The sequence below is a fragment of the Phyllopteryx taeniolatus genome, chromosome 12, assembly GCF_024500385.1.
Source record: "Phyllopteryx taeniolatus isolate TA_2022b chromosome 12, UOR_Ptae_1.2, whole genome shotgun sequence".
NCBI lineage: Eukaryota > Metazoa > Chordata > Actinopteri > Syngnathiformes > Syngnathidae > Phyllopteryx > Phyllopteryx taeniolatus.
Genome location: NC_084513.1, coordinates 10,254,689 through 10,371,139, shown reverse-complemented (window position 1 = coordinate 10,371,139; position 116,451 = coordinate 10,254,689). Strand labels below are relative to the sequence as shown.

Below are 116,451 nucleotides of genomic sequence, written 5' to 3'. Positions count from 1 at the left end.
CTTCTTTTCCTCCTCTTTTTCACTTCACCATCCTCATCCCTTCTTCCATCCCCTATCCCCCACCCTCATCTTCCTGCCTACTTCGTTCTCTTGTCATCAGCACTTTCATCCCTTTTTTCCTTCCCACATCCCATCAACCCTTCTCCTCTTCCTCACTCACATCCCCCTCCTGTCCATCTCTCCTTCATGCTCAACCATCCCTGCCTCCCTCCTCTCAACTCTCCTCACTCATGCTTACCCTTCACTAATCTTCATCACTTCTATCCAACTTTCCTTTTCAACCTCATTCTCGTCCTTCCTCTCCTTTCCCCAAGCCTCCTCCCTTCTCTTCCTCACCCCTCCTTCTCCCGCCTCTCCTCTTCCCTCCCCCATAACCAGCTCTCTTTATCTCTTCCTTTCACCTCCTTCCTCTTTTTCTCCCTTCTTTCCTCCCTCTTGCTGAGGATGAAAGTCAGTCATTTCATTTAGGTTTGGTGTAAATGCTAATAATGTGTCATAAATTTTGTGTAACGAGACGAGAGCAAAGTAATCGGGGATGAATGATGGATGTAAAAGGAGTGCAGACGTGTGATGGATGTGTTTTTGATTAAAGTATCGAATAATCACTTCCAGTCATGGGAAACCCGAGAGGACTTTTGTCAAAGCTTCTGGATTTTAACTCTTCACACTCCAGCCACACAACACAATAGAAACACATATAATTGAGTTATGGCTTCACAACACAATGTGACAGAAATATGACACAATGTGAAACAACATAAAAATCTGACACAATGCAACAAACATGACACAAAGTAACACAAATTCAGGAAAAAAACAGAAACACAACACAATCTGACACGTCACGCAACTCAGTATCGAGAGCACTTTAACAACCACAGTTGTAACAAAGTGCCCTACACAAAACACAATATTACAAACAATAATATAATAACAAATAAGAATCAGAATCATCATTATTTGCCAAGTATGTCAAAAACACACAAGGAATTTGTCTCCGGTAGTTGGAGCTGCTCAAGTACGACAACAGACAGTCAATTGACATAAAAACATAAAAGCACAGTCACCGAGGAGTAAAAGGTTACCAGTAATGTGGTAATGCCGGTACAATTGATTTATTTATTGACAATTGAGCAAAATTGTCGAAAAATAAATACATGTAAATTAATAAAACACAATCTAACAGAACTATGACACAATGTGACGTGTAACACGACACAGGACAAATACAGCCCAAAGTAACACAATTAAACAATGTAACACAAATACGACACATGGCAAAATCTAACGAAAACGGCAGAATGTGACACATGTTACACAAATAGGAAACAATGTAACATAAATTCAACACAATATATCACAAATGCAACACAATGTAATATTCATATGATATAATGCAACACAATAAGAAGACGGAGCACAAATACGAGACAGTGTAACACAAAACAACAAAACACAAATGCGACACAATTTAACACAAATGCAACACAATGTGGACCCGAAGCGACCAGGACCAGGACCTCAGGTACGTGACTTCTCCTCTGAGGCTTCGTGTTGCACTTAGGTGTCCTGAAAATGTTTTATTTGTTTTTGATAAAACATCCTGCTAGAGTCAAAGGTGAACAGGAAACTAGTGAGTAGAGCTTTACCAGCGAACTGTCCCACATCATTCAATCATTAGAGAACTCCGCTTCCCAGCATGCTTTGCAGCCCTCACCCATATATGTACAGTATCTCATCCTTTACTGACTGACTGAGTCAACTTTGAACCCCCAGTGCATAAACTCCTCTGTTCTGTTAGTCTTCCTACCAAGTGGGATGACGCTCCAAAGTGTGTGTCTGTGTACGTGTGTGAGTGTGTGCGTGTGATAGAAGTAATGGTTGTCAGATGTTGCAGCAGCAGCTTCTCGTGTTTGGGTTGACTTACTGCCAACACACACAGGCACACATGCACACGCACGCACACACGCACGCACGCAGTGGGTTTTCTGACTCATGTGTCAACACACAGAAGGGAGTCCGTCAGCACTTTCTTGTCCTTCCATCCTTCCTTCATTCCTTCATTTTGCCTCCTCTCGTGTGTGTGAATGTGTGCGTTTGTCGTGAGGATCTTATCAACACGACATTTATGTTTTCCTCCTCCTACTTCTCCTCCTCCGCGAAAGCCCTTCTTCTGATTAAGTGCATTTAGTAGGACAACACAAGCACAAGTACACAACTAGCATGGCCGTGACGAAAATGTGTGTGTGTGTGCGCGCGGGCGCGCGCCTGTGTCAAGGGCATGGAAAGGTCCAATTAAAGGCAAAAAAAAAGTGTTGCTTTGGCTCTTTTTTCGCCGCACTAAAATATTCTCGGAAACTACCAGAATCTTTTCCAATATAAATACGAGCACAGCTGCACACGCACACACACGCACTGACGCATGTGCACACGCACGCGAGCTTCGTACCACATCCAGGAGATGTATCACTAACACAAAGCAGTGGGACAATTTGACAGTGTAACACAATCTTAACACAAGTATGACATACTGTACGTGTAACTAAATGTGACACAATCTCAAACTGGAACAAAAATGTGAACCAAATGTAACACAGTGGGATACAATGTAACAGAACCACAACACAACATGACAAGTGTAGCACGTTATGACGCCGTGTAACACAAATGTGACACAATGTGACACAAATAAAACAGAGTGACACAATGAAGCACAATAGCATGTGCAAGGCTCCATTGTGTTTATCTTTCAAACGTCTTTCATTGAGTAACTTGTGTTAATATTTACAGAAAATGAAGTAGCTACATTTCGGTTCAACTGGACTTAATATTGGTTAAGCAGCAATAGTTCATAACGTTGTCATCATCATATTTTAACAAGTGTTTTCATTTTGTTATGATGTTATTGTCATTAATTGTCAAGAGTTGCGTTTCAGATTTTCCTTCAGGTTCCACTGGTGTAAAGTGAGAATGTGGCGGCCTCTAGTGGATATTTCCCGTAACTGCATGCCTTTATTGTCCTTTATCTACAACCAAGCATGTGACAATCAACACTGACACATCCTCGCATATGCAGTAGTTCATATGTGCCCATATGAGCATGAATCCCTTTCATTTGTCTGTATTGTTCATAAATATTTAATAATATACATAAAGTGGTCATTTCTTTAGGTGCATCATGTAATGCTATACTCTAAAATAATTTCACTGTAAAAAGACTGTAAAGTACTGGCAGCAGGGACGCCAGTAATTTAGTTACTTTACAGTGCATTTACTGTAATTAGATTTTATCAGTATAGTGCAGTATTTTGGATTACATCATTATTCCAATTTAACAGTGCATCTACCGTAATTTATTTTAACAGTCCACTTTATTATAGATTGCAGTTTGTCAGTGTAATGTAACAGTACATCAATCATAATTTATTTTAACAATATATGGTATTACTGTATTATGGATTACAGTGTGTTATTCTAATTTAACAATGAGTGTTCGTAGTTTATTTTGACTGTAAATGTATTTTGGATTATAGTATATTACTGTAAGGTAATGATGAATGTTAGTTATTTTAACAGTATTCAGGACTACTGTATTTTGGACTACAGTACACGATAGTGGGATGACTGTGGGTTATGGTAATTTGACAGCATATGCCAGCCAGTATGTTACTGTTTCTTCATAGAGTAAGTCCTGTTGGAATTCTTCTTCTGGTTTGAATGACAAAAAAATGAGTAGCGTGAGAACTTTGACTAATTACTAAGTGTTGCCACCAAAATTAAGACATAAGACCTCAGTCATCAGCAAGATGCTGATGAATCTGGGCATGTGAAGGGATGATGGTGCCTACTTCCATCACTTGAAAGAAAATACATTGGTGACTGTTGCTCAGACCCAGCCATCCACCGACTAAAGAGTCAGCAGTTTGAATACCAGCTCCGACTGTCTGCCGTTTAAGCACCCTTGGGCAAGACACGGAACCCTAAATTGCCTTCAGGTCGGCATTGTAAATGAGAAACTCAATTCTCAATTGGCTTACCTGGTTAAACAAAAGAAACTATTATTAATTATTATACTGTTAAATTACAGTTTGTTCATGTTTTGTTTTGGTCCTGTCCAGCTGTTAGGTCAAGCAGAATGGAGGATCTGTATCCCTTTTATGCCGGAACAGTTTTACTGTGTCACAGTGGAGTTTGGAAGCTACCGCTGTGGTTTCTTAGTATTATAATTGATGTTTATTGAGAATCCGAATCGATCAGTCGAACAGAGCAAAGTTTCTAGAGGGGAGAGAGAAACGAAGACAAAAGACAAAGCACTAACTGTAAACAGGATGAGAAAAGTAAATCATTACATAGCTATAACAATGAAACATTAGATATGAGTGTTGCATGGGGCTGTAGTGCTACACCCTGTGAAGGAAGGACAGGACAAGCTAGAACAGGATAAGGACAGGAGAAGAAGCATACAGGACAACTGAAGTGTGGTGGGATTGACTATGTAAATTATAAATCTATAGGAGGAGAGTGTGAGTGAGGGGGATACCCAAGCAATTCGCATATTCATGAGTTATTTGTCGCAATAAGTGAGTGGCTCCACACCCAGCGGAAGAGTCCCAGGGGTGTGTGCCTGCGGACACATGCAAGTGAATTGACACCGTTTCGCATGATAGACTGATAGAAGTGTCCCCTATTTGCTGTGCCTGCACGTACCACACCGAGGAACCCAGGGCGGTCCGGCGGCCCCACCGAGGCGCCCTGACAACTGGCCACCCGGTGAAGGCCGCAGGGACCCAATAAGCAAACCCCCCCACCCCAGCCCCAGGAGAGCCTGACCCCCCCCCCCCCCCCCCCCCAACCAGCAGGGCCCACAATGCAGCCAGTCCCCACCCAGCCCGAGGGCGGGAGGGTGTCCCTTGTTTGTTATGCTATTAAATTAGTTATTTACTGTTATTGTTACATGTCTAATTTAACTGTTAATTGACCTGCAAGGATGACCATTTAACAATATTGTATTTTTTTAAATTAATTAATATGAAATACAGTGCGGCACGGTGGACGACTGGTTAGAGCGTCAGCCTCACAGTTCTGAGGACCCGGGTTCAATCCCCGGCCCCGCCTGTGTGGAGTTTGCATGTTCTCCCCGTGCCTGCGTGGGTTTTCTCCGGGCACTCCGGTTTCCTCCCACATCCCAAAAACATGCATTAATTGAAGACTCTAAATTACCCGTAGGTGTGATTGTGAGTGTGAATGGTTGTTTGTTTGTATGTGCCCTGCGATTGGCTGGCAACCAGTTCAGGGTGTACCCCGCCTCCTGCCCGATGTTAGCTGGGATAGGCTCCAGCATGCCCGCGACCCTAGTGAGGAGAAGCGGCTCAGAAAATGGATGGATGGATGGATGAAATACAGTAACATACTGTTGTAAATTCACCATAAATTTACAGCAATTCGTTAGTGTATGTCATACAAAATTGTCCACTAATACACATCATAAGACATCATAACTATTGCAACCCAATTTAATGTTTTTACACGTTACTCAAATTCCCAGAATTGAATACAACTGGTATAACACAATGTAACACTCTTGTGACACGAATGTAACAATGTATCTCAAACGCAACACAGCTGCTGTGTTTAACAAAATAAGTGGAATTTAATACAACATAACACCAATGTACACAAAGGTAACAATGTGACTAAATTCCAATCCATTTACATAACTGGAACACAAAAAATGGTAAGTGGCCACTTAATTTAGGTACACTTTTTTGTGTTGTGTCACTTGTGTCTGTCGTTTGTTGTGTTAGTTGTCATTGTCAGTGCAGAGACGGTGTCAAGTGACACACCAGCACTTACACTTCACGTCCAACACTTGGGGCTGAGTACTGCTCCTGAATGTGGACAAGTCGCAGAAACTGGACCGTGGACGTGAACAAGTGCGTCTCTTTTTTTTAGGGGCTCTCAAGTGGACCATTGATCCCGCACTGTTTGCCAGTAGTGGGACTTTAGTGAAAGACTGGAACAAACATAATCAGGTACGTCAAATTGTTTATGACTTTGGATATGTCAGCAACAATTGTCTTTAAATGTTCCCAGAATTCTCTCTAACATAAGGTCTGACCTGTGGGTGGCACTAATTATGCCAAGTGAGCTTCTCGAGTTAAAATACATCAGCAACAAGTAGGAAAAAAGTGGACTCTACAAAACCTTGAGGTACACCGTAGAGACCCATTGCATTAGAGATGATATGCCAGGAAGGCAGTATGGAAGCCAACAAGCTTCCTAGTCACACTGTTTGAGTGCTTGCCATTCCACTTAAGCCCTGTAGATGTCTGTAGTGTGTTTTCAAACTTTTTCTTGGTTCGTAATTGGTAAAAAATAAATAAAATTTAAAAAAAAACACAAAGTGGGACAAAAAGGGTACTTGGTACAGAACCTTGAGGTACACCTTAGAGACAATGCATCAGAGGGGATATGCCAGTAAGGCCGTGTGTTGAGGGCTAAAGCTAACAAGTAGTCACACTGCTTGAGTTTTTTCCATTCCGCTTCAGTCCTGTAAATGTCTCGTCAGTTTTCAAACTGTTGCTTAGTCTGCAGATAGTAAAAAAAAAAGACAAAGTGGGACAAAAGGGGTACTCAGTACAAAACCTTAAGGTACACCTTAGTGAGCGATAGTGTATGTTGGGAAGACGGTTTTATAGGGGCTAAAGCTAGTGAGTAAAATACTCACACTGTACATTTGAGGGTTTGCTATTCCACTTGAGTTCCATATATGTTGCTATTGCACTTACCTGTTGCTTCGTTAGTGGTTGGTAAAAATTACACCAAACGTGACAAAAAAAGGGAAGTCTGTACAAAATTTTGAGGTACACCTGGCCCCGTCTTTGTGGAAAGCAAGTGTTACTGTCCCAAGTCTCTGAAAGTGTGAAGCCGTAGCGGCTGTTGTCTATGCACAACGTCAAGCTTCGGCAAGATACTGTATATGTGAAAGTGACAGACAAATAAGTGCCGGCCATAGGCTAATGAGCCAGGAAGAAAGTTTAAAAGGGGCTAAAGCTAATGAGTGTAGTTCCACTTAAGTCCTGTAAATGTCACTACTGTGCTTTCAAACTGTTGGTAAAAACAGCACAAAATGTGACAAAAGAGGGGACTCTGTACAGAACATTGAGGTTCAATTGGTCGATCGATTGGTGGATGGTCCAAACCCATCCACATTGGTTTTCTGTCTCACTTCCTTTCAGAAGTCGTACGTATAGTGGTCATGCAGTCCCTGGCACAGGAGATCCGGAGTTTCTCGCGCACGAGTCTGAAGCGTCAGTGCACTCGCGTGACATCGCTGAGCGGTCGCCGCATCATCGAGACCTGGAAAGGTTCCGTTGTTACGGTGGTGGAGGACCCCACACCCCCAGAGATGGCACTGGGGTACGTCCCTGACACCTCCTGGGACCTCCAGGTGGGCGTCATCAAACCCGACCTGCTGCTGGGTGAGTCGCTATTACTGTACGCTGACAAACGCGCGTGCAATATAACACGCATATAACAAACGTGACATAAATGTAATAATTGGACTCAAGATAACCCAATGTGACTCGAACATAACGCAACTGTAACACAAATTGAAGACAATGTAAGACAATGCGACACAAAGGCAACATTCCAACACAATGTAACAGAAATACAACACAATTTAAAACAACTGTAACAATCCAACACAACGTAACACTTTTAACACAATGAGACGCAAATGTAACAATGTACCTCAAACGTAACAATTGTGATGCAATGTAACACAAATGAAATACGACATAACTCAAATGTGACACAAATGTAAAAATCCATAACAATGTAATACAACACAACACTGTCACACACATTTAATACATATAAATTGACACAACATAACACATGTAACATCAACTGATACAGTGTAACACAATGCAACAAATGGTACATAATGTGACACAAATGTAACTGTGTGGCTGTGTGTGTCCGTGTGTGCAGGTTGTCAGGATGCTGCACATGACTTCAGCACACTGAGGAAATACAAGGTGAGTTGCCTTCCTCTGACGTAATCCACATTTGTGCTGTTTTGGTTCAGATGTCGTGTTGTTGTGTTGTTTCTTAAGACCTTGTGTGTACACGTGGTTAGGTGTCTCACATCCTGAATGTGGCGTTTGGGGTGGATAACGTGTTTCCCGATCTTTTCATCTACAAGACGCTAAGCATCCTGGACCATCCGGACACACCCCTTCTTCCGTATCTCAAAGAATGCTGTCACTTCATCCAGCAGGCGCGACACGAGGTAACTCAGCTGCTCAGGTCACTGCCAGTCCATACACACACACACACACACACACACGCATGCGCGCGCACACACACACACACACATTCTTCATATACATAACATTAAGCTATGTGCAAAAGAAGTTGTGGCGGCACGGTGGGCGACTGGTTAGAGCGTCAGCCTCACAGTTCTGAGGTGCGGGGTTCAATCCCCGTCCCCGCCTGTGTGGAGTTTGAATGTTCTCCCCGTGCCTGCGTGGGTTTTCTCCGGGTACTCCGGTTTCCTCCCACATCCCAAAAACATGCATGAATTGGAGACTCTAAATTGCCCGTAGGCATGACTGTGAGTGTGAATGGTTGTTTGTTCCTATGTGCCCTGCGATTGGCTGGCAACCAGTTCAGGGTGTACCCCGCCTCCTGCCCGATGACAGCTGGGATAGGCTCCAGCACGCCCGCGACCCTAGTGAGGAGAAGCGGCTCAGAAAATGGATGGATGGATGAAAAGAAGTTGTCCCAAAGCCAGTCACGTACCAACAAAGTAAAAACTACAGTATTTTTTTTCAAACACCTTTTTTACATAGGAAATAATGCATCATAGATGATAGTGTATATTGTCACACAAGTGTCAAAATAAATGATGTATCCACATGGACATTATTGTAACTTTTTTTTCTTGGAATGTTCCGATTTTCTTCTTCATTTAACTTGATGGTACTGGGAAGTTTGCTAGTCACTTGTTAAAATTACAAAATTATTAAGTTATTTTCTAGAATTAAATAGACTTTTTTTTAAAAAATATATAATTTTAAGCGGCACGGTGGACGACTGGTTAGAGGGTCTGCCTCACAGTTCTGAGGACCGGGGTTTAATCCCTGCCTGTGTGGAGTTTGCATGTTCTCCCCGTGCCTGCATGGGTTTTCTCTATATATATAGTCGGCCACTGTGCCGTATGTGTATATATATATATATATTTTTTTTTTCTGCTCCAAAACCTTGTTTTTGTTTTGTTTGCTTTTTTTTTTTCCAATAGAAAAATCAGCTTTTTTTTCTCTTGGAAACAAAGATCTGTTATACAATAGCCCCAATACCCCTATTTGAACGGTGTCACACAAATGTATCAGAATGGGACACACACATAACCCAATGTGACAAAAATATGACACATTTTTATCAAAATGTAACGCAATGTAAAAAAATGACACATACTGTATATCAAAATGTAATGCAATGTGCCGTAAATGTAACACAGTGTTCTGGACATGTAATGCAAAAAAATGGCATAAATATAACCCTAGATGTAACATATGTAACAACTTGTTACACAAAAAAACACAATAGGCTCTATTTTCGTAGACAGCGGATCTGCGGCGGAGTGCAGAAACTGTCGTAGCTTGATTTTTGTGCAAGCACAAGGCTTGCTCCGCATGTTTGCTAATTTGGCAGACCGGTCTGCCACAAGCTGGGCGTTTTGGCGCAACAAGGGTGTGTCCTTTGACATGCGCCCTGCACATGTGACAATTTGGTGGCAGAAAGGTGACGTCCTCTTCCGCATGTATCGCTGTTGTGTCTCCACAATGGTGCACTTGCAATGGATTATGGGCGAGCGTGTGGATGTGACACGTCAATAATGCAGCAACCTCTGCTTCCTGTTTTATTGATTAGCATGCAGATCACATGCACCTGAACATGACACCATGCACGCATACACACACACACACACACACACACACGCACACTCATTAGTTGGCTATGGGGCGTCTTTGCTTACAGGAAATGTGCTTTAATTATGAAGTGTGTACTCTGCGGTAACTCCAGCCTTCATCAAATCGACGCTCTTACTTTGAAAAGCGGCTCTGATTACTCGGCAGGCCATCTGGACGGTAATGAACCTCACTAGCATTGTCATGGCAACATCTTCTGTCTGTAATTGGTTGGCTGTGCTGAGCAGAGGCGGGGCTAAAAGTGATTGACATTCCGAGTCCGACGTTCAACTACATTTTCTGTTGTTGTTCAAAGTTTGGATGATTCTGTTGAACAGTTTATTCCGAATTAGTCATAATTGTGTCATAAATGTTATGTTACACAGTGTGATACAGATGATAATAAAATAACACAATTGTGACACAAATGTGACACAAATATACCACAATGTGACAGATGTAACACAATGTTACACACGTAACAGAAATGTGACACAAATGTGTCTCAATGTGACACAGGTGTGACACAGATGTGACACAAATGTTACACAACGTAACACAAATGTAACAAAATGTGACACAAATCTGATACAAATGTTAGACAATGTAATATAAATGAGACACAAGTGTAACACAATATGAGACAAATGTAACTCGATGTAACAAATGTCGCACACAATTTGACATAATTGATAAATTTAACAGTTTGACAAACATGTGATACAAATGTAAAACAATGGAACACAAATGCGACATAATTATCACACCTTCTGACATAAATGTAACACAATATGACACAAATGTGACACAAATGCCCTCCCTGAGCGTGCTTAAAGGTTTTTATTGACATCCCAGTTTGAGTTTACTGTAAAACTAATCACACAACAAAAATATTACACACATTGTATATTTAAATACAAGACATAAGGGTGGAAACATAGCCAGCTTAATGCTCGCACTTAATGGAAAACCCTATCGACCGGCTAGCAAAAATTAGCCTCAGACATCCCGAGACGGATTTACCTTAAAATAAGGAACATACAACATACAAACGGGGTAGTGACACCTATAGACTGGCGATGTAGCAGTACTCACGGGCATATAATCTTCCTAATCTGTGAAAAACGAGTTATATGAATAAGATTTTCCACTTTGTCTGCCTTAATGTAAGTGTATCCATTCATGCACTGCCCTGCCACTAAGAGGCCAACGCGCGCCCAGCAGGTATTTTTATTGATTTGTTTATTTATTAAAATAGTTTTTATTGTTGTTGCTATTGTTTTAATATATTATTAGTTGTTGCTCATTTATTTTCTGGTTGTTCTTTTAAGTTATATTTAAGGTGGAGTTTTGGTAGTTGAATAAATAACTACATTTTGGAATCAATGAATTATCGTGTTTATTAATCATGTTACCAATATCAATCCAAAATAATTGTGATTATTACTTTTTCCATAATAGCCCAGCCCTAATTTGACTTAGTTCTAGCACAGATGTGATACAATTGCAACGTTACACTAAATTTAACACAATGTGGCACAAATGTAACACAATTTCACACAAATGTGGCACAGTTTAACAAAGATGTGACATAACATAATTTGTCAAAAGTGTAACTCCATAAATTTAACACAATGTGACACAAATGTGGCACAATGTGATGCAAATGTAACACAATGTGACCCAAATACAATGTAAAGGGACTTAATTTGACATGAATATAACACAATATGGCACAATGTGACACAAATGTAACACATTATTCCACATAATTGGAACACAATGTGACACAAATGTCGCACATGTAACACAGTTGTGATACAATGTGATGCAAATGTAACATGTGACACCAATGTGACCTAATAGGGCACAATGTGACAAAAATAGAAAACAATGACAGATATTATGACAAAATGTGAAACAATATATGATCCCTCGTTTATTGCGGGGCTTTCATTCCGTATCACCCCGCAATAGGTGACTTCCATGATGTGGCAGCCATGTTTTTTTTAAACACATTTTTAAACTGCATGAATCTCCCCAGTCCCACACTTATCGTTCCCACACTCTTATTAACCTCTATAAACGTTTCCTATACTCTTAAACCTATAGTATGTTTACTGTATACTATATTCTTAAGCATGCATATAAAGTAAAGGTACTCACTCACCTTTGAAATTGATGTTGATTTTGAATCGACTGCACGGCTGGGAGGAGCATTACAGCTGTCACCCTGATATTATTTTCATCCTTCTTTATTTACTGGACCAAAGATTGATTTGTGCCATAATGGAACAAAACATGGTTACTGTGAGACGTGCGCAAATGCTCAACAAATGCTCTCTCATCTGGAATGAAGTGTGTTTGTGTCTTATATTGTTCATCTTTCTAATTTATGTAATGTTTGCGCGTCAGAAAGGCGTGGTGTTGGTCCACAGTAACGCGGGCGTGTCCCGAGGTCCGGCTGTGGTGATAGGCTACCTGATGTCCCACCAGCACCAGTCCTTCGACTCGGCCCTGGCGTGTGTGCGTGCTGCCCGACCCGCCGCTTTCCCCAATCCGGGCTTCGTGCAGCAGCTCAAGAACTTGGATGCTGCGCAAACAACAAACCCCGACAGGAGCCAACAGTGAACAAAAATGCAAAAGACTGAGGGAAGCTTTCTTCTTCTTCTTCCTTGTCGCAGCACACCATTACTTCTTTAGCATTTTGCTTCAATGGACATTTAAGAAACGGCACAAGTCGCAATGACATGATCAAAAGTTTTTGCCATCAGAGGATGCTGTTTCATAGGGTGGACAAAGAATGGCTTCGAGTCTCATACGACTAATAATAATCTAAAATAATATTTAGATCCACTGAACATTTGCACAAGTCAGAGTCCTCTCATATTTGTTGGACCAATTTAGAGTATTTTGTGAGTGTTTAGAAATTCTTTTGTTAATTTTTTAAGTTCAATCAAATTCATTGGTTTATTGTAAAAAAAAAAAGAATAATAATAATGGAAAATATTAGTTAAATCAATAATTTTACAGCTTTGATAACTGGTCGATTTATTTAGTCCAAATAAAAGAAAATAAATTGGTAACTAACCAATTTTACAAATGCATTTATATTTTTATTAAATATTTGGTTAATTTGTTCTTTGAAAATAATAACATTGATAATATTAAAAAAATATATACATAAACAAATCTATTGTCTACTTCCTTCATTGTTAATAAAATAAATATTACGAAGATAAAAAAATTTACATATACATTTATATGTACAATATTTTTAGAAAGTAATTGGTTAATTTAGTGATTTGAATAATAAAATGAAATGGTAAAACATTTAATAATGTACTCATTGTTTTATAAAGTAGAATTAAATTTATAATAAAATAAAACAATTCCTTATGAATTATAACATAAAAACATGATAATTCATATTTTTTTTTATTAAAATGAACAGTTTTACATACTAATTTTAACAATTTTTTTTTAAACCTCATATTTGCCTATGTGCCCATTTTAAAAATCAAATGTGGCCCTAAAGCACAAACGTTTTGTTGTGTTCTCTTCCTATATTATTTAGTTATCTTTTCATTCACTTCGCTCTCTTTTTTTTTGTGTCTCCCCTTGAAACTTTGTTCTATCCGACTGAAATTTTCAATAACAATCTATCAGAATACAAAGAACCACAGTGCCAGCTTAAAAACTCACAGTGGCACTGCACTGTTCCAGCATCCAGTAAAAGGGATACAGATCCTCCTTTCTACTTGACCTAACAGCCGAAAAAGGATAAAAAAAAAAACTAAAAAAAACTATAGTTTACTCCTTAAACAAATACAGTGGATCTCAATCTCCTGGCAAGCGATATGCTTTTGGCGGTATGTCAGGCTCATTTGAAACCGCTGTTTTTTAACCCCCCCCCCCCCCCCCCCCTAAAAAAAAAAAATCATAAATGTTTTTAACTTTGCAACAATAGGGAAATTATTCTTATTATTATTATTATTTAATTATATTTTTTTGCAAATCAGTTGTTGTTTTTGTTAGTGTATTTTTTGATTGATTTTTGATTATTTGTGTTTTTCTGCTGTCGTTTCATGCGTATAATTGGCACGTTTGTGTATTTTATCATCATTGCAAACTAAACATGAAATAAATTGTAAATCTTTGCTTGTTTACGTTCAAAAAATGTACTTACGAGCATCTTATTAACATTTACATTGTCCTTTACCTGCTGATGAATTATGATCTGATGAAATATATATATATATATAAAGTTTTCAGACCCCCTTAAATTTTTCACTCTTTGTTATATTGCAGCCATCCATCCCTTTTCAACACCGCTTATCCTGGTTAGGGTCGCGGGGCGCTGGAGCCTATCCCAGCTGACTTCGGGCGAAAGGCGGACTACACCCTGAACTGGTCGCCAGCCAATCGCAGGGCCCATATAGACACGGACAACTTGTTAAAATCATTTAAGTTAATTTTTTCCTCATTAATGTACTCACAGCACCCCATATTGACAGGAAAAAAAAACGTAATTGTTGAAATCTTTGCCGATTTGCAGATTTGTTAAAATAGAAAAACTGAAATATCACACAGAACTGGAGAGGATCTGCAAGAAGGAATGGCAGATGATCCCCAAATCCAGGTGTGAAAAACTGCATCATTCCCCAAAAGACTCACGGCTGTATTAGCTCAAAAGGGTGCTTCTACTAAATACTGAGCAAAGGGTCTGAATACTTATGGCTGTGTGATATTTCAGTTGTTCTTTTTTAACAAATCTGCAAAAATTTCATCATAATATAAAAAAGAGTGAAAAATTTAAGGGGGTCTGAATATTTTCCGTAACAACTATATATATATATATATATATATATATATATATATATATATAAACACACACACACACACACATATATAAAAAATATACACAATGCATGTTAACTAAAAATACTGGGGGAATTTTAGCCCACCGACCGTTTAATTTAGCAAACTAAAATGAAACACGGTGAAGTAAAATCCAACGTGTCAATATATTCATTAAAATGAAAGAATGTATTTATATTAAATACATGATTAAATAAAATGTATTGTTAAAATCAGTATTTAAACCACATGCATGAATATAAAATTCGGTACACTAAAATTAAATATTACAATGGAATTAAATGTTAATACTATTGCATTCATTAAAATATTTGATATAAAATCTAATATAACTGAATGAATTCCAATTAAATGGATTGAAATGAGCCAATTTCCAAATGTTTTCACAAGGAGGCAAAAAGTTCAAATTGAGAATGTTTGGTCATTGTTTTATTGGCGCTTGAAGAAGTTTGCTGAGTTTTATGTGCTTATATAATGAGCTTGTTTGCATATTTCAGATCATTTCCAATTTCCAGTGTTGTTCTTGTGGTTTCAAAGCAAAAATAGTAAACAACCACGATGTCATCAGTGCAGTTTAATATTTGATTACGAATGTATTTTTTCTTAACATTTAAATTTATGGTAATGTTTTTTTGTGCGGAAACACATCCCATAATATCACCCTGAGCACACCTCCTTCCTCCTCCTCCTCCTTTTCCTGTGGCTCTTCTAGAGAGCGACAGCATCGGCGGCATTGACGACGCTCGGACTGCTAAACGATCGCGGCGTATGTTGCCACCCCGACCTTCGCTCGACCATGGGATCCTTCTGCTCCTGCCTGAACCCCAAGACAGCGGTGACCACAGCCACGCCGAGCACAGGTTAGATGTTAGCGCCTCGTGGGGCCTCACCGGTCGTGCACGTGCGTTTGGTGGAGTCAAACGCTCGTCTCCAACTTTTACTGAACTTTTTTAAATGTGATTGACACAGAAGATAAACACAAATTGTGCACACACTCTTCTGACTACATTACACACACACACACACAAACACAAGCTAATTGTCTCTCAAGTGTTGATTAGAGAGCAGCAATTATGACTGAGCAATCATGCGGTTGCCATGACTATTCCTTGCAAACTAAAAATATTAACGGGGGGGGAAACAAATCAAAGTGACAATGAAGAAATCAATTAAGATAACTAGACTAAAATGTCATACAATAAAAAAATCTACATGAAAGAAATCATTTAAAGAACTATCGATTTAAAAAAATGAATGAAAAATCTCAATTAAGAAAATCTGTGACAAATTCAATAAAAAATGAATGAAAAATTGAAACTTTAAAATTTGAGGAAAAAAATCACTAAAAATTTCAATGAAGTCAAATACATCAAATAAATTTAATACAAATATTAATGAAAATACCAATTAAATAATTCTAAATTATAAAACGATCCCTGAAAAAAATACTGATTTGTAATTCCTAAAAATATAAATGGAAATCTATATTTCTCAATAAATAAATACAATAAATATGTCCCAATGAAAAATCAATAGAAAAAAATCTCAATTAAAAGAAATCCCGAGCAAAACAATTCAATGAAAATAGTCAAGAAAAAATATCTCGTAAAAAAAGTAAATTAAAAACAATTAATGGAAACAAATAAATTCCTAGTTAAAAAAAAATCTCAGTGCAAAACAAAAAATGTAATAAAAAAATCGCAATGAAAAAAAAAGATGGTAGCGCTCTCTCTTTGACCAGCAGTTGGCGCCACATATCCCTTTTTCCGTTTCAAGAGGGCGTTCCTTCAGGCCCTCCTGAAAGTGGGATGTTTTTTTTCTTTGTAGGTATAATGAACGTTTTTTTTTTTTTAATTATTATTATTATCAGACCCCGTAAATTCCCAGAATTTTTGGGTCAGTTAAAATGTTAAATTGTTGAAAAATCTTGATGAAAAGTCTTGATGATGTCTGAGGTTTTTTATTTTTTTGAAATATTTTATTAATTCAGCTCAATAAATAGTAGTTCAATTGATTGATTTTAAATAAAAATGAAAATATTGGTAAAATAAATATTTAAATAACTATTTGTGAATTTATTGGTTAATTAATTAATTGTAAATCAGTGTAAAATCTGCATGTTAATATATTTTGCAATGATTTAATTGTTCAAATATGAATATATTAATTAGTGTACACATTTCTTAACCCAAACAATTACCCAATTAATTAATATACTTCTCATGGTATTTAAGGATAATCCATTAAAAGTCCAATCAAAGTCGTTCACACGTAAGCAAGTGCAAAACAAAGAAAAGCACAGTGCTTCTCTTTGTTTTAATTTGAAAGGATGCTACAGGAACAGGAAGTTAAGGTCATTTGTTTCTTTTTTAAATTTCTATTTCAGCTGTTTAGCTCTCCATCATTTTGCCAGATGTGATTTCCTTCCGTGATTCTAAAAACAAAGTGTGACGTGCGTTGTCGCCATCAGGTGACCTTCTCCGGCCAACGGGAGAGGAGGGCCCGACGCGACGACCGACCAAGAGCAAACGCAGCATCATGAGGCGTGTCCACGCAATAGCAGCAGCATCCAATCACAACGCAGAGAAAAAGTTCAAGACAAAGTATGAGGTCTAGGTTGTTGTCATCTTAAACAATAAAAACAACTCCACGTTCACAGCGTAACACAATGAAAGAGCCAAGAGGAAGGGAGGATGAAAATAAGAAGAAAGAGGAAGATGGCAGAGGGAGGAACAAATGTTTTGAAGAAGGAGGTAATATTTGAAGAGGAGAAGGAGGGAGACAAGAGGAAGGAGAGACTAAACGAGGAGGACAAGTGGGATAGGAGAAAGGGAGGAGGATGTGAAGGAGACAGGGAGCTAATTGGAGCAAGGTCAAGATAGGAAAGAGAAAAGATGGAGGAATTAGGAGAAAGAAAAGGAGGAAGGTCAGAAAAGGAGCAGTTGAGGAGGAGAATGAAGATGGAGAAAAGAGAGCAAGATGCAAAGAGAAAAGGAGGAGTGAGAGAGGAGGAATCCAAGAAGGAGGAAGAAACTAGGAACGGGTGCAGGTGAGGAGACTGGAAATAAAGGACAGGCGAAAGGGGGGAGGGAAGAGGAAAGGAGGTGTAGGAGGGAATTACAATAGAGAGGGGGATGAAAGCAGGAGAGTGGAATGAGTATAGGAGAGGGAGCAAAAAAGGAGGGGGAGACTGGAGAGGGACAAATGAGGAGGAAACTGATATTTAAGTAAAAAGGAGAGAGGGAAGACAGGAGTAAAATCAAAGGAGGACAAGAAGGGAACAGTTGAGTCAGAGAGGAGGAAGAAAAAGAAGGCAAAGAAGGAAGTTTGGAGAGGTAGTGGGAGGAGCCAGGGAGAAAAGTAGGAGGGAGGACAATGGAATGAGGAAAGGAGGTGAGCCAGGAGGGAGGAATGAGAAGAAAGGAAAGGAGGAGCTAGGAAAGAAAGGGGAGGATGAGGAGTAAAGAAGTATGACAGTGCATGTGTGTTGGCTGCAGAATTCCATCACTCTTAGCAACGAGCCGCTTTTACGTTGCCACGGTAACGCTGTCTCATGTGCTCTGCTGCCGCTCGCCCTCTCTCTCTCTTTCTTTCTCCTCTCTCTTTTTCTCTCCCTCCATCCACAACACCGGTCCACTTTCTGTCTGCATTTCCACGTCGATACACTCTGGGACGAGGAGTCCGACGCTCGGGAGCATCCAAACCGTACAGCAGGAGGTCGCCATCTCCTCTTTTCTCACCGTTTCCTCCTCAACTTTGACGCCTCCTCCTCCTCGTGGAGGTCGCCCCCACGCAAGAAGTTGATGAACTTCCCACTTTTCATCCTCGTTTCCCTCGTCCGACGTCCATGTTGTTGGACCTGTGTACTTAAAACGACCTCCTGCGCCTCCTCATCCACACCCACATGAACACCCACGCCCAGGAGGAGGCCACGATACCGCTAGACCAAGACCTGTGGGAGGAGCAAAGACTGCATGAGGTACGGCTGGAGGAGGCACACCAAAGAGAGCAGATGAAAGTTGAGGAGGAGATTCAATGGACTGAGGAGGTGCAGGAGGAGGGGCAACAAGAGGAGGTACAGCCGGCTGAAGGGGAGCAACAGGAGGAGGAAGAAGAAGAAGAAGAGGAGGGGCAACAGCCTGTCAAAATAGAGCAGGAGGATCAAACTGAGGAGGTGCAACAACAGGAGCAGGGGGAGGTTCAACAAGAGAGCGAGGAGGAACAAGAGGAGGTACAGAAGCAGAAAGAGGAACATGAAAAGGAGGAGGTGCAGGAGGCACACCAAGGAGAGCAGATGAACGTTGAGAAGGAGGAAGAGGAGAGGTATCTTGCTGAGGAGGGGCAGGAGATTGAGGAGGTGCAACAGGAGGAGGTACAACTGGCTGAAGAGCAGCAACAGGAGGTGGAAGAAGAAAAGGAGGTCCAGCAGGTTGTGAACATGGAGCAGGTGGAGCAAACTAAGGAGTTGGAGGTTCAGCAAGAGGGTGAGGAGGTGCAGAAGCAGGATGATGAAGACAAGAAGGAGATGATGCAGCAAGGGATGCAGGAGGCGCAACAGGAGGAGGTACAGCCAGCTGAAGGGGAGCAACAGGAGGAAGAAGAAGAAGAGGAGGGGCACCAGGCTGTCAACATAGAGCAGGAGGATCAAACTAAGGAGGTGCAGCAACAGGAGCAGGAGGAGGTTCAACAAGAGAGCGAGGAGGAACAAGAGGTACAGAAGCAGAAAGAGGAACATGAAAAGGAGGAGTTGCAGGAGGCACACCAAGGAGAGCAGATGAACGTTGAGAAGGAGGAAGAGGAGAGGTATCTTGCTGAGGAGGTGCAGGAGATTGAGGAGGTGCAACAGGAGGAGGTACAACTGGATGAAGAGGAGCAACAGGAGGAGGAAGAAGAAAAGGAGGCCCAGCAGGTTGTGAACATGGAGCAGGTGGAGCAAACTAAGGAGGTGGAGGTTCAGCAAGAGGGTGAGGAGGTGCAGAAGCAGGATGATGAACACAAAAAGGAGATGATTCAGCAAGGGATGCAGGAGGCGCAACAGGAGGAAGTGCAGCATGCTGTTAGTAAGGAGCAGCAGGATCCAACTGAGGAGGTGGTGCAGCAACAGGAAGAGGAACTCATAAAGGAGTTGCCGCAGGAGGAGGAGTTGGAGCAAGAAGAGGTGGCTCAACAAATGGAAGAGCAACAAAAGAAGGAGGTGCAACAGGAGGAGGTACAGCTGGCTGACACGATGGAGCAGGGGTACCAAACCGAGGAGGTGCAGGAAGAGAAACACGTGAAGGAGATGCCGCAGGAGGAGGATGACGCTATGCAGCAGGAAGAAGAGCAACAAATAGAGGAGGAGGTGCAGAAGCAGGGTGAAGAACAAATGAAAGAGATGCCGCAGGAAGAGGAGCCACAAATGGAGGCGGTGCAGCGGCAGGAGTATGAGGAGGAGGAGGTGCAGGACTTTGTGGACTCTTTGGAGCACAACCACAACAGTCAGGTTCTCATTCGCCTCAGAGGAATGTAAGTAAATGACGGGATGAGGATGATGTCATATGGATGACGTCATAATCATGAGGCAATGATGCTGATGTCATAATGAGAGAAGATGATGGATGTGTGTGTGTGTGTTACGTGTAGCTGTCAGTTACATGTGCGTTTGCATGTGGAACAACAGTAGCAGCAGTGGCATGTTGCGTGGTTACCGTGGCAACAGAAGAGCGTTGCCAGGAAGCAAAGTATCAGTGAAGACGTGCTACATGCTACGTGCTACATGCTAAAATGTTACATGTGAAAGTTTAACAGATTTGACTCAGCTGATAAGTAACCACAGAAGTTAAGTTAGAAAAGATACAGTAAAGTGGCAGTAAGGTAGCGCGAAAAATATGGTAGAAAGGCAAATAAGTTAGAGCAGCAGTTAAAGTAGACTGTCAGATAAGGTAGAGCTGCACATCATAAACTAGAGATAGGGTAGACTAGCATCCATCCATCCATCCATTTTCTGAGCCACTTGTCCTCACAAGGGTCGCGGGAGTGCTGGAGCCTATCCCAGCTATCATCGGGCAGTAGGTGGGGTACACCCTGAACTGGTTGCCAGCCAAAGGCAGGGCACATACAAACAAACAACCATTCGCACTCACATTCACACCTACGGGCAATTTAGAGTCGTCAATCAACCTACCATGCATGTTTTTGGGATGTGGGAGGAAACCGGAGTGCCCGGAGAAAATCCACGCAGGCACGGGGAGAACATGAAAACATCGTGCCGCCGGTAGACCAGCAGTTCAGGTATAATGGCAGATGAGGAAGAACAACAGAAAAGGTAGAGTGGCTGAATAGGTAGCAAGTCAGATAAGGTAGATGAGACAGGGGCAGGTCAGAGCAACAACGTAGAATGGCAGCTCGAGTAGATCAGCAGATAAGGTAGAACGTCAGATCAAGTCGAGAGGCAGGTAAGGTAGAGCTGCAAATAAGGTAGTGGGGCAGATAGGGTAGAGTAAGCAGATAAGGTAGAGTTCCAAATCAGGTAGAGGGGCAGATTAGGTAGAATGGCAGATAAAGTAGAGCACCGGAAAAGGGAGAGTGACGGATAAGGTAAGCTACAGCGGCGGATAAGGTATGAGCACAATTAAGGTAGAGCGTCAGATAAGGTAGATGAGACACACGCAGGTAGAGCAACAGACACGATAGAATGGCAGATAAAGTTCAAAGACGGGTGAGGTAGAGTGACGGCTAAGATACAGCGACGGATACACTGTAGTAAAACCACAGTTAAGGTAGAGCATCAGATAAGGCAGACCAGCCGATAAGGTAGAGCGGTAGATAATACAACACGGCAGACATGATAGAGTGACAGATAAGGTAGGGTAGAGCGGCAAATACGGTAGAGCAGCAGATAAGGCGAGCACTTTCCTTCACTTCTCAGTGAATGTGATCTGTAAAGGTGCACACTTGGGTAGCGTTCCATTCAACGCCTTGGTGGAGGTCTGTGTTATGATGTCATCCTTGGCGGCGGCCATGTTGAGCTGGGCGTCTTGCGTGGCACACCTGCCGGGTGGCGGCCATCTTGTCGTCTTTTTCCGTCATTAAACAAACAAACGAGTGCAACAGGCTGAGGATGCTTTTCGCCATCCTGGTGCCAATTCTTGCCCGAACACACACACACACACACACACACACTGGCGCACGTTAATGTGTGAGAAACAAACAGTGAGGGAGACACGTTTGCTTCAAGCGTCTCTCACTTTCTTTTTTACTTTTTTTTTTTTCTTTTTTATTGCAAATGTGGCGCAGAAGTCGCCCGGCAACACCGCTTGTTAAAATAGAAATCATTTTTTTGTGTCACTCTAGGGACACAATTAGACCTATAATAAAATAAAATATGAAATCTATTAAAAGATCCAGAGCAGCAGCTAAGGGACAATTGCAGAGGCTGAATTTAATTTTGATGTGTTATATGGATGGATGTTTATTTAGATTATATTATTGTATGTGTATAAATAGATTATTGTTGGATGCTTTATGGTTGAGATTTTGATATTAGTTACTGTGAAGCCCTTTGAGGCTTGTGGTCCAGAACTATAAAAGTAAAATTTGATTGAATTGAAGGTAGAACAGAAGATAAAATGGTGCAGTAGACAAGGTAGAGTGTCAACTAATGTAAAGCAACAGATAGGGTAGCGTGGTAGATAAGGTAGAGCAGTGGATAAGGTAGTACATGAGATAATCTGAAGTAGCAGAGAAGGTGGAGCGTCACATAGGGTAGAACAGCAGATAAGGTAATGCGGTGGACAAGGTAGAGCATCAGATAAGGTACAGTAACAAATAAGGTAGAGCGATAGATAAGGCAGAGAAGCGGGTAAGGTAGAAATGGAGATAAGATAGTGGCTGATAAGGTAGAGCAACAAATGCTTAGAGTGGTAGATAAGGTAGCATATGTGATCATCGAGACCTAGCGTAGCCGAGAAGGTAACGTGTCATACAGGGTAGAGCAGTAGATAAGGTAGTGTGGTGGACAAGGTAGAATATCAGATAAGGTAGAACAACAGATAAAGTTTGCCACGATGTACAAAGCAGCCGACAGCAGACTAGAAACAGACAGCGGCAAGTATGTAACAGGAAGTCGAGCATCTAGCAAAAAAAAAAAAAAACATCCTGGAGATGAAAGGAGCTGATTGGAAGGTTGTAGTAGCATGAGGGTCGGGCTAACAAGACGCTTGACAGATGACAATCACAAGAAGAATAAATGTGTATGTTTCCGATTGTTAGGAATTGTTCATTGGGTTCTCATTCATGTTAGCTCAGTACTAATCATATGCTAATATGATGCTAACTACCATGCTACATGCTAACATGATGTAAAGTATCATACCACATGCTAACATGATGCTAACGATCATGATTTGGTAACATGACAGTAACTATCATGCTACACACTAACATGATGGTAACTATCATGCTACATGCTAACATGATGCTAAGTACCAGGCTACATGCTAACATGATGCTAACTACTAGGCTACATGTTAGCATGATGTTAACTATCATGCTACATGCTAACATGATAATAACTATCATGATACTATCAGGCTACATGCTAACATGCTGCTAATGATCACGCTTCACTTGCTAATATGATGGTAACTATAATGTAATGCTACATGATAACATGATACGATCATGCTACATGCTAACATGATGCTTACTATCATTATACTAGCCATCATGCTACATTCTAACATGATGCTCGCTATCATGCTACATGCTAATAGGCTAAGACTGTGAAAGAGGTTACACAAGCAGAGTGAGCAGCTTCCTTTTCTTGTGTGGTTAAGGACACACACATTTGTATGTAGTACGCACACATTTGTGTACATCACTGGCCTCTATTCGCATGGTGACAACACACAAAATCGCACGTCAATGCAGCACTCTGAACAACATGGACAAAAAGACAGCAGAATCAAAACATCTTGACATCTTGCTTTTGTTGCACTTTGTGTTGTTATTGTTGTGTTCTTAGTGTGTGTCATTTTGTACTTTGAAGCATTTGTGTGTCTTGGTCCTAAAAATGTGCTTGTGAGTGTGTGCATGTGTGTACAACATGAATACATCCAGTATTTGTACATATAAACGAAATGATGGCCCTTTCTGTCCTTTTCTAAACAAATGATGTCATGGTTATTGTTTACAGTACTTTATGGCGATACATTTTTTGTTTTGTTTTTTTACAGGCAGAAATATAAATACACATCACAGAGGTAAGACACACACGCATGCACACACGGACAAATGCACGGACACATACTCACACGCATATACACAGACTATTATACGTCCTGGTAGAGTCATTATGATTTGACTTAAAAATGTGTCTGTCTCTCTCTCTCTCCTGTTGCCATGGAAACTAAAACATTTCATCCAGCTTGGTCACCATGATAACAGCACAATGCATTTGATCCACAGGAGTCCAGCAACACTTCACAACATTTAAACATTACCTTAGATTAGCTTTATGTGTGCTCCATTTTTACATAAGTTTCCTAGATGTCCACCAAGGCCCACCGGTTTCTCCTTGGTGAAGTAATGATGCCATGAAATTTTACGGCATCAGGAAAACGAGACAAGACAAAGAGAGATTTTTAACATTAATATTGACTCTACTAGGATGAAGAATATATGCTATATGTTGCTGCACTGTTTGTATTCAAATATCCTTTGCCTGAAGGGTTATAATACCACATCACTGATGCTATTCGTTAGCCTGTCTATGGCATTTTGCATCGTGTGTTAGCATTAAGCTAAGCTTACTTTCTTAAGGCCAAAGCTTTGAGGTTTTGGTTAAATACACAACGTTGAATTATAAGTGTGTTGAGTAAAGTTCACTGCCACCATACAGCCCTCTTATATTTTTGCTCGCAAGTCAAAGCAAACAAATCAGCCAAACAACGGCTTGTATCTAAAAAAAACCACGGTATGTTGTGGTGTCATACAAAACAATATTGTCATTCATTGTGATTATTTTGAGGCTGAAAGCGGTCTTGGATCAGATGGACCGCGGCGTGGTCGACATACAGGAGCTGCGCAGTAACCTTCAGATGGCGGCCACCATGTTGGATGCTGTCTACACGGACGAGACCAGGTAAGATAGCGGAGACAAATATGAAATATCACACCTACTACTGAAACACTCCCACACATTATACTGTATTGAAATGCTCTCTCAGGACGCAACCGAAACATTTTCATACGACTGAAATGCCGTCAGATTCAAATTAAGTGCTCTCACACTCACACACACACACCTAAAACACTGTCACACAGGCTACTGAAATTCTCTCACACGGAACTGAAATGCTTTCACACTCTACTGAAATATTTTTACACACTACTGAAACACTCATACAAACGACAAAAATATTCACACATACTACTGAATCACTTGCACACATAATGCTGAAATGCTCTCACACTCACTACTGAAACACTTTCAATCAAACAACTGAAACATTGACACACACACACACTGATGAAATGCTCTCACACACACTAGTGAAAGGCTTTCTCACACACACACACACACACACACACACACACACACACTGAAACGCTCACTCACACTACTGAAACCATTGAAACACACCTACAATTGAAACGCCCTTACCATACAAAAGTGATACGCTCTTACACACTTTACTAAAATATTTTACACACACCCGAAACAGTCTCATGCACATAACTGAAACTTTCTCACACACTACTGAATTGCTCTCACACACACACACAACTGAAAAACTTTCACACACGCTACTGAATCGCTCTCGCACAAACGCTTTTGAATCACTCTCACATCTGCCAAATCACGCTCACACATATTTCTGAGTCGCTGTCACGCACACACTACCGAAGTGCTCCTATGAACACTACTCAAACTCTTTCTTGCCCACTATTGAAACGATCTTATACACAAAATTGAAACGCTCTCACAAACGTCACTGAAACATTCGTACACAGAACTGAAACAGTCAGACACAAATAAAACATTCTCACGCACACTTCTGAAATTATTTCACACACAATGAAACACTCTCACACATGGTATTAAAACAATGTTACACACTATGAAACCTCTGTCAAACATACTACAGAATTCACTCTCACACACATTGCTTAAACACACACCACAATGGAAATTCACACACAATTGAAACCCTCTCACACCTACTACTAAAAGACTCATACACATTCTTACACGTAAACAAAATGCTCTCACACACATTATTGAAACACCGTCTCACATACATTACTGAAATGCTCTCACACACACTACTTCCAGCAGACGTCTCCTGGACCCCGAGGACGAACTGAGCGACCTGCAGGCCGAGTCGGTACCCAGGGAGGTCCGCGATTGGCTGGCCTGCACCTTCAGCCGCAAGATGGGCGTGGCCAAGCGGCGGCCTGAGGAGAAGCCGAGATTCAGGAGCATCGTCCACGCCGTACAAGCCGGGATATTCGTGGAGAGGTAAGGTCGACCGCTACGTCATTTTTATTTTTGTCCATTGTGACTGTTTTCCGGCGGCACGGTGTACGACTGGTTAGAGCGTCTGCCTCACAGTTCTGAGGTCCGGGGTTCAATCCCCGGCCCCGCCTGTGTGGAGTTTGCATGTTCTCCCCGTGCCTGCGCGGGTTTTCTCCAGGCACTCCGGTTTCCTCCCCCATCCCAAAAACATGCAAGGTAGGTTAATTGACAACTCTAAAATTGCCCATAGGTGTGAATGTGAGTGTGAATGGTTGTTTGTTTGTATGTGCCCTGCGATTGGCTGGCAACCAGTTCAGGGTGTACCCCGCCTCCTCCCCGATGACAGCTGGGATAGGCTCCAGCGCGCCCGCGACCCGAGTGAAAGAGAAGCGGCTCAGAAAATGGATGGATGGATGGATGGATGACTGTTTTCCCATTCACACTGTCTGTCAAGGCTAGCTTCTTCAAAGGTAAACTTACCATACATTGTGCACGGCACGAAATACTCACGTGCGTACAAATTTTTCTGAGAAGTTGCCAAGGAGAAGCTTCCACGTCTTTGTTCTTGTTCATTTATACTCTTAACTGTTTTGTGCCAGATTTAACTGAATAAATATACAAACAAAACAAGCAAAAAAAATTAACTTATGAATTAAATTGACTAAGATATATGATAACTAATTTAAAAAGATAAAGCAAAATTATAGCTATTATTTTATAAAAGTGTGATTTACTCACTATATTTCTATATTGAAATGGTATGTGTCGGATACAACTAAATATGAATAATATATTTACATTACATTTAAATTTGCCTTTGCATTAAAAAACTGATATCAAAAAGTTATATATAAGATATATTTATTGTTTTCATTTTTCCCAAAAAGAAACTATATATCATAAAAATAAACATTTTGAAATTTCATGGGTTTCTGAAGAATTTTAGCCAATGAATACAATGAAAAATATAAAAAAATAAATATACTATATAAACTAACAACTATTTTGCACAAGATTTTATTGAACTGAAATCTACTAAATAGAGGAAGAAGATGTGACTTTACACTTTTCCCTGTCAAGGGTATTCAAAATGTGTGCAGGACAGGGTGGTGACAGTTAAATACTTATTTCAGCCTCTCTCTCTCTCTCTCTCTCTCTCTATATATATATATACATATATATATATATATACATATATATATATTTACCCCAAATATCCTTGACGAAACAGAGATTTACCACAAGTAGCATCCAAACCTGAACCATTCACATTCATTAAACGATGATGATGATAATGATGGTGAAGATGTGATGTGATGGTGATGTTGACGGTATGGGTTGGTGTGTTCGGTGTGCTTAACGACCCGTGTAATGTGAAGTGTGTTTGCAGCACGGTTGCCATGGCAACTGACAATCCATCCTGCTCGCAACGTGTGGAGGAGGATGGCTGCAGAGCGCCATATTCTTATATATCTGTGTGTGTGTGTGTGTGTGTGTGTGTGCATGTGTGCGTGTGTGTGTGCGTGGGTGTGTGCGCACGTGTGCGTGCCACCAGGATGTACAGACGGACGTCCAACATGGTCGGACTGACGTACCCGCCCACGGCTCTCGCAGCTCTCAAGGTAATCGAAATTAATTATATATTAATAAATAATATAATTAAAGTTTTATCTCTGCGGTTCTTCCAGCAGGAAGTGACATCTTCATAATTTGTCCCTCACAATGATGATGATGGGTTGACTACAAACAACAAAAATTACATCAGTGACTTTTTGTTTTTTGCAACAACCCTGCCCCGATTTTACATTTTTGTTGATTAACACAAATTATATATATATATTCTAAAGACAATTAAATTTAATTTCCTATTTATAGTTATGTTATAATTTGAATCCTGTAATTTTTTAATCTTTTCTTTCTTTCTTTCTTTCTTTCTTTCTTTCTTTCTTTCTTTCTTTCTTTCTTTCTTTCTTTCTTTCTTTCTTTCCTTCTTTCTTCTTTCTTTCTATTATCATTACAAATTTAACCTGATAAATAATAATTAAAAATAAAAAAAAATAAAACAACTACAAAATGCTAGTTATATTTCAAAAAGAGAAATAATAAATACATATATAAATACAGCATTGTTAAATTTGGAATTTAATCTAATCAATATAATCAAATACCAATATATATATATATATATATATATATATATAAAGAAAATATCTATTATCATCTATTTACTGAAATAATATCTAATTAAATTAAAATATTATAAAGAAAATACAAAATATATGAAATAACTTCTCATTGATAATTGATATGATTGATTGATAATTGATATCATTAATTGAGAACTCTAAATTGCCCGTAGGTGTGAATGTGTGTGAGAATGGTTGTTTGTTTATATGTTCCCTGAGACTGGCTGGCGTTGAGTCCAGGGTGTTCCCCGCCTCTCGCCCAGAGTTAGCTGGGATAGGCTACAGCACGCCCGCGACCCTAGTGAGGAAAAGTGGTTAAGAAAATGGATTAAATTAAATCAAAGCGATCTAATACAAAAAAATATAAAACAACCATATACAATCAAAATGCCCTGCGATTTCCTGGTGACCAGTTCAGGGTGTACCCCGCCTCTCGCCGAGAGATAGCTGGGATAGGCTCCATCACGCCTGCGACCCTAGTGAGGATAAGCGGAATGGAAGATGAAGGAATGAATGAATACAATCAAAAAATAATTTCTTCTTGTTCTTATTATTATTATTATTGTTACACAATGGCTGCTCCATGTTTAGTTCCTTGTCTGCTGATTATGACTTATTCTGTTTGTTATGTCTGTTTGTGTGTTTTGTCTTGAGAATGTGGACCAGTGGTCCTTCGATGTGTTCTCCCTTCACGAGGGCACGGGGGAGCATGCCCTCAAGTTCCTGGTCTACGAGCTCCTGACGCGCTATGACCTCATCAACAGGTTCAGGGTACACGCGTCTTTATGTGGTCACGTGTGTGAGTGTGTATGCACCAAGTGTGCTTGTGTAATGTCGCGCGTGAACTCCATGGGTACCTTGACTTACGAGTGCCCCAACTTTTGTTTTTTTCCAGTTACGAGCTGTCACTCGGTCCCTGTCTTTTTTGCTTTAGAGTTGCGAGCAAATATTTGCCTTAAAAGTGAGCTTCAAAGGTTCTGCCACGAGAAGGCGACAGCGACGTTTGCAACATCTGCCCACCATCAGTTCACGTGGTTATCGCACAGTGAGCCTGTTGTGTTTTGTGGTTGCATTTTAGATTTTTTGTATGCAAGTATTTTGGCACAACTGTTCGTGCTTCAAAAGTGAGTGCTGAGCCAAAGAAGAAACAAATTGGATTTAAGCTTGACATCACAGAAAAACATGTACAAGGTGTGCCGAAAGTCGACCTGGCAAAAAAGTCCAAGCGTAGTACTTGTCCGATATATACTATACTGAAGCAGATGGAATGGATAAATGCCTGCCAAGGGGGCTAAAAGAATGTCTAAACTGCGGACTTCTGTCCTTGAAAAGATGGATAAAGTGAGGAAAGTGTGGGGTTATGTATGGGGTTTGGGGATATAGTATAAGTATGGGGTTTAGGTTATATCATCAATGATAAACCATCATGGTGACTCCACAATCGTCTCTGATCAGTGCCTCGACCCTAGCACTATTCCGAGAATTAACCGCTGAAGATGGTCTGTCACTCCTTTGCTTGTCACGGAGGTCACTCAAAGCAGGATCTTGTTCTTCGGCTTTGAACCTGGACACCCACTTTTCGACTGTGATTTAGCCTATTGCAGCTTCGCCACACATTTTGCAACCTTTTGGAAATGTTGAGTGGTGGTTCCCTTTCTAAAGCTCACGGCTCTCTGCTTCTGACGGGCAGCCAACAGTTACCTTATTTTCAAAATGGCTGACAGGAACAGCTCAGGCTTAAACTAAGCTTTCATTTTTAAAGTAAACCTTCAAACAAGTATTTAAACTACAAACTGAAAATTTTAGAAAGAATTTCAGTTTTTAATAGTTTAAATTAGGCTGCCACTAGTATTTTTTAATGTTATTACTGTATGTTTTTCTACATAACAATACTGGACAGAGCTATTGTTTTTATTAAAAAAAACGTTTAAAATGTTTGGGGGTTTTTTTTGGGCCGCTGGAATGGATTAATGGCATTTCAATTGTTGAAAACTGACTTGAGATACGAGTGATTTGAGTAATGAGCGTAAGTCTGTTGTTCAGATTCCGGTGCCGGCCCTGGTGCAGTTTGTGGAGGCTCTGGAGAACGGCTACAGCAAACACAAGAACCCGTACCACAACCTGGTCCATGCCGCTGACGTCACACAGACGGCGCACTTCCTCATGCTGCACACCGGAACCATGGTAATGCAATGCAATCCTGCAACACTGCTAAAAAGGATGTGCTTTCATTGTGAAATGTGAACACAAAAAAAATTAAAAGGACTGAACCTGTGAGTGTGTTTGTGTGTGTGTGTGTGTGTGTGTGTGTGTGTGTGTGTGTGTGTGTGCGTGCGTGCGTGCGTGTGTGTGTGTGTGTGTGTAGCACTGGCTGAGCGAGCTGGAAATCCTGGCGATGGTTTTTGCCGCGGCCATTCACGACTTTGAGCACACGGGAACCACAAACAATTTCCACATACACACAAGGTAGAACTCCACCCCCACCCGCCACCATTTTGCATGTGTGTGTGCGACTGCATGTCGTCTGTTTGTGGTCGTGTGACCCGCTGTGTGTGTGTGTGTGTGTGTGTGTGTGTGCACGCATTAGGTCGGATGTCGCCATCTTGTACAACGACCGATCGGTACTGGAGAACCACCACGTGAGCGCCGCCTACAGGTTGATGGCGGACGAGGACACGAACATCCTGGTCAACCTCAACAAGGACGACTGGAGGTAAGCACACACGCATGCACGCATGCACACAAATCTATGGGCCGTGAGAGCAAGACTTTCACATATAAGAGTATTTAACTAGTGTTTATGAGAGTTTGAGTAGTGTTTATGAGAGCCTTTCAGTATTCTTCATGAGAGCCTTTCAGTAGTTTTTGTGTGTGAAAGCATTTGAGTAGCAAGTGTGAGAGCTAATCCTAAATAATGTCCCTAACGGCCCCTCATACATAACCATATAGACACATACACACAAACACTCTCACACACACGTAAACACACACATAGAGACTGACTCACACCCACACACACACATACACGTAAACACATAAGCATACAGACTGACTCACACCCATACACACATACTCACACGCACATACACACTCATTGAGACACTCTCACACATATATATTAATGTATACACACACACTTACTCACATGCACACACATATCCATATAGGCACACACATGGACGCGCACAAACACAAACGAATACCCGTATCGACACATACACACTCTCTCATACACACAAACACACACACTCACTGACACACACACACATTCACATATACACACGTTCACTCACACGCGCACACATATAGGCACAGGTTCACGCACGGACATAACATATCCATATAGACTCACTCTCTCTCACACTCACACAAACACTATCATTCACTGGCACACAATCACATTACACACACATGCACTCACTCGCACATACTCAAACACACTACACAAATAATACAGACACACACATGATGAATGTATTCTTAGTGCGTGTGTATCTTGCTCTGCAGGGAGCTTCGTGCGCTGGTGATTGAGATGGTGATGTCCACGGACATGTCCTGCCACTTCCAGCAGATCAAGACCATGAGGAACACCCTCTCGCAGCCACATGGGTCGGTCAACAACTTTTGGTGCTCAACATTTGCATTTTTGCACAAATATTGCACTTTTGAAGCCAAATATAGAATTTTTGTGACAGTGTTTGGAGGGTAACTGCAACCCTTTTTATGACAACTTTTTGTGTTCAACCATTGCATTTTATGTCTAAATATTACACTGACTTTCTTATCCAACCATGCCTGCTACTTTATTTGTGTTGTGTGTTTCGGTTGTTGATTGATGTGACGTGTGTCCAGTGTGGACAAGGTGAAGGTTTTGTCTCTAATGCTGCACGCTGCTGACATTAGCCACCCCGCTAAAACTTGGCCGCTGCACTACCGCTGGACGCATAGTCTCATGGAGGAGTTTTTCAGACAGGTACACACACACACACACACACATACATGCATACACACACACATATTTGTATACTAGCACTTGCAGCTTGAGTGTTTGTTTTGTGTCCCAGGGAGACAAAGAAGTGGAACTGGGCCTTCCTTTTTCTCCTCTTTGTGACCGCAAAGCCACCATGATTGCACAGTCTCAGATCGGTAAGAAGCAAACCAATCACAAAACACCAGCAACCACCTCTGTTAACTTGTTGTGAGCAAATTTTTGTGTCTTAATGGCAAAGTACAGTGGACCACCGCATACTGGTGGTTCGGCACCTGCAGACTTTTTATTTTTTCCCCCACAGTTTAATTAAGAAAAAGCGACCAACCCTGAAAATGCTTATTGGCTTATATATATATATATATATATATATATATATATATATATATATATATATATATATATAGCGGCATGGACCCAAAAACAATAATTTTGTGCTGTACCGTAATATGGGTGCATATGGTAAAAAAAAAAAAAAAAAAAGTGCTTCAATGTCATGGACAATCGGTTAAATCGGACGACCCCCCACGCCTATTCGTCCATTATATTGAGGTTCAACTGTATCGTGTTTGGAGGCAAAGTATAGGATTTTTGTTTCCAAAATGCAACTTTTTGTGGTCTGCTATTGAATTTTGTGAATAAATATTGCCCTTTTGTGACCAAATATACAATTTAATTGGTGTAGTCCGACCTCTGATTGCTCGATTGATTGTCAGGTTTCATTGACTTCATTGTGGAGCCGACGTTCAGCGTCCTGGTGGACATGACCGAGAAGGTGATTGGTCCCCTAATAGACGAGGAGAGGAAGGCCCAAGAGACGGGTAACCGACGTCCTAGGTATCACAAGCCCGCTCTACGACAAGCGATAGACTAAATTTCCCAAGTTTCCCATTGTGGTTGTTCACTGGAGTTTTATTTTGAAAGGTTTCAAATGCTAGTTGTTTCTCCAGCCTGACGGGAAGCGGCTCGGTCACTGTGGAGTCTGTCCAGAGACACAGCAGCTGTCGCCACGGCAACCGTGATATCGGACAGATGGACTTCTCATTGACCGCTATTGACCTGCCTGAGCTCAGGAAGCATCTGAGTGATGTCATCAACAGGAACAAGGACAGGTGGAAGGAACTCTCCGTGGATGGTACACGCAAACACGCATGCACGCACGCACGCACGCACACACACAAACTCACACAGTAGTAATGTAACGTGTATCTATACATGGTGAGCAGAATTGGCCAATAAGGAGCTAGACGACCAGGAGGAGGTGGAGTCTAAGATCAAAAGCCATACGGCTGACCAATCGCAGGCCTCGGTTCGCTGCCCACTTGATGAAACACGTAACCATGACGACCACTACCAAGAGTCACCTGACATCCAACCTGAGGACCACTCCAGATGGAACGGTACAGAACACACACATGCACACGCACGCACGCACACACACACACACAAAACAAACAAAACAAAGAAACAAACAAAAACACAAACACACATGCACACGAACAGACCGGTGTTGGGAAAGTTCCAAGTTCAAAGTTCACTTCATCGTTCCAAAAATTAACTAGTTCAGTTCATAGTTCATAATTCAAAATTTCGAACTAACTTCACCACTGTAAAAATGAACTAGTTCATAGTTTTGTTTTGTTTTTTCCTCAATATATTGCTGATGAGGTTAATTGAAGACTATAAATTGCCTGGAGGTGTGAATCTGAGTGCAAATGGTTGTCCGGGTCTATATGTGCCCTGCGACTGACTGGCGACCATTTCAGGGTGGAGTCCGACTTTCGCCGGAAGTCAGCTGGGATAGGCTCCAGCACCCTGGCGACCCTGAACAGGATCCAAGCAGTATTGAGAATGAATGGATGGATGGACAGTTTAATTGTACATATCTTAAATTAAAGCATTCTGCTACAAATAATAATTTTCCTAGTAATCCATTTTTACAATTACCGTATGTACTGAATTACAAACCACCGAAGAGCACGTTCACTCCCATTTACGCAGTGTCCCTAAACGCACCTCGCATTCTCACACAGCTGGGACGTGCCTGTCATGAATGGCGGCCGTGGCCGCACTGAATCAAATACGGCATTTATCCCCCGACATATGGAAGCTCGTATATAATGTGTTCACACGGGGTTGTCCTTGAAGTCCCTAACAAAACCTGGCACTCTTCAGTGAAAATGAACTTTCATTCGAAAACCGTTCTTTGACCCCAGAATGAGCGTTTTCTCAATTATGTTCATCAGGCAGAAAGTAACTAAGTTCAGTTCACGTTCGCAGAACTTTCGTTCATTGAACTCATTCAGGTACAACACTGACACAGACACATGCAAATGCATACTCTTTAACATACACATCGACACATATGCAGTCGCACGCACGCACTAACACACTTGCACACACTATCACACACACATGCATACACTTTACTACACATAGATGCACACACATAAACAAAAACATGTACACAGACACACACCAACATACATAGACATGTACATGCAGTAACTTACACATAGACTCACACGTATGCACACACATACACACAAAAAAACAAATGCACACACAAGCACAAATACTGTCGGTAACGTGTTGCTTTGGTAACTCTTGTAGGGGCCGGGCCGGGAGAGGAGCAGGAAGTGCCTGAAAACGCCTAATTGGAACATCTGCTGTGAATTCTGCCAGGGAAACTGTCGCCATGGTGACAGATTGTAAGGCGTCCCTCAGGGGTCATGGCAAAGCCCTGTGGAACTTTTCTTTTTGGACTGACCTTGAAGGGATCACGCCAGTATGGCTTCCTGTGCAAACAAACAAAACAATCCGTTTGGCAGGAAGTGTGTTGTTGAACACATTGAACACTGAACAAGCATTTAGCTTAGCGCCCATCAAGCTAGCTAGCTAGCTTAGCATGAGTGTTACGGACACATGGAGGTGTTGGTTGTATCTTTGTCAGTCATCACATCGCCATGTGAACCCTTTCAAAAAGCCTGAAGCCAATGAAGGGAGCACTGTGTGTGTGTGTGTGTGTGTGGCGTTATTGTGAACTTTGTGTTTGTGTGTGCGTGTGTGTGTGTTGTACAGATGTTTTGTGTTTAAATTGAAATAAACATCCTCAAACTGACTTTTGAAGACTCACTCATGCAACAGACACTTCATCCTATCCACTCATTTACAAGGACACGCACGCACACACGAACATACACTTATATACAGTGACGTGCGGTGAGGTTCATGATTGGTGAGGCACTGACTATGTCAGTCACGTGACGTCTGGAGCTTGATGAAGCTCAACTCAACACTGCCACAGGCTAGTTGTGGCATGGTACATAACAGACTCCACTGTGCACTTTTAGTGGCTTTTCTGGTTGATAAGAAAGACTAAATGTCACGCACTTTCATTAAATATATTAGACAGTCTGTTCAACGTCAGTAAGTGCAGTGCATGTGTGATAAAACGTATATTATTGGAGATGTAATGAGGAAACACCAATGTCTCTTGTGTGAAGCCACGGACCAATCACAGCCTCCCTAGATGGACGTGTGCGTGGTCTCTTGAAGTATCATGGGAGCGGTGACTCAACGTGACTTGTAGCTGGGCTTCCTATGCATTTGAACAGTAAATATGAACATTCAGCTATTTTAATGAAGAAATCATTGAAATTATTGAATTGAAAAAGAAAATGGATGTAAACCACGGACCATAGAACTAAAATGGAACAATTTCATGTAATTATAAGGTTTTATTTACTATTCACATGCAGTGGAAAAGAAAGACCACCAGGGGGCAGTGAGGCTCTGCCTCACTTGCCTTCCCTGAGCGCGCGTCACTGCTTATATACACACTGAAAAACATGCACGCGTACTAACACGCGCACGAACACTAACACGTGTGTGACACGCGCCCACATGCGCGCACACACGTACAGGCACTAAAATAAACATAACACACACACATGTGCACAGTAACATACATGGTCACATGCACACACAAACACGGACTGTTGCACTCACCATCACAAATGCACGCTATCATGTACACTCATAAACACACTAAGAACGGACACACACGGGAACACGCGAACATGGACACGCACAACAAGCATGATCGTGTGCGTGCACCACAGGTTGCGACCACCAGGTGTCAGTAGACCGCCACCAAGAGGACTCACGGGACAGCCAACCGAGTGACAGCTTCACGAAAGACCTCCTGCCTCCTCGACCAATCAGAGGCGACAAAGCATCCCGAAGGTAAATCACATCAGGTTTTATTGGCACACCGTTTGTTTTTTTGGTGACTTTGAAATAATGTTATTAACAAATTCAGCCCCTGAAGCCAGTTTCCCTTAGCAACATGAAATTTGGTTATCGTGTCAATCATGAGTAGAATCACAAAACAGTCTCAAAGAGGCATCCACATAAAGACACAGGAACGCTGCAATTTTGGTTTGAAGCAGCCATTTTACGGTCATTTTGGCCATTTCCAAGTGTCTTCAATTTCATGGAAAATGCAGCCCCCTAAGCCAGTTTGACCAACCATTTGGTAGACATGTCCATTGCACGTCGAACCACCAAAAAACTCTCAATCAGCCATTTTGGCAATTTCCTGGAGTCCTTCAATTTTTGGGCAAATTCAGCCCCCAAAGCCAGTTTCACTTAGATACACAGAATCTGGTAGGGATGTCTATCATGAGTAAACCCACAAAGTGCCTCAAAAAGCCAGGCCTATAAAGACACAGGAAGACTGACATTTTGGTTAAAAGCAGACATTTTAAGGCCATTTGACCCATTTTTAGGTGTCCTTCAAAGACAACCTCATCCTAAAGATTTTGGTGTATTGTTACTAAATTTGGAGCACCTGTACCACAAGTGGACAACAGCAAAATTGTGAAGGTTTGGATATTTTGCTGTTGTGTGTAGATGAAGCGTGGCAGTGAAATTAGATAACTTGCCTTAAAACACAAAACCAGTAATAACTCGTATAACGAATGTTTCGAAAATTCAAGCAAGTTTGACTTAGCAAAATGGAAATCGCTGTCTTACGAAGTCGTGCCCAAAAAGACACGTCGACACAGTTTGATGATGATGGTCATTAAAGACAAAACTCTAATAAGTCGTCTTATAAATGTTTGGAAAATTCAGCCCCTCAAACCGGTGCCACTTAGCCACATGGAATTTGGTAGGCATGTCTACCACGAGTAGACCCACAAAAAAGTCTCAAGAAGCCATGCTTGAAAAGACACATGACCACTGCCATTTTCTTCTATTGCTATACCTAATTCCAAACACAAAGCTCCAGTCGGTGGCCTTAAAAGCTCCGAGAGCTCTCTGTAGTTTTGCGTTGATGCTTTGGCGTGTCACCGCGTCTTTAATCAGAGCCGGGCTGTGGAGCAGCACATAATGTTGGAACGTGGGCCCTATTTGTATTCCCCAAACTGTTATTTCTTCGCTATGCGTTTGGGTTGGGTCAGCACGACTTGTCTCCATGCCACTGCTACACGTGCAGGGGCAGTGACGTCACGATGGCTGCAATAACAGTTGGGTGCGACTAAGTCGGTAAAATATAACGGGTTATAAGTTTTGTTTGGCTGTGTGTGTCATTGACAAAGTGAGTTGCGACACACAAATATACTTTGAGTGCTTTTTTAGATTAGTTGTTACCTGTTGCACCGGAATGAGTTATTTTTACATGGAGTTAATTAGCGACAGTTACCGTGAATGGATCGCTATCCGCCGAAGTGGTGGCGTTTTTTTCAGAATAAGAGCAAAATACAGGAGGTGCTATGTTAACAGTGTAAATGTTGCTAACTTAACGGCGCTCTTGATAGATACTGTATGATTTGTTAAGTGTATTCTTTTGATTATTTTTGTTATTTATCCTATGTTCACTTACCAGTCTGTATTTGGTTCTTTCTCTCTTAGGAAACCACACACATAATGTACAAAGAGAGAGGAATTGTTTTCTTGGAGATGACTAAAGGAGAAAACCTCACATACTGGATCTGCCTCAGTGAATTTATTACCTTTATTACCTTTCTCTGAGTCTGGGCTCAAGTGGTGTTCTGGCCGACACACAGACATGAACACAGTCAGACTTTACCTGAACTTGCAACAGAGGCGAATACCTCCAATACACAGCCTGTTACTGGGTTACTGGGCAAGTGCAATTTTTAACTTTCACTTTCGTTGTTTGACCCATCCGTGCATTGACACTTCGCCAGCTGTAGGCGCAAAGATTGACTATTACAGTATTATCGTATGTGGGCTGACCAACCTCAATAAATGGACCGTTGACTTCTTTGAATTCTTTGTGGCCCTTTACAATTTGTATTTCAGTGCCTCTGCGTTCGACCCTCCAGAAAATAGTTATTCTTTTTCAAGTGTACGTCTCTCCTCCATTAAACATTTAACAAAGCATCATGCTTAGCTTGTGAATCGTGTGCAACCTCCATTTGAGTCCAGCTAAATGGGAACAGTTGGAACATGGAACACTGAAGTCAAATATTTGATCGTTTTTGTGCTCAGAGCAAGTCAACATGTTGTGATGTCACATAGTGGGTGTGGCCTGGAGATATGCCGATTATGCGAATGTCTCACATGGAGAAGTTAGAAGTCAGAAAAAAGTGAGAAATCACCCCAAAGTTGATATTTACCCACTTTAAATCATGGTACCGTTACTGAACTTTATTTACAAAACAACAAACTTAAAAAGTTGATTCACAATGTGATGTCATCAAAAGGAGACAGAACCAAAAATGTCACTTTGGAGAACTCGGTTCACACAGCGGCATAATTGAAAACTGCCCTGTCGGTGGGTTTAATAAAAAAATACAAAACAGTACCCGAAAGTTGCTCCCGTCAGGAGACATCGACGGACAATGATGATGTCATCAGCAGAAGATGAACACCCCACCCCAAGTTCCATTTTTCCCTTTGAATTTCCTGTAGAGAAGTCCATTCACAAAACAGGCAATTAAAAAAAACTGTTACAGTACTTGTTAACTAACTGGTCAGGTAGGTCATTTTTTTAATATAAAAAAATAGCAGCACACAATGGTGATGTCATCAAAAGGAGACAACCCCCATAACATGGAAGTTTACGCTGAAAATTTGCGTTTCCACTGTTTGTGTGTGTGCTTGCGTGTATGTGTGAATTCAAGGTCAACATGCATAGAAAAATACATGGTCATAAAAATAGCAGCGTCCTCTAAATTTAACTTAAGCACGTTAAATCTCTCCAAGCGTAGTGCAAAATGGGACATCAAAGGCCGGTCCACCAATAAATTATTATTATGGGATGTTTTTATAGGGCCTCCACATGTGCATTTGGTACGTAGGCTTTTATTGGGAACTTGATATAACATACAAAATATAATGTAAAATACAACCGACTGACCAAAAATGCTGATTATTAAATGTATTAATGCTCACAGATCACTATTTGTTGTCGTCTATGGCATTTCCTATTATGTGTTAGCATTAAGCTAGCGAACGTATGTGGTTGTTAAATACACAACGAGTAATTCTTGTTGTTTTATGATTAGTTTGACAGTAGACTTCAACCGGAAGTGAGTGGCATTTAACAGCATGAATCCTCTTTTTTGAGAGAATTGTGAACTATTTATCTTCTGCCACACTGCTGCATGTTGTGAAAGTGAGTTGAGTTCACTGCTGCCGTACAAAGCTCACATCTCAAATTTTTGTTCGGAAGTCAAGGCAAAACAATCGGCCGGACGACTGCTGGAAAATGTGGGGCGACTCGTATCTCAAGGCACCGCTGTGCACGTAGTGAAAGGAGTGCAGCCCAGGCTGCAATTTCATTTTGAATTTAAGTTGTACGTATAGTTGAGTGCTTCTGCTCGTGTTTAGGCAGGCAGCGCACATGCGTGATGTGACCAGCAGGAAGTCGGCGGCGTCTCTTCTCAGCTTGTTGTTCCCTCCTTTGTTTGGATGCTTCCTGCCTTTATTTGCGCCGGCGGAGCAGCTGGTAGCGACACGTCACCTCCTTTGAGCTTGTCTGTTTGCCGGCCGCGCATATGCCACAGCACTGTGTAGACTGGATGCTCTTAAAAACAACAACAAGGTCCACTTTCTTCTCACACGATGTTCTCCTGGGGGGATGATCCATGTTATATTAGTTGGAATGGAAAAATAAAAAGATGAACGAAGAATGGAGAAGGCCTCCCGTTACCATGGTGACGGTCTGTTGACACCAATCGATCTACAAACAAGCAAGAAAAAAAAAATCATCACGGGTTTCTTGAATAAGTGGTCATGCTGGGTCATAAGTAAAAGAGTATATAACAACCTTCAGATGCCCAGAAAAGATGTGAGCAGTATTGAGGCATGACATTAGACTCTGAGTAAATGTTATGATTATTCCTTCCATGGATCTGAGTTTAGATTAAAAAAAAAAAAGCTTTTGAGTGTTGACAACGACCATAAAGTTGCATTGTAATGAATATTGTGTAATCTTTTTTTGTTGCGGAATAGTGTCAACATTCACACAAATACGAGATACTATTACTACTACTACTACTCATACAACAACAACAACCACCACTACTACTACTACTACTACTACTACTACTACTACTACTACCAATAATAGTAATAATATATATATATATATATATATATATATATATATATATGTGTGTGTGTGTGTGTGTGTGTGAGTGACAGATGTGTTTGAGTGGTTTCTTAAATAATGATAAGTGATCGACAAATATATAACACTTATAGTGCTAGTGCTTGCTAATTAGCTAATGAGAACAAGCTATTCATCCATTACTCTTAAACTAGCCGTTTTAGTACATTAGCAAGACAGACGTGTTTGTATCTGATTCGAATTCATGTTAGTTAGACTTTTAATCCACTTGTATTTCTTGAATACGCGTACATTTGCTCCATTGCAACGGTCCGTACGTGCGGTGGTGCTGATGACGTCCTTGCGGAGAGCCGCCTCCTCCTCGACCCGCCTCAGCCCCTCCCTGGCCGGGTGACATCAGCCGGGCTGGCCGCTGGCCTGGCGGTGCTCACTGCTCGGGCGGCCGGCCATTCACTCGCTCCCTTGCTCCCTCGCTCGCTCGCCCGCGGAGCCTCCAGCAGAAGCAGGCCGAAAGGCGAAGCTCCACGACGGCGAGACGCGACGTACTAGCCGGTGAGCTGCCATCTTTTCTTCTCCTTCTTCTTATTCTTCATCTTTGTCGTCGTCATGGCGGAGGATTTATGGAAAGTTTGCGACCCCCGGAGCAAAGTGGGGAAGCTTGACGACTTCAAAAACCGGACTTGACGTGGACGTGGAGGTTGTTTTGGTGCTGTTTCGACGAGTCGTGGGAGAGCCGTGGCTACCGAACCGAGTCGGTACCGAAGCCGAGCTCCAGCAGCTCGTCCGACACATAACGGTGTCGTAAGGTTAAGCGTGTGGTTGCCATGGAGATTAGGAACGCGGATGCTCGGGTGGCTTCCTCGGACTCATCCGACCTTGATTGAACCGTGATTAGCTTGATTAGAAATCGATACTTTCTCGACGAACTCCGGACGTGTTGTCGCTTCCAGATGCTTTTGAGTGGAACATGTTGTTTACACGCCGCGCCACCAGGGGGCACCGTTGAGAATGATACTGAATGCTGCGTTGGGAATGTAAACGTCAAAAGAACAAAACAAAAAAACAACAACGCTAACAAGCTAGCTTTGGTTTTGTGCGTACAACACATTTAAAACGTTTCATCAAGTAACAACCAATCACACGTAGTTGTAAGAAGTAACTAATAAATACACAATTGATTTCATGGACTAAATCAATGGTTCTCAAACTTAAAAAAAAAAATGTTACACCAAGTATTACAACTAAACAAAACTTGGCTCGCCAAGTACCGCCGTAATAACCGCCAACAATTAAATATGCCTCAAAAATATATTTGAAGTATGTTTAATATTATTGAAAGTCACTGGAACATTTTGGACACTTGTTTAGTTGTGAAAAATAATAACTACTAGAGGTGTAAATTAAATTTATTTGTCAAGATGTTTTTTTTAAATCAATGATTTTTTTTTTGTCTTCAAACAGAACATTGTCATTTTTGTAAAAAAAAAGGGAAAAAAAGAGCCATTTTATTTCCTGGCGAATTTTTAGGCCAGGTTGTTTGGTGCTGTTTTTTACTTGTCATGGGGGAGACATTTTACCGTATAACAACAAATTACAGTTAGTTAATAATAATAAATAGCCAATAAATGCACATTATTATTATTCGATTTGTTGGAATAAATAGAAATTGTCAGGAGGGTGTTTTTTTTAATTAATGTTTTGTTTTTTTATCTGCTTCCAATCGGAAATTGTTTTTTGAGAACAAAAAAAATGATCAAAAACAAAATGTTTTTAGGGCATACCACGTCAGCGGCATTTCGTTGCACTTTTACTCGTTACTTTTACTCAAGATTTTAATGAAAGCAGCATTAGTAATAAGAGAAGAATCAAACAAAAAAAAACATGGCAAAAAGCAGCCCTGAGTACAAATGTTTAAGTAATGACACCTCAAAGACATTTAAGTATGTTAAGGCCGAATTCAAGCAGTATTTCGTTGCATTATTCCTCGTCTGAGGTAGAAATTTACAGATTGCCAGTTTTCTTGAACGCAGCAGGGTAGGAAAAAGAAGTGCGAGGAAACAAATTCCGACTAATGGGGTGAGTAATAACGTTGATTGACAGGTGAGTCAAAGAGCGTTGCCTTGGTAACACCACGTCTTGGTGTGGCAGCAACTATTGACTCTGAAGTGTTTTTCTTCTCTCAATAAGATGAAAAAAAACCACCCTTAATTGTTGGCTCACAGGTGACATCTTACTACTTTCACAACATTTGTGTCATGAGAGCCAATTGTGATTTCGAACTGTCCCAGAAGGCAGTGCAATTAGATCGATTGTAGAAAAGTTAACTAAACCTTGAAGAACATTTCAAATGTCACTTTGGTGTTTTTACTGGAGAAGTGAGATATCAGACTGCCCCTGAAGACAGCTACTGAGTAGACTGGGTAGACACAAATACATACACACACACACACACACACATATATATATATATATATATATATATATATATATATTCTGGCTGTCTGGTAGGTAGGTAGGTAACTGAGATTACAGTCTTCTGGCTGTCTGGTAGGTAGGTAGGTAACTGAGATTACAATCTGTTCCTGAAGGCAACACCAGAGTACGGCTGATAGGTAGGTAGATAGGTAGTTAAAATAGGTGTGATTTCGGACTGTCTTTGATGGCAACAGCAGAGTAAGATATATAGGTTTTTTGTAGGTCGTGATGTAAGCACAGTGTAGCGCGCCGCCGGCATTGACGTTTGGGAAAAGTTGTGCTGATCTCGGGTTGCTTCTTGAATGAGCGTCATTGTTTCGAGCAACACATGTGATCTTAGATAAGCCTCATCGGACCCCCCTATTCTCCCCCTCCCTCCTGGTCCCACTCTCGGGGAAGTCATGTCGCAGCCTGGTATCACCTAGCGAGCGTGTGACTACGTGTGACTACTTTACATGCAAACATGTTTGTTTGTTCACCTGTTGCCTGATCACACTATTCTTACACGCGTGTCTATGCTAACCAACTAGCCCCTTAAACTCCTTTCACACTGCCCGTAGAAGCAACAAAACATTTTTTTAAACAAAATCTCCTTTGAGTTAAAATAGTTAACATCCTTTATCTTTTTCCTGGTGTAGTCTTTATTTTGACACTAACTACCTAGCTACCTGGCCAACTGGTTAGCCACTTAGGTCCATTTTATGTGCAAATGAGCGACCAAAATGACACCATTTTCATCAGTTAGTAGCCTGGACAACCAGCAAGCCACTTCAGCCCCTTTCACATGGCTGGTAAAAGTGAACAGAAAAACGACACATATTTTTAGTTTTTGGTTAAAATCATTACTGTCCATAACAGGGTCCATGACCATGTCCATGTCCATAACAAGGCTTCGTTGTAGCAAGTCTTGACGCTACCAAACTAGTTATATGGCTAACCAGTTAGCCACTTCAGCCCCTTTTATGCTGCCTGTAAATGTTGACAGACAGACCGATCTATCTATCTATCTATCTATCTATCTATCTATCTATCTATCTATCTATCTATCTATCTATCTATCTATCTATCTATCTATCTATCTATCTATCTATCTATCTATCTATCTATCTATCTATCTATCTATCTATCTATCTATCTATCTATCTCAACACCGTTGATTGATTGATTGATTGATTAAGGTTCCGGCATCACAACACCGACAGTAGGCAATTAAAAGAGCTAAATATTCTGTCATATTATTATATTCTGGCCAGAACAGAGGTGGCACAGCAAAATGTGGCTAACTAGCTAGCCACGTTTACACTGATTGTCAAAGCAGAAATTTTTTTGACTGTGTAAAAGACACAGGCGAATAAATGAACCAAAACCATTGCTCAAAAGCAACATTTTCACTTGGCTGAGCGCTTAGTTGCACGTCTGTGATTGCCCAGCGAACTGGACAAATGTAAACAATTATGTCAACAGTGAGTGAGGAAGATTCATCTCACGCAAACAATGAGTGTGTGTGAATGTGCTGATGTCATCAGCAAGATGTACAGCAGTGACAAAGAGTGCCGTTTTCCCTCGGTGGTGGTGGTGGTGGTCGCGGTCGTCATGGCCGCAGCCGCCACTCTGGGCTCCTCCTGAATAAGTCATGGTGTCATTCCGCGGGCCGACATTCCTCACATTCCTCCCGTACTGATCCCGGCGCTCCGCTCTGCTTAGTTTGGAATCCTCTCAGAATCACACCCAACCTTAGTTGGTGGAAGATGCTGTTAAGGTGTAAAAAGAAACTCTTCTAAGGAATATGGGAAACTCTTTTGGTGCAGTGGGATGTTACTTTTAAGATCAGAAATAAAAAAGTTTCAAAATGACAGTTTAAAACAACAAGAACAACAGGCAACACCAACAATTCCATTAATATCATTAACGCCCATCTTGAGAGCCCACTTGATTACAAGTTGCTAAGGTGCTAACATAGTAGCAAGGAATAAGAGTGAGCATTGCTTGCTTATTGACACTCCACTAAACACACATAACAAAAGAATTACACCTATTCAATGTTCAAATACCTCACAGACCTCGCATCTTTCTTCGTTTTTGTTCACAAAAATTACTAGCTCAAAGCTAACACACAGTGAATGAAAAATACCATTGACAAGCTAACGGAAATTAGCATCGAACTTGCGGCACTTATCTCACTCAAAATAATGAATATTGGTACACAAATGCTGTATAAACACATACAAACAGGCAACACAACAATACTCTCTGGCATGTATTCTTCAAACTCTGTGAAAAACTAGTTATATTAACAATATTCAATCGTGACTTCTACTTTAGTTGTAACTTCAAGTGTGCATCTCATTGCCTGCACCACACTGCCCCTCAGAGGCCAAGACATGCACAGCAGGAACAACGATTCCAATGAGGCACACAGATCGCAAAGCACCTCCAGCCTTACTACATGACTCCTAATTTCCTATCTGGCACGACATTTTCAATAAAACAAAACACCAGTTGCATCCAGAAGTTCAAAAGTAATTGCAGCACATGTGGAGAAAGCAAATGCTGTTCCCACCAAATACTGACAGTAAACAAATATATAAATTGAATTTTAATTTGTGGAGTTTGCATGTTCTCCCCGTGCCTGCATGGGTTTTCTCCGGGTACTCCGGTTTCCTCCCACATCCCAAAAACATGCGTGGTAGGTTAAATGAAGATTCTAAATTGCTCGTAAGTGTGATTGTGAGTGCGAATGTTTTTTTGTTTATATGTGCCCTGCGATTGGCTGGCGACCAGTTCAGGGTGTAGCCCGGCTCCAGCACGCCCGCGACCCTAGTGAGGAGAAGCGGTAAGGAAGATGAATGAATTAATTTTAATTGTTATTTTGCACCTTAAAAGTATAATTTGTATTTCTTATTTATTGAGGTTATTTTTCATGGTTTTGTAATTTAGCATTTTTTTTGTTTAATCTATTCAAATGTAGAATATGCTTATGTTTAGGTTAAGCAGTGGTTATGTTGCAATTTTGTTATTGGTTTTATTAGTTTTCAGGATTTTGTAATATATATATATATATATATATATATATATATATATATAAATGCAGCCCTATGGGGGGCACAAGTCAGTGCAAACTGTAGGCCGGTCCCAAGCCCGGATAAATGCAGAGGGTTGCGTCAGGAAGGGCATCCGGCTTAAAACCTTGCCAAACAAATATGAGCGTTCATCCAAAGAATTCCATACCGGATCGGTCGTGGCCCGGGTTAACAACGTCCGCCACCGGCGCCGTCAACCTGCAGGGCGCTGTTGGAAATTCAGCTACTGTGGGTCGGAGTCGAAGTCGAAGAAGAAGAAGAAGAAGAGGTGGAAAGCGGGTTCTTCGGCAGAAAGAGAAGAGGAAAACACAGAGCCTAGAACTGAATGTGGGAACTTTGAATGTTGGGACTATGACAGGAAAATCTCGGGAGTTGGTTGACATGATGATTAGGAGAAAGGTTGATATATTGTGTGTCCAGGAGACCAGGTGGAAAGGCAGTAAGGCTAGAAGTTTAGGGGCAGGGTTTAAATTATTTTACCATGGTGTAGATGGGAAGAGAAATGGAGTCGGGGTTATTTTAAAAGAAGAGTTGGCTAAGAATGTCTTGGAGGTGAAAAGAGTATCAGATCGAGTGATGAGGCTGAAATTTGAAATTGAGGGTGTTATGTGTAATGTGATTAGTGGCTATGCCCCACAGGTAGGATGTGACCTAGAGGTGAAAGAGAAATTCTGGAAGGAGCTAGATGATGTAGTTCTGAGCATCCCAGACAGAGAGAGAGTCGTAATTGGTGCAGATTGTAATGGACATGTTGGTGAAGGTAATAAGGGTGATGAAGAAGTGATGGGTAAGTACGGTATCCAGGAAAGGAACTTGGAGGGACAGATGGTGGTAGACTTTGCAACAAGGATGCAAATGGCTGTAGTGAACACTTTTTTCCAGAAAAGGCACGAACATAGGGTGACCTACAAGAGCGGAGGTAGAAGCACACAGGTGGATTACATCTTGTGCAGACAATGTAATCTGAAGGAGGTTACCAACTGTAAGGTAGTGGTAGGGGAGAGTGTGGCTAGACAGCATAGGATGGTGGTGTGTAAGATGACTCTGGTGGTGGGGAGGAAAATTAGGAAGACAAAGGCAGAGAAGAGAACCATGTGGTGGAAGCTGAGACAGGACGAGTGTTGTGCAGCTTTTCGGGAAGAGGTGATACAGGCTCTCGGTGGACGGGAAGAGCTTCCAGAAGACTGGACCACTGCAGCCAAGGTGATCAGAGAAGCAGGCAGGAGAGTACTTGGTGTATCTTCTGGCAGGAAAGGAGAGAAGGAGACTTGGTGGTGGAACCTCACAGTACAGGAAATCATACAAGGAAAACGGTTAGCTAAGAAGAAGTGGGACACTGAGAGGACCGAGGAGAGGCGAAAGGAATACATTGAGATGCGACACAGGGCAAAGGTAGAGGTGGCAAAGGCAAAACAAGAGGCATATGATGACATGTATGGCAGGTTGGACACTAAAGAAGGAGAAAAGGATCTATACAGGCTGGCCAGACAGAGGGATAGAGATGGGAAGGATGTGCAGCAGGTTAGGGTGATTAAGGATAGAGATGGAAATATGTTGACTGGTGCCAGCAGTGTGCTAGGTAGATGGAAAGAATACTTCGAGGAGTTGATGAATGAGGAAAATGATAGAGAAGGGAGAGTAGAAGAGGCAAGTGTGGTGGACCAGGAAGTGGCAATGATTAGTAAGGGGGAAGTTAGAAAGGCATTAAAGAGAATGAAAAATGGAAAGGCAGTTGGTCCTGATGACATTCCTGTGGAGGTATGGAAGCATCTAGGAGAGGTGGCTGTGGAGTTTTTGACCAGCTTGTTCAATAGAATTCTAGTGCGTGAGAAGATGCCTGAGGAATGGAGGAAAAGTGTACTGGTGCCCATTTTTAAGAACAATGGTGATGTGCAGAGCTGTGGCAACTATAGAGGAATAAAGTTGATGAGCCACACAATGAAGTTATGGGAAAGAGTAGTGGAGGCTAGACTCAGGACAGAAGTGAGTATTTGCGAGCAACAGTATGGTTTCATGCCTAGAAAGAGTACCACAGATGCATTATTTGCCTTGAGGATGTTGATGGAAAAGTACAGAGAAGGTCAGAAGGAGCTACATTGTGTCTTTGTAGATCTAGAGAAAGCCTATGACAGAGTACCCAGAGAGGAACTGTGGTACTTCATGCGGAAGTCTGGAGTGGCAGAGAAGTATGTTAGAATAATACAGGACATGTACGAGGGCAGCAGAACAGCGGTGAGGTGTGCTGTCGGTGTGACAGAAGAATTTAAGGTGGACGTGGGACTGCATCAGGGATCAGCCCTGAGCCCCTTCCTTTTTGCAGTGGTGATGGATAGGCTGACAGATGAGGTTAGACTGGAATCCCCGTGGACCATGATGTTTGCAGATGACATTGTGATCTGCAGTGAAAGCAGGGAGCAGCTGGAGGAACAGTTAGAAAGATGGAGGCATGCACTGGAAAGAAGAGGAATGAAGATTAGCCGAAGTAAAACAGAATATATGTGCATGAATGAGAGGGGTGGTGGGGGAAGAATGAGGCTACAGGGAGAAGAGATGGCAAGGGTAGAGGACTTTAAATACTTGGGGTCAACCGTCCAGAGCAATGGTGAGTGTGGTCAGGAAGTGAAGAAACGGGTCCAAGCAGGTTGGAACGGGTGGAGGAAGGTGTCAGGTGTGTTATGTGACAGAAGAGTCTCTGCTAGGATGAAGGGCAAAGTTTATAAAACAGTGGTGAGGCCAGCCATGATGTATGGATTAGAGACAGTGGCACTGAAGAGAAAACAGGAAGCAGAGCTGGAGGTGGCGGAAATGAAGATGTTGAGGTTCGCTCTCGGAGTGACCAGGTTGGATAAATAGAATGAGCTCATCAGAGGGACAGCCAAGGTTCGATGTTTTGGAGACAAAGTTAGAGAGAGCAGACTTCAATGGTTTGGACACGTCCAGAGGAGAGAGAGTGAGTATATTGGTAGAAGGATGATGAGGATGGAGCTGCCAGGCAAGAGAGCTAGAGGAAGACCAAAGAGAAGGTTGATGGATGTCGTGAGGGAAGACATGATGGCAGTTGGTGTTCGAGAGGAGGATGCAGGAGATACGCTCTCATGGAAAAGGATGACGCGCTGTGGCGACCCCTAACGGGACAAGCCGAAAGGAAAAGAAGAAGAAGATATATATATATATATATATATTATATATATATTTTTTTTTATTCAGTTATATATATATATATATATATATTTTTTTTTTTATTTTAATTTTATTCAGTTGTAGTACATTTGAGTCACTTTTAGTGTAGTGGTACATTTGCCTGACTTGGGTGGAGGCAGCGTGGGTTCAGTTCCCACTCAGTGACAATGTGAGTGCGAATGGTTGTCTGTCTATATGTGCCCTATGACTGACTGGCAACCAGTTCAAGGTGTAGTCTGCCTTTCGCCTGAAGTCAGCTGGGATAGGCTCCTGCACCCCGCGACCCCGAACAGGGTAAAGCGTCTTGAGAATGGATGGCTGTAGTACATTCTTATTTTTAAAGTTACTTTATGTAACCCATTGGTTAATAATGAATGGGCCAGTTTTTCTCATACGTACTGTTGCTGATTATTGTTCTCTGTTTGAGGATTATCACTTCATCAAGCCTTTTCGAGCATTCCATACTACAAAATAAGTAAAGTATGTATGATTATTGCTGATATCGGTATTGGTCAAAACTCAAGGCTGCAATATCAGTATCAGAAGTGAAAAAGTTGTATCGGACATCCCGAGACCTTACGTCGATTTTTGTAGTCTGGATTTGGATGCTAGCTAACCAGCTACCTGACTAAGAAGTTACACACTTTATCCCTTTTACCACTGCCTGTAAAATCAATTAAAATCATGCTGGTTTAAAACAAAACAAAACAAAACAAAACAGCAGATTTCAGTTCAAATCATTAATGGATCTTAAGTAACTGCAACACAGGAAAGGATCAGTGTTTAAACGTCGATAAATTTAGCAAGCAGATGCAAACTAAATACTCTCATTGAACACGACACAACAAGATTAATTGGCGCACTCTCTTACTGGTTTTACTTCATTTTACTTTCATTCAACAGTAGTTTACCTCTCTTTGCACCTGTGTGGCAGATAGGAATGTTAAAAAGTAACTTTGCCTGTACAGTAAATAAATAGTTCACCATGGCCGCAGTTTGACCCTGCGGCAGAGGATTTCTATTTATATTATTTCCTATGGATGGGAAAAGATTTCAGGCTCCACCTATAGCCACAAACTCTTGGCGGCTAAGTCGCTAGCTAGACTGCTCGCTGGGGTTTAACTGCCTACAGGTGGTTGAAAAATATTTGTTTACTGTTAGCAGACATGCTAACACAAGATAAGAGCACCTCCCCTCCCCTCCCACACACACACACAGCGGGAGTTTCTACCTTGCAGTCATCTCAGACTGTCATCACAAAGGCATTTCCTCCTCAGCCGCTCACTTCCTGCTTCCCGGCAAGAGGCTCAACATGGACCAAACCCCTAATCCCCCCCCAACCCCACTGGACCGCTAGGATGCTTCTATTACTGCGGGGTGAAAGCCGGGTACAGTCGTCATCCCTCCTTTCTTTTTGGGGGGATATTGCAGCCATTTTTTCCCATATGAAATCATGTAACTAGAAACTGCCGTACAAGTGTCCATGCATGTCTTAATATTAAAATCTCTGTAACGTGAAACTAAAAATGTCTTGTAAATTTGACACACCACAGAGAAGAGTGTTGTTAATAAAGCTGCCTAATTTGAATGATTTAAAAAAAATCCCCAAGTTGGCTTATATAAAATGAAGCTTCAAAATGGTGAAAAATTAAGCCATTCTCTACGTTCTTGAACACTGTGAGCGTGTCTGCTGAATGCAACAAAAGCATGCCCTGCTCATCTGTCAACTGTTCATCAAATACCACTGCTACTACCTGGAAAAATGGATGCAACTACATGTTTAAGTTGCAAATATATTTCTGCTTCTAGCTTCTGGTGGTTGCAATATATCCCACCGGGTTGACGTGGAGCTTTTCCACTCTGTGAAAACGAGGCGCTCACAAGCGGCCATTTGTAACTTTATTGTTTTCTTCTAAGGTTTGTGAACTTGTCAGGCAGTATTGCCTCAAAGACGGATTGGCCATTTTCTTTCCTGTTCGCTACTCCGTTGTACACTGTGTCGGTGTCTGTGTTTCTGTTCGCTTCATATTTTGTCAGCCGAATTTTTTTGTTGCAGGGTGCAACACTTCCTTGAGTGAAGCTTTTGCATGGCCAATCGCTTACTGACTGAATTACTTAATCCACTGCTTAGCTGCAGTAAAAACATTTCAGTAATAGAGGGTGCTAACAGACTCTAACATGGTCATGGTCTACCATGACTTGCATTGGCATAAATGAAAATATTACATTCAATAAAAGATAAAATTGATGTTTAATGTTTATTTACCCATTTCATTAGTTATTTGTATTTATTTCACAGTGTTTTGTCTGTGTTAAACTATAGTTATTCTCTATAAAATGTTTATTTATTCATTTTTTGAGCTATTTTTGTGTGTCTGAAAGTGGATTTATTGGATTTACATTATTTCCTATGGGAAATATTGCATTAGTTATCATACGATTTGGTTTTAGTCAGACTTTGCGGAATCGATTACCGTAATCACAAAAAGTACAAGAAATAATCCATAGTAAGTAAAAAGTAAAAAAAAAAAAATTAGAAATTCTCAGGGATAATTACATGAGCGCAATGTGCGATCATATAATTAAAGCTCTCACTCATCTTGCCAGTTATTCACAATAAACATCACCTTGCACAATTAAAGTAAACAAAATGACTGGAAATAATCCACAGAGTAAAAAAAGACATGTCCATGGCATGCTTGGTCAGACATGTATTTACCTATAATAAATGTGGTCTTTATGATAGCCGCCACAGTACACAATAGAAATAAATGATTACAAATAATCCATAGAGAAAAAAAAATATTGGGTGAAAATAAATTTTATTAGATAGGATAAGATTTGACATTGAAATATTTTATGTATAGTCAGCACACACAAAAAAAGAAAAAGCGAGTGCCTCGCCTGATGTGGGTCAGTGGAACGCAGCAGGAGAATACATCATTTGTCATTTAAAATGTATAAGCACGTCTGTGCTGCTCCAGAAACACTAAACTGCTCCTATTGTCATCATAAATGATAAAAGCATGATCTAAATTGCCTGTAGGCGTGAGTGTGAATGGTTATTTGTTTATATGTGCCCTGCGATCGGCTGGCAACCAGTTCAGGGTGTACCCCGCCTCTCGCCTGAAGATAGCTGGGATAGGCTCCAGCTCGCCCGCGACCCTATTGAGGAGAAGCGGAACAGAAAATGAATGAATGGATGAACAGATTTGGTGCATAAATGCTGTTTGGTAAGCTGTCATAAACACGCTTTTAAAATGGAAGGCATGTCGTCTCGCCATGGCAACTGGAGTAACTGGAGCTGAGGCTCAGATGTAAATATCAAAGCGGAATTCCCGCAGTGTGTCAGTGTGTGTGTGTCCTTCACTGGTTCTGACCCAATAATAAAAACACTAATGTTTCCTTCTTGCATGCTGCAATCTCACTGAGGAGCCCTGGGTGGTCCACTATCTACGGGACCACCCAGGGCAGCACACGATGCAGGGTGGAGAGGCAAGTGGGGGGTGGGGGGCACATCGAATACTAAAATGCATAGTTGATGTATGGTGAGGTTCTCCCCAGGGTTCTTGTCGGGTTCTTCTGTCGTGGGAACGTAACGTGGTGGAGATGAAGGGCGTCTTCACACCAGGATATTTGAACCGTGACAGCCAGGATTACCCCCTTACTCTTGTATCCCTCGCTGGCCTACACTCACACAGCTCTCGAAGCATTTAGATGGGCCTCGATGTTTCATGTTGCTAAGGGAAAGTGGCTCAAGTATCGGCAGGCCCTCAAATTGAAACAATTTTAAGAGGGCCTAATTAAAAGACGCCGATCAAAAAGCACGAAAACGCATGATGAATAATTCATGTAACTAATTCGATGAAATCTCTGCGGTGCCTTTCAGAGATGACGGGAGGAGGACGCTGCTGACCTGGCACACTGCCACCAGAGAATCTGCTCCAGTCATGGCCGCCCATCGCATTAGAGCCTCGGCCAGTAGCAACACTTCGCTGCCTCGGTGCAGGTCCGAGGGGACGCTGATTGACCTCAGTGAGGGCGTGTCCGAGTCCAGTCTCATTGACGTCAAAGGTAAGATGTGGCCACGCTAGCGTGTAATGCTAACAGGCTAAAATTGTTAAAAACCCAATGTAATAGGTTCAAGGGTTAGGGATAGAATAGGGTTGATGGTTATGGTTTAGATTTCTAGGTTAGGGGTTGTTTTATATTTTGGTTCAGGATTAGGAGTCCAGCCACATGAGGGAGGACAGGATTAGGGTTTAGACTTTAGTTTAGGTTTAAGTTTAGGTATAAGTTTTGGGGGTTATGGTTTGGTTATTAAATTTAGGTTTATATTTTAAGGTTTGGGTTAGGCCTAGGTTTAAGAGGGTTAGGTTCAGGGTTAAGCCATATGAGGCAGTGTTAGGTGCCTATATATATATGGGAGGTGGGGGAAGCAAACAAATAAATTAAAATAGTAAAAAGAAAACTAAAATGTCTTGGTCATGCCCTAACATTCTTTTATATCTTTAAAATATGGTTTAAAAAAGGGGGTGGGAGAGAGAGGGAGAGGTGAAGAGAAGGGTTGTGTCAGGGTTGGTTTTATGGTTAGGGTTGATAGTTTTGCCACATGAGGTAGGTTTAGGGGTTTGGTCAGGGTTAGTGGTTTAGGTTATAGGTCACGGTTGGGTTGGGTTTAGAAGTGTTAGGTTCAAGCTATATGAGACAGTGTTAGGGTTGTTTGGGTTGGGGTTAGGGATTAGGGTAAGGTTTACTGGATGGGGTTTAGGAGTTAGGCTTGGTTTTAGTTGTTAGGATTAGGGTCACGGCGTTAGTTTAAAGTTCAGAATTTAAAGTTAGAGTTGGGTTGTTGGGCTTAGGGTTAGAATTAGGTTTCGGTCGTTGCATATGCAGTATTTAGTTCAGTGCTTAGTGTTCACACTGCCATATCTGACACCGTCCCTGATCTCATGTTCCTAGTGCCTTCTCCTAGTGCCTTACGCCTGGATTCCACCGCCTCGTTGGGCACGGCCCGGGAGGTGGTGGCCATTAAGGATTACTGCCCATCCAGCTTCACCACGCTCAAGTTTTCCAAAGGCGACCGCCTCTACGTCCTAGACACATCGGGCGGCGAGTGGTGGTATGCCCACAACAACACAGAGATGGGCTACATCCCGGCTGCCTACGTTGAGCCCATCAATTTCAGAGACTCGTCCTTCAGTGATAGCGGCATGATTGACACCGCAGGGGACACCAAGGAGGAGACGGCCTCGGAAATGGACCTTCTCGGGGACTGGGCTGGTGTAATTCTCAAACCCACCACTTTCCATAATGGAAATCCTTTCATAACCACACATACCTCAACCAACCCGTTCCTCCGCGGGGGTCCTCAGAGCCCACTGGACCAGAACAGCAACGAGAAGTCAGTTGATCTTCTTCTCTTTGACACCCCGTCTGTGTCAGAATCAGTCAGCAGCACCGCGGACCTCAACGGTTTTGGTGGGATTGTTTTTAACCCTCTAAGTAGCACTCCAGGGATGGAGCTTCGAAGGGACAATCCATTTTTCAGGAGCAAGCGGTCCTACAGTTTGTCCGACATGTCCATTCTGCAGGCTCAGTCGGACAACTCTCCAATGTCCAGTGGTTTCCTTAGCAGCCTTAAAGCGCCAGCTCCGGAGCAGTTCCAGAACAGGGAGGATTTCCGGACAGCGTGGCTTACCCACCGCAAGCTGGCCAGGTCCTGCCACGACTTGAACTCGCTGGGCCAAAACCCGGGCTGGGGTCAGACGCAGCCGGTAGAGACCAGCATCGTCTGCCGGCTGGACAGCTCAGGAGGCGCTGTTCAGCTTCCAGACACCAACATCAGCGTCCACATTCCTGAGGGACACGTCACGGAGGGGGACACCCAGCAGATTTCCATCAAAGCTCTCTTAGACCCGCCTTTGGAGCTGAACAACGACCGCTGCACCACCTCTGGCCCAGTGGTGGAGCTCAAGCTCAGCAACATGGAGACCAAAACCAGCATTACACTGGAGATGAAAGTATCCGTGGTGGTCAAAGCAGAAAACCGGGAGACCACCCGGATCCTGTACGTCAGAAGCGACTGTAAAGAGGGGCCTTACACTCCCATCTCCCAGACTTGCCTGTACGGGGACACGGTCCAGGTGACCTTGGACAACTTGGAACCATGCATGTATGTTTGTGTGGTAGTGCAGTCCCAGTCTACATCTCCAGATTCCACCGTGTGGGATCATGTGGTCAAAAAGATTACACTAGGGGTGTACGGTCCCAAACACATTCACCCCTCATTCAAAACGGTTGTAGCCATGTTTGGTCATGATTGTGCCCCCAAGTCGCTGTTGGTGAGCGACGTGGGTAGGCAGACGCAGTCTTCGCCTGTAGCGCTACAGCTGTGGGGCAAACACCAGTTTGTCCTGTCCAGACCCCAGGACCTCCGGGTTGGGGTGTACTCTAACATGGCCAACTACGAGGTTAAGGCCAGCGAGCAGGCAAAAGTGGTCCGGGGTTTCCAGATCAAACTGGGCAAAGTAAGCCGGCTCGTCTACCTGATAAGTTCTCGCAACGGCACGGATGTTTCAGACTTCACCCTGAGGATCCAGGTCAAAGACGACTTGGATCTTATACTGGCCCAGTTTTGCGTTCAGACGCCCACGCCTCCGCCCAAAACGGGTCCGAAGACGTCCATGCAGCGTCGCTTCCTGAAGAAGAAGGAAGTGGGTAAGATTGTCCTCTCCCCACTGGCCGTTGCCACCAAGTACCCAGTGTTCCAGGACCGCAGGATCACCAACCTGAGGTTTGGAAAACTGATCAAGACAGTCATCCGGCAGACTAAGAACAGCTACCTGCTGGAGTACAAGAAAGGAGACTTTGTGGCACTTTTAAGTGAGGAGAAGGTCAAGCTGAAGGGTCAGTTGTGGACCAAAGAATGGTACATTGGGTACTACCAGGGCCGGGTGGGACTGGTCCACACGAAAAATGTACTGGTGATGGGCAAAGTCAAGCCTATTTACTTTAGCGGGCCTGAGCTCACCACCTCCTTGTTACTGGAGCAGGTCCTAAGGCCCTGCAAGTTTCTCACATACATCTACGCCTCGGTTCGCACCGTCCTGATGGAGAACATCTGCAACTGGCGGGCATTCGCAGATGCCCTCGGGTACCAGAATCTGCCCGTGACGTACTTCTGCCGGGCCGAGCTGGACAGTGAGCCAGAGAGGGTGGCCTGTGTTCTAGAAAAGCTAAAGGAAGACTGCAACAACGCTGACAGCAAAGAGCGAAAGTCCTTTCAGAAGGAGCTACTCATGGTAAGTCCATAAATCCGGATGGGTAAATTGTGGCACAAGTAAGACATTAGCACTAGTGCCTAAGCCATAAAAAGTTAGTCATAAGTCCATGATAAGTTAGTTCCTATTCTACTACAAGCTAGTTACTAGGGAGCTGTTTAAAAAAAAAAAAAAAAAAAAAATCTGATTTCTAGTTATTTCCTATTTTGCTATGTATTAGTCACAAATCTGCTATTGGTTAGTCACTAATCTGAGTTATTTTCTAGTCTACTATGAGTTAGTAACTATCAATTACTTCCTATTCTACCATGAGTTAGTTCCTATTGTACTTTGAGTAGGTCCTGAGTCTACTAAGTTGATCTATTTTACTATGAATTAGTCACTTGTCTCCTATAAGATAGTCATGAGTATATTATGCATTAATTAGTTCCTATTCTATTATGAGTTACTCGCTTGTCTACTTAGTAATAATTCCGATATAACTATTGAGTTATGAGTCTACTATTAGTCACTGTTCTACTAGGAGTTAGTCACTAGTCTCCTATGAGTTACTCACTAATCTAACTTTGTTTAGATCATGCTCTACTACAAGTTAGTCATTATTCCACTTTGTGTTAATTAGCTCCTATTCTACAATGAGTTATTCTACGTCAAGTTATTTCCTATTCTTATACAAGCTAGTCATTAGTCTATGACAGGTTAGTTCCTATTCTAATATAATTTAGTCACTAGTCTACTGTGTTAGTTCTTTTTCTAATAAAGGTTAGTCACGAGTTCTGAGGCTGTAACGATTCATTCATTACATCGGTCCATCGTTTATATTCCTAACGTCCAAATGCATTGAAAAGTGCTCGGTAAGTTAGCCTTCCGGATGGAAATGTATCGATGTAAGTCGTTTTAAAAGGTAATCAATTGACTGTTTCAATATTAGGAAATAACGCACACAGCAGACTTTATTCATTCTACTTAGATTTGTTTTTCAGTTAGCACACAGCAGTCAGCCTCCACCAACGTACTCTTCTACAACCTTACCTAAGTCTCTTTTCTTTCTCGTATCCAATCTATACCCCCCATCGAGACACTCTTTTCCGTAGTGCCCCTAGTGGTTGGACTGAGACACCACAGTATATGTGTGTGTGTGTGTGTGTGTGTGTGTGTGTGTTTTTAAGCAATTTTATTGATAAAGGTGTTGGCCTGTTGGGTGGATGGCAGATGAGAATGCGGAGAGCGAGAAATGATCCATATGGAGGTGTGTGCCTCGGCGCACGTTGAAGCCTTTGAAGATCGCTATGTTAGCTTAGCTCGCTAACCGCTAATATAGAGGCGCGTTCGTAATCATCCCACCGCTCAGCAGAGATCAATTGTGAGTGTAAAGTGTTGTGAATGTGATTATCGTGTGAAAATTTGTTCAGTAGAAAGGCTGAGAGCTTTGCTGAATGCACAGTGCGGCCATGGAAGATATATTTGGAATTCTTGAAAGAACGATAGCAGAGTATGAAACGAAACTTTGTCAGACGAAGGAGGAGAACGAGCAGCAACGTCAAAAACTGGATGCTGTTTCGAAGCCTCACTTTGTTGTGTTACAAAGGGCATGTTTGTGACTTTTTTGCTAGATCCCTAGGCTATGTATTATTAACACTATTCCTAAAAAGTTTTCTTTCTGGAAACGTCACAGTGATTCGTTTCTAGCCATTCGTATTTGACCATTTAGAACAGGGATTCTAAAACTTTTTGGGTCCAGGCATCTCTGACAGTGGATATATTTTTCCCAGGACCCCCTCATATTTATTACACCAATTAAACATATTTATCGAGGAAAAAAACAGCCAAACCAGTCAAATCATAGCTTAAATATTAAATAACAGTGAATTGCTTTTTAATCCTTTATTTTATTGCAAAATAATAAAAGTACATCAGGAAAATCTTTATATTTAATGACCATAATTAATTTCCCCTGATTCCCTAATAAGAACCAACAGCAATCTCGCACTGTCCAGGTATTTATTTCACACACTGGTTAGATTTTTGGGAGAAAATAAAAGGTTACTGAATTGCATTCAAGCTACTGAATCATTTCAGATCATATCGTTGTAAATCACAGGTGTCAAACCCCCGGGCCAGATCCGGACCACCGCATCCTTTTATGTGGCCCATGAAAACAAATAATGTGCATCAAGTTCACTGATTCTTGCTAAAATATTATTTAAAAATATTGTCATATGTAATAAAAACTCAAAAAATTGTCATATGTAATAAATAACGTGTAATAAATAATGTTAAAATAAATCTTTTGTTACCAAATCACTTTTTACAGTAACTGAAAAAACTATTATCCTTGACTTCTGATTTCAAAAGTAGTTATCCATCAGTTTGTTGTATATGTAATAATATGATGAAGTACTTAAACATTTATATGGTTTCACAGTCATAACTAAGGGTAACCATAACTACTATGTGGCCCGTGACAAAAATGAGTTTAACACCCCTGTTCGAAATGAACCAATATCATCCTTGAATCGAACCGGGAACCCGGAATCGTGATACAAATTAAATTGTTGCTAAAACGAATCGTTACACACCCAGTTAGTTCCTATTCTGTTAGTCACTGTGTGAAATACGCAAGTGAAATACGCATAGTTTGTGAACCTAAGCAATATTTGTTTGAAAATCTTTTTCTTAAACTGATTTGTTTTTGAACCCAGGTTCCACTGTAGTTCCCATTGTCCTCCATTACTCACAAGTCTACTATGTATCAGTTCCTATTCTGAGTTATTCACTAGTCTATTACAAGTTAGTCACTAGTATACTATCAGTAATTTACTAGTTTACTGCATGTTAGATCCTAATCTAGTGCCATTATCTCTCCAGTCCACTCTGAGTTAGTCAATGTAAGTCTTCTACAAGTTAATTTCTTTTCTCATGTGATGCAGTTTATTTCACAGAGTAGGAATGCTTATTGATGTCATTTTTTTTTTTAAACTTGGCTTTGCTGCAGCTTGCTGATCTGTTATGGTGTCATGTATGGTAACTCTGAAAAGTGTGTGTGTGTGTGTCTGTGTGAAATGACGCAACAAAATGACAAGCGTGTGTAATAAAGAGAAAGTAGCAGGAACATGACCATGTTTCCCCATTGAAGGCGATAAGCTTTGTGGATGAAGCTGCATCTCCAGCACAGACTGTGATGAAACATTCATAGCGAGTGAAAAGAGCATACTAGAATCTCGTGAGTGTTTGTCGTGGTCGCTGGTGCAGCAGCAGCGGCTCTTGTTTCTCTTGGATCCTAACACAGTGGGTCCTGCTGTGTCCACATGACGCAGAAGTCTCTCTCTGATTGGCTGCTGTCCACACTGGATTCTATTTTTAGGAGAAAGCAACAGAAGGAAAGCACTGTTGTTACTGTCTTCGCCCCCCCCCCCCCCCTCCACACCTCCCTAGCCTAGTTAGTTACTACTTTACTATGTGCTTCTCTCTAGTTATTTCCTGTTCAGTGTCATGTACTAGTCTTCTCTGTGTCAGTTAGTTGTATTATGTTAGTTGCTACTCATCCTCAGAATTTGTTCCATCATGAGTTAGCAACTGGTTTACTATTGGTTAGTCACTAGTCTTGAGTTAGTTGCTATTCATCTATGCACTAGTCATAGAGCTATGCTCTTGTCTATTATCTGTTATTCATTAACCTACTATGACTTGTTAGTCTTCTTCATGTTAGTTCTTATATATTTGGCACATCCTTCCTATTGTAGTATGAGTTAGTCACTAGTTGACTATATGTTAATTAGTTCTCATTTTGTTCTGAGTTAGTCACTGCTGGCTTCTACTGAGCCCCCCTCTCATCATTGCTGAAGACCAGAGGTAGTCCAGACTGGACACCAAACTTGCCCGTAGTCATTCCTCTAAAGCGCTGACATGTTCAAGAGCAGGGGTGTCAAACTCATTTTTGTCGCGGGCCACATCACATTTATGGTTTTCCTCAGAGGGCCGTAGTGACTGTGAAACCATAGACTGTAAATTAGAGCTTCAACAATTAAATAAATTAATCGAGAAATAATAGGTTATCACAATAATCGACAGCTATTTTGATAATCGATTAATCGTTTAGAGACCTTGTTTAGCTTGAAATTGTCCAAATCATCAAAATTTCAGCCTCTCAAACAGTAAATATTCTCAGATGGCTGGAGTCCTCCATAAAAGCAGACTGATTATCTTTATCTTTCATCATAATAAGTATTTGCAAACATCTGCTTTTACTTTTGAAAACACTGATCAACAGTTTTGTCCATTTTCTGACTAATGTTTTGCACAAAGCCGGTAACTGAAACATAATCAATTTATGTCTATGCATTTTCTGCACTGTCAATTTGAAATAATGTCCTGTTTTGGAATGAAGAATAGACATTATTTTTGACTTTATGACTATTTATTTTTTCATTGATTTATCAAAAAAAATCAACAAATTAATTGATCAATAAAATAATTGTTAGTTGCAGCAGAAGTGAAAATGTATAATCAGCCCATATTATTACAAATACACATCAAATTGATGGCTAACGAGTTTTGAAGCTAATAAAAACTCAACTATTATTAAATTTATCTTAAAAGTGGGCCTGGTAACAAAACAAGTTTGCAATTTTCCAACGTTATTACCGGTGAAGGTTAAGACAATTTGTAATTTTTGTATTTTAGCAGGATGCCAACCCACATGATTTGCTTTCACGGGCCACATTACATGAAGTGGCGGGCCAGAGCTGGCCCCCGGGCCTTGAGTTTGACACCTGTGTTCTAGAGCTTCTACAAGTGTCGCTGTCCAAGAAGACCGGAAGGAGGAGGATGAAGCATCAGGTGCTGCGATCTTGTTCTGAGGCATCTCAAGGCGGCAGATGTTTCCTGCCGCATTGTTCTCAATAAAAAGAATAAACAGAAGCTCCAGTTTGCGGACCAGCAGGCGCCGGTCCCCCAATACCAGAACCTGCTCCTCTCCCCCTGAGCCTTCCTATACACCGGCATCAGACACACACAGGTCCGACTAACAGGTGAATTGTGTTAGAAGAAGCTAGTTTCAAAATACAGTGGCACCTTGACTTAGGAGAGTCACAACTTGGGAGTTTTTCGAGTTATGAGTCATCGCTTGATTAATTTTTTTGCTTTGTTTTGCGAGCCAAAATGTGAGATACAAGCTTCAGCTACGCTGCCGCTCAAGTGAAATAAAAAAATAAAAAATGGTTTGCGGTAGTTGAAGCTGCAGTGTAGTGCTAGCTGCTAGGCTCTGCAGCCGCTAAGAGCTCAGGAGCTAGTGATGATTTTGTAAAAACGTAACGTAGCAATCCAAGAGGGAGTGATTTCTTGACCGATAGGTTTAACGGTAGACAAATGGAAGTGCAAATCATGTTGCAATGGAAAGTAAGCGGTAAATTACCAGTTCTATAGAAAGAGGTGGCTTCAATAAGCATGAATAACATAACTCGCACACAGTTGTTGTTTTTCTTGTGACTGTCAACTTGTCACAATGTACAATAATTGTTATTTAATACGTAACACTTTTTTGACTACACCATTTATTTCTTTACATTCTCTTTTATTATGTTTTATTATACTTTTATACAACACAGAGCTTTGTTTTTTTTCTTTTTCGGTATCCACTATTGCCGCTGAAATGATGCAAATTTCCCCATTGTGGAACTAATAAAGGTTATCTTGTGTTTTCTTTATTAAAAAGATGCAACAAAAAAATTATGATTGTTTTTTTGAGGGGCTGGAACGGATTAATGGCATTTCATTTAATTTCAATGGGGAAAATGGATTTGACATATGCGTAAATTGAGTACAGTAGAGTAGAGCTGTTAATGTCGAATATTTTTAGAATCGATAATTCTTTTGATTATTCCATCGAATAATCGGATAAACGTATTTTGCATTCGTGTATTGCAAAATCTTTTTCTGATTACTGTTTATTAACTGTAGTTTATTTAGTATTTAATGATTAAACATAACCAGATAAACAGTATCACAGACGAGGTGGATGATGTTTTCTCTTTTTGCTCTGCATTGTGTTGTGTGCTCACTAACAACAGTGACATTCCTGCACTGTCACCCGCACTGCCACTGCTCAGAGCCCAGGCCACCAAATCTGTGGCACCCTCTTTTGAGGATTCGGAGAACTGAACTTTCAGCTGTCACTCGTGCCTTCTCGCACGGCTCCTAAAGTGGGAGGAGAATTTCCAGCGAGGGAATTTGCACGCTCTCACGGGCTGCACAGAAGCAGCCTCCGAGCTTGCATAGTGACCATCAGTTGCGCCACCAGGACAATTTTCCCTTCTTTGAAATTCAGTTGGACAATGCGCTTCTGTGGCCGCTGAAGGGTGCCCCAGAAGCGGCCACAGTACAAGAAGTACATTGCACAAAATAGAAGCCAAAACTATTGTCCATACAGTGGGTACGGAAAGTTTTGAGACACCCTTAAAGGTTTCACTTTTTTTATACTGCAGCCATTTGTTAAAATCATTTAAGTTCATTTTTTTCCTCGTTAATGTACACACAGCACCCTATATTGACAGAAAAAAACCTAATTGTTTAAGTTTTTGCTGATTTATTAAAAAAGAAAAACTCAAATAAGTATTCAGACCCTTTGCTGTGACACTCATATATTTAAGTCGGGTGCTGTCCATGTCTTCTGATCATCCTAGAGATGGTTCTACACCTTCATTGGAGTGCAGCTGTGTTTGATTATACTGATTGGACTTAATTAGGAAAGCCACACCCCTGTCTATATAAGACCTTACAGCTCACAGTGCATGTCAGAGCAAATGAGAATCATGAGGTCAAAGGAACTGCCTGAAGAGCTCAAAAACAGAATTGTGGCAAGGCACAGATCTGGCCATGGTTAGAAAAAAAATAATGCTGCACTTTACGTTACTAGGAGCCCAGTGGCCTTCATAATCCTTAAATGGAAGACGTTTGGGACGATCAGAACTCTTCCTAAAGCTGGCCGTCCCGCCAAACTGAGCAATTAGGGGAGAAGAGCCTTAGTGAGAGAGGTAAAGAAGAACCCAAAGATCACTGTGGCTGAGCTCCAGAGATACAATCGGGAGATGGAGAAAGTTCTAGAAAGTCAACCATCACTGCAGCCTTCCACCAGTTGGGGCTTTATGGCAGAGTGGCCCGACGGAAGCCTCTCCTCAGTGCAAGACATGAAAGCCCGCATGGAGTTTGCAAAAAAAAACACCGGAAGGACTCCAAGATGGTGAGAAATAAGATTCTCTGGTCTGAGGAGACCAATATAGAAATTGTTGTTAATTCTAAGTGGCATGTGTGGAGAAAACCAGGCACCTGTCCAATACAGTCCCAACAGTGAAACATGGTGCTGGCAGCATCATGCTGTGGGGGTGTTTATCAGCTGCAGGGACAGGGAGACAGGGTTGCAATCGAAGAAATGATGAATGCGGCCAAGTACACGGATATCCTGGACGAAAACCTTCTCCAGAGTGCTCAGAACCTTAGACTGGGCCGAAGGTTCACCTTCCAACAAGGCAATGACCCTAAACACACACATCATTCCCAAAAAGACTCATGGCTGTATTAGCTCAAAAGGGTGCTTCTACTAAATACTGAGCAAAGGGTCTGAATACTTATGGCTGTGTGATATTTCAGTTTTTCTTTTTTTTTTAAATCTGCAAAAATTTCAGCAATTCCGTTTTTTTTCTGTCAATATGGGGTGCTGCGTGTACATTAATGTGGAAAAAAATGAACTTAAATGATTTTAGCAAATGACTGCAATATAAAAAAGAGTGAAAGATTTAAGGGGGTCTGAATACTTTCCGTACCCACTGTACATAAACTATCCAATTCAGTCGATCAGCAATGATGTTTGTTTGGAAAAAGAAAAAAATATGTCCACCATTATAAGGTTGATTTAATACAAACATTACAATAAAAAAATATTGAAGCCATAATTTATTAACTATTATGATTGTGACTGTTGCAGGGAAATGTTCTTCACAAAATTTTGAAAATATGGAAATTTAGACAAAGCTGGACAAATTGTTCTGGAAGTACATTTTTATAGGTTGGCAGCTTTGCGTATCTCAAGACACCACTGCATATACCTCAGAAACCTGCAAATCTGCAGGTCAACTTCAACCCCCCCCTTACATACAAGACAGCGAGGATTTGCTTTCTCGGGAATTCTTCCCGTGTCCTTTCAGACCAAATAAGAGAGAATTCCAGAGCGCGGTGTGAGCCAGGACACTGTGGAATCTTTGGCCTGACCTTCCGGAAGACTTCCTGCATAGATAAGATGTCTTATTTGTGGATAACAGCTTTGAAGTCCAGTGAGACCACTTGCTCTCATTTTTCTCTCGTTTTTCCATCTTTGTTCACACATTTCCTCATTTTAGCATCATTTACTGAACCTCCACTCTGGTCGCTTTCCGGGTGGGGTGGGAGCAAATGGCCTGGTAATGTGCAAGTCATTTCAGTCCATCAGACTGAAGGGTCAGAGTTCACACACACCAATAACGAGACGTAAGGAATGAGGTCGGAATGTCACAGATGGAGCAGTGGACTGGAATTTAAAAATAACAATGACAATAACAAGGGTTATTATAACAGAGATGAAGGATGGAATCACACGGGACGAAGCTTCTTAAGAAGACGCCGCCGGTTGGGGAAAATGCGAGAGTTAAAAACATGTACAAAAGTAGTAGGACACCTGGTTAGGATAAGGGATAAGTGGGGCAACAAATCATATTTTGTAATGAAAAAAAATACATTTTCATTTTTTTTTAATGCGCAAATATTACACTTTTCTGTCCAAACACAGCATTTTTGTTATAAAATAAATTGTATTTAGGGCAGAGTATATTTTGTAACAAAATATGACTTTATGTGGAAAACCATTGTATTTTGGCTTCCAAAAACAGTGGTACCTTGAGTTCCAATTGGACCATAAGTAATGTTTCCGAAATACCAGCCGTCTCTCATTCAATTTTTTTTTCTTCTTTGCTAGCCAAAACTTGAGGCGTGAGTGAACTTCAGAAGGCTACAGAATCCACCCACTTCTTTCAATAGGAACTATTAATTTGTGATGAGTGAATTGTGTTAGGAGCAATATGCAATATTTGTGGCAATATGTTGTATTTTGGTGGCAAAATAAAGCATTTTGGGACAAAGTCCAACTTTTTGTGGACAACTATTGCACTTTTGCATCCTAATGTTTTCTTGTTACATGTAGTGTATGTGGGGCATAGTAGAAAATTATAGTGACACACTCCAACTTTTTTTTGTGAGCAACTATTGCACCTTTGTATCCAAATATGTATTTTTTTGTGACAACATACTGTATAAAGTTTTGGAACGGCATATATTATTTTTGTGACTTTTTGTGGTCACAGTAGCACTTTGGTGCCCAAATATTACACATTTGTGTCTGAATATTGTATCTTTTTGCACAAATATTACACTTTTCTTGATTGACCCCTTGAAATGCAACATCTCATTTTACGAGGGGGTACTACACATTAAGAGATACAACAGACAACACTAGAAAACCATCCATTTTATTTTTTTCTTGATTGTTCCAACCCAAAGAATTTTGCTGAAAGTTTTAGTTTGGTTAATTAATAATTTGTTTTCAAAAAGCCAAGTCTGAAAAATATTAGTCAATGATTCTTGAACAGAACAATCTGAAAAAAAAGGGGACAGTCATTAATAAAAACAGCAAATACTAAAAAGAAGCGTAGCTAAGGTTGATCCATGAGGAACACCTCTAGACTGAATTAGTGAATTAGACTTACAGCCTTTGAGAGAAACACATTGTTTATCCTATGTGGATAACTAAACCACAATAAGGCATGTTTAGAGAGACTAATGGCATTTAGCTTTTTCATGTAAATTTCTTGTTTTTTGAGCATCAACTTCCTGTGTTTGACGTGTCAACTTCTTGTCGTGTGTGTTAGGCTCTGCTGAAGCTGGACTGCCAGGGCCTGGTAGCCCGTCTGGTGATGGACTTTGTCCTGCTGACTACGGCGGTGGAGGTGGCAGGACGCTGGCGAGAGTTGGCCGAGCGCCTGGCCAAGGTTTCCCGCCAGCAGATGGACGCCTACGAGGCGCCGCACCGCGACAAGAACGGCGTGGTGGATGTCGAGGTGACCGCTCTGTTCTCAAGCTTCTATTGTCAAGTGCTTGATGTGATGTGATCTGTAGTACTTCATAGATGCCTATACTACAAACCCCCATTCCAATGGAATTGGGACATTGTGTAAAACATAAATAAAAACAGAGTACAATGAGTTGCAAATTCTTTTCAACCTCTATTCAATTGTATACACTCCAAAGACAAGATATTTAATGTTAAAACTGGTGAACATTATAATTTTTTTGTTGTTGTTGCAAATATTCTCTCATTTTGATTACTAGCACAAATATCTCACAAACATTATTTTGGGGTGATTTTAACGGTTTATTTAAAGATTTGCCTCAGTCTTTGTCTTACATTGAAAAGGCCAACAACTGTCAAGAGGGAATGGAGGCCATAAACCCTCTTCTTTATTGTTTATTGATAGTTTTTCAGTCAGGTGTTTCAGTCAGATGTGTAAATTGGGTGTTAAAGTCAGGTGTTCAGGTTGGTGTTTAAGTTGGGTGTTTAATGTTGAAGTCCTGTGTCTAAATATGTAAGTGGGGTGTCTAAGTCAGCTGTGTGAGTCAACTGCTTAAGTCGGGTGTCTTAAATTGGGTTGAAAACCTTTTAAGAAAGAATGGCCAGTAATACATGCCCTCGTTTGAGAAACTCAGGTAATCATTACAATAAATGTATATAATGACTGTTTTAATTTTACTGATGCTGCTGATGTGCTCGTTTAGGCCATGTGGAAGCCGGCGTACGACTTCCTGGTGACGTGGGCGGCCCAGATGGGCGACAGCTACCGGGATGTGATCCAGGACCTCCATGTGGGCCTGGACCGGATGAAGAGTCCCATCACCAAACGCTGGAAGCACCTGAGCGGAACTCTGCTTCTGGTCCACTGCCTGGACACCCTCCGAAGTTCCGCCTTCAGTCCCGTCTCCGCCACTTCTTCCTCACAGGACGACTTCGCCATCTGACGCTTTTTCTACTCGCCTTTTTTCTACACGCACCGCACGTCTATTTATTTACACTCGGTTCTGTCTCCTGTGATTCTGATCGCGCTCGTGTAATTTATTAATGTCGCCGACCCGCCAAACGCTTGGAACCGGACTCTCATGAGCTACGCTTCCCCTTTCGTATCATGTTTTTGGTCAACTTTCTCGTCCTTGCTTGTTTTGAAGCTTTACCCACCCGGTTCTGGTTTGATCGGGTCAGTTTTGATGTGATCATTGCAGTTTCGGATGCAATTGGGCCCATTTCAGGTGTAATCGGATTGGTTCTGATGTGATTGTGTCATTTTCTATTGCAATTAGGTCCAATTCTGGTGTGATTGGGTTCAGATTTGATACAATCTGGTTTTGGAGCACCTGGGCCAATTCTGGTGTGATCCGGTTGGGTTTTGTTGGAATTAGGATAGGTTCAGATTCCATTAGATCAAGTGCTGATTGGATCTGATCTGGTTCTGGCACAATCAGGTGCCGTCAAAAACAGAACCGGCCTCATGGAACTCACTCACTGTTTCAGAGTTGTCGTCAACTTTCACATCCTTGCTTTGTTTGGGGGTGTGATTGGGTCAGGTTCTGCGGGTGAGGTGTGGGGTCTGGGTCAGGGTCTGGAGGGTGCCATTAGACCTGTTTCTAGTGCGATCAGATCAGGATCAATTGTCATCGGCTCGGGTCAGTTTCTCATTTGAAGGGATGAGATTGTGATCCGGTGCAATTGGTAGGGGTGCCAATGTTTGCTGACTCCCCCTGGAAACAAAGACAACATTGACACCTTATGGCTCAATTGTCCATTTCGATTGCTTGTCGTCATGGTAACGACAAACAAGCCAGCGCTTTGAAACTGAGCAACATTCCTGACCTGTTTGTTGTCTGATTTTCACACTTCGTATTTTACATCAACACTTGCCAAAAAGGACGTGTGCGGTCACGTGACGGTGTCATGTGACATCATCATGTGACATCATCACCGCCGTTGCCGCTCATCAGAAATAAAGTGTAAATATTTGCACATTGGTCAGCCTGGCCTTTTGTGTCCGAGTAAATGCGTGCGTGAGTGTGTGTGTGCTGCATTTGCATGTGTGTGTGTGTGTGCGTGCGTTTGTGCATTCGCGCATGCATGTGTGTGGTTGTATGGGTGTGTGTGTGTACATATAGATATATTAGACTTTACACTGCTTTTATCGGGCTGATCAGTATCGGCCGATATTTAACATTTTATGCTGATCGGCTTTAATGTCATAGTTTGCCGATCCACTCCGCAAAAGACATTTACTCTGCGTCCCCATCGTGCACAGTATATTGGAATCCAAAAGCTAGTTTATTTTTAGGCTTGTCACGTGTCTTTTGACGTAGTATTGGAAATAGCTGACGGCCAATAAAGTTATTTAAATTTTTTTTTAAAAAACATGGTGGTGGTGTGGAACAGATAACACGTCTGAGACAGGCAACACGTCATGCCCGGATCAGACTACAAGACAAATTAGCTCTTTCATGATTGCACTGTCAGACTACTGCAATAAAATCTTGTATTCCGATACCACCGCATCCCGTTTTTTACGATCATTGGGCTTTATCTTGTCAACTCAAATGCGACCAGATACATTCGTTACCATGGCGACGACAACAAGGTGGATCGCGTGACGGTATTATAAGGACAAAATGGGGAAAAATGTGTGTTGGTGGTCACGGGTGCTCAGGACAGGAGAGGACGTTCGTTTAAGGCTCGCTTGAGGTATCTTCCCGTACTTTTAATACGATACGGCTCACAAGCAGGCAACAAAACGTTTTGTAGCCTAGCAAGCTAGTGCTAGCACGAACGGTTGGACGTAAACATGCTGCCGTTCTGTCGAATGATGCTCTAAAGTTTCGGTGTGGGTGAAGTAATTTAATTTCAAATAATTTAATTACAGTAAGTTAGCACCCATTATTTCTGTCATGTTGTAATGTTGGTTTGAACTGACTGATTAGAATACACGATCTGACTAGAGCGGTGATTTCCAACCTTTATGGAGCCAAGGAACATATTTTAGAATTGAAAAATCTCATGGCACACCAACAAACAAAAATGTCACAAAAGGTGGATACATTAATTACTGTATTTACTTCCTGCCATCTAATTGACCATTCATTTGTTCTGTCTGTCACTATGCCTCACTGGCATAAATAGAGGAACAAAGATACATTCATCCATCCATTTTCTGAGCCACTTCTCCTCACTAGGGTAGCGTGCGTGCTGGAGCCTACCCAGCTATCATCGGGCAGGAGGCGGGCTACACCCTGAACTGGTTGCCAGCCAATTGCAGGGCACATACAAACAAACAACCATTTGCACTCACATTCACACCTACGGGTAATTTAGAGTTGTCAATTAACCTCGCATGCATGTTTTTGGGATGTGGGAGGAAACCGGAGTGCCCGGAGAAAACCCACGCAGGCACGGGGAGAACATGCAAACTCCACACAGGCGGGGCCGGGATTGAACCGGGGTCCTCAGAACTGTGAGGCTGACGCTCTAACCAGTCGGTCACCGTGCCGCCAAGATTCATTATTTATTGTAAATATAATTTTTTGAGCAATTAAGTACAAATATATACAGTAAATGAACAGGTCATTTAAATAGACACATTCCTCCATCTTGTGATCGGTTATCATTTTTTTAAACTCGGTGATCGGCCCCAAAAATCCTGACTGGCCTCTAAGATCGTGATCGTGTAAAGCCAAATATATATATATATAAAACGTTTTTTCAAAACACAACTTTTAATGTTTAACAGTAACCTTTCAAGATTTTTCTTTTTTTTGTGGCCTAATATAACTGTCAGCTTTAGTGCACAGATTTATTTTAATGGAAAAATAAGGCATTTACCTGGCAAACCAAACCAAATATTCTACTTTTGTGACAAACAATATATTGTCTTTTGGGGGCAAAGTATATCATTTTTGTACCAAAACAACTTTTTGTAGTCAACGAATGTATTCTTTTACAAGTATTGCACTTTAGTGTCCAATTATAAGGCTCTCCAGAACAAGTTGGAGAATATCCCCAATACTTTTTGTCGACGTTTCCAACGTAGAATTTTCTCGAGAGAATCTTGTCTTCTGTCTTTAAGTTCATCGTGACTGTGGAGCACTCAGCAGCAGCAGCAGCAGCAGCCACTTAAAGGCTCTTCCGCGGTGCCATGGCAACCTCCACTGAGCGGCATGCTCGTCTCCATAGCAACCTTTGTGCGCGGGTGTGACCTCGTTGGAAGTGAATGCTAACGATGGAAAAAGACGTACCGTTTTTGGGTGCAATTGAGTCTTGTTGACTGCAACACTCAGTTTGTTCACTTAAAAGACAATAAGTTGCATTACTAAAAATATCAGAAAGTAATTCATGTTATGAAAAACACATTGTAATTTCAACACTAAAACGTTTGAATGTGACAGTATTTTTTAAAAGAAAATCTTAATATTATGAGAAACACATTTTCTTTTTTTCTGTAGAAAAAATGAATTATATGTCGGGTGAAATTTTTGGGGTGAAAATTCATCTTTCTTTTTTTCATATTACGACACTAAAATACAAAGAGAGAGAAGACTATTCCCAGAGCAAAAGCAGATATATTTGGTAATAGACTATATGTTATAATACTTTTGAAAAATGTTTTGTTGTTGCTTTAAAAAAAAAACATTGTTCTCAGAAAGTAATTACAACTTTTCAGAAAAGTTGTTTGTAAGAATGATTTTTTTTTTACGAACAAGCAACAATCGTTTATAAGAAAAAGGTTTGTTTTTGTTTTAAATTGATTTTTTTTCTTTTTGATTACAATTATATTTTTAACAGAACATTTGTAATTTTTCCATCCATCCATTTTCTGAGCCGCTTCTCCTCACTAGGGTCGCGGGCGTTCTGGAGCCTACCCCAGCTATCATCGGGCAGGAGGCGGGGTACACCCTGAACTGGTTGCCAGCCAATCGGAGGGCACATACAAACAAACACCCATTCGCACTCACATTCACACCTACGAGCAATTTAGAGTCTTCAATTAACCTGCATGCATGTTTTTGGGATGTGGGAGGAAACCAGAGTGCCCGGAGAAAACCCACGCAGGCACGGGGAGAACATGCAAACTCCACACAGGTGGGGCCAGGGATTGAACCCCACTCCTCAGAACTGTGAGGCAGACGCTCTAACCAGTAGTCCACCGTGCTGCCAAAGATACATTATTTATTGTAAATATATTGTTTTGAGCAATTAAGTACAAGTATACAGTAAATTAACAGGTAATTTAAATAGACACATTCCTCCATCTTGTGATCGGATCAGTGATCGGTTATTGTTTTTTTTTTAAACTCTGGGATCGGCCCCAAAAACCCTGATCGGCTCCTTTCTTTTCGCTTCTCCCCCAAAACGTGCAAAATTATAACAGAAAATGTATTAATAAAAAATAATACATTTTCCATAGTAATAGGTGTTTTTGAAAATATTTTTGTTAGAAAATTATACTGAGAAAACGTACACTATTACAATAAATAGATGTGGGGTGAAATGTGCAATATTTTAAGCATAAAATGTTTTTATTTAAGACTGGAAAATCTGAATATTGTAATATTACTACCGTGACAATGAAACCATATTCTTAAGTAAAAAAGAAATACTATGACAATATATATATATATATATATATATATATATATATATATTTAGATTGTATTACAGTGAAATTGTGAAGTTGTCTAGGACTTGTCTAGAACTTGATGTTATTGTAGTTTTTGTTTCCAAGATTTAATGTACGAGTACTCCTGTTTATTTATTTTTTTTTTAGAAAAAGCTCCAGTGTAATATTTTCCTAGAGCACAGGGTCTTTCTCTCCCGTGGTGAGAAGAGCAATTGTGTGTTTGGCCTGGAACATAACGTCATCTGGTGCAATGGGCTTTTAAGACACTTCATTTTACACTATGAATCGCAGAAAATCCAGATCATGTTCAATTGTAACCTGCACACTTGATAAAAACTTGCAGGATGGGCGCCATGTGGTAATTGCCTTTTACGTCAACTGTGCTGCTGCTCTGCTTCCAGCAGGGGGAGATAAAGCTTTGCTTTTCAAACACACCCCAATCAATCGATAGATAGATCAATATTATGGATAAAAATGTGTTGTTCTATATAGCAATATTACAAGTCTAAAAGCTATTTTTTTAATAGCTTGAGTAAAAGAGTCGCATTTATTGAGTAAAACAGGTGTTTTTATAGAGAAAAACGTATTTTTTAGAGAAAAGGTGTGTTTACCACCCCCCCCAAGACGGTTTCTATTGATTACAAGAAAACATATCTTCAGGAAATGTTCCTTCCATCATTTAAAAAAAAAACAACTTATGTAAATGTTTTATTTTTTGTATATTTGTGGGTTGGGAATCACTTTTATTTTCAGTTGTTTTCCGAGAATAAAAATGCTATTTTACAAAATAAAATGAGAATATTTTTTATAGTTTGGGAAAAAAAGTATTTTTTCAAGAAAATATTTATTTTCCTCAGAAGAACGTTGCAAAAACAACAATGAGATTTAAAAAAATAACAATATATTGTTTTGGTATGCAGTTGAAAAGGTTACACTTTTGGATATGAACTATTCCTAATATGATAACCTGCAGCGATGGATAATACAGTGGAACTTCAATTTGATGGACCTCGATTTAACGGACTTCTGATTTAATGGACAGAAAATAGTGTCCAGTTAGAACTCAAGATGTCCCCTTTCATGCACCAGTGAAGTAAGTTTGGAAAAACATCAAACATTTTAAAGCTATCTTTTTTAAATATGAATTTACAATACTACTCGACGTGCCTACGTGGCGGCCATGTTGGAATGGCAAAAGAATCAACAAAAACAGTACAACAAAAATATGATTTTTAAAATGTATTTATTTTTATTAATTTGAGGACGACCCTAGTGAGGATAAGCAGTTAAGATAATGGATGGTTGTTGTTGTTGTTTTTTTGCACAATATGTATCATGTAATCCATTTGTTGTCGTGACGTCCTAGTGATCACGTGACCTATTCGGTCGCTCATTGGAGCTAGCTCTTGGCGTGGGCGGAGCTCTGCCTCGGCTCGGCTGTCTGCGAGTTTTCCCTGTCACTCGAGTGACACGACCAGACGGAGAGACCGAGCGTCTACCCGGCGGAGGTCGCGCGACCGAGGAGGAGAAGCCGAAGAAGACTCCAGATGGGGCTCGGCGCGTCCGGATTGACGTCGTCCCTGCACATCGTCATGCTGGGCCTGGACTCGGCGGGCAAGACGACGGTGCTGTACCGGCTCAAGCTCAACGAGTTCGTCAACACGGTGCCCACCATCGGCTTCAACGCCGAGAAGGTGCGCCTGCACGGCGGCGTCGCCTTCCACGTGTGGGACGTGGGAGGCCAGGAGAAGCTGCGGCCGCTCTGGAGGTCGTACAGCCGCGCCGCCGACGGGCTCGTCTACGTCGTCGACTCCGTGGACGCCGAGCGACTCGAGGAAGCGCGCACCGAGCTGCACAAGGTCAACCAACACAACACCCCCACACTCGCACCGACTCGTGTCTACACACAGTACACAAAAACAACACTTTGGGAAGATGTTGGAGTGGTCCCCTGAAAACGCTTATTGGTGGTCTATGCCTGCTTATCAAATTGTTGGAGTTAAAAAGATATTTTTTTTCAACGCAGTTATAATAGGACTCAATTATCTGCAGATTTTCCAGCTCCGCGAATAGCGGGGGTCCACTTTACTATTATATTGCCTGCCTACAGGTGTTGATGCACCGTTTGTGTTCAAATATCCATTTGAATCCCTTAAAGCAGCGGTGGCAAACTCATTTTTGCTGCGGGCCACATCGTAGTTATGGTTTCCTTCGGAGGGCCGTCATGACTGCGAGCATATATACAGTAAATGCACAATTGCTTCATATTAATAGATATACACAAAAAAATCGATGAATAACTATATTTGAAATCAGAAGCCAGTAAAAAGTTGTTAAATCAGTTTATTTTGAAATGGGGATTGGGAACAAACATTTTTGTAATCAACATTTTCAAACGTGAAGACGATTTGCAATGTTCTTATTTTAGCAAGAAACATGAAGTCGACGCATTTGATTTGCTTTCGCGGGCCACATATATTGATTTGGCGGGCCGGATGTGGCCCCCGGGCCTTGAGTTTGACACATGTGCCTTAAAGGATTAAAACACTGCAACTATCAGAGATAATTGTTAGCAAGTCCATGGCGTTTTCCATTATGTGTTAGCATTAAGAGTCGTGACTTCAAGGGACTGCTGCATTTTTCCTATGAAGAGCTTCCATTTTTAAAACTCCTGCTTGATTTAGTTCACTCTTGTAAATTCCCATGAAAGTTCTTAACTTGTTGACTTTTGCACACATGTAGGTGACGCGCCTGCCTGAGAACCGCGGCGCCCCGCTGCTGGTCATCGCCAACAAGCAGGACCTCCCGCGCTCGCTCCAGGTCGAGGCCATCGAGCGTGGCCTGGGCCTCGGGGAGCTGGCGCCCGCCACCCGCTACCACGTGCAGCCCGCCTGCGCCATCATCGGGGAGGGGCTGCGCGAGGGCATGGACAAACTCACGCACATGATACACGACCGGCGAAAAAGCCTCGCCGGCAGCAAGCGGCAACGGCACAACCCCAAGTGACGAGAGGAGGAGCCTGGCTATGGTGATGTCGTCGCTGTGATGACACTTATGACAGGGGGAATCCTGGATGTTGTGATGTCATCACTGTGATGACATAGGCAGTAGCGAGACTCACGTACACGCACTCTCACATGCAGAGTCACGCATGCATTAATAAACACTCTCACACATGCTAACAAAGGGTTAAGAAAGGGGGTGATGTCGTCCCGGTGAGGATCAGGAAGCAAAACCAAAGCAGGCGGGCCTGTTAATGGTGGACTTCCTTATATGGGCTTCCTCATCTGGACTTCCTTATCTGCACTTTGCTAACATGACAACGCTAACGTGCTAACCAGCACACCTGTGCGTGTGTGGACTGAAGTTTTTGGAGAGTATTAAACAGTTCAAAGCCAGATTTGAGTGTTTATTTGTCGCTACATATAAAAAGCTGCACCGGCCGACCTCCATTTCAGAATCAGAATCAGCTTTTTGGTCAAATATGTTGCAAGACACACAAGGAATTTGTCTCCAGTAGTTGGAGCCACGCTAGTATTGTTTGGATTCTGAAGCCATTTTGGCTATGTTCACACTGATCTTTTCATGCAGTCGTTCACATTACAAAAACAAATGGGACTTGTAATGTGGATGGAATGAGTCCGTGACGTTTCACGCATGCACACAAAACAGGACGTCACGTGACACGAGGCGTGGCCTCTTGCCTAGGTCTCATTTGTAGAAAGTAAGCGTAGGATGTATTCGTGGCAATTGCAAGGATTTTGTGCAACCAAAGTCAACATTTTCTTATATTTTTTAGTTTTAAAGCATCTTGTTTTTGCCACTGACTGTTTTCTGCTCCTACGCTTGTCGCGCGTGTCTGTTTTGTCGAACAATTGTAACGTTTGTCACCTTTTGATGACGTATAGGTCGGATGAGCAACCAGACTGCACTTGCATCGAATACATATGAAAGAGGCCTGGGTCGGATATTAAAAAAAAAAGAAATCTGAATTGCACTGTTAACATTGACGTGAAAAAGTCAGATACACGTCACAAAGGACAAAAAAAATTAGAATTGACCTGCAACAAAGTAATTCTTTCGCAGTCATTAATTGCCTTCTAAAAAAACAGTGAAAAATGAAGTTAATCAATTGTAATATTAACAAGTAAAATGTCAAAGCAATAAAACAGTTACTAATAATACAAATGTAAAAATATTTGAATTGCTAACATGCTAGCAAAACTTGTTTTTTGATCAAAGAAAGAAAGGATCTTTGTCATCTACACACACGTCGCCATCTCGTCTGTCACTTCATGTGTGTGCGGACGTGTGTGTTTAACAGAGGAGCGATGAATCTGTCGGCGTGCTGCCACAGTTTAGTCTGAGAGTGAGAACACGTCTCAATGTGGACACCCAGCAAACCTCTCTCTTTCTCTTCCACACACATACGTACACACATGCTTTTAAAGGGTGCCTTACAAAAGTGAAAAAGTAACTGTAAAATTAGACTGTAATAGTAGTTTTACAAAAACAAAAGTTGTTTCTGCCAAGAAAAAGATTTTTGTGGGAAAAACAAAACAAAAAAAAGTTAAAGATATAATTTATGTCTCGAAAAAAAATATATGTTCCCTCCAAAATGTTTTACTATTTTTTTTTCCTCAGGGTTGGATTCTCCCTAAGTATAATTTCTCCCTGAAAGTGAATTTTTTGAGAAAGAAAACATATTTTTTTTAAAAACTTAAGTTTTATTTTTTACTCAGAAAGAAAATGCCATTTTTCAAAAACGCATTTACGTTTTGTGAGCTGTTTTATTTGTGAGAAAAAATAATTGGACTTTTTCTTTTTCTTTTTTCTTTTTTTTTAACAAAGTTAAATTTTTGTCCGTACGAGAGAAATAGTTAATTTTTTTTCTGAGAAAACAAATATTTTTGGGTATGGGAAATTCTATTCTTTTAGAGAAAATATTCTATTTTAGTGAAAATTTGGTTCTTATTTTTTGTGAAAATTTAAGAGAAAAGTAAATGTTATGTTGCAATAATTTCTTCAAGAAAATTAAATTAGTAGTTTAATTATAAATTCAGAGGGAAAAATACAAAATTGGTTTATGGGGAGAAAAAAAACCCACACACTCTGTAATAATGTGTTTATTGGATAGCAATAGCTGGAGCGCCACCAAATTCGATCATGTTTCTTTGATTCATTGTGTGCTCATGCTCGAGTTTACATTGTCGTCGCTTGCTTCCTGTGGATTTAGCACATTTAAAATCAACGTGATAGCTTTTGATCTACTTTTACATACAAGTGTAAAAGCAACTCCCTCTGTTAAGACTTTAATAACCTCAATTAAAGTGTAATAAAACACACAAATGAGACGTTGGTTGAGTGCAGAGTTATCTGGAGGGACGGGTGGGTCGACTGGGTTGGGGGAGGGTTTGGGTTCAGAGATCATGCTCAACGCATACTGGGCAGGGGGCTAAGCCAGCTACAGTTTTTGACTTTTAATTCTCTAACGTTTACTTGCTAAATGTTTCAGAAGGTTGGAATTCTGGAAATGCACACATACAGACTCAAACACATCTTAGGCTGCCTTTCATTAATTGAAAAAAATATATATTGCAAGAAAATTTCTAATCATTTGAGAAAAAACTTTTCTTTTTTTCAGAGAAAGTTGTATTCCTATAGGGAAAAAGTTCTATTTTTGAGTCAAATGTTGAACTTTTTGAGAATTTTTTTTTTTTCAAATTAAAGGAGTTGCATTCTTCCACTAGATGTAGAAAACAATTGTGGGGGAAATGTATTTTTGCAAGTATTATTTTTGTATTTTTGAGATTTATTTATTGAGAAAAAAGTAGTAGTTTAATGGGGAAAAGTGTCATATTGTGAAAATTCCAAGAAAAAGTGAATTCCTCTGAGAAGTTTTTTTTGTTGAGAAAAATACTTCAGATTTAAAATGTTATATTTTTTCATTATTATTCTGTCAAGAAAAAATATTCCCTCCAAAACGTAGATTTATTTTTACACAATTTTTAAAAAATAAAAAAGAATATATATATATATATATATATATATATATATATATATATATATATATATGTAAACGTTTTCTCCCCCAAAAGTTCAGAAAAAGTAATTTCTTTCTTTCATATATATATGTGAAAGAAAGAAATTACTTTTTCTGAACTTTTGGGGGAGAAAACGTTTTTGCTGCAATAGAATTTAATTTTTCAGACTTCAGAAAAAAAGGGATATTTTCCAGTATTACAACAGTATTAACTGTATTTTTCCAAAGATAGAGTTGGATTTTTGTGCGACAGTTTTATTTTCTGTATGAAGGAATAGTACCTTTCCCAAAAATAAAAACATTTCCAATTTCTTTTTTTTTCTGAAAAAAAGTAAAACAATTTGAAGGATTGTGTTTTCAATATTATGAGTGTATGATCGTAATTCTACAACAAAAAAAGTTGAGAGAAAAAAATGACTATCTTTCCATTTTAAAGAGAAAAGATTTCATCCAATTGTGAGGAAAAGACGCATAATTTGTTTCTTGTTTTAGTGACATCGAAGAAAGTTAAATGAATAATGAATAATATACCGCTTGAGAAATCAGGCTTGTGAATACATCTGCAGTGTGTGTGTGAGCCTCAACGTCAATTGCGCTCCATTGTCTGCGCCTGAAAGCCGATAGATGGGTTCCCATGGCGACCGGTCAGCTGGTTCTCGTCCAGCTGTCGGCGGGTGTGGGGAGGAATGCCAGGACCCCCGACACCAAAGTGACAAAAAGCCTCACCTCACGCTCTGCGGGAAATAAACGATGAAAAAAGAACATCAAAGCAGTGTTCGACGTACAAGACTTCGTAGGAAGTCAGCATTTGCTATTCGTTGCCACAAAAATGCTATATTTTGTCATAAAAGTGCAATATTTGTGCATAAAAATGCAATAGTGCGTCACTAAAGGATCCACTTGGCCTGTAACCTATATTGTTCTCGAAAAGACTACATTGGCCCAGGAACAGGAAAAGGCTAGATTAAGCAGAATTTAGTTTTGTGGCTTAAAGTGTTTTATATTTAGCCACAGAAGTGAATTATTTGATCACAAAAAGTAGATCTTTGGGAAAACAATGCAAAGTTTTACCCAAAACACTTTAAAATATGTACACTGCACTGTCACAACACTTACAATTGTCCAGAAAAGTGGTAGATTTGCACACAAATGCATATTTATGATCCAAAAATTCAATTTTTGGAGACAAAATTGCACTAGTTGAGAGAAAAATCACACACATTGGTATTATTATGATTATGATTATGATTATTATTATTTGTTGTTGTTGTTGTTGCTGTCGCGACAGTGATGCCCGGATTGGACTACAAGACAAATGTGGTCTCTCGTGATGGCACGATGTCAGACTAGGGCATGTGCAACAGCCCGTATCAGGGGGTCCGGTACCCCTTTCAAGACCCCCTGCCCACTAATATGCAGTCAATAAAGTAAAGTAGGGTTATGATGTGCAGGTCACATGATCCAAGTCTCACAAGTCGGGATGGTCTCCTCTCCTTTGTGGAACATTCCGCAAGATGCCGGAGAAGTTGAAACAGATCCTCGTCGTCATTTTTATTCTCAGTCAGCGTAGTCGTGTTGCAACAAGTGTGTGTGTGTGCGTGTGCTAGTCTCATTTGTGGACTTTTACATGAGTCATGTAAGGACAACCTGTGCAATAGAGTGCAGTATGTTCTGCATGCCGTTGGTCAACTTCCTGTGTGACGCGTTTGCATTACGGGAAGAAAAGAAAAACCACAAGAGAAGATTGACTCCGAGATTCGAACCCAAATTTCACACACGAAGCCTCGTTTAAAACCCTGGCTTCAAATTCGAATTTGAAACCCAAGCCCCTGTTCAAACCTTCAACAGTTAACCCTGGATTGAAACCCCACTTCATTCACTTCTCCTTGTCGCCTTTCCCAGCTGCCTTCATCCTTCATCATCCTCATCTTCATCCTTGTTGCCGTGGCAGTGGGGAGGGGGGCGGGGGTCGCCTGTCTGGAGGCTAACAAACCCAGCGGGAGCTCCTCTTTTCTTCTCTTTTTCATCAAGCGCTAAGTGAAGCCGCCCGCCACCATTGGCACAACATCAGTGGGTTTATTATCCTTCACACACGCACGCACGCACGCACGCACGCACAGGAAGTCATTCAAAGACAGGCAGGAATTCCACAACATTGTTATTGGAGGCTTGTGTGCAACATCAAAAACACGATACAGTGGAAGTGGAAGAAAACAGAAGAAACCACCAAAAGATGAATTACCTTCATTCACCAAAGTGTTATGAAGGGAAATTGTGTTACTATTTTATTTATAAATGGTTTATTTGCATCTTTGAAGATGGAGAAAAGCTCAACACTATAGAAAACCTATGCATTAGTTGTAGTGGGCCCATTTTTTTTTCAACATCCACTCTTCTTACGCTGTTCACTTTCACTCCTTTCTTTGTTATTAGCTTTGTGGGTCAAGCCCATCTTCATTTGCAGTGTTTGCCGCGGGCCGCTGAAAAATGGACGGCGGGCTGCAAATGGACAAATGTACACGACAACGACAGCGACATCGTGACGTATCGTATCGCGTTCAAAGTCGGATATTCCCTCTAAATGTTGACAGTGAGACACCAGAGTGACAAAGTTGAAAGTACGATCAAAGAACTCCACAACGGGCGCGCTTGAAGTTGTGCGTCGACGTGGCAAAACAGCGAGCTCGCCAAAATGGCCGCAAGAATGCGCTCGACGGGTCCGGGCTTGTCCTCTTAAATGCGAGCACACGTGACGCACACGCTGCTGTTTGGACATAAATCAGAACCTCAAACACACACACACACACACACACACACACTACTGTAACACGTATTGTGTATTGTATGAGTTTTGTATGAGAGTGGTGTGTGAGAGGACTTCCCTGAGCCATTCAATGGTGTGAGTGAGAACATTTCAGTTGCTCGTCTCGGTAGCTCTCAGAATGGACAGAGACAAAGACAGCAGATAAATATGCATTTCCTGACATTTAATACAATGATTCGATTGGTTTGAGGTGAAATGTTGACGAAAGAGAAGTGAGCTGCGAATGTGGTTGCTGTTTTTGTGACTGCACGTGTGAGCTGCTGATGTGTTGAAGACTGCAAAGTTGCGACCGGCTGACAAGTGAGGACAGAACAAGACCGGACACAGGAATGTAAAAGGAAAAGTTGGCCGAGGGTGACCTCTAGTGGTGGCTACTAGTCATACACTCATTAAAAAGAAAAGGGGATTCAACGCTTTTATAAACGTACTTGTTTTAAACAGAATTTTTGTCATGTGTTTCATGTTTTAAGAATTTTATCCTCATTTATAATTTAATAATTGATATTTACATATATCTTTACATTTCAATTACATCTTTAAAAAATTACCTATGAAAATTATATGCGTCATAATGTTAAAAAAAAGTATTTTTTATTTATTTTTTGAATTCACACCAATAACACCATATATATATATATATATATGTGTGTGTGTGTGTGTGTGCGTGTGTTTGTTTGTGTGTCTGTGTGTGTGTATTTATGGGATTTGTACTATTTAATTGTTTTAATTGTTTAATACATTTTGATTCATGCAGAAAAATGTGAATGTTTGTTTTTGAATGATTTTCTTAGTTTTGATATAATTGCATAGTTAGGAAAATTATGTGGGGGGGGGGGGGGATGGTTCTCACCAATTTAAAAAATGTAAATCATATTAGTCAAGCCAGGTTATTTATATACATATCTCTGAATATACATATCTCTGAATATATTTATTTATTATATTCCTTTTTTTAAAGTTTTAGGTATAGTTTTTATTTTAATTGATTGAATATCATTTTAAATGTTAAAAAGTTTTATTTACACTTTAATTATTAAAATAAATACATTTTACAATAATAATAATACAAATAACAATATTAACGTTGATATCAATGATTAATAAGTTAACAATTACTATTAGCACTTTGAGATTCAATGTTGTAGTGAGTTACATACAAAATAAATTTTTAATTATGATGATAAGTATAACAGCAATAATAACAAAAATGAACTATATTACACGATTGAGTGAAAACTCTGCAGCTTGGCCCCGCACCATAAAAAAAAAAGTAAATAGGCAGTTGTCCCCCTCTGCTGGCCAATAAATAATATTTTTTGCATAATTTCCTCACTTTAATGTTTAACATCATGCACACAAACGTAAATATCAGACAGAGATAACTCAAGCAAACATAAAAAGCATGTTTTAAATGGTGATTTTATTCATTAAGGGAAAAAAATAGTTCAGCTACCTGGACCTGTGTCAAAATAATAATAATAATAATAATAATTGTATATATAGGCGGCACGGTGAACGGCTGGTTAGTACATTTGCCTCACAGTTCTGGGGTCTGGGGTTCGAATCCCGGCCCCACCTGTGTGGAGTTTGGATGTTCTCCCTGTGCCTGCGTGGGTTTTCTCCGGGCACTCCGGTTTCCTCCCACATCCCAAAAACATGCATGCAGGTTAATTGATGACTAAATTGCCCGTAGGTGTGAATGTGAGTGCGAATGGTTGTTTGTTTGTATGTGCCCTGCGATTGGCTGACAACCAGTTCAGGGTGTACCCCGCCTCTTCCCCAAAAATAGCTGGGATAGCCCGTGACCCTAGCGAAGAGAAGCGGCTCAGAAAATGGATGGATGGATTATGATATATATTATAGATTGGATGTCAGCATTTGGATTTCAGATCAAAAGATGAATACGAGACAAAAGTTCAGAATTCCATCTTTTATTTCGTGGTATTTACATCGAGATGTGTTAAAGAAGTCATGACAGAGCACCTTTTGTTTGAAGGCACCCACTTTTTAAGTGAGCAAAAGTATTGGAACAGGCATTATTACATTAACTTCAAGTGAATAACATTTAATATTTGCTGGCATAATTCTTACTTGCAATTACTGCATTGACTTCATTTTCATTTTGAAAAATATGATGCACTGAAAGAGATGCTTTCATTCTGCAATAGCTAAAAAGTTAAAACGTCTCAAATTATTATATGAAGGGGGTTGTGTGTTCATATTTACCTACGTTACAGATGATCCTGATTTTCCTTCTTTTGAATTGTATTTGTTTCGTGTAAATTTGTTCGATGTGTTACCGCAATTTTCCAAAAAGTAATTTAGATATAGAAGGAATAAACTACTGTCCAGAATTTTAAGTGTGTCTTAATTTCAGACTTCTACAATTGGTTTCAGCGATATTAAGAGGAATCTTATTTGCCGGGAAGCAGTGACAAAGTTTTTCAAATTCTGTATTTACTCTTTCAACTATCTGATGATAATCTGGATTAGAGCGAAGAATACAGTAGTTGTGTCATCGCAAACTGACATCTAACTGCAATAATAATAGGTTATGCTTATTAAATACATTTGTGGAGGATAGCAACATGATAAGATACAAAGCGTTAACATAATCGTTTAGTGATTGGCAGAAGGGAAATTCTTATGATTAGGGTTAGTGTGTTACAGTCAAGGTTAGGGTTCTCCTCGATGTCATGATGAAATGACTTGTGGTCTTCATGTATGTTTGTGATCAAAATGTGCAGGGTGTAGTAATGCACTCCACAAAGGTTCAGTAATAAAACACACAGCAGAGATCAAAATCCAAACGCTTCCATGCATTATTTTCTAGTTAGAGTCAAGTGTATTCTGCCACCAACTGGTTGTGCTGGGGGTAGGAAGAGGTTGTCATGGTTACACCGTTCTTCATTTATCGGGTGGCATGGCTCACATTCAACACGACATATGCGACGTCACCGTTACGCCTTGTGCCGTTATGGTACGACATAGTAGAAGTATATGCTGTGCCTATAAGTACGGTTTTAAAAACACACCGCGGAGTTAAAAATCCAAACACACACGATTGACGTCGACAAACAACCTCATCATGTCAACATTATAAATAACAGTCACCTTTTTCAAAGCGATGGCCACAGAAAGAAAGCACATTGGTGGTCTACAGTGTGTTGTTCCCCCAGGAAGCAGGCTGCAGTATGTGCAGAGTGACAATGTGTTTAACAGCTCTTCTAAACCACGGGTACAACCACACATATATCAAGGGATTCAAACAGGAGTTCATGTAGTACAGATTGAGCACGTGCGAGGCACTCGGCAAGCTGTCACCGGCTAGCGTGACGCAGTAGTACGGACAGAAGCACATCAGGAAAACCAGGACCACGACACCAAGAGTCCTGGCTGATTTCAACTCGGATTTCTTTGCTCTCATAGGGAAGGACGGTCGACGTTTGCCACATGTAACACGAGAGCGCATGGCTCTCGCCTGAGAGACAGCAACCACAAACACCTTCATGTACAGAGTGATGATGATGCTGAGAGGAAGGATGAAAGTCATAATCAGGTCAAAAACTGCTGCGGTGTAGTCAATGTGAATAACACACTCCCCGTAGCATGAGGTATACATCCCGGGATGCACCAGATCATCCTTAATCAAGATGCTACTCAAGAGAAGAGACGAGAACCAGCAGAGACAAACACAAAGTTGAATTCTTCTCACGGTGACTCTGACGTTATAATGCAGAGGATTGCAAATCGCCACGTAGCGGTCAGCTGATATCAGCACCATGTTTCCCACCGAGGTGGACGTCACCGTGAAGGAGACGAAATTATACACAGAACATGGAATATCACCGTGAGTCCAGCAGGATTTTCTCAGGTAAATCTCACCGGGCCACACCAGGAGGCCCACCAGTAAATCGGAAACGGCGAGGGAGAGGAGAAGGAAGTTGGTGGGAGTGTGGAGCCGCCTGCACACAAATCAACCAACAAGCTGTTGAAACCACTTCGAATGATGACGCATCATTCCACACAGTCTAGTACTCTGCTCAAGTCACAATGCACACAGTTTCGTTGTTTCCTTGAGAGAAATGAGGCGATAACAATCATGAACAGCCTGCGATTAAATCAGTCAAACACATTACGGTTAGAGAAGAAGAACATGTGCCTGAAGTGGGAGATTGAGGTGATGACAAGCAGGTTAAGCAGCACAGTGAGAACGCAGCTGAAGTACAGCAGAACGGTCAAAAAAACACCTTCAGACCAACCAGACGAAGGCTTCCCGCAGGAGATGTTGGCCAGCTGTGGAAAGCAGAGCTCTGATTGGTCCTCGGTCTCCATGGTGAGGAAGAAGAGATGAGAAGATGGAGCTCTGGCGGCTTTCTTTTTTCAAGGTCCTCGCTTTATCTGCGCCGGTGACTTCGTCCCTCCCTTTGTCAGTGTTGCACTTCCTCTTTCGCCTTCCTCTGATTGGTCCTTGTCTTGGCCTCTTTGCGGTGTTGGTAAGCCCAACAATGACAGTTAGCAGCCATGTGAAGACGGTCATTGTCATATACCAGAAGGAGGCCAGATTAGGGTTAGCGGTTTGGTCCAGAAATTAGGGTTCGACACCAAACGGTAGAGTTGACGCAGGTGCAGATTTTTTATTTTTTTTGAATCCTTTAAAACATGTTTGATGTTTTTATACAAGAAAAGTAAAACAAAAAAACAAAAGAAAATCTCTTGGTCATGTTGTAATGTTGGCAGATTGTTTTTGTTTGTTTGTTTTTTGCTTTGACTTGAGAGTAAAAATTTGAGATACGTGCGCGACGAGCAGCGGTTTGGCAAATGGTTCGTGAACAGTTCTTCAAAAAAGTGGCTTCAAGGTGTTTAATGCCACTCCCAGTTCACGTTAATTGTCAAATTAAACAGAAAACAAAGACAATTACACACTGTATTTAAAACAACCACATAGCTATGCCTTAAGAAAGTCATCTTAACTTAAACAATGAAAAATGCCTTTGGCATGCTAATTGTTTGCATCATTAGTCGGAGATTTAGATCCCTTTAACAATGGATATTTGAACACGAATGGTTGCGCAACACATGTAGACAGACAATATAACAATAGTCACAGGCATATATTCTTTATCCTTTGCGAAAAATGACTAATGTTGCCGCAGCTTTCTGAGTCAGTTGTGAAGCTCTTCTTCGTGTGTGTCTGTATAACACGGCCTTCAGGTGGTCAATGCACACACACCAAAAGGAGCAGCACAATGTCCACTGAACTGAAGCAAAACATTTAGCAAAAAAAAAAAAAAAACAACAACAGTTTAATTCTTTAAAGTACAATACAGAGTGCGATTTTAATTATTTTATTAAATTAAAAGTCACATCCTTGTTGTTTTTATTGGGGGAGAGGAGGGGGGGGGGGGGCTTACCAGCATTTCCATTCAATGGAAAAAGATGATTTCAGACAGGAATTGTGAGTTATGAGTGTAGCGAGAGGATGAATTAAGCAAAATTCTATAAATATATAAAACAAATTTCTCAAGTCAATAACTGTAGAAATGATCCCTGAAAGTTAAGTTTAAAGTTAGTCTCCAGCCACACGAGGACAGTCATTATCATGCACCAGAAGGAAGCTGGATTAGGTTTGGAGGTTAGAGGTTCAACCAAACTAATTTGTGTTTTTGTCGTAGCGTGTAGGTCAGGCACGGTGGTTTGATGACTTGTCACAAATGCTCAGTATCAACCCTTGAATTGTTTGAAAATGTAACGCCTGCACCAGATTCCTTAAGCAACATGAAATTTGTTCGGCATGTCTATCATGAGTCGATCCACAAAAAAAGTCTCAAGAGCCCATGTTGTAAAACATACAATAAATCTGCTGTTTTGGTTTGAACTCTTGTTTAAGTGTTTGATCATTACCAAATTTGAAGCAGGTATACAGATGGGTGATGCCAAGTTAGGAATTTGACGGGTTTTGTCATAACGTGGAGGTAAATTCTTGGATTTGTCAAAAACTGCATGTAAATCTAAAACGTGTGGGTTTTTTTATGGCTCTTGTTTTGTGCTCTGAAAACAGAAAATGGCCTTCTCCTGCAGAAATGGAATTTGGGAAGGGTTAATAATAAAGCAAGGCCCTGTAAGTTAAAAAAAAAAAAAAAAACATTATTCAGATTCTGTTTTCGAAATGGAAATTTCAAGAAGCAACTTAGTAGTGAGATCCGTGGTACGCATAAAAAATACCTCAGGGTCAGAAACTCAAGTTACACATTTGATTTGTTCCAAATTCAATATCTAACATATTGGAATTCCTTTCTATAAAGTATCATTTCAAGTGTGCCTTGTGTGTTCCTGGAGGACACGCTTCCCCAAGCGCATCGGTCCACCATGTTTTTGCCGCTGGTTCACACATTGGACCATTAGTGTGTAATGATGACAAAGGCTTGCAATTAGAGGTGTGAAAATAGCACAACAACGTGAGGCAATGCTTGTGTTTCCCCCCGCGGAAAGACAGACAGACAGACAGACAGACAGACAGCAAGACAAGCTTGTTGTTCTTCATCAACTGGACAATGTTGAAAGCAGGATGACGTCAATGTTTTATACCAAAGACAAATTGACTGTTACAGTGCCTAACAACTGCCTTTTTTGATTATTGCTTTTTAATTCAGCCCCCTAAAGAAGTTTCACTTACCAATATGAAAATTGTTAGGAATGAACCCACAAAAGTCCAAACCATTCCTGAAAGCATACAGCAGGTCTGCCATTTTGGTTTGAGTAGGCCATTATTGGGCCTTTTTTGTTGTTGTTGTACTAGCTCAGAGTCTTTTATAGACAAAACTGTCTTAGAGATTTTATCTGATTGCGACCGAATTTTAAGCATGTACGGTATACGAGACAGATGGGCAATGCTAAATTTTATGTTGAAGCAAACATTTTAGGCTCGTTTTGAGCAAACGCAAACTTGTAGTTTTTTCTTCTTAATTAATTCACCCCCAAAGCCCATTTGATTTAGCAATATGAAATTTAGCAGACATGCTTATCATAAGGTCCTACTGTGAAGATTCAATATCTCCCCGACAACCCAGGCAGTGTAGGAACTCGCCAGGAAGGTGAAAATTGCAAACTCCCCTTCCCCTGGGGCTGGCCGACGGAAGCGTGGCTGCCATTCTACGCCTACGGCCCCTCACATCACCACCACACATCCAACCATATTCATTCATAGGCAATGTGGGTGAAGTGTCTTGCCTGGGGACACAACAACGACATGCGCTCGGGCGGGCATACGAATCGACGAGCCTCCGGTTGCAGGGCATAAACGCCGGCAGAGGAAAAGCAGAGCAAACGCTCAGCCTGGCTTTCCTTCAGCTATCCGGTGTCCGAACGGCAACAGACTTTTCAGGCCGAGATTTGGCCTGTACAGTCATTTTTGCACTCGCAGCCATTCAGCGAGACAATCAACATCTCTTATTCTTGCTGTTGATGGAGACTGAGGACCAATCATGAGATATTCTGTTGAAACTGTTTTCAGTTTTAAGCATTCATCAAGACATCATATACTTTGGTTGAGTCAGATTTGCTGAGAGGGAGGTGCAATAACACGTACCGTAAGTGGGATGTACAGACCATAAATCGAACCGCTAACACCTCCCCCTCATCGCATCCACTAAGGACCGCCGCACACCGAGCGACGTGGCCGAACACGACTGAAGTGTACCAGCGTGAAAAAGTTACAGTCGGAGGGCTCTATTTTCATAGACTGTGCAACGTGCGCTCAAGTGCAAATGGTGGCTTATCTTGATTTTCGCTCAAGTGCAAGGCTCATCGGCTTGTTTGTCAATTTGGCACAGCGATCTGCACCAATCTCTGTACACGAGCGTGTTTGTGCTTGCTGTATCTCTAGAGCCCTGCATAGGACAAGTTAGACAAGTGAGACAAGGATGTCCTCTTTCACCTTCTTCCAATGGACAACAACAACAACGAAAAAAAACTCTCGAAAGTTTAAAAATCACATTTTCGTCACAACTGATAAGACTAACGTACGGGCGTTATTTACCAAAGAGTCAACGTTTCGGTCACAAATTTCCTAACGATTTACAGTGATTTCAGTGCCCAAGGACATTTGGGCCGATTTGTGACATAAAAAGCGGCCTAAAATTCTTAATCCCTATCCAATTCTTACAAACTGGAGCTAATTTTATTTGTGTATCACTCCTCTAATTATATTGTCCATTTTGATATGCAGGTATTGAACATTTGAGTTACATCCAGTACCTATGTCTTGTCTTGACAGCTGCTTGTCTTTATAAAAGTCATCCTTGCCTGGTTTGCAGCGCCTATGTGTGCGCTCCATCAGTCAAATTCTTGCACTTTTCTTCGTGGCGATTCCTGTGCGCCACGAACTAAGCACACAGCTTCACCTTGAACTTAAGTAAAAAAATATTTAGCAGTTCAAACGTGGCATTCAGTATCCAGTGTTCTTTTTCTTAACGTGGACTGACATTTTTGGGGGGGATAGCCGGCCGGCATGTGCTCGCCTTTTGCCGTCCCCAGTCAGCACATGTGGACACATCCGGTGTTCCAAAATAAAAGCAACACACTTGTATTACATGCACAGAATGAATAATTGTTTGCTTTCATTTTTAAGGGGCATAAATCGGGCCGGATTTGGCCCGTGGGCCGTGTAATGCCCAGGACTGCCCTTAATCCTAACCCGATGGTGAGCCGTCTTTCTTGCTTTCGATCGTATCACAACAATTACGGAATCAAAACATTTTAGGGTGATGTTGAATATGATGCGAGCGTGAATATGTATTCATATGACAGTTGATGGTTCGTTGTGTGTAGCGTATGGCGCTCGTCATGACGTCATAGTTTGAGAACATTGACAAACTTTCATCCAATCACATGTTCTTGGGGGAGGTACAAGAACAAATAAATGAGGTGTACAAAAAAGAGGTTGAGGCAGAATGCTGTCTCAGCTCCCGCTTCTCGATGGAGACCGGGGACCAATCAGAGCTCTGCTTTCCACAAGTGGCCAACATCTCCTGCAGGAAGTCTCTTTCTGGGTTATCTGAAGGTGTTCTTTCGGCTGTCCTGCTGCCCGTCGTCTGCGTCCTCACTGTGCTGCTCAACCTGCTCGTCATCATCGCAATCTCCCACTTCAGGCACATGTTCTTTTTCCAGGCTTGCAGCTCCATTTCACACACGTTGCCTATGGCAAAATGTAGTATGGTTGTCTGTCCTTTGGGGCGCTGACATTGCTACTGATGTTTCTTTTTTTTTGTCCAAATGAGAACATGTCCTCTCTACGTTGGTGTCTTTTTTTTTTTCCCTTCTTGTGTGCAGGCAGCTCCACACTCCCACCAACCTCCTCCTCCTCTCTCTCGCCGTCTCCGACTTCCTGGTGGGACTCCTGTTGTGGCCCGGCGAGATCTACATGAGCACATCCTGCTGGGCTTTAGGTGATGTTGCATGCTTTTGGTATCATTTCCTTTCCTTCATCATCACATCTGCCTCAGTAGGAAACATGGTGCTGATATCAGCTGACCGTTACGTGGCTATTTGTGATCCTCTGCATTATAATCTCAAAGTCACTGTGAAAAGGATTCAAATTTGTGTTTGCCTCTGTTGGTTCTTGTGCTTTGTGTACAGTAGCATCATTTTGCGGGATCAGATGGCTCACCCCGAAAAGTGTAGCTCCTGTTACGGAGAGTGCGTTATTAATATTGACATTGACGGAGGGATTCTTGATCTGGTTGTGATTTTCATCCTTCCTCTATGCATCATTGTCACTCTGTACTTGAGAGTGTTTGTGGTTGCTGTTTCTCAGGCTCGAGCCATGCGCTCCCATGTCGCATGTGGCAAATTACAACATGCTGTCTCTTTAGGAGCAAACAAATCTGAGTTGAAGGCGGCCAGGACTCTTGGTGTTCTCGTTCTCTTCTTCCTTGTTTGCTTTTGTCCATTTTACATTGTTTCTCTCATGGGTGATTCAACCTTTTCGTCATCGGCGCAATATGTTCTTTACCTGTTTGATTTCAATTCGTGCGTGAACCCCTTTATATACGCCTTGTTCTACCCCTGGTTTCGAAGAGCTGTAACGCACATTGTCACACTGCGCATTGTGCAGCCTGGCTCCCGTGAGGTCAACATACTGTAGCGGTCAACATTACACTACTGCAGACTTCATCTCAAATGTACTTTTCTTTGACTGTGTGTACGTGTGTGCAGAATAATAATGTGATGATTCATCCAAGGAGAACAGCGGGCTGTTACTTATGGTGATGACGTTTAAGAGCATTGTTACCGCCAATATGACAATAAAGGGTGGAACCATATGCACTGAGTCCTGGTCTGTCACTTTTAACTCAAACCTCCCTTACCATAACCCATTAATATGATATGTGCAAAGTGATCCTTATCAGTCATTTCAAAAGGAATAATAATTACATGTCAAATAAATAAATAACGAGACATCAAAGCTGTACAAGAAAAACTCACATGCTGTGGAATAACACATCATAAGATTGAAAATCATGGAATTGTATTGAAGCCCCCAGTCTCAAACATTGACATGGTACATCCTACACTATATATTATAATAGAATATGATTAAATGCAAATGACATGAAGCCATCACATATCAAAAATACAACCTGTGATTAAACATACATTGAGAACTGAGCTACTAGATCAGGGAAATTCAGAGAATACAGTATCCTGTACATTAGAGATGACTTCAATAAGAAGGATAGAACAACGGTGTCAAACACAAGGCCCGGGGGCCACAGCCAGCCCGCCACATCATTTTATGTGGCCCGCTAAGGCAAATCATATAATTCATGTTTCTGTATCTTCTGTATCTGTATCTTCACCTTTAATAACATCGCAAGCATTTTTCTGATCAAACCCATTTTAAAAAGTAATTAAGTAATTTATGTCTTAATTTTCTTATTTCCACGTCTCACCTGGCTCTTGTAGGATTGACAGGATTTGAGAGCCATTCACCAAGTGAGTACACAAACACATCACCACAACATTTAAATATCTGGTTTTGACGAATAGTAAAACACTTTCATTTGGGGAACACATACATAAATTAATAGCCGTTTGTGCTCCACTAATTATGAGGGGCCGGTCTCAGCCAAAAATACCAGGGCCAATTTTTTGTCCTGCCTCCCAGAGAGGTGACAATCCAATCCATCCGTAAAGCCCCAGACAATTTCACTCCTTGGATCAATGCGACAATACCCTCCACCACCATAAGGAGATTGCTCACGGCGGAGCCATCCATCCATTTCCTGAGCCGCTTCTCCTCACTAGGGTCGCGGGAGTGCTGGAGCCTATCCCAGCTATCATCGGGCAGGAGGCGGGGTACACCCTGAACTGGTTGCCAGCCAATCGCAGGGCACATACAAACAAACAACCATTCGCACTCACATTTACACCTACGGGCAATTTAGAGTCTTCAATGAACCTACCATGCATGTTTTTGGGATGTGGGAGGAAACCAGAGTGCCCGGAGAAAACCCACGCAGACACGGGGAGAACATGCAGACTCCACACAGGCAGGGTCGGGGATTGAAACCCAGACCTGAGAACTGTGAAGCAGACGCTCTAACCAGTCTTCCACAATAATAAATAACAAATCATGCATCAAGAACACCAAAGAAAATCATACATTCATTTGTTGTGAATTCAAGGCAAATTGCACGAACCCTGAAAATAGTATGGCGCAGTAGGACCCTGAGTTAGTTTATAAGGCTTTGTTGAGTGCATTTATTGCATTTGGTTAAAAACTGTCAAATGGCACATAAAGTAGGATTTTACAAATAGATGCATGCTTTTTGGGGGGGGCGGTTGATCTTCCTAATAAGTAATAATACTGAAGAAAAAAAAAATCCACCAAGTAGGAATTGTTTTTTTCTTCAATATTGTGCACCAGATACAATGCATTCTCAGGGGTTCTTAAGAAGCAGTCCTTTCTGCTCATTTTTCCCTCGCCTTCTTCATGTCAGCACCACTTTTTTAAGTCAATATGTTTTGTTGTGGTGCTTATTTTTGTTAATAAATAGAAGCAGCTTGTGTAAACCAATCGGTCTCTCCTGTCTCAGAGTATTTCTATATTTTTCCAGATCTAGTGGTGGCTCTGTGTTAGCAGTTGATTCTCTTGGGCCTTAAAACCCTCACATTGTGCTTGCATGATTGGTGGTCTCTTCTGATTGAAATGAAGTCATCACTATATGTTATGTACAACCCCAATTCCAATGAAGTTGGGATGTTGTGTTAAACATAAATAAAAACAGAATTCAATGATTTACAAATCATGTTGAACCTATATTTAATTGAATACACTACAAAGACAAGATATTTAATGTTCATACTGATAAACTTGATTGTTTTTAGCAAATAATCATTAACTTACTTAATTTTATGGCTGCAACACGTTCTAAAAAAGCTAGGACAGGTGGCAAAAAAGACTGAGAAAGTTGAGGAATGCTCAACACCTGTTTGGAACATCCCACAGGTGAACAGGCTAATTGGGAACAGGTGGGTGCTGTGATTGGGTATAAAAGGAGGTTCCCTGAATTGCTGTCATTCACAAGCAAAGATGGGGCGAGGTTCACCTCTTTGTGAAAAAGTGTGTGAGAAAATAGTACAACAGTTTAAGGACAATGTTCCTCAACATACAATTGCAAGGAATTTAGGGATTTCATCATCTACGGTCCATAATATCATCAAAAGGTTCAGAGAATCTGGAGAAATCACTGCATGTAAGCGGCAAGGCCAAACACCAACATTGAAGGCCCGTGACCTTCGATTCCCTCAGGCGGCACTGCATCAAAAACCGACATCAATGTGTAAAGGATATCACCACATGGGCTCAGGAACACTTCAGAAAAACAATGTCAGTAAATACAGTTCATCGCTACATCCGTAAGTGCAACTTGAAACTCTACTATGCAAAGCAAAAGCAATTTATCAACAACACCCAGAAACGCCGCTGGCTTCTCTGGGCCCGAGCTCATCGAAGATGGACTGATGCAAAGTGGAAAAGTGTTCTGTGGTGCGATGAGTCCACATTTCAAATTGTTTTTGGAAATTGTGGATATCGTGTCCTGCGGGCCAAGGAGGAAAAGAACCATCCGGGAGCTAATTCCACGCCCAGAGAATTAGAACCTTGATAAACTGAGATCCCGGGGTTTTTCGGGGGCTTTTTTGTCGTTCTGACAATACAGCAGCTGCTATGACACTAAGGCCTGTTCAATAAATCGAATTAGCCCAAACGCCAAGTGTCTCGAAGTCTTCATTCACCCTATGCCAGACGGAAGTCGGAGTCCTCCCGGGAGATTTCCGACTCGGAAGCACAGGCGAACAAATTTAACCACAAACGCAAAGTTCAAAATCCCGCATCTGTGATCGAATGGGGTTGTGTTAGTGCCAATGGCACGGGTAACTTACACATCTGTGAAGGCACCATTAATGCTGAAAGGTACATACAGGTTTTGGAGAAACATATGCTGCCATCCAAGCAACGTCTTTTTCACGGACGCCCCTGCTTATTTCAGCAAGACAATGCCAAACCACATTCTGCACGTGTTACAACAGCATGGCTTCGTAGTAAAAGAGTGCGGGTACTAGACTGGCCTTCCTGCAGTCCAGACCTGTCTCCCATTGAAAATGTGTGGCGCATTATGAACCGTAAAATACAGCAACAGAGACCGCGGACTGTTGAACAGCTGACGCTGTCCATCAAGCAAGAATGGGAAAGAATTCCACCTACAAAGCTTCAACAATGAGTGTCCTCAGTTAACAAATGTTTATTGAATGTTGTTAAAAGAAAAGGTGATGTAACACAGTGGTAAACATGACCCTGTCCCAGCTTTTTTGGAACGTGTTGCAGCCATAAAATTCCAAGTTACTAAAAGCAATAAAGTTTATCAGTTTGAACATTAAATATCTTGTTTATGTAGTGTATTCAATTAAATATAGGTTGAACATGATTTGCAAATCCATGTTGTAGACAAGGGGCTTCAATACAAGACTATGAATTAATCATAGGGTGTATTGTTCTATGTGGTCTTAATATCTTTTCTATCAAAGGATGTATTTATACAGGTATACATTGTGTACTATGTCAAGGTTTGAGACTGGAGCTTCAGTACTGTTATATGATTTTCAAATTAATCATAGGATGTATTTTTGTATGTCAGGTTAATCTTCAAGTCTCATTATTCATTTTTACATGTGGCGTTTACATTCCTATTGAAATGACTCATAAGCAGCAGTCAAACAAGAAAATATGCTCATTGAAAGCAGAACTGCATGCAACTGAGTTAGAATGGAAATGTGCAATCATAGGTCATACATGCACACAAAGTGACATCCATATAACATAAATATAGACTATAGACTATATAAATATAAACAAATGCATAGATATCCATCCATCCATTTTCTGAGCCGCTTCTCCTCACTCGGGTCGCGGGCGTGCTGGAGCCTATCCCAGCTATCATCGGGATATTGGATAAAATTGAATGATTTGAGACGAGTTTCGCTTCGAAACCCCTTTCAGAAGCTCAGGGGCAAAGAAGCAAGGCTGCTCAATTTTTTTCTTGTGGGTGAAGGAGCGGGTGCACAATGGATTAACACAAATTCAAATGGATGACTTGAAAGATTGAAAGGAAGTGACGGATCTAATGGAGTCAGGCAAACTATTCCAACTGAACGGAGCTTTATATTTTCAAGCACATTTAAGTAACAGTACAACAGTAGCAGAGGAACAGAACTACACAGTACACAGTAATAATGCTTTATAAAATCAGTAAGTATGTTGCTCTCCTCAGATGAAACATCAAACCAGTTGTGTTGCACGCACACACACACACACACACATACACACAGGAGAAAGAAAGCACATTTGCGTGTGAGCCTAAAGTATGTTGACCTTACAGGAACCAGGTTGCAGTATGTGCAGCGTGACAATTTGTCTAACAGTTCTTCTAAACCATGGGAAGAACAAGGTGTATATCAAGGGGTTCGCACAAGAGTTGAAAGAATATAAATAAATAAAATAGGATTTAAGTGGAGTCATTTTTTTGCTGTAATTAGTGAGAGAGAAAATGTAGTACGGACAAAAGCTCATCAGGAAGACCAGACTATCACCAAGAAACCAGCAGGATGCTTGATTGTAGAGCTGTCCCGCTATCATCAGGAGACCTACCAGAAAGTCGGAGACGGCGAGCGAGAGGAGGAGGAGGTTGGTGGGTCTGTGGAGCTGCCTGCACACCAGGAAAAAAAAGGCAACATGATGCAAATGACATGTTCTCATTTGGACAACAAAAAAAACAAAGGTAAACTTTAACATTAACCTCATAGTCACAAAGCACAGATGTGGGAAATGGAGCTGCGAGCCGGGAAAAAGAACATGTGCCGAAGTGGGAGATTGCGATGATGACGAGCAGGTTGAGCAGCACAGTGAGGACGCAGACGACGGGCAGCACAACACTCAAAAGAACATCATAACCCAGATAACCCAGATGAGGACTTCCTGCAGGAGAGGTTGGCCAGCTCTGGAAAGCAGAGTTCTGATTGGTTCTCAGTCTCCATCGAGAAGCTGGAGCTGAGACAGCATTCTGCCTAAACCTCTTTGTTGTTTGCCTCATTTATGCGTTCTGGTACTTCCCCCAAGAAAATCTGAGTGGATCAAAGTTTGTCATTGTTCTCGAAGTATGATGTTATGATGACTTCTACTAATTGTCGACAGTAATATGGGTCTCACATCATATTAACAATGGTTCCATTCACATATTGTTGTTATTGGACCCAAAGTCAGCAAAAAGACCCACCTAGGGTTTAGGGTTAGGAGGACAGGAGGCCTCATTGTCGTGCATCAGAAGGGACAGGGTTACTGATTGTAAAGATTTATCCACTTCCACAGATTTTTATCTGCTACAGACTTCAAACATTAAGATTAAAAAATGGGCCATTCAACAGTTTTGGTCGTCATGTGTGCGGTGTGCTCCACGAATCTCAACATAGCAGACCACACACATAAAGATTCCGTTGCAGCGCCGATCTCGAAATCTCACCTGATCACCCGTAATCTCAATAAAATAATAAAGGCCTGTGGAAGGCCAGTTGAAGTTCCTCCAAGATCCATGATGGATGTACCTTCAGTGGGGAACAAAGGCGATGTTGGGGTGATGCAGCAACGGTTGCGGTGGAAGTTGCGTCCGATGACAGCGCAGCCAGAGAATTCGCTGGCGGTATACCAAAGTAAATCTTCCAAAAGATGGTGGAAAATAAGCAGGAATGACCAGAGAAGTGCCAGCCATATGGCAATGTCGTTGACCCACATGACAGCTGGACAGCTGGAGCAGACAGGAGAGGCTGCGAGCCATGCAGGTAGGCTCGCGTTCACCCACACGCTCACAAGGGCAATAATGACAACACAGACGTAGCTTGCAAAGGGAAAAGCCAAAATGTTGCAATTCCACGGCAAAAGTCGAATAAAAGCTGGCAAAAGGCAAAAGGCAAAAGTCCGGGTTTATTCACAGGAGTGCAGCGGCAGCAAGTCGCGGCAGCGTTCACTCAACCGGATGTTTACCAGCTCAGGAGGAGTAGGAACCGTGCTGAGCTGAATATACTGTCAGCCATGAGCAGTAATGCCAGTAACATCTTACAAAGTTACAAAGTAACACATTACTCCAAAATTCCACCATTTTGAGTAATGAGCTAAGTAACAAATTACTCTCCCCAGGAGAATACACAGATTACAGTTACTTTTGCCAACCGGCAATAGTAGTTATTTTTGAGCCATCTATGTCTCACACCAAATACTGATGCATGGCTGTTGACTTCAAAACTGCCAGTGCAGCAATTCATCAGCATTTAACTGTTCAAGACCACAGATTTTTTTATTTTTTTTTAAATGAATGCGATTGGGAGGTGATTGTTGATTCTACAATGCACAGTGACGGTGCAGTACCATAAAAGTGCAAAAATAATGCACAATTTCACTATCGCCAAACTATTTTTGTTATTTTCCTTTGTTAAAAGTATACTTACTTTTTATTTACACATTAAGAATACAGTTTTTCTGGTGTGTTAAGTGCGCAATGCATTGTGGGTTAATTATTCATGTTTCCTATTGAGGCAGCCGTCACTATGAAGTACTATCATTAGACTATACAGAGAACACAGAATGTCGCCAAGAAACCAGTCGTTTGATATGCCAAAGATGCATCCTTGTTTCATCAGGAGTCCCACCAGCAAGTACACAATGGCAAGAGAGAGGAGGAGGAGGTCGGTGGGAGTGTGGAGCTGCCTGCACATCAAAAATAAAAAATAATTGCATGATCGCCAAGACATGTTCTCAACAACGTTAGAGGAACCAAAGCACAGACATCCATGTTAAGTTCAGTCACAGGCAACGTGTGTGAAATGGAACTGCGAGCCTGGAAAAAGAACGTGTGCCTGAAGTGGGAGATTGAGATGACGACGAGCAGAAATCAGTTATCCAGAAAAAAACAGCTACATTAGTCACATTAGTTTTTGGTATAAAACACTGACGTCATCCTGTTTTTGACATTTTCCACTCGATGAAGAACAACAACAAGACTGCTGTTTGTCTCTCTGTCTATCTGTCTGCAGGGACAAACACAAGCATTCCCTCACGTGTTGTTGTGTGTTGTCTTCACACCTCTGACTACAAGCTGCTGTCATCATCACAGGTGTCAAAAACATGGCTGACTAAAAGCTCAGAGGACCTCTTCCAGGACATACCTGGTGCAGTTGAAAATAGAGTTGGTAAAGCTGCTTTAAACCACTTTGCAACTTTATCCCTGACCTGTCAGGAGATTTCCTTGGCCTTTTTTCATTAGTGTTACTCCAGCAAATCAGAACAGGTGCATTTATACTGAGGGTAAATTACACATAGGTGGACTCAATGACTTGTGCAGTCAATTGGTTGTATTGGATTGGTTTTTAGGGTAAGAGAGTACAAGGGGCTGAATACAAATTGTCTCGCTCAGAGGTGACGGCCAAATTGCAGCTGCATTCAAGACTTCTGTTTTTTCATTTGTATGATTTCAACTCGTGTGTGAACCCCTTGATATACGCCTTTTTCTACCCCTGGTTTAGAAGAGTTGCTCAACAAACACATTGTCACTGCACATACTGCAGCCTGGCTCCCGAGAGCTCAACACACTTTAGGCCGCTACTGTGTACAAATGTAATTGTTTTCCTTTCGATGTTACCTGTCAGGGAACACCTGATGATGTGATTATGAATAACTTTCTGAGGGTTCTTCTGTTTCACGTAACATGCCGGAGGCTTTTTTAATGTGCTGTTAAGCGTGAAACGTCATTCATGTCGACATGTATTAACATTAGTACTGTTGTGCTCGAGAGCCACATTTGTTTGTTCAAAATCAGATAGACGAGCCAATTTATTTGTAGATGAGTTAAAAAAAAAGTTTTAATCTGCATGCATGTTGTGTAAGATAGTTAAAAAAAATAAAAATTATTTTACGATGTTAATAGATTATAAAGTATGAATAATTATTGTGGGAGTAACAAAATAATAATCTATTCTCATGGTTCTATTTTATTATTCATAATTATTTGAACAATTTATACAACCTTGTCAAATATAAAGTATGTAAAATAACTTATTTGACTGGTTTTATTTAAAAAAAAAAACAATGAACCAATTACTTAAAGGAAAATTTGAATAAATGCACGTTTTTTTTTATTCTGTTCATATTTGCTATTTGAATTGTGTAACCAGTTGTTAAAATACAAAAGTGCTCACAGTACATATCTTCATGTTTCTGATATACATTTTTCTCATGTTCCTTTTATAAGATATCAATAAACCAGTTCCTGTACTAAGCGAGAAAAAAAAATCATAAATCACTTTGCGAGTTCTGGAAGGGCCAATGTCACCACCTCGTGGCCACCAAACGTGACGCATGAAGCACGGCATGCTGGGAGTTGCAGTTTTTATTCAACCGTGGTCAAGTGACCTTCCCAGCATAGAATTGCACGTGTTCTTGAATAAATATACACTAATTGTGTAATTTGTTGATCGAACACACAGACCTATTTTTTCGTCATCTATGGAATATACCGCTTAGAATTAAATTGTTTTGCCTTTTGGAGACGTTATTGAAGATTATTTCAAATGCTGGGAGTTGCAGGTTTTATTCAACTGTGGTCAAGTGACGTTAACAGCATAGAATTGCAGCTGGCTTGAATAAATATACACTAGTTGTATAATTTGTTGATAGAAAATACAGCTTTTTGTCATCTATGGAAAGGATCTCAACATAATTTAATTGTTTTGCTTTTTGAAGATTATTTCAAATGTCAATCTGAGTTCACTTAGTGCCGCATTTTCTGTAAATTGAACAAAAATCGGTTAGTGCTTGTTGTAAATATTGACATTTGTGCCCATCTACATTTTCGTCTCCAGCAATACCATCAAGCACCCAACTTGTACCAAATAGAGACAAAGCGTTCATCTTTGTCTCATTTGTCAATATTTTCAACGCTCCATTCACCCAGCCTCCCGAATACTCCAAACCGAGTGAAAATTGAGCAAAAAAATCTTTATAGCCAGTGCACCAGATTGAAGTGTTCAGTAAAATTGATTTTCATTATTTAATGTATTTTTAAAATATAGCATTTTAATAAATGTATCAAAATTTTAAGAAGGAATTATTTCATTGTTAAAATAATCCACGTTTTACACATATTTTTGCAGCGGAGAATACTTAATTACTTTTTTAAAAAAATACACAACTTTACATTTACTTTTAAAAATGTGATTTTCTTAAATTAACCAATTATTATTACATTACCTTTGAGAGGGATGAAACATTTTATTATTATATTATGTAAAACAATAATATTTTACATACAATTACATATTCATAAATTTGTTTTCAAAAAAACAACACAAGACAGAAAAAAAGACAAGAAGCAAAACGTCTTTGTTTTAATTCTCTGTGTTGGACTGTCCAAAGATTATACACACGCACACAAACAAACACAAAATACATATTAGTACAAGAGTAATTATTCCCCCCCCCCCCCCCCCCGCCCCCACTGAAAATGCCCGCTGAGTTTTTTCCTCTGTCTCTGACTGCACAGATTGATCGTTTTAAAGCTAAAGAAAAAGACAATCGAAAAGTCCAGTTAATGAATTGGGAAATGTGTTAATGTTACAGCGCAAGATTTAAAAAACAAAAACAAAAAAAACCAAAAAAAAGTTACCCTGAATTCATAGTGCGCTCACTCATTAAAGCTACAATGACTCTGATTACAATTTGCCAGATGAAAGCAGTATTTGTGCCATTTATTTTTCTAGGAAAAAGAAAAAGAAAAGCGGGCAGTGGTCTCCCCACATCGTGGCTTCTTCACATTTCATTTTCGCTGGCCACCCTGGAAAGAACAGCTAACTCAGATGGAACTCAAATGGAAAAATAACCAACAAAACAAACAAATCTCGTGTCGACTTAAAACTGGCAGATGGTGGTCTCCACCACAAACATGCTCTCGAAGTGGCGAATCTTACGGCAGTCCAGGACTTCGCGCTTCTGCATGCCTGCAAAAAAATGCTGTGTTAGCTTGATTTCCGATTGCCAATTGACAAGGTAAAGAAGAAATGGTCGCCGCCATCTAACCCAGGATCCTGTCGCGTCGTTGTAGCTTGAAGGTGTCCTTGCCGCGACACAGGTTGTAGATGAAATAGCCCAGTTGCTCCACGTGCTCCAGCTGCTCCGTCACCACCATCTCCTCGTGCACCAGGTACGACTGCGGCAGGTAGGTGCCGGCCTGTGGGAGGTGCCGAAAACAAGCTCAGTGATAACAGCAAACGCTAAGCTAGTCAAACGCAAGACTTGTTTGGGACAGTAAACATGACAGCAGTAGGTTTGTGCCAGCACTGCGAGTGCCAAACAAGCCGACTGCTAAGGCTAACAACAAATGCTACATACTAAGCTAGTCAAAGAACACAACATGAGATTTACGCTAACAGAAAAAGGTATATTTTTTTAACTAGTCAGAACAAAATGAAAGTTAAACTGGTCAAAAGACAAAACGTGCAACGAGTACAGAAATGTTAAATTGACTGCAGCAGGTGGGCACCACACAAGCTCGGTGGTAATGCTTACTCAAATGCTAAATGCTAGGCTAGTCAAACAAAAAAATTAAGAGACAAGCTAAATGCCAAGATATGACAAAAAACAAAACGTCAGACTTGGACAGGAGAGTAAACATAAGTGGGTCAACAAGCTTGGTGCTAATGCTAACAAGAAATGCTAAACACTAAGCCAGACCAGGAACCAAACGCTTGAGTGTTGCTATACCTTGACATTGACCAGCAGTTCCAGGAAATCCCTGGGTGGCATGACGATGGAGGTGTTGAGCGGGATTACGTAGCACTTGTTGAGGCTCAGGTCCAGGTAGGCTGTCAACCTCTGAACAAACGACAAGCAAACAACATACAGAGGTGTCAGAGCACCGCATCATCCGGTTTGGAGAAACTTGTCTCTCCGGTGCCTCACCCTCTGGAAGTCATGCACAATGTCGGCCGGGTCTCCGTCCTCAAACTCTGGCACGGGCACAGTGATGAGCGCCACCTGCTCTCGTTCCAGAACTCGGATTCTCTCCTCCAGCTGCCGCAGAGGGCTTGCAAGATTCACCTCCACCTAGGAACATTAGGCACGCTTTTCATTCATTGAAAACAAAAAAATAAAAAGCATTAAAATGCACTGCATGCAATGAGATATTTGTAAAATTTGTAAAAATGTATTAAATTGACTTTCAAATCTTCTTTTCCTTTCGGCTTGTCCCGTTAAGGGTCGTCACAGAGTGTCATCCTTTTCCATGTAAAGGCCTCTTTATACTCGCGCGACCGACAGTGCCCGCATTTCATCACGTGACCGACGCATTGGGCCGCGCGTCACTTGACGCGCACACGGCAAAAATTGTTGCTGCACGTAGAATGCCACGGAGATCATCTCTCGTGATTGGTCCGTTTTAGTCACATGCTGTGATGATGTATGTACTCAGCGATCCCCTTGGTTCCACATACCACCGCCGCCACTGCCACCTTCTTGATCGATTTTGCAGCATAATTAAATGTATCATCTGGTCATCTAGGTCCATTTGTTCTAGCAGACACTGTTCCACGGTCGCCATTGTTGTTGCTTTGTTCCTTGTTCCGGAAAGGAAAGTAAAAAACGGCTACCGGAAACGGCCCAAAAATTCAGAGGAAACTCTGGAAACTTGTGGTGTCCTAGCAAATGCCAGCCGTAGCGACTCTCCCGACTTGGAGGTGAACTGTGGTACAGTTTCAAAACTGTGGATGTGGGTTGCGCTCGAGTATAAAGGCAAACTACGCGCGGAATAGACGTAGTCACATCAGGGCGGTCGCCACCCGCGCGAGTATAAAGAAGCCTTAAGCCTACAGTGCGTACGGAAAGTATTCAGACCCCCTTACATTTTTAACTCTTTGTTATATTGCAGCCATTTACTGAAATCATTTGTTTCCCTCTATGTACACACAGAACCCCATATTGACAGGAAAAAAACGAAGTGTTGAAATTTTTATGAAAAAAGAAAAACTGAAATATCACGCAGCCATAAGTATTCCTGCATCTGCCTCTCTAACACCAACTGCCCTCATGTCTTCCCCGCACTACATCTACCAACCTTCTCTTTCGTCTTCCTCAAGCCTTCTTGCCTGGCAGCTCCATTCTCATCATCCTTCTACCAATACACTCACACTCTCTCCTCTGGACGTGTCCAAACCATCCAAGTCTGCTCTCTCTAACTTTGTCTCCAAAACATCTAACCTTGGCCGTCCCTCTGATGAGCTCATTTCTTATCCTATCCAACCAGGTCGCTCCTAGAGAGAACCTCAACCTCTTCATTTCCGCCATCTCCAGCTCTGCTTCCTGTTGTCTTCAGTGCCACTGTCTCTAATCCGTACATCACACCCACCACTGTCTTATATACTTTGCCTTTCATCCTAGCAAAGACTCTTCTGTCAAATAACACACGTGACACGTTCCGCCACCCGTTCCAACTTGCTTGGAACCATTTCTTCACTTCCTTCGCACACTTAGCATTGCTCTGGACTGTTGACCCCAAGTATTTTAAGTCCTCCACCCTCGCTATCTCTTCTGCCTGGAGCCTCACTCTTCCCCCTCCACCCCTCTCATTCATGCACATATATTCTGTTTAACTTTGGCTAATTTCCATTCCAGTGCATGCCTCCACCTTTTGAATTGCTCCTCCACCTGTACTGTAAATGTCTGACAACCAATTAAGTTATTTAAAAAAAAAAAAAAAAAAAAAGTCGGCGCTATGGGACAGACAACATGTAATGCTGGATCAGACTACAAGACAAATTTGGTCTTTCACAATTGCACTATGTCAGACTACTGCAATAAAATCTTGTATTCCGATACCACCGCATCCCGTCTTTACGATCACTGGGCTTCATCTTGTCAACTCAAACGCAACCGGATACACTCGTTACCATGGCGATGACAACAATAATGGATTGCGCCATGTGTTTATAAGAACAAAATGGGGGAAAACGTGTGTTGGTGGTCACCGGTGCTCAGGAGAGGACGTTCGGTTAAGGCTTGCTTGAGGTATGTTCACGTACTTTTAATATGATATCGCTCGCAAGCAGGCAACAAAACATTATGGAGTGTAGCAAGCTAGTGCTAGCACTAACAGTTGTAAGCAAACATGCAGGCGTTCTGTCGAATCATGCTCTAAAGTTTTGGTATGTGTGAAGTAATTTAATTACAATAAAGTAATTTAATTACAGTAAGTTAGCTCCCATTATTTCTGTCATGTTGTAATGTTTGGCTTGAACTGACTGATTAGAATACATGATCTGAGTTGAGCCGTGATTTCCAACCTTTATGGAGCCAAGGCACATATTTTACACTTGAAAAATCTCACGGCACACCAACAAACAAAAATGACACAAAAAGTGGATACATTAATTACTGTATGTACTTCCTGCCATCAAATGGAGGACAATTCATTTGTTCTGTCACTATGCCTCACTGGCATAAATAGATGAACAAAGAGACATTATTAACTCCTGTGAGTCAAAACCCTCATCCAACTCAAATTCCAAAATGTTCTCACCCATTATTTGCACATGTACTGCGCTACTGACATCCCTTCCGGTAGCCCTTGCTGTGCAGAGAGAATCCCAGGATGTCTCAACATCTGGGACGTTCAGGAGCGCAGAATAAAACCTGTTTTTTAGCCAATTTATGGTGGACAACTTGCTGGAAATGACGTGTATTGTATTACAAAAGATGAACAATGCACATATGAATTTTAACCGACTCGATAAAATCCTTGAACCTTGACATCTAAGCTACTTATCAAATAAATTAAATAATTGGGGTCTTCTTTAATCCCCGATACATTACCGGAAGCAGAACTTCATTTAGACAATAGTTTGCGCAGTGTCAATGGGGCCCGCAGGAAGCTACGGTACCAGGACCTTTAAGTTGAAAGGCGACACACTCATGTACTATGCTGACCTGCTCCAATTCTGGGATGCTGAGGTCCTCCTCACGGTAGTTGACCCCACACACAAACACCTCGCCCTCCTGCAGGGAGAAGAAACAGCGGTCAGTGGTTGCTCCGGATGCAAAATTCAAGTGTGAAAATTTCCAAGGGACTAAAGCAGGAATTTACAAATTGAAGGTTGGTTATTAATAGGGAACTTAAATATAGTAAGAGAACCAGATTTCATTGAGTGCAGTGACACCTTGATTTACGAGTTTTACGAGTTATGAACCGTCACCTGGTCTTTTCTTTCTTTCTTTGCTGGGCAAAATTTAAGGTACAAACAATCTTCAAATACTCTGCTATGCGAGAGAAGTAGAAGAAAGCGAGAGAAGTAGAAGAAAACAATTGGAGCAATTAAGTTACTGTAATGCCCTCACATATGGGCAAGGAGATCCACAGTCACCAACACACGTTCTTTTATCATCATCTATTTTGCATGAATGTCATAAGAAAATGACAATTTATTTTATATCTCAGCCACTGAGAACTGTTAGCTCAAATCTTTTCTGTGATTTTTTTAAATTAAGTGCAGAAATGGAGAGAAAAGGCAAAACGTTCAGATTAACAGTGGTTGAAATTAAGTTTGGGTTTGAATTTTGTCATACAGGGAGAAGTCAGGACTTTTCCTTATTCATCAGTCCAACACAGGATAAGCTCCCATTTCGAAGATGGCTTTGCCCATAAAACCAGGTTTCACCTCCCACAAAAACATCCCAGAAAGTGAGGTTCAGAGACTGATTGAAGACTCAAATTAAGTAGTGCTTTACTTGGGTGCCAGTGCATCTGCATGTTAGTAAAAGTGAATGTCACCATTCACATTTTCACATCATTTTTCGTGATATATTGATATCTTTGACAGATGTTTGGACTGAGACCACTACTGCACTGAAAACAAATTTAATCCCAGGTTGTTTCTTTTCTTTCAGGGCACCTAGATGACACTGAACAGGAACCAGCATACTGTAATGACAGTATCTCAGTTGTAGATAAAAGTGTCATTATAGCACATACATTTCAAATTCATTATACAGTATTAAGCACAATGCCCAACATTGTTTAAAAAAAAAAAGTGTCCAGAAGTAACCTTGGTAACGCCATTCACCTCGAGGATGTAGTAGCGGTACAGGTAGGCTCCGCCGACCACCATTCCAGAGAGCATAAGGGCCAGACCAAGACACATGCACCAACGCCATGCCCGGGACTGCTGACGAACCAGCCCTACAGCCGCCTCGGCATCCTGCGAGGAGGGAGAAAAAAAAATAAAAAATGTAATTAGTAGTCCTGGACGTGCTGGAGCCTGTCCTAGCTGACTCTGGGCGAGAGGCGGGATATACCCGGAACTTGGTGCCAGCCAATTGCAGGGCACATATAACAACCAACCAATCAATCGCACTCACATTCGCACCTATGGGTAACAGGGAGAACATGCAAACTCTACAAAGGCGGAGCCAGATGTGAACCCTGGTCCTCAGAATTCCCTCCCAGAATTGGCCCAAATGATCCTAAAATGATTGCTTTAAAGAAAAATTGCAGACTTTTTGTGTCTTTTCAGGAATGGCTTCTTGAGACTTTTTTGTGGGTTTCCTCATGATGGACATTTCTACTAAATTTCATGTTGCTAAATAACAGTGGCTTCGCGGGCTGAATTTTCCTATAAAATGGAGGACCTCTGGGGTCAAAAGAAGCCTAAAATGTTTGCTTCAAAGCAAACTGGCAGCCATCTTGTGTTTTTATTAGCATGGCATCTTGACACTTTTCTTTGTGATTCTACTCATGATGGACAAAGTAACATGAAATTTGGTTGACAAATGAGACTGGCTTAAAACTTGCCACTTCAAACTAAATTGCAGTTTTCATGTTTTTTCAGGCATTTTTTCCCCCTTGGGTCTACTCATGATATACATGTCGACCGAATTTATTAAGCGAAACTGGCCTCAGGCAGAATTTTCCAAAACAAAACTGTTTAGGACTTTAGCAGGATGCTTTGAAATGACCAAAATTGCCAAAAAAATGGCCATTTCAAACCATGATGGCAAACCTTCCATGCCTTTTCAAGCATGGCATTTAGAAGACCTCTGTGGGTCTACTCATGATCGACATTTCTACCAAATTTCATGTTGCTAAATGAAACTGGCTTCAAGGGATGAATTATGGGTGCATTTAATGTACAATACAGCTCTTCAGAATGCATCGATCAAGCAACAGCTGTGTGGAGTTTGCATGTTCTCCCTGTGCCAGCATGGGTTTTCACCAGGTACTCCGGTTTCCTCCAACATCCCCAAAACACGCATTGTAGGTTAATTGAAGACTCTCAATTGCCTGTAGGTGTGATTGATTGGCTGGCGACCAGTTTAGGGTGCACCCAGCCTCTCGCCCGAAGATAGCTGGGATAGGCTCCAGCACACCCGCGTTTCTGCGTCCCTGTGGACAAGTACTTGGAGGGGGAGGGGGGGGTGTGTGTGTGTGATTTTATTTAATGTAAAGCACATTTGAGTTGCATTGCATGTATGAAAAGTGCTATATAATAAAGATTGGTATTACTGCATCCGTCGAACGTCTTCACAAGAAGAGTAGTTTCAATTTCACAGTTCCGTTTCAATGTGGATGAGTTTTTTCCCCCCATGTTACCTAACACATTGCACAATGACCACACTATTTGGCAACGCAACAGTCCAACATGTCGGGTCTGGACTGGGCCGCCGCACCCGACAGATGTTTTTTCGGGCTTTGTTAACAGCAGATAACCAAGGCTACACACACACACGTCCTCACAGTAAAGCAATTTAATAAAATGCGGTCAACTTTACTGATCCCCGAGGGGTAAACGTTCGTATTGACACACAAACACCAGAGGATTGTGGGTAAATATTTATCAGCAAACTGGGTGCAGCAAGATTACAAGTGGCAACATGTCTGCTTTTCGCTTCCCATAAAAACTGTCAAGTATTTCCTTTCAATCCTGCTCAGCTGACACAGACACAAGATTTTAAGGCAGGTAGGCGTGTCATCCCTTTAAACTCTTTGGCTGAGTGGGTTTTAGCGATTAGCGGCTAATCTCTTTGGAGGCATCCACGTTCCTCAGAGCAGCTTTAGACATTGCAAGATGTTTCTCGGCCGTGAATGTTAATTTCACACTTTGATACAGCTGGCTAGCTCTCGTCATCTGCCAGGGTGTATTGGATCCTGTACAACTCTCTTCCATTCATTCTGCCGTGGTCGCCTCCTTTCCGGCTTCGGGGAAGGCTATAGCTATTTGCATCCATGATCTATGACTGAAAAAACTAAATACAACTGCGCAGATGCACAGTCAGTCAAAATATCGTCGGCTTAAAAATTGTACAAGAGTTTCTATTTTTTTAGATAAACCCAGCGTGGTAGCAGTTGCAGCTCTCTTCAGAATAAAGTAGTATGTACTACTTATTAGTAGTAGTAGGTGACGTCAGCACAACCAGGTTTCATCACTACCCCCAAAAAATCTAGCAAATTTAGAAGGTGAAAATTAGTTTTAAGCTATTTCTCAACAAGTCACTAATAAATTGTTCTAAGACTTCGCACGTTATCAGCACATACCTTCAAACATATTTAATGTATTTAGAAAAAGAAAAAACACGCATAAATGACTTGTGTTCATCTTTAAAGCAAAACGTACGACTTTCAGTGCGTCCATGTGTTCTGTAGTTACCATTAATGTGTATTAAAAAGTGAACGCCAATTTTCTCACCAGTCTCAGTTTTTTTTCACTAAAGCTCCATCTGCTGGAACTGGTAAGTAACTGATCCCACTTGGCCCCACTGCAAGCAGTCAGTAGCAGACCTTGAACGAGACCCACACCAACATTTTATAGATTCTTACTTGGCCCCTGCGCTACTCCTCTGTAAAGTTCCATGGGAACATGCTCTTTTTTGTTTGTTTGTCTCATTCTACTAGCAAACCAACTAACGGCTATCAAAATATAACCTCATGCTTTTCCGGCTTGGCGGAAGAATAATTGCCCCATGCGCTCCACTGCAGATGCTGCACTGGCGTGGTTAATGTCCTAAAGGCGGCTTATCCACGTTCAAGGAAAGTAAGTGACAACGGAGCAGATGGTCAGTGTACAAACGGAAGCAGCGGGAGAAAAAAGGAAGAGAAGCACATCCTGACACTGGCGAGTGGGAGGGCTAATCTGAGCCATGCAAAATATTTTGCAGGCTCTAGTCACTTCCTAACATAAGTCCAAGGTTGTGTTTATCTGACAGGAACTTTATATGAAACTGTGATTCAATTTAGAAACTAACCAAGCTGCAGGAAGTTTTTTGAACTTTTACATTTGTTTAAATTGTCATCCGCGCAGACCTGGTCGGCTTATTGGGCAATTTTGGCAAATGCTAAGGGCGGCCACAAAAATCAGAAAAATAAGCTATGAATGCTGAAAATGGAAAACGTAACAGATTCAAATGTAAAGCCATGCCCAATACTACTACTACAAATGTTAATAGACTGTAATACCAAATAGGTCCATTTGGGTAGCCATATATAATATATACATACACACACATATACACACACACATACACACAACGCACACACATATATATCAGACTTTTAAACACCCAGTTGTTTGCTGCGTGACATTACATATAGTCTAAAAACAATGCAATTTGATTCATTTTGTAAAAGTATGTAAACTTCGTCCATGTGCACCAACCATGCCCATGGCTAAACCATCATAGAGCTTAACTGCTGAGAATGGAGACAAATTCTTAGCTCGAGTTCAATGACATGGCTAAAAGAATTCCAGTATGGCATGTAAAATGACAATTTTTCTACCTTTTCACAGCAATTGTCAGCCAATCTAAAAATTGAAAATGTCTAAAAGCGCTGTCATAGCGCTTCACTTTTTAGCACCAACGTGACAAGTGGTCGCCAGCTTGGTGAAATTGAAATTAAAAAAAACATGGAATGAGAACTTGAAGTGATGCTAAAATTGACCATAACAGATATATTAATGAAAAAACTATTGATGACAAATCTACATGACCTATTCTACAGCCAACACTGCTCTTATGACGAATAATGTTAAATTTGCACGATTTAAGTCAAGTTTTTTAGGGCAAGTAGTGACACAGAAACGTCATGGTAATTTTTAAGGCGTCATCTTTGGAATGTTGGCCCATATGAGCTTAATGGATGGTTGAACGGAAAATTGTCAGCTAATAAGCAAAGGGGTTTGCCGAGTAGCAAACGAAATGAAAAGCTCGCTTGTAGCTGTGGAAATCCTCACAAGGACGGCAAAAATCTCAGTGTCTTTTCTGGTTGAGTACTGACATTCCATGCCGGTTTCGTTTATTCCCTTAGACTCACAGCAACTGTTAATGAGTTTTCACTTCGTAGTTGTAAGTAAAAATGAGTGTTTTCGTAAACAGACGTGTGCGCGCCACATACTTGGGACTTTGCTCATACGTCTTCGAGTCAAGTTCAATAAAAATAACGCATATTTCGTTTAAATTATCAGAGTGATCAATTTTACTTTCTGTACCTCAGTAATAGGTTTGCTTGCCTCTTCCACTAACAAGGCACGAAATCCTCTTTGAAATATGGAAAATAACATGCAGTTGCGACCAGCTCCTGCTTCCTGTCCCTAATGAAATGGCCAACCATGACTCACTACTTGAAGTCAGCAAGAAAGGAAAAAAACAAGAGGATGTTGTCCTGATTTAGCTTGGTTTGCTTGTGGTTGTTGGTAAATTCTAAATGACTAAACATTTGTTTAGAATGCTCAAGTACATGATGACGTACAAATTTAAGATTAAAATTAAATTTTGCTCATTTCTTTGCTTTTTTGTTTTGGCCTCCAACTTGAGCCAGGCCCATCTCCACCTGCACCTGATGCCTGCTTCAAGCTGTGCCACATGAATCCTCCTCTTTAAGCACTCTCATTCTGGAATTGAGTAAAACCATTTTCTGTGTCACTTCATTTTTCACTGTTACCAACTTCAAAGGCTCATCCTAAATGCATCTTCCAGAAAAATATTAAGTACGATATTTTTCTGTTAGTATTGCCCATTTCTTAATTTGAAGTTAGTTCATTCTGTGTTGTGACATAATCTCAAACATCGCTCCGCTGCTTAATAGATTTAACATCAGTAAACTAATTAGATAATTGTAGGCGCGTTTCCTAGTAATAAAAGCTGTATTAGCGGATAAACTCTTGTTGCAGATGTTATGTGTGCTTCGCAGTTCCACTGGGACCACAACCAGAGCCACGACCCGCAGCACCTCAACACAAAAATACAAAAGACCAGTGCAACAAATACGACACTGGTTGATCTGATGAGCAAAACTGTTGCTTAAACGTAAGAGTAGCGACAGAGGATGTCCACTCCAGAGGTGGGTAGAGTAGCCAAATATTGTACTCAAGTCAGAGTACTGTTACTTGAAAATAATGTGACTCAAGTAAAAGTAAAAAGTAGTCCTCCAAAAAAATAGGAGTGAAAATAATTACTTAAGGACTGAGTAAAAAGTGAGTAACTTCAGATTTTTTTAACAGCATGAAGGTCAATACAAAAAATTACAAATTAAAATGTGAATGTGCAAATTCTGATGTTGCTGCGTGTGTGTGTGTGTATGTATGCACAGTTTAAACTACAAAACATCTGCAATTTACTGCACGGTGTTTTCTCAAGTGCGCTGAAATATCCACGTTTGGACAGACAGTGCCAAATACTACAATACATGAAAGCTGTTGTTTTTTTTCTGTCTACATGTAAACACAAGTAGAGAGCAGTTGCCTTCATGGTAACGACGACTTTCCCAACATGGCCGCCAAGTAGGCACGACGATCAGCTTTTGCCAAGTTGCTACTTTTAGAGACTGAGAATTTTTAGGAAATGTACTAAATTTGGTCTCCTACTGAACTGCTGTCGTGATTCCTCCACTTTGTTACTCTTTGTTAAAGACATACAATATTGTTCTCCCAATAACTGAATTCACGGAACGGTCACAGATGATGACCTTCACTGGTTTCTGGGAAAAAAAACCTCCCTCAAAGAAAAAGAACAGCACATTCCATTTTTGTGACATGTTGAAGGCGACTTCCTACCTTTTGGCGTTATAGTCCCCTTGCATTGCGGCTACTCGGGGCAATGCCACACCAGCTCCAGCAGACAGGAGCTTTAGCAAAAAAAGCTTGTGTGCAGCAAGCTTTTTTGGAATGGAATAAGTTGCCAACAGAAGTGACATCAACCCCAAGTGTGAGTGTTTTTAAGTCCAGGTTAAAAACGTTTTCTTTTTTTAGAGCATTTCCACTTTTAAATGATATTTCTTGCACTGCACGCTGTTTTATTTGTACTTTTATTATTCTCTTTGTTTTAAATGTTGATTAACAGTTTTTCATTTCTTTTTAAATGCTCTTAATCATGTAAACCACATTGAGTTACCTTGTGTATGAAAGGCGCAATACAAATAAATTTGCTTTGCTGTGTGTGAACAGTTTACAGAACGCACAGACAACGGCATCCTTTGTGGAGTTTGCATGTTTGTCAAGTACCCAGAAAAAATTCAGGCAAACACGCCCAAAAACATGCACGATAGCTTCATTGAAGACTCTTAGTGACATGTGTAACAATTAATTTATTAATAAACTAATCAATTATCAAATCAATTGTTTAGAGACAACTCAAAATCTTACAAATACTTGAAATTTTAGCCTCTTAACAGTAAAATCTTTGTAGTCCTCCATAAAACCAGATTGCTTATCTTTGTTTAAATAAAATAAGAAATTTGCAAATATCTGATTTTACTTTGGAAGATGATGATTAACATTTTTGCCAATTTTCTGACATTACAGACCAAACCAGAAACTGAATCATAATTTATTTGTGTTTGTACATTTGCTGCACTGTCAATTTGAAATAATGTCCTGTTTTTAATCAAGGGATGGACATAAAAATAATATTCCATTAAAAATAAAAATCAACAGCTTAATGGATTATTTTAATAATGGTTAGGTGCAAACCTACTCTTAATTGTCCTTATGTGTGAATACAAGTTTGAACAGTAGTCTACTTTCATCGGGACCACATGGGGCACTGCCCCAGCAGATCCGGCAGACAGGCTCGACGGTTAAAAAAGGCTTAATGTGTAGCTGAGCATGTTACGACTTGTCACCGGAGTGCATCGTCTGTTTTAAAGTGACGAACTTCATCTTAAAAGGCAGGAAAAGCACAAAATGTCTCCCTCGCGTGACAAAGAGAAGAAAAAAAGATGACAGGAAACATCTTCCTTTCAAAGGCCACAAAGGGTCAAACAGTCTTCCGATGATCGGTGGGGGGTTGGGGGACAACAACATAGCATTCGCGGGAATGACGGTAGTGGATATTTGCATTATTACTGGCTCCAACATTAACGTCACATTATTGTTCATAAGACGAGAAGACACAATAACACAAAAGCAAACCACTAACTGGAGCAAACTGAAAATTACGACATTCGACACTATTAAGTATTCCAACTTTAACTTTTTAAGAGCCCTGAAAGAGAAGTAGTGAGAGCATCATAACGCAAATTGAGTAACAATAACGTAGACTAATAAGGAAGTCAAAAACGACACTTGGTCCGCGACGAACTGAACACAGTACGACACACGCATTTCACCCTGACATACAACACTACAATATTAATCGATATTATAATCGACGTGTAACGCTGTCAAAGTGCGTACAAAAGCTAAAGAAAACGACTTTATACATGGCAGTTTAAAAAGCCGAGCGGTCAGTGTCGCACTCGCACGTTTGAAACTTAACAAGGTTTTAACTCGGTTAGCCATTTTTTTCCCGTCTCTCACTCACTTTGTCCTGGTCGGGAATGAGCGTTTCCGCCTCCTTTTTCACATCTTTCTGCGACAAGGCAGAGTTGAAAGACACCTTGACCATCGTGGAATCGCTTTTAAGTCCTACTCGGTGAAAAAGAAAACTGAAAGTGTCGCTGCACGAACAAGAGAAGTACTTGAGTCAACTTGTACGTCCCCCAGTCAGTCTGGCTCTTGAGTTGAGCTGGTTGTTGTTGTGGTGGTGGTGGTGGTGGGGGGGAAGCAGCGATGGGGATGTGATGCAACGCTTCCGGTTTACTTTCAACATAAGAGCTTCTTCGTTGGCCTCTCTTTCAACAGTAAGGCTCTGACAACGTATTGCATCGCTCTTCCATTGTACAGTAGTGATACACTACTGTTAAAAAAAATTATCAATATTGTAATGTATAATATCACAATTTCTCATGGCAGAGGCGGTGGAAGGGGAGGGGGCTGAGGGGCACATGCCCCCCCCCCCCCTTAGTCCCCCTACGTGTGCAGCAAAAACTGCCCTTGGAGGAGAAAAATGTCCCATCAGCCCCCCCGTCGACTATTGGTTTCGGTGGTACAAAAAAATGCCCTCTGACCAGGAAAAAGTGTCCCAAAGGTGCTGTGCCCCCCATTTTCAAAGTCGTTCCGCCACCCCTGTTTCATGGTACAGCTTTGTATTGATACACAAGCATAAAAAAATATATTGCAATGTATCACAACCTCTTATTGCATAGTATTGATACATCAGTGTCCAATATCGACCCCTGATTGGACAATCTGACATTCACAACAACAACCTTATTGAACCACTACCTGTTATAGTGTCAGTACACGAGTACAACAAAATCTATATTGCAATGTCTCATATTACAATCTCTCATAGTACAGTGTTGATACATCAGTGTCAAATACTGTATCGATACAGACCACTGATGGGACAAACCAAAAGTCACAACAACAAATCGTACCACTACCTGCCATGGTACAGTATTAATACACCAGTGGTAAGTATCAATATAAAATATTGTCTCTCATACAGCAACAATAAAACAACATCAAATATCTATATTGGGATGTATTGTACCAAATCGCAATCGCTCATGGCACAGTATCGACACACCAGTGTCAAAATACCAATACTGCAAAGAATCTTACCGCTATGTTTCATGGTACAATAGCAATACACCAGTGTCAAGTATCAATACTGCAACGCAT

At 41.1% G+C, this 116,451-nt stretch overlaps 6 protein-coding genes and 1 pseudogene across 10 annotated transcripts; 5 read left to right on the top strand and 2 right to left on the bottom strand.

Annotated features, from left to right (window-relative positions):
* Positions 1-5,892: 5,892 nt before the first annotated feature.
* LOC133487054 (dual specificity protein phosphatase 19-like) lies at positions 5,893-13,038 on the top strand. 2 transcript variants are annotated; one of them, XM_061793021.1, is made up of 5 exons: positions 5,893-6,032; positions 7,239-7,481; positions 7,999-8,045; positions 8,147-8,299; positions 12,396-13,038. In XM_061793021.1, exons 2-5 carry the CDS (start codon positions 7,259-7,261, stop codon positions 12,609-12,611), a joined length of 639 nt encoding a protein of 212 aa, XP_061649005.1. In that variant the 5' UTR covers positions 5,893-6,032; positions 7,239-7,258; the 3' UTR covers positions 12,612-13,038. The 2 variants fall into 2 exon arrangements, with proteins under 2 accessions (XP_061649005.1, XP_061649006.1); XM_061793022.1 differs by lacking the exon at positions 5,893-6,032 and having other exon boundaries at positions 7,193-7,481.
* A 5,193-nt stretch (positions 13,039-18,231) lies between these two features.
* pde1a (phosphodiesterase 1A, calmodulin-dependent) lies at positions 18,232-35,656 on the top strand. Of its 3 annotated transcripts, none has more exons than XM_061793018.1 (16): positions 18,232-20,366; positions 24,077-24,103; positions 24,871-24,984; positions 26,182-26,364; positions 27,917-27,983; positions 29,202-29,318; positions 30,591-30,731; positions 30,913-31,013; positions 31,135-31,260; positions 32,055-32,156; positions 32,400-32,520; positions 32,612-32,693; positions 33,252-33,372; positions 33,486-33,670; positions 33,762-33,935; positions 35,149-35,656. In XM_061793018.1, exons 1-16 carry the CDS (start codon positions 18,766-18,768, stop codon positions 35,190-35,192), a joined length of 3,306 nt encoding a protein of 1,101 aa, XP_061649002.1. In that variant the 5' UTR covers positions 18,232-18,765; the 3' UTR covers positions 35,193-35,656. The 3 variants fall into 3 exon arrangements, with proteins under 3 accessions (XP_061649002.1, XP_061649001.1, XP_061649003.1); XM_061793017.1 differs by having other exon boundaries at positions 26,179-26,364; XM_061793019.1 differs by lacking the exon at positions 29,202-29,318 and having other exon boundaries at positions 18,233-20,366; positions 26,179-26,364.
* A 5,904-nt stretch (positions 35,657-41,560) lies between these two features.
* Positions 41,561-69,291, top strand: LOC133486505 (SH3 domain-binding protein 4). The gene is made up of 5 exons (XM_061791782.1): positions 41,561-41,695; positions 53,768-53,952; positions 54,841-57,182; positions 67,112-67,300; positions 68,016-69,291. Exons 2-5 carry the CDS (start codon positions 53,829-53,831, stop codon positions 68,253-68,255), a joined length of 2,895 nt encoding a protein of 964 aa, XP_061647766.1. The 5' UTR covers positions 41,561-41,695; positions 53,768-53,828; the 3' UTR covers positions 68,256-69,291.
* A 5,101-nt stretch (positions 69,292-74,392) lies between these two features.
* On the top strand, positions 74,393-76,341 carry LOC133486506 (ADP-ribosylation factor-like protein 4C). The gene is made up of 2 exons (XM_061791783.1): positions 74,393-74,802; positions 75,686-76,341. The coding sequence occupies exons 1-2, from the start codon at positions 74,491-74,493 to the stop codon at positions 75,947-75,949; spliced, it is 576 nt and encodes a 191-aa protein (XP_061647767.1). The 5' UTR covers positions 74,393-74,490; the 3' UTR covers positions 75,950-76,341.
* Positions 76,342-83,327: 6,986 nt separating this feature from the next.
* LOC133487294 (trace amine-associated receptor 7e-like) lies at positions 83,328-90,643 on the bottom strand. The gene is made up of 2 exons (XM_061793657.1): positions 85,973-90,643; positions 83,328-85,775 (listed from the first exon to the last, which is right to left on the bottom strand). The coding sequence occupies exons 1-2, from the start codon at positions 86,143-86,145 to the stop codon at positions 84,968-84,970; spliced, it is 981 nt and encodes a 326-aa protein (XP_061649641.1). The 5' UTR covers positions 86,146-90,643; the 3' UTR covers positions 83,328-84,967.
* LOC133487293 (trace amine-associated receptor 13c-like) lies at positions 90,643-92,016 on the top strand (annotated as a pseudogene).
* Positions 92,017-101,775: 9,759 nt separating this feature from the next.
* itm2bb (integral membrane protein 2Bb) lies at positions 101,776-115,478 on the bottom strand. Of its 2 annotated transcripts, none has more exons than XM_061793650.1 (7): positions 115,247-115,478; positions 107,503-107,655; positions 106,388-106,456; positions 103,370-103,513; positions 103,172-103,282; positions 102,488-102,638; positions 101,776-102,408 (listed from the first exon to the last, which is right to left on the bottom strand). In XM_061793650.1, the coding sequence occupies exons 1-7, from the start codon at positions 115,328-115,330 to the stop codon at positions 102,320-102,322; spliced, it is 801 nt and encodes a 266-aa protein (XP_061649634.1). In that variant the 5' UTR covers positions 115,331-115,478; the 3' UTR covers positions 101,776-102,319. The 2 variants fall into 2 exon arrangements, with proteins under 2 accessions (XP_061649634.1, XP_061649635.1); XM_061793651.1 differs by having other exon boundaries at positions 107,521-107,655; positions 115,247-115,477.
* Between the last annotated feature and the right edge of the window lie 973 nt (positions 115,479-116,451).

Bases quoted from the DNA above. Each gene is read 5' to 3' on its own strand.
- LOC133487054 (XM_061793021.1), top strand. From the start codon at position 7,259: ATGCAGTCCCTGGCACAGGAGATCCGGAGTTTCTCGCGCACGAGTCTG. The intron at 8,046-8,146 runs GTGAGTTGCCTT...ACACGTGGTTAG, and splicing joins GCACACTGAGGAAATACAAG to GTGTCTCACATCCTGAATGT. The intron at 8,300-12,395 runs GTAACTCAGCTG...TTTGCGCGTCAG, and splicing joins TCCAGCAGGCGCGACACGAG to AAAGGCGTGGTGTTGGTCCA.
- pde1a (XM_061793017.1), top strand. From the start codon at position 18,766: ATGAACACCCACGCCCAGGAGGAGGCCACGATACCGCTAGACCAAGAC. The intron at 33,671-33,761 runs GTACACGCAAAC...CATGGTGAGCAG, and splicing joins GAAGGAACTCTCCGTGGATG to AATTGGCCAATAAGGAGCTA. The intron at 33,936-35,148 runs GTACAGAACACA...TAACTCTTGTAG, and splicing joins GGACCACTCCAGATGGAACG to GGGCCGGGCCGGGAGAGGAG.
- LOC133486505 (XM_061791782.1), top strand. From the start codon at position 53,829: ATGGCCGCCCATCGCATTAGAGCCTCGGCCAGTAGCAACACTTCGCTG. The intron at 53,953-54,840 runs GTAAGATGTGGC...TCATGTTCCTAG, and splicing joins CAGTCTCATTGACGTCAAAG to TGCCTTCTCCTAGTGCCTTA. The intron at 57,183-67,111 runs GTAAGTCCATAA...CGTGTGTGTTAG, and splicing joins TTCAGAAGGAGCTACTCATG to GCTCTGCTGAAGCTGGACTG.
- LOC133486506 (XM_061791783.1), top strand. From the start codon at position 74,491: ATGGGGCTCGGCGCGTCCGGATTGACGTCGTCCCTGCACATCGTCATG. The intron at 74,803-75,685 runs GTCAACCAACAC...GCACACATGTAG, and splicing joins CGCGCACCGAGCTGCACAAG to GTGACGCGCCTGCCTGAGAA.
- LOC133487294 (XM_061793657.1), bottom strand. From the start codon at position 86,145: ATGGAGACCGAGGACCAATCAGAGCTCTGCTTTCCACAGCTGGCCAAC. The intron at 85,776-85,972 runs GCACATGTTCTT...ATTTGTGTGCAG, and splicing joins ACCTCAATCTCCCACTTCAG to GCGGCTCCACACTCCCACCA.
- itm2bb (XM_061793650.1), bottom strand. From the start codon at position 115,330: ATGGTCAAGGTGTCTTTCAACTCTGCCTTGTCGCAGAAAGATGTGAAA. The intron at 103,514-106,387 runs GTCAGCATAGTA...TAATGTTCCTAG, and splicing joins GCATCCCAGAATTGGAGCAG to GTGGAGGTGAATCTTGCAAG. The intron at 103,283-103,369 runs GTGAGGCACCGG...TCGTTTGTTCAG, and splicing joins TTGTGCATGACTTCCAGAGG to AGGTTGACAGCCTACCTGGA.